Raw genomic sequence first — 144,179 nt, 5'->3', positions numbered from 1 at the left:
GAATAAAAGTATTGTGGAATCTTCAAGTTAATATTTTTGGACCATGATTGACCATGGGTAAATGAAACTGAGGAAAGTGAAAGGGAGGGAGGCTACCGTAATTAAAGTTGGTATCATTTTCATATTTTGTTTGTCGGTTGTGAGACTTGCACTCAGGGCTTGGGCACAGTCCCTGAGCCTTCATGGTCCTCAGATCTCAGCCTCCTGGGTAGCTAGGACTACAGGCCTGAGCTATGGGTACCTGGCTTCATTTTTGCATTCTCAATCCATTTTTCATGTTAAAATTCCATTCCAAATGTGTGAGCAGACATTGTTGCCTAGCTAATAGCTAACTTTTTGCTGCCAACATCTTAGAACTTCAAAAAGACTTTGTGGTAGTAGTTTTAAAATTCTCTGGTCTGGCCAGGGTCACATGTAGAGTAATACATTCCAGGAGAATTTCCCACGGTTTGGGGAATTTATTTAATCCCAGCCTCATCTTCAGAGAAAGAAAAATGAAAAAGAAAATAGCATGCAAACTCTTTTTAACTAACTAAATGTGAAATGATCCCCCACCCCCACCCCGCACCCGGGATGCTTTTTTTTGAATGTCAGTATGCCCTTTGTTAATGAACCTATCATCTCAAAACATGAGTTAGCAATTCTTTTGCCAAAGCCACAGACTAGCATATGGAAGAATTTCCAGTAACTGTGACCATTTCAGTCCTGTTCAAAGTGCCTGGAGACCTGCATGACGCACCAGCACTTCCCTGTGTATTGGTCAACACAAATCAAAAAATGAATAAATAAACAAAAAACAGGCCCAAGATCATTTGTGAAAATAGCGGGTTTCATATATGTACTGAGTGAGAGCTCAACACCGAGAACTAACTGCATGATTGAAGGGAGCTCTGACCAATCACAGGAGCTGTGGGGGGCTGCCACTGAAAGGTCTCTTGGGAACTACAATGACAGTTTGGGGCTCTCAGGGTTCAGAAAATGTCTCTGAACCTTAGAATAAGATTGAAGGCAGGAAAACAGTCAAAAGCTCTTGATATGTGTAGATCTGAGAAAGGAAAAACAGTGGAAAATATATTTGAAGCTTTAAGATGTTTCAAAAGGATCCAGAATTCTCTAACTTCTAAAATTGTACCTGAAGGGAGATTATTTCTTACAATTCCTTGAAGCAGTGAGCAGACATTGAATGACTTCTGTCCCTGTAGTTGGGTTTATCTAATAGTTGAGTTCGTGGATCCCTGCCTTTACATCCAGCAGAATGAGTCCAAATTCTACCGAATCCCTTACGTTCTCGATCAGCATCTCCTGAAGCCATTGTAGTCACAATTTATTCTACTAATAAAAACTAAATTAATATTCATCCTACAGAATCCGCACTAACCAATAACTTCCAACATGAAACACATGTACAACATGTTTCTGTTTTAAAAAATGTTATAGTGTTACAGCTGGCCACTTACAACTCAGATGGAACATTCATCTTTATTTTGTTTGGTTTTTGGTTTTTGGGTCAGTACTTTAACTTGAATTCAGGGCCTGGGCGCTTTGACTTAGCTTTTGCAATCAAGGCTAGCACTCTATCATTAGAGCCACAGCTCTACTCCTCTAGCTTTTTGATGTTTAATTAGACATAAAAATCTCATGGGCTTTCCTGCCCAGGCTGTCTTTAAACCTTGATCCTCATATCTTTAAGCCTCTTGAGCAGGCATGAGCCACCAGCACCCAGCTGCATTCATAGTTTTGAGTCCTCTATAATTGCTACATAGATGAAACATGTTAGTTAAACAACAAAATTTTCTCCTTTTTAATCTGTAACATACTCTTCTAAGCAAGGAAGTGGTGTATGTGTGGTGTGTTTGAATAATGCATGGTTTAGACACACCACAAAGAGGCAATTGCGCACATATGAAAATAGCGTATGTACATTATGTGTTTTGTAACTAAGTGTGAGGGGCCATGAGGCTAGCAGACACTCCGATAAGAAAAGAAGAAACCCAAATTTTGTAAAACCTATCAGAGAAAAGCCTAAAGGAACCTCTGTAGGATGTATTTAACACCTTTCATTAAGAGGTGGATGCAGGGCTGGGAATATGGCCTAGTGGCAAGAGTGCTTGCCTCATATACATGAAGCCCTGGGTTCAATTCCCCAGCACCACATATATAGAAAACGGCCAGAAGTGGCGCTGTGGCCCAAGTGGCAGAGTGCTGGCCTTGAGCCAAAAGAAGCCAGGGACAGTGCTCAGGCCCTGAGTCCAAGGCCCAGGACTGGCAAAAAAAAAAAAAAAAAAAGAGGTGGATGCAGCTCACCCCTAAAATAAAAAGTTGTTGCGCTTGCATGCTACATAATACATCCTCCCATACGTCTTAAATCACCCTACAGTACTTACAATACCTAATGCAATGTAAATTCTATGTAAACAGTTGTTATCCCATATTGTTTAGGGGAATAATGGCAAGGAAAAAATATGGATATTCAGAACAGATGCAATTTTAAAAAATGTTTTCATCCAAGATTGGTTGAATCCACAAATTCAAGACCCTCAGGCCAACTGCATACTAAAAGTAGATTTTGCACTTTCATTAATTTCTTTCTCTATTTCTCTCTCTCCTACCAGATAACTTTCAGGATCAGATGAAAAGAGAACTAGCTTACAGAGAAGAAATGGTGCAACAGTTACAAATTGTAAGATGTATTTCTACTTAAAAATAAACACAGTTTGATGGATTTGTTTTCAACTCCCTCAATCTGTATGAAACTGTTCATGATTTTGCCAGCAAATCTTTTGGTCCACTTACCTCTCAGCTGGTTGAGATGCTAATTACCAAAAGATTTACTTAGGCACAAAGTAAACAGATGTGACAGTATGTTTCCTCCAAATGTAACTACCTCCCATGTGTTAATAGACAGATGTGTACATTGTCTCTGTGGGCAACCAGATATACCTGCATTTCTTTCTACTCTGCAAACTTCAGACCACGGTGCTGGGGTGCGGTGGGGCTCGGGGAAGGGCTGCTGTCTTCTGTCCTCCCCTTCTTTCTCCAGCCAAGTTCTCCAGGGTCAAAAGAACTTAGTATCCACACAATTAACCAGTAACAGGCACTTGAAGGATGATAAAAAGAAACAATTATCAAGTAAAGTGTGTCAGTCTATCCTAACCATTCCTTCAAGTGCTCTATTTATATGGAAATACCCCCAGAAAGAGAGCTGATTAATGTAGCACTTTTGTTTGTAGTTTTTGTTCCCTGAATTCTTCACTGTAGATCCTCACACAGACACATCTGGCATTATTCCTTAGTGCTTTTAAATAGATCTTTCAAGCTTCCTCGTCTTCTTAAGTACAGTGGAGAAAAGAATTTCTGCTCATTATTTTCAAGGCATTTCTGATCACCTGGATAATGACATATGCTGGTCTTTAGTGGTATTGCCAGCACGATTACTATAATTTGGGTTGTTTGAGATGTTTGAGCTGGTATCTGATACTCTTAGGCTATTAAGTGTGTGTCTCTGCACCTCGTGTTTTAAGCGCTAAGCATTTAATTCTCTGTCAGGATTATTTAAGAAAGGCAGTTGTTAATGTTTCCTTTCTGCATTAAGAGAAATCATGCTTGCCTTTATGGAGGTTCCTGAGAGTCATTTTTAAAGAAATATTGGATTTCATCATTATTTTTCCCATGATATGGGTTGGATAAAAATGTTGCTTGTAACTTTACACAGCCTTTTGCAGCTTAAGTGCTCATTAACGCCCAGGTCTGAAAACCTCTGTATAGTAGGCTGCTTTAACAGAGTCTACCTTTGTGTAGTGTGTGTGTGTGTGTGTGTGTGTGTGTGTGTGTACATGTGTGTTGATTTTGTTTGAACTGAAATTCACTGGGGAGCAGTGGATTTTGTTAATGGATTGATAATAAATCCCCCAGAGAGGGTTAAAAAGAAATGTGTATCTTACTATTCTCAGCTTTTGATTTCTAGATAATATAAGCTATAATTACTTGCTGTGAATACATGTATTGTTTTCTTCCTCCAAAGGAAGAAATTAAATGTAAGACTGGAGGCAGAGGGCATAAAATTCTATGACTTTCTTTACACAGGGCATAATTTTCATATTTTTGAGACAAAAATTGCCATATACAAAGCAAGCAAAAAATGATCATTTCATCATGGAAGCAAGTATAGCAAAATGGACTTTTAGAAAGGAAACTAAATATTCATTTCAGAGTCCCTTCTTAACATTTTTTTTCTTTTTTCGTGCTGGTCCTGGTGCTTGAACTTAGGGCCTGAGCTGTGGCCCTGAGTTTTTTTGCTCAATGCTAGCACTCTTCCACTTGAGCCACAGCTACACATCTGGCTTTTCTGGTGGTTAATTGGAGATAAGAGCCTCATGGACTTTCCTGCTTGGGCTGCCTTCTAACCACAATCCTTAGATCTTCGTCTCTTGAGTATCTAGGATTACAGGCATGATGCACTGGAGCCTGGCCAGATATGTAATTTTTATACTTAATTTTCTTTGATGTTTAGGTTTGTTGTTTTTTTTTTTTTGGTAAAAGAGGAAGTGATATTACCTTCATGTAACAAACAGGTAGTATTTCTAGAAGAGGAAAATGTCTCAGGACTTTTGAGATATTTAGTCCCTGGAAGATATGAATTGGTATTAGTAAACAGTTTTATTATACTGTGTTGCAAAATATTTTATCACCATGCGTCCATCAATCTAGACAAGTGTTATTCATTTATATTCCTATAGATAGTAAAGTGTTCCTGGTAGCAAGTTAAGCAGTTTGAGAGAAGCTGGAATATTTTCCCCAGCCTGGTAGGTACAATATAATTCCTGATATTCATAAAAATACATTCAGGCTAACAACATAAAAATTGGTGTAATAGACATAATTTGTCCCTCTGCGTCCTCTGCTTCTCTTGGGACTGCTACTACAAGAAACCCCAAAACATCACGCTGCCTCCAGCACCTAACACAAAACTTAGGACTGAGTAATTAGAAGCCAATGTTTATCGAATATATCACCATCTATCAATCCCTCTGACCCAACTCTGATAGCAGTTCTCTTAATTCTTTTCCCCATTCCCTTGACTTGATCCTGATGCCCTCAAATGCTCTTTTATACACCAAATACCTAATACAGGAAATATTAAGTAGTGAAATACAGAAAGCTTAGGTGTGACCACTGCTCACTAATAGGCATGAGCTTTGAGGTCTGCATACTTGGGTTCAAGACTTTTTCTTCCAGTTCATGAACTGTCAATTTTCTCAAAAAGGAATTGTTGTAAGGCTTAACCTGACAGAATAAATGTGAACTACACATGCTAACCATTGGATCGTGTTATGCCAGCATGCATGATCAGGTGAATAATGCTGTCCTTATCAAAGGAGTACCTCTAGTACTGGGGTTCATAAGCCTTAATGGCTAGTGTTGTTCTTGTTTAGAAAAGATCCATATTTTTCTTATGTGCCTGCTATAGAAATGAGGCAACAGGCTCAATGTTACTTGAACAGTAATTTATCTAGTTCCTTATTCAGCTTTATCTATGTACCAAATGACCTGGAGGGTCATATCCTTTCCCTACCAGTACTGGTGTTTAAGCTCAAGACCTCTCACTTTTTTGGCTTGCTTGCTCAGCTGGTGTTCTACCACTTGAGCCACACCTCCAGCCCAGCTTTTTGCTGGTTATTTTGAAGATAGAATCTCATAGTATTTTCTGCTTATGTGGATATGAACCTCAATCCTTCATGTTTCAGACTCTTTGAATAGCCACCAGTACCTGACTAGAAAATTCTACCTAGAGATTATCAAGGAGTTGCTAATCTTTCTGAATATTTAGCTGAATAAGCATGTTAACCAGTAAATAGGGTTGCATAGGTTCCTTCCTGAGAGCAGAACAATCCACTCAAAATGACTTTATATTTAAATTTTACAGAGCACATGTTATTGAATAGGCCTGTTTTCTCTTGATGAAATAAGAACCTAGCCTACCTTGTAATCATGAAGAATTCAAATATATTAAAGCCATCATACTTTGTAATGATTCCCATAGATCCACAGTACATTTATCCTGTATTATTACACAGTGTTCCTATTCAAAAGACTTATATTGAAAGCATCCTGGGTATCATTACCATAAAAAGAAAACTTACAAATTTCTTTGGATCCTACATTTTTAGATTCTCTGCTGACTATGATTTTTGCACCCGTGCTTCATTTTCCAGTTTGTGAACTTCAAAGTTTTGATAATTATACAAGCAAATGATTATCTTTCCTTGTGCATTTATAAATGAATGTATATACATAGCAACACGAGATTTAAGTTATATGCACAATTTGCTTATTTAATAGTTATAAATGGCTACAAGCTAAGTCTTTTAAATACTAGTTTAAATTTTGAGCGTTGTAGTATTTGACAGTCTGTGTCTAAGTCTTTCATACTTCATGCTATGAGTTTTTTTTGTTTTGTTTTGTTTTGTTTGCCAGTCCTGAGCCTTGGACTCAGGGCCTGAGCACTGTCCCTGGCTTCCTTTTGCTCAAGGCTAGCACTCTGCCACTTGAGCCACAGCGCCACTTCTGGCCGTTTTCTGTATATGTGGTGCTGGGGAATTGAACCCAGGGCCTCATGTATACCAGGCAAGCTCTCTTGCCACTAGGCCATATCCCCAGCCCCAAAAGGAGGGCTAATGATGTGGCTCAAGTAGTAGAGCCCTTCTTTTTTTTTTTTTTTTTTTTTTTTGGCCAGTCCTGGGACTTGGACTCAGGGCCTGAGCACTGTCCCTGGCTTCTTTTTGCTCAAGGCTAGCACTCTGCCACTTGAGCCACAGCGCCACTTCTGGCCATTTTCTGTATACGTGTTGCCGGGGAATTGAACCTAGGGCTTCATGTATCTGGGAGGCAAGCACTCTTGCCACTAGGCCATATCCCCAGCCCCTCATGCTATGAGTTTTTGAAGACTTAAAGCATTTTCTTTACTCAGCTAGATGCATTTATACAAAACAAAGAAATTGATTATTTCCACTAAGAACTAAACAGATTTAAAGTTTAGTAAGTTCACAAAAATGTAAATGTTCTGTATAATAAAGGACAGGGGACTTCTCATTCCCAAATGGATTACGATTGTAGGAGAAATACCTTCAATTTAAAAACTAAAATCTATCATTCCTGAGGATTAGGAAAAAGCTGAAGATTATTTCACTCAGTGAATAACCTTTTGACTAGTTATTCTAGGAACATGAATATAATTGCATACAACCTGAGCTGAGACCATTAGTGTTCCTTGGTAATCTTTTTTTAAAATATAGAATCTATTTTTCAAACTGCTAATTTGGCAATAATTTTTAAGCATGTATGTCTATCTGTGTATAAGCTATTACTACACATTTGTTGAATGTATGGCTTTTTCAGTGTTTTTTTCCCCCCTTTCCTCTCCATTTTTAAATCCTAGTTCTTGAAGGACAGTGTAAAAAAACTACACATAGCATATGATCTACCCAGAATGACATCCTTTGAGCTTGCTTTTTAGGTACCATGAGGCAGGTAGATTGTGCTGGTCTTAAAGTGCCCTCTGCTGTTTTCACAGAATGCTGCAGTTACACGCAGTTTTGGGGAAACAGCCTCAAAGTTCTTCATTAAAAGCTTCCATTAAAATAATGTTCGTCAATAGATTTAGTACTATGTTTCATTCACTGTGGACTTGTAAAAAAGCCATTTAGCACTTCCCAGTGGTGGCAACACAGTGCTTCATCACAGGGAAAGGAGCACTGGGTCTTCATCTTCACTGGCGAGCACTGGCTCTTGGGTCAGGGACATACAGTTCCACAGTGGAAATGCCTTTTCTTTGGAGGTGCTCCAGTATTCATTAGCATGGAAACTTGGCTGGGTTTCTCCTCAATATAGACACTTCTTTTAAATATGTCACCCTCCCACTTCCTTTAAAAAAAAAATCTTGCTTTTTGCCAGTATATTATCAGAAAAAGATTCCTGGGTCACTGGAGGATTTTGGTTTTATGACTTAGTGTGCATCAAAAGGAAGTCTCTAGAAGTCAGGGGACTTGATGCAAATCTGAACTTCTGAAGATGGTTTCTTAAGACTCTCCAGCAGCAGACTTTGGCTACTGTGCCTCTTTTCCCAGTCACTGATCAGATGTCCTTCATCTTGACAATGCACTCAGCTGTTCTAAGCACCATAGCCTTCATCTCACTTTGAGATGACTCACTTGAATGCCTGAACTCTTTCCTAGCACAAAGGAGGAAATTATCTTTTTTTTTTTAAAGTAATGTCCCAACAATTTTGATCCATTACAGTCCACTGGGTCATTTTGATGTTATTCACGTCCAGTTTGGGGTCAACAATAATCTGGGTGGTTTCCAAACTATCCCAAATGAATCGAAAGTGTTCGTAAGTCCTATTGTAAGAGGTTTTCATGGAACAACTAGCTTAAATGAAGCTCCCAGAGTCCCAAGTTCCCTGGCTGGAAGTGTTGGCTGTCCTATCTAGAAATCCAGTTTTGTATTTTATGGATTCTGAAACACTTATCATTTTAGGAGACACTTTTGCTTCACGAATCATAAAGATAAAAACTTTTAACAGTAAGATATCACCAATTGTAATACATGCAATTTTAGAGATGTTAAAATATGGATGACGCATGTCTTACAATCAATGAAATGGTATAGTTTTTATGAACCAGTGAGTCATTGGGCTAAGATGATCTTTATCATTCATGATTTAGGACTTCTAATTTAAAGTACATGCTGCTCAACTTGTAACTTCTTGCTTCCTTTGGGGGAGGGTCTTTCTTGTTGTTTGTCTTTTCTTTTATTTTCATTTAAATAAGTAAACCCAGAATCAGAGTTTGTGTGGGGATAATTCTTCACAGCAATTTAAATTCTAGCTGAGTGACAGGACTCAAATGTGCTTACTTGGAAATGTCTTTTGTTCCTCTTCTTTCGCAACTACCTATCCTAATGAAATTCTTCATGCAAAAGAGAGAAAGGCATCTTGCTTTAGCTCTGAAAGCAGTGACCTTCTAGTTATTTCTCTGGGTTAGTGTGTGCTGGTTACTTGAACCAATGATGTTAATTTATGTCTCCCAGTACTTGGCACAGAACACACATGAATGCTTGCAGTGCCTAATCTTGATGTAAAAATGGCACAAACAAGTCTGACTGAAAACTCATTGTGCCCCAAAGTTATTTATTTCAATCATTTCTTCTCATCTGAAATAACAGCATTCCATTTGAGACTGTTAAATTAGGCATTTAACAAGAGAGGTGACCTTTGTGCTTTGATGTATTGCAGTATACACCACAATGGAAAACCAAGATTCAGGGGTGTCTCTGTGAATAGCAGGTGTAGCATAACCTACAGTGAAAAGAAGTGGTAATTAGAGTAGGTCCCCATGTAGGTGTGCTTGTCATAGTTATCTAGCTGATCTCAGCCCACGTCTGAAAATAAGCGATTAGGATACTGAACTTTTTATGCTACTATATGAATCATTAATTTCAAGGCTTCTATTTATGCCCTTTATCAGATGTGTGCCTATACTTAGTTTGTGGTTGCATATCAAAATAAGGGTATGGTAATTTTTATCTTCTTTTCTTTCCATTAAAGACTCTGTTTGATTCAGCTGAAATGTTGTGATAGTAAAATGATGTAGCTCCATTTAATCACCAGCATCATTGTGAATTCTTAGCCTCTTTCCATTAGTAAAGGTTTACATGTGTGGATTGGTGGATTAAAGAATAAAACATACTCCCATTAATGTACAAATGTATATAATAGCATTTGAAGTTACTGCCTAAATGAATTAAAATCACTTTAATTTCCCTCACTGTTTTATGTAACAGCTATATTTCATGATATATTCTAAAAGTCTGAGAATTTCTTTCTTCTTCCTTTTTTTTTTTTTTTTTTTTGGTTGGTTGTGGGCTTGACTTTGGGCCTTTACGTTGTTCCTGAGCTCTTCAGCACAAGTCTAGCGCTCTACCACTTGAGCTACAGCACCACTTCTGGTTTTCTGGTGGTTAATTGGAGATAAGAGTCTCATGGACTTTCCTGCCCAGGCTGGCTTCAAACTGTGGTCCTCAGATCTCAGCCTCCACTAGGATTGTAGGTGTGAGCTGCCACCTGCATCCAGTTTATTTATTCCTTTTAATGTAAAATAGATCCAAATCTTTATAGTCCTGAGTTTAGCCTTGTAATGATGCAGGTAGGTGACATAATGATTGAGAGCCTTAACTGAGGATAGTGGAGAAACAAAGCTAAATAATACATGGAAGCCAATTTGAGTCATTTGAATTTCCTAATGAGAAATATGTCACATGTGATAGGCTTTTGTTTACAGCTTCAGTATTCAAAAGTATTTTCAAGTTTATTTACATAAAAGTTTTGAGCCATATTTTTCATATCAAGCCATTACTTCTGATGCCTCTTATCAATTATTGGGAAAGTATCCCAAGTCCTAATTTATACTTATTATTATTGGTTGTATTTTATAAAGATGGCATATTTGATAAGGAAATCACTCAAACGGAATGTCACATTGAACTAGTTTATAATGGCATTCATGTTTGGTGACTTTGGAGACATTATAATTCACTTTCATATTTAAATAAAAAACAAGAATACCATACATATTTTTAACATTTTTAAAAGTAAAATTTTTAAAGTGGAAGATCACATGTTCTCCCCAGGAACCAGCTATAGCAATTGCCCCCGTGATCACACTTTCTGTCCTCAAAGTGCTTTTGGTCAGGCTTTAGCAATGTTGAGCACCCAAGCCATGCAGAGCAAATGGATCCCTTTTCTCCTCATGGATGATCTATTGCCATTCCAATTGTTAGGCACAAGAAAGGATCCCCATGACACATTTGTCTCCAAGATTAACCCAAATCGTTTTGCTTGTTTCTGTCTTGCAGATCCCATATGCAGCAAGCTTGATCAGGAAAGAGAAGCTTGGTGCCCATCTCAGCAAAAGCTAAAAGGTAACATCTCCAGAGATAAGAAGTTTTTTGTTTTTGTTTTTTAAAGAATCTATGTTTTTGCTGGCTGTGTGCTGTAGTGATATAGTTGAAATAATCAAGGGATTCATAAAGTTACATCCTGTGTTTGTGTTTAGCAGTGAATTTTGCTATACCTGGGAACAGGAATTACTAAATGGATGGCTAATAGCTTCTTTAAAATTCTATGGGAAAGCCCTAAAATTAAGAAAATTCTCCATTTGGTCTGCAAAAGTGATATTCTTTCTGCTTTGAGGTTTTCTGCCCTTTAAGATTCTGTCTGGGACTGGGAATATGGCCTAGTGGTAAAGTGCTCACCTTGTTTACATGAAGTCCTGTGTTTGATTCCTCAGCACTATATATATAGAAAAAGCCGGAAGTGGCACTGTGGCTCAAGTGGCAGAGTGCTAGCCTTGAGCAAAAAGAAGCCAGGGACAGTGCTCAGGCCCTGTGTCCAAGCCCCAGGACTGGCAAAAAAAAAAAAAAAAAAAATGACCTAACAATGACCTAACAAAAAATGCCAAATCAGGGGAACTGCTAAAGGCCAACTAGGATTATAATCAATTTGACTTAGTCTCCTCAGAGGGACTCTCTGGAACATAATTCCTGGAACATCTTTTCAACCCCACAGAATTTATTGGCAAAATCTTCTTCACAATATAGGCTCCTGGCTCCTCTTCTTTCCTTCACAACTTTCTTCCACATGTCACATCTCCTCTACCATGTGCAGATGACAGTCTTACTTCTTGCCTCATTATTAGTGGTATTTGTCAGTTTTTGCCTTCCATAATGATAATTAGGTCACATTTCATCGACATTCAAAACACTTTCCAAAACAGTCTTCCACTTGTACACTCTCTCTTAATTTTGCACACAGAGAACTGAAGCACAGAGAAAACAGGTGTAGTGTTTTGAGTCTGTGTTCTAAACAGAGATCCTAGGTCCTAGGTTTAGATGTGGTACCTGTCTGCCGCTAACATATAGAATTCATTTTGACTTGCAGATTTCATGATTTGTATGACTTGTAGACTTTATAGAAGGTATGTTATACTTCCACAAAAAATGGTTATTTTAAAGATCAGGCTAATACTTTCTCTTTGACTTGAAAGAAACTTATTTATTGGCCTCTTTCAGCTATTATACATGTGGAGCTTATCAGAATTAACAGAACCAAACTCATAGGAACATTTCTCTTTAACTTTGTGGAGATAGAAGAAACTGAATGACTTACTCTCTGGGCATTTCTGCTACAGAAGCATCTACTCACTGAGAATAAGAATTCTGTTATTACTAGGTCTGAAGTTGACTTTGGACCATCTCTTTTACATTGTAATAGAACCAGATTGGCACCAGTAGTGCAAAAATTTTAGAACATTCTTATTTAATTCAGAATATCAAAGTAATCAGGGCAAGAGTTAATTCTGATAAACTTCACATGTATAATAACTGAAAGGGGCAAATAAATAATTTTCTTCCAAGTCAAAGAGAAAGTATTAGCCTGGACTTTAAAATAACCTTTTTTTTGTGGAAGTACAACACATGTTCCATAAAGTCTATAAGTGATACAAATCATGAAATCTGCAAGTCAAAATGAAGTAAATCTTCACAAGATTAACTCACTTAGGTTTGTAACACTCACTAACAACCTCATGTTCCCTGCAGCTTCTTCCATTCCCTTCTCCCAGTACAAGTTCATTATATCTGCTTTTTTGAACTTCATGTAAAGGACATCACCTAGAATGTTTTCTTGTATCTGATATCCTTAATTTAGCATTTGTGAGGTTCATCCATTGGAATGTAGCTTGATTTATATATAGGAACTTCAGTAAACCCCACTTCTTCCACCTCTCATCTCTTCTTCCTGCTTATCACAGAGGAGCCCATCTTACACCTATAAAAAGAAGACTCCATGCCCTGAAACCACACCTCTAATAGTGACATCGCTCATGGCTAGGTGGAAAAAAAAAACAAAACCAGATTGATTTGTGTTTAGTAACTAATGCTTCCTCCATGCTGATTTTGTTTCCATCCTTGCAGACAACAGGGATTTCTCTAAGTAGACCCTGGTGCTTTCAGAAGATTAGTGGTTACTTAAATGCTTAGCTAAATCAGCCAAGCAGAGAATCATGACCATATTGTTAGAGGCAGTCTCTGATTCTCCACATGCCAAGCCTGCAAGGAGTTACCCCAAGAGAGATTGCAAAACAAAAAAATCATTACACCAAGGGAAAGAAACAAATTCTGTCTTGCTCAGTGACCACAAGTTTCCAAATTAGGGACTGATGCATTAATGTCTTGTGCAAGAGCGACCCTTAAGGTAGTATGTTGTGTTCTTGCCACCCTGTAGATTCCAATATGACTATTAAGGGGAGGAAGCTTTTCAAAACCACAGGCAATCCACTTAATAAGCAGAGCAAGTACTGCCACATATCACTGCTCCACAAATCTTTTTTTTTTTTTGGCCATACATTAGAACATAAGAAATTCCATGTTAACTCAAAAACACAGGTCCATCCTGGCCTAGATACTAACGATAATTCCACCACAAAAGCCAAATAATTCCTCTCAATGATATCAACCTCAAAATGTAGTCATATACACTGAATACTCTTAACTTGCTCTTGATGAATCCTTAAATATTCATTATCCATAGATTTATCTAAACCTTTCTTCAATTTAAGCAATCCCCTTTAGGGCAATGAATTCTAGTTGTTTAGCAACCAGCTGTATAAAGTACAGATTGTTTTATTTATCTTCAAACAACCTCCTAAAGCAAACCCTATTAGATTAGCTATTGTACAACTGTGTGGATGTGTTGCATTGTGAGCTTAGGAGTACAATGGAAAAAATTTTTTAAAAATATTTCAGAAAATGTATTTAAATTACAGAATATATTCTGAAATATTTCAAATGTGAATTATCCATTGATCAATGAACTATCCATTGTTCTGGACCTGTTTTTAATCTCAGAGTGATTCCTGCTATTATCCTTGACTTAGTTATTCACTGACCACTGCAGTAAAAAGCACTTTTTTCCCCTTGCCAGTACTCGAGTTTGTACTAGGCTTGCTTGCTTAGAGGCTGACACTTTACAGTTTAAGCCATACCTCCAGACCTACTGATTGCTTTGTTTCTTTTCTTGTGTGTTTGTTTTGAAATTGAGTTTCTAGGACATTTTGCCTGAATTTTTATCTCCAAACTTTCTGGATTTCAGGCTCCTCAGTAGCTAGAATTGCAGCCACCACTGCTTTATTACTTTTGAATCACAAAATCTCTAGTCATTGTATGCAGTTTCCATGACACCCCAATTGTATTAAAAGCAAATAGATAATGTAACCTGGGTCATCCAAGCAAAGCCAGCAGGGCTAGAGGATGGAATTCTGTCTGTCCTTGAATTGTCTTAACGATTGTCCAACAACAAACCAAAGCTTCTAGAGCCAGCCCAATGACTATATTATAAAGAAGGCAGAGAAACCAGCCCGGTCTGAATAGTTTTAGTTTGGTTTGATGCCATCAAAGATGCAGAACTTGAGATAGCAAATATGTAACATGATGCTTTCATATTTACATTGAAACTGCATTAAAACTGTATTAAAATGTCTTCTTTTAAGGATATAAGACATTAAATATTTTTAATTGTCTGTTTATATTATGCTTAGGCTGTCACTCCTTGCTTTTGTCTCCTCCCAGGTGCACTTGTTCTCCTCCCACTTACTCCTGTTCTCTTTATAAGACACAGCCTGCTACTGAGCATTTTGGACCTGCAGAAAGACTTCAAATTGAAAGAGCTTGGGCATCCAATGTAAAATCAGGTTTGGGAGAACCCAAGGACAAGTGACCTCAGCATGGACAACCATGTAAAATAGACTGTTAGCAGCCATTCATTAGTGGGGGGAGGGGGGAGCCAACCAGAGCAGTCAATGCTTGTCACATCTTTTGGTGGAACCAAAGCTTGAGTATTTGTGTTTCTAAAGGACAACTGAACCCAGAGCATAAGAAGTGCTGTTAGCCAAAAGACAGTGGGAAAACCAAATGGTCTCAGCACTGTACCCATGGAGAGAGAAGCTCTATACAATTGTCTTTTTACTTTTGAAGAAGTGATTCTAAGTGGAAAGAAAACAGAAGACCTGTCCCAGAAGTAGGGATCATGTTTAGACTGTTAAGAAGACATTAGCTGTACAAACCTGCTTTGCAAGGCAAACTGAACAGACATATGTGGTCCCTTCCTCTCTGGTACTTTGCCTGCTGTATGAATGAAGATTGTATTCCTCTGGAAATATTTTACAGTTTACTATTGAGTGTAATTAAGAATATAATCATGTTATCAAAAATGGTATTTAACTCTGTGGTAGTTTCTTTAACATTCATGTGGATAAAAATGTCTATAATAAAAAAAACTATAAAGTAATACTTATGTCTTAAATGCACATTTGTTTGGGGGACAACTCAGAAAGAAACTAATGCTTTTTAAAATTATTTTGGTAGAAATATTTGAGTAACTTATTGTTGAAACACAATAACTTTGAAAATTAAAGGCTAGACTAGCCTTTGGCCCTTGTAGGCATCTTTACTTGTATCTTCATATAGCAATGTTCAAAATTCCTATGAGGTACTTTGTAGCTAAGATTTTTAAATGCTGGATTACATTAACCATCTCATGTCCTGAGGTTGCCAAGGACTATCCTAATGGAAGGTACAGCTAGCCATTGGCATCCATTAGCAGATTAAAAAAAAAAAGTTTAACTCTGTCCATCATGTTATTCAGTGATTTTCCCCCACCAGCTCTATTGTAAACTATCTAATGAAGCTCTGCTATTTACCTCTGAGGTAGATAAATGTTCTTATCTTGGCTGCCATATTGCATTAGCTTTCAATTGTAGCAAACATATGAGAACTTGTACAAGAGAAAAGTTTTGTTTTGACTCAAGTTTCATAGGTCTCTATCCATAGTTAGTTGCCTCTATTGTGTTTGGGCCTGAGTCCAGACAGCACATCCTGGAAGAAATGCTGAGAAGAGGAAGCTGTCTACCTTGTGGCAATAGAAAAAGAAGGGGGCAGGGTCCTAATATACTTACAATGACCTAACTTCCTCCCAATAAGTACACCTCTTTTTTTTTTAATAAAAGAACTTTATTAGTAGCTGTAATAGACAGTCGTTCAATCTTGAACAAGTGTGGCATACACAGTATAAATTGTTACGTCTTCACATGCTGCCTACATAGCTAACTACAAGTCACTCTCTGAGGGTTGTAGACTCATTGTGGTCCTTCCCACTCCAACCAAACAGTAATGACTGTTTGGGATTGTCAATGAATATGGATATTTGGATTTTTTTTCCAAGGTTTCCCTACCTGAATTTAGCCAAGTTCTTACAGGAGAGACCAGGTGAATGGTTTCCATACGCATGAATCTAAGCACAGCACAATGACATTTTAACATAAGAAAAGAACTATAACCTACATGAATGGATGTAACATAAGCTCCACCTCTTAAAGGTTCTACCACCTACCTCCCAATAGCACCAGGGGCTGGGAGAAGCCTTTATATCACATGGGCCTTTGGAAGTGTTCAAAATCCAAATTACAGTACATATTGGGAAACCAAAGAAAGGATGTATATTTTGCTTCTCTTTCTAGTTCATGAAGGATGACAGTCCTTGTCAGAGAAGGGATATAAACCACATTCTGGAATCTGCTGACAGATTCCCAGAAACCACTATCGGAATCTAAAATGAAGATGCTGTAACAGAGGACGTGCACTTACAGCCACTCTTCTGGGAAGAGTTTATAAGATGGCAAAGGTTTCTGAAACCAGCCTAAAGCATCATTTTTTTCTAGTTAAAGCTTTAAATGTCTCAAAGCTATAAGAGCACAGATATCAGCAAATGGTTGTGAAGCAAAAGAAAACTCAGAATCAGGCAACTTGAGAATATCTACAGACAAATATCTGCAGCTATTAACCATGCCACCACCTCTCAACGGAGTTAATGGCCATTCACAATGAAGAGACCATTGGCTTCTGTTACTGAGAATGAAAAACTGCACAGGCACTTTCCAGTTCTCCAATGAAATTCTAAGCCTCAAAGAAGCCCAGCTGTATACCTCTCTGAGGGCTGTAGGACTCTTGACGTCTGTATTCCCTTGGCTTTGGAGGTTTATTTCTCAAGATATTTTTTACTACTGAGTCTCACTGCCCCATAAGCACTAGATACTATCAATCCTGATCCATGTAATGAAACACCAAAATATAAAAATATTAGAGGAAACATAGAAAACATGTCACCATTTCTCATCGCAGTGATTATCTTTCCTTTAGTCTAATAGTGTTTGGTGCTTTTTAAGTTGGAACAAGAAAATTTTTCTCTAAAACTAGATATGACTGGGTTATTTGAGCTGTCTAGTGAAAATAGACAGGACATTCATCTACAGCTCTTCACGGGGCTAAAAATAAAGCCACTCTTTGGAAGGACAAATAAAAATAATTGGCTCTCTGAAATGACAGCAGAAAAAAAAATGTAATGCTCTTTGACTGTTTTATCATGTCAAAATTCCAAGGTCAACTCAAGTACTATCTAATGAAGAATAGAGGCAGTACAAATAAAATTATCTATTTTAATTCCAAATTAAATAACAAGATCAGGAAAGACTATAGCAAATCAAAGCAAAAATTCCAGCTCAACTAATAAAGTGTTTCCTAGTGGAGCAAAACCAGACATTTCAGAATGGTGCTTTGGAACCTCAGAATACCCGACTGATTTTTTTATCTGTTTGCCATGGGCAAGGAGAGAGAATACCACATCCCAGTTTCCTTAGATTGAATGATGGGTGTGGACTCAGCTCTGTGGAAAACAGAGAAAGAACTAGCTTCAGGAGATGTGATCATATAGAGTGTAGTTTTGATGTTTAAACATAAGCGTTAAAGGGCTGGGGATATAGCCTAGTGGCAAGAGTGCCTGCCTCGGACACACGAGGCCCTAGGTTCGATTCCCCAGCACCACATATACAGAAAACGGCCAGAAGCGGCGCTGTGGCTCAAGTGGCAGAGTGCTAGCCTTGAGTGGGAAGAAGCCAGGGACAGTGCTCAGGCCCTGAGTCCAAGGCCCAGGACAGGCCAAAAAAAAAAAAAAAAAAAAACATAAGCGTTAAAGACAGACTTGGTCAGCAGTAAGGAAGGTTGGAGAAAAGGAACTCTCCCATGGTGAGGATTCAGGACCAAGTCATTCAATAGGATGCTGAAACAGAATCCAGACTCAAGGGGAGCTCTTTTGTCCCCCTTTTCTGAATACACAAGGCTAGACCACCGGGTTGGGAGGGATACTTTTAGCTCATCACCATCTCTAGTGCTGAGTACAGTCTCTGGTATGTAGCTATTTAGCAAAAGTAAATGAGTGAATGGATATCGTTTATTTTATGTGAGCTAGACACCAAGGGAGATCAGTTTATTGTTCCCATTTTATATTCTCTCTCTAAGTATGACCACATTTTGTTTGGTTTCAAGTGACCACATGAGACAAATTGCTAGTTGTCATCGATAAGTATCCATTCTCAAGTGGCAATGCATCTAAATAAAAGACAACCTTTCCCAGTCTTATTCTCATTAGATATGACCAATGACTAAATTCTAACTAATGAGACACTAGTAGAAACATGGAACTCTCAGGAAGATTGCTTTAAAACAGTTTTACTGAGTTGAATGATTTTTTATTGCTTTGCCTTTCCCTCTTTCCTGATATGTGTACGTAGACGGAACCCTAGCAGCCATTTTGGGTCATAAAGTGACTTTGAAGATGGAAACAATCTATTAATGTGACACAGGGAGATAATAGCTTATCTGACAATTACAGAGTCAACCATTCCAACTCTAGTCTACCCATTTCCAAATTTCTTTCATATTAGAAATATAAGATCTATTTATTTCATTATTGTTTCTTTAGGTTTTCGTTTTAACTCTGATTATAAACCCTTTATTTTAATTGGGGGGCTCTGATTGGTCCCCAAAAAGTCTGACAACTTGTCAATGCATACTTATGCTGTTTATATAATTTTATAATCTTTGCCTTTGAGTTAGCTAAAGGAGTCATTGGACATAAACACTAGTTAGTTAGAGGGCCATCCCAAATCCAAGTTTTCTCTTTGCCATGACAAGATTTTCTTTTCAATTCTTGGCCTCACCATTATACTGAGCCAATCTATAACATCTTTGATGTCTCTCACTGGATGAAGATATGGAATAAGGCTGAACTTCCCAGGGTAGGAGAAGAAAGAATTCGGTTGGAGAGGTATACAGCCCATAGATTTTGTAGTTAAGGTATGATGTAGAAAGACAGACAGATAAATGTGACCATGTTTTTAGCCAGAATTTAATAAGAAACGGAGCTCAGCAGCACAGACACGTCTAAGAGCAGGAGTTGTCAATGATTGTGTATAATAATAGGGTCCAGCTGTTCTGATTCCATTGGTGGGCACTTTCCAGGCCAGTGAAATGTACCACTGAGAATAAACAGGGTGGTAAGAAGCAGCCCCAGTTCTAGAGTCTTGGATGTGATGAGCAGAGAGCTTTTCAGCACAGTATGATTTGTGTACCAGCCATTATGTTCAGAAGGGCAGCAAGGTAAGCTTTGGAACTCAGATAATCGCCTTAGGATTTCCAAATTTGAGCTGGTAATCACACACACAGGCCTGGGAGGAAAGAGCTAAGACTTTCTGTATGCAGCTTGACTCAGTATTGATTTGGCTCTGAAACAGAGTTTAGTTTTACCAGGAAAAAAAAAGGGGAAATGGGCTGAAAGTTGCCTGCTTTTGACTCCCCCAAAAAAGGTGCTATAAAGATCTGAGAGCTAAATACACCTTTTGTAGATAGTCATATATTTCCAGAATTTCCATGCCGGAATGAATAACACGGAATTTAGAAGTGATACATTCCGGTTGTTACCTAAAGTAAATAATCTTTCTGAAAAGCATCGACTCTGCACTGAGTCAAGAATTCTGATAGCATTGCTAATGCCTGCAGTTTTCTTCTCATCTGACTTTTTACATCATCTCATTTTTAAGGACAGTGGCTTCCTGGATGATTGTAAATGATGGTTTTCTTTATTATATTTTAGGTCATTTAGCAAAGTTTATTGATTTATACTTCCTTGTAATTAGTGGTAGTGATTAAAATAGCTTTTATGGCCCTCTGGAGATTGACTTTTTAAAAGAATTGACATTTCCCCCAAATTGTATGCTTTAAAACATGGTTAAATAACTGTTTGAATTCAGTACTGAGTCATCACTGGTGAAACCGATTTCAAATGTAGTTAGTTTCTCATCCCTCTACTTATATGGCACCATCATCTCATTACTTGGCAGCCAATAATAATAACAGCAGCCCATGTTTACTGTTTATACAACTGAACATTGTGATAAGTCTCTTAATGTTTCATTTAATCCTTCCACAACCTTATGAAGTAGGTACTATTGAATTGAAACACAGAGTAAAGATATTCAGGTCATATAGTAAAGCAAGACTTCTGAACCTAGGGTCATTATGACTTCTAAAATCTTTGCTTTTAACTATTCAGTTCCACTACTCCCTGATAAGTGAGCTGACCCCATTTACACATAGTTGTGCTCAGCTAACTTCACTAATTTCGCTTTGAGCTGAAATGTCATTCTTAGCATGGTTCCTTTGACTAGGGAAAGATAAATACTCCAACACAGTACTACTCAAAGGGTAATCAGAGGTAGCAATATGAAACTCTCGGAAGAAAGTGGATCTCTTCAAATTTTTGGATCAAGCAATTAGTTCTTTCATACAACACCTATAAAACTAGCAACAAAAAATTAATAAAAATTACAAACATTTGTTTTTACTGTAAAGAATTAGTAATATAGAGAATATCTCACAGGAAAAAAAAAGCTCACAGAATGAGGAACATATTTGCCAGTCACATATCTGGTATGAAACTTACTGGGTACATAAAGAATTATTACCCTCATCTAAAAAGTGAGCTAAAGATTTGAATAGACATTCCCATGGGGAAGATATATAAGTAGCCAAGAAAATGCATGAAAATGATGCTCCACATCATAACATATCCAATAAATGCAGATCAGAACCATAATGTACTACCATTTCAAACCACAAGGAGGACTGTTATCACTATTATAACACTTGTTACACAGTAACAAGTGTTAGTGAAGATGTCGACAGAAAGGCATCCTTGTATATGACTGTAGGAGTGTAAAATGGTGTACGACTGTGGAAAAGTTTGGAAGTTCATCAAAAGTTAAAATTATCAAGCTATTGAGCAATTCCACTCTTAGCCATATATCTGTTACAGGTTCTATATAAAGTGGTCCCCAAAGGCTCATAGGTTGAAGGTTAGACTCCCTGCTGGTAGATTAAATCATTGAGAAGCGATTGTTATTATTGGGCTTTCATGGAAACTAGAACAAGGTGCCTAGTTGGAGGATGTATGTGGTTGGAGAGAATAGGCTGCAGAAGGATCCTGTTCTCTCAGTGCTCTCTGCTTCCTGGCCACTGGAAGGGGATCAGGTTTCCTCAGCTATGTCCTTCTGCCCTGTTTCTGCCTGTCCCTACAGAACTAAAGCCAATGATGCTAGCTAGCCACAGACTGAAACCTCTAAAATGGAACACTCAAAACAAATCTTTCCTCCTTTAAGTTGTTTTACTTAAGAATTGAGTCACAATAACACAAAGTGATTAACATAATACCCCAATGTATTGGAAACAGTCAAACAATGGGTTTTATTGTACTAATCTACTGTATGCATATATCAACATTTGGTTTAATTTTTCTTCTGTTGATGATAGAGCACCTGCCTAGCAAGCATGAAATACTGAGCTCAAATCCCATTACTGCAAAAACAAACAAAGCAAACAAGAGAAACCAAATAAATAAATAAATGAAAAATAAAACGGAAAGTAGTATTGTATCATACTCCCACTCAGCCTGACATACAATGAACGTATTGTCAGGACATATTCTTATTGGGAGATCATATTGTGCAGGCTTCATTCATCTCATGAATATGGGGCATTGTGGCCACTCTGCTCAAGATAAAGGAACAAATAGTGAGATAAATTCCATAAATGCATAACACAAACACTTTATTTTTTTGTTCCAAATTCACCTTTATTCTACCATGACTCTAAGACTTCCTCTCATTATAGTCTCTTCTCTTGGTACAAGACTTCCTAACCCTTATACATTGTAGCTATGTGTCTAGGCCAATATCAACAGCACAGTGCAATCTTTTGTGCCTGATACCTAGAGAGTGATTTAATTAGTGTGGACTGCAGAGGTGACATTGGGGAGTTATACATTCCCAGGGTGGTTCTATTGTGGAGCTAAGAATGAATACTTAGATATTCTCCAGGATCAACAACTCATTTTAAAGGTGTACCAACTAAATGGACTAATAAGAAATATCACAAGTTGGAAGCCAGACTGGGATACATAATGATTTCCAAGTCAGTGAGTACACTATATGGCAAAACCCTAACTCAAAAAGGAAGGCAGGCAGGGAGGGAGGAAGAGAGGGAAGGAGGGACAGAGGGAGGGAGGGAGGGAGGGAGGGAGGGAGGGAGGGAGGGAGGGAGGGGGTGGGAAAGAAAGAAAAGTGGTGATTAAAAAACATTAGACTCTATTTCTTTTTTTCTGGTGTTGTTTTTTTAAGTCTTTGCATACTTAAGAATACTATTCTGCCAGGCGCTGGTGGCTCACACCTGTAATCCTAGCTACTCAGGAGGCTGAGCTCTGAGGATCACAGTTCAAAGCCAGCCAGGACAGGAAAGTCCATGAGACTATTATCTCCAATTAACCACCAGAAAACCGGAAGTGGCCCTGTGGCTCAAGTGATAGAGCACTAGTCTTGAGCTGAAAAGCTCAGGGCTCAGAGTTCAAGCCCCACAACTGGCAAAAAGAAAAAGAAAAAAAAAAAAAGAATACTATTCCAGTTCAGTATATTTCTAGACCAGCTGCAAGGGTCAATTAGCTTTGGCTTGGTGACTGAGTTAAGAATAAAAAGATCTGTTCCAGAAGATAGAACACCCATCTGTGGTTGCCAAGAGTTTCCTTCCTTGTGGCTTAATGTTAAAGGAAGGAAACCTCTTAGGAGTTCTAAGAATTAATTAGTATTTCCCAAAAGCTTTCTTAGACATCTGTTGTTATTTATGTAGCTTATTAAAGAAAAGATTACTCTTTGTAAGCATTACTATATTAATCTCTGTTGAGTTAGCCGTATATACACCCAGGGAAGATGGTTGTAAGTGAGGTAGGGGAAGAAACCAAAGCATATTTAGAAGAATGAGTAGGGGTATTCAAAAGAATCTGTGGATGGTTAAGGGCTTGCAAATGGATAATACTATGAAACAGCTGTTTTTTCCTCTCAGGAATAGAAAAACCACCTTAATTTCTTCTTATCTACTTTATCTAGGCAGGAGAAATGAAAGCATCTTCAAATATGTCTTTAGATATTGAAACAAGTAAAAGTGAGATTACTGCAAATAGAAATGTGATGTTGAACATGAGTGTTGAGATTATAAGCATGTGTTTCTACATTTGGCCCCACTGCTTTTATCTTGAAAATGTTTGATACAAAACAAAACCTACATCCTCACCTATGTAAGGTCTTGTGTAACTCCACTCAATCTAAATTTGTCCTCTGGTATCAGAACTTCTTTACTATGTTGGCTGTATTTTCTGACCTTCTTGCCCTTGCTGGCTGACACCATTTCTCTACCTCCTTGCTGCTTTCTTCTTGCCTAAATTCCATCTGACCCTCAAGATTCAGCTCAAATCCACTCCTTGCCCTGCTTCTCCAAGCCCTCAATTTCTCCATCTCTAAAATCCAATAGGGCATTTGCTTTTCGCCTTTCTTTTCTTTCCTTGGGTTTTTATTGCCCTCTGTGTTACATGTGCCCAGTGGGACTATAAATTCCTTTAGGGTTGGAACAACACCCTACCTTGGGGACCTCTTGGCTGATTAAAGGCAGCCTTTCTGAAAGTGTTTTCTAATGCAGATGATTCGAATGCCTTACAGACTCTGAACTCATATCCAGGTTTGTAGAGAAGTAGCAGGATTTGGGAAGACTCTATACGCAAAAGTATAGCCAGCCAAGTGAATCTTCTTCCCTAGCCATGCTCCCTTTGTTATCAGCATTCCTTGCTCTCACCTCTGCCCTGCACAGACTCTGTTTCTCCTCTGCTTATGCAGAGAGCTGCATTTGAATTTCAAACTTCTATAGATTCCATAGCTTGGCTCCAATGCAGAGAAGATTAATTCCATCAACACCAACACATGTCTGGCAGTTGTTTGTACAAATCCATTGGGTTTAAGGATAAATGGACCAACACAGTCTTCCTTGAGATAGTCTTAAATATTTCCTTGAAATGCTCAGTCCATGACTTCACATTTTGAGTTTTATTTTGAGAGATCAAATCGGAAGTCTTTATTAGAAAGCTGGCGACTACAGGTGGACACAATGAAGTGATGTATGTAAATAATTAATCAGTTACTATACTAACTTTACACAACAAATATTGCTAATATTATTCAGTATTAAGGTTATTGTTCAATGTGAAACTTTTCTGAAATTGGCCCTTTGCTCTGTAGTGTGTAGCTTCAATTGCCCACACCTCTTTGGCTCTGTATTGCCCACACCTGTAACACACATACCCTACCCCCCCCCCCATTCCCCCCCAACCTCTGGAGAGCTACATCCTGTTTTGTCACCAGATGGTTAGACGGTTTCCATTATGGTCAAGATGCCCTGACCTGTTTGAAACCGGTTTCTGGACATTCCTTGAAAGTAATGAAACTTTTTTCTGGATATTTCTCGAAAGTAATGAAGTGCTTCCTGGACACTTGTCGAAATCAACGAGCCACTACAATTAGGCAAAAGGGAAAATTCCTGTGATTTGGGGGTTTAAAGCAGCCTTCTGAGATGGCTCGGGGCTGCATCTGAAGATCCTGACCTCGAGTGCATCCTGGCGCGCCAGTACTTTCTCGCTCCATAAATTCTTTCCATCCCCAATTGTCCTCTGAGTGGTTTCACTGATGGTCGATTTCCGGACCCCATAACAACATGTCCCCAGAAAACTTGCACCCTTGAATACACTTAACTGAGCCATGAGGGTAGTAAAGCAAAGAGAGGGCAGAAAAACAATGCCCCGTGAGGGCTCCATGCAGATGCCCCCACCTGTCTAAAGTCTCTGCCCAGTACCTGAGTTACCTAGGTAACTGGCATACCTAGAGGCAGCCACCTCCCCTCACCTGGCCACATCTCCCGCTCTTGCCTTAGATAAGGCAGGGCCGGTGGAGGGCCGCCCCTTCTCTCCCGGGATGCATCATCCTGACCACAGGCCATCAGTTTGGGAACTTTTCTCTCTTGCCTGAAGGTGTATACCGAGTGGTGTTCTCCCTTATTGGCTACCTACTTTAATAAACCTTATACCAACAAACCAGATCAACTCCCCTGGAGAGCCAAGGAGAGTCAGCAGACTCGAGGCATGCCACACTTGAGTGCATTTCTAGGATCCAGTGTGAGTTGGAGGAAAGTTGACTTCTGTGCTGTGGTTCTGATACTTGTGTATCTTCCACCCAGCAGCTAGCAAAGGAAAGGAGAGATTATGGAGCCCTGTTGTTTATTAACTGCTTTAGCCTGAAAATAAAACTTGCATTCTATTAGCCAGCTGTGTAGTCCTACCTAACTGTAGAGGCCTCTGAAAAACACAGACATCTTGTGTAACTAGAAAAGATTCAACTGAATATTGCTGGGTATTAATAATCACCACCACACCATATCACTTATATCTTCTAGACATTTTCTCATTTAATCTATGACATGGGGTCTATTTTCTATTCCTGTAAGAGATTCTTTATGGAGTACACTGACTTCTTGTTCTAATTTGGACCAATGTTTTATGGGACTAGTTTTCTTTTCATCTAAGATTCTTTCCATTGAGTCTTTCTTATAAATTGTCTTCTTGAATTTTCTTTAACCAACATATTGCTATATTATATCTTCACATAAGTGTCTTAAAAAGAATGCATGTAATATATCTTCACTAGAATATAAATATCTTAGCCAGCATGGTAGTTTGTACTCTGCAGGCTAAGAAAGTAGGATTAGGGCTGGGGATATAGCCTAGTGGCAAGAGTGCCTGCCTCGGATACACGAGGCCCTAGGTTCGATTCCCCAGCACCACATATACAGAAAACGGCCAGAAGGGGCGCTGTGGCTCAAGTGGCAGAGTGCTAGCCTTGAGCAAAAAGAAGCCAGGGACAGTGCTCAGGCCCTGAGTCCAAGCCCCAGGACTGGCAAAAAAAAAAAAAAAGAAAGTAGGATTAAGAGCTTAAGACTAGCCTAGGAAACTTAGTGAGACCCTGTCCCCAAACAACTTCTAAAAAGGTTTTGGAATGCAGCATGTATAAATCCCAGTATCCTTAAAAAAAAATTCCTTAAAGGAATAGCCTTTATTGTGCTTATTGTTATATCATCATTACCTAAAAGTTTGACAAAATATTCAAACATTTGCTAATTAAGTAAAAACTTTCTGAACCGTCTGCGTATTTTAAATGTAGCTTTTGCTTTTTCAAGTTGTTTTGGTTTCCAGAGACTGATGAAATTGCTTATGGTACTCCTTATCTTTACTACTATAAATGTATTTCCTTTTTTAATCCTCTATAACCTAATTGAGTTCTAGGAGTAATAAGGAGGAATGCATGTACTTGGTGAACTAGAAGACAATGATAAATATATTTAAAAGCCCTCAGATAAACCTGATGAGCAGGCAAGGTTAGGAGACTGTGTCATGTAATACCTTTCATCCCATGTTCCTTTTATTTTAGCTTGGGGCATTATTGTTTTGCAGAAACTTGCATTCTGGCTCATTTTCTTTAGCAGTGGGGTCACCGTCAACCAAAGAGAATTGTGTCTGATTATCATGCATAGACTACTATATCACATCTACTTCCTTGCTTGCTGTAAAGCGTTTCTTCAAAGTTCAATAAATTCTTGCTGAATAAATGAATGGAAAAATGAATGGATGAGTGATTGAATGACATGCATTTGAGTAGTGAGTTCCTGAGTTTGTTAGTTCTGATTTTATTTCCTTAAGTGGCTTTAAAAAATAAAATTAGCTTTCTACAGTATTTGGAGATTAATCCCAAATAGATAGTGACTCATTTTTTATTTTTTAAAGAAACTTTCCATTTCCAAGAGCCTTATTACCAGAAATACTTCATAATGCACAGGCTTTCAGCTTGCAAATGAGTCATACCAGAAATAACTTGTGTGAGTCTATAAACATGAATGATGCTCATTTGTGGGATTTTCCTATTTTGATCCAATGCTGACCTCAAATAGAATCATTTTGAGTGAATTCTGCTGCCCTAAACCCATTTAACCTCAAGGTTGCTATTTTAAATAGCAAGATTAATAGCAAACATACCTCAGTCATCATTGATTCATATCTCAGACACAGACCATGAAATAAACATATCTACTAAAATATATCATCAGGATAAAAATATTAAAAACCATGATCTGTTTTTGTCAGTCTTCAAAGTGAATCTAAATTTTTAATAAATAACATATATCATCATTATCTTCATGAGCTGTTTTTAATGACGGCAAAAATAGAGATGCTGAGATTTAAAAATAGGAAGAGAGAACAAAGCCTGTTGGTTTTGTTGATTCATTGAAGAATTACTCTAAGATCTAACATGAAAAAAGTTACTAGAAACCTAATTTTTTTAAGCTGAGCAAGCTAGTGAAGGGTTTTAATCATCTTAAATAATGACTGGGTTGTTTATTTTTCAATCAGCAAGTGTTCTTTTTCTCTTTTACTGTTATTATAAATGTGATGTATAGAGGTGTTACAGTCACAAAAGTCAGGTAAAGAGTACATTTCTTTTTGGAAAATGTCATCCCTTGCTCTATTTTTCATTTTTACAGAAGACTGTATATTTAAGATAGCTAGGATTATGAGAACATGATCAACACAATCCAGACGATGAGAGTTTCTACAGATCAAATGACCCAGTTCTCTAAACAAATAACTTGGTTTTAAAAGAAGTACTGGCCTGCTCTAAAAAATAGTGAACTGCAGAGAAGCTGAAGTAGAAATAGAGGTTTACTAGGATTACTACCATAAGTAGCATAAGTGATAGTAAGGGTTTGCACCAGAATTTCAGTTGATGAGGACATACAAAGCAGTAAGATTTGAATTTACATTTATAGGTTCTCTTGATTCATTGTGTGCTGCTGTATAGAATACTGTAGAGGTGGTCATATACAATGAGGAGAGGTGGATTGGTTCAAAGTTCTGGAGCTTAGGAATTCTATATGGAGGGGCTCGGATCTGGTGAGGGATTTCTTACTGAGCCAATCCATTGCAGAGGGCAAAGAAAAAGAGAGGGAGAGCAAGACAGCTGAACTTGCCCTTTTAGAGTGAACTTGTTCCTGATATAACAGCATTAAGTCATGCTTGAAGCCTTATGGTCTAAGTCCATCTTAATGTTCCCCCCCCCCCTTACTATTACAATAGTAGTTGAATCTTAACATTAATTTTGGAGAGGGCATTCAAATCACAGAATATGTTGAAGTGCAAGTTAACAGGATTTGCTGCTGGATTGGATGCAGACTGTAAACAAAAAAGATAGAGCCGATGGTGATTCCAGAAAGTCTCTCTGAACCACTGAGGTTGCTATTAACTGAAATAAATTGACTATAGGAGATGTATGTTTCCAAAGAAACTCAGAAGTTCATTTTTAGGAAAGATAAATCTGAACTATCTATTAGACACCCACATGTTAGTCAGTTAGAAGTATGAGCCAAGAGTTAATGGTGAGTTCTAAGTAGAAGATATTAATGTGGAAACTTCAGGGAATATCAGTATATTTAGGCCATTCGATTAAAATTAGGATAAGTAAATGTCTGTAGATACAGAAGAGATCTGCCTCTTTAAAAGTGCTATGGAACAAATATCCATAAAATGTAGTGACTTCAAACAACCACCAGTTGTTTTCACAGATGAGCAACTGGATGTGTATTGATTAATTGAGACCGGGCTAGACTATGGTGATTTGACTCTTTTTATACCTCTCTTTCTTCTTCTGGAGCCAGAGACTGACCCAAGTACAGTTTCACTACTGTTGTTGCTTTTATGGTAACTTTAGAGGAACAAGAGAGTAGAATTACTTAAAAATCATTGCAGCCTAGCAAGCACAAGGCTCTGAGTTCAACCCCTAATACTATCTCCTCCCCCCACAAAAAAAAACCCACCAAGGAATTACCCTAGACATAATCTTAACTATTGTTCTCCCTGCCTAGGGGAATACAATGGCCATTGAAATATCAATTATTTGATTTCTGTGGAAGGAATGAAAACACAAACTTCATATTAGTAACTACAGAGACAAACAAGCTGTGGCAAGACATTCCAAGATGGGTTATTTATCAGGCCAAATGAAAAAGAAAACACATCAAAGTAATACAAAACAAAGCATTTTGGAAAGAAAATGATAAAACATCAGTTTATGAATTTGGAAAGGCAAAGTTCCATCCCCAACAGAAGAGACAGATAAGATAAGCAACACAAACACAGAAACTTCATCAAATATTTGTCAGAAGCTCAGCATCAAGCATCAAGTTCTAATATTTTAAACAGGATAACTAGGAAAAAATTCAAGCTTGCTAAAAATGAGAATTATGTGTTTCACTTGGTTTTTTGTTTGGGAGAAGACTTTGTTTTATTGACAACCACCTTGTTAATATATAATAAAATTTCTATCTTCTGATTTTTCTTTGGAAGTAAAGACATTTGTACATCACCTTTATAATAACAACAAAAAAAGACATCAGAGGAACAATTCTTTTAAAAAAAATAATCAGCTTAAACTGCAAGTCTGGATTTTTGAAGAATAATCAGATAACAAAAAATGTACTGGCCTGAGTTTACTATCATGTATTTTAAGCTGCTTTTCCTGGACTTTCAGAGCTCAAGGACCTGAATAGATGGTAATCGCCTAATTTTACAGATGATGTAACAGAGGAGCAGAGAGACTGCCTTGATTCTTTTGACAATAAGAATTAGATTATGAAACTCTTAACCCAGTGACAGCAGGAAGAAATAGCTCTGGGAAGCTCTACTCCCAACGACTAAATCCATGTCGTAATCTCTCATTGTTCCCTGTCTTAGTCCATTTTCTGTTGCTATAAAAAAAAAATACCTGCAGCTGGAAAATTGTAAGGCAAAGGTATTTTTAAAAGTCACACTTCTGGTAGTGCAAGAGCACACTGATGGCATGCTTATGGTTCCTGCTGACAGCTTTTTGGTGGAAAGTGAGCAGGTTTGTGCAAAAGAGAAGCAAAAGAGACCCAAGGAAAACTGAACTCATTTTAGGGTAACACTGTTTCATAACTGACCCATTCTCACAGGAACTCCATTACCTCTTCATGGAAGTGAAACTCATATGACCTAATTACCATGTAAAGATCCCACTACTTCTAAACATCATTATTCTGGGGACTATGTCTCAACATTAGTTTTGGTGAAAATAAACCATAGTATCCCTTTTTAACTCTCTTCGTTCAGTAAAGAGCCTAATAAAAGCCATGATTCTCTGTGCAATGCAAGCTTCCAAAACAAGTTCCCCCAGGTGCCCTTCCCTTCCTCCAACCCAGGGCAGAAATCCTAGAGTGGCCATTCTCTGTATTCAGGAATAACTTTTTCCTTCACTGTGAGGGACTAAATGCTTGTGTGTTTACAAAAATTCATATGTTGAAGCCCCAAATGTTATGGTGTTACAGGATACAATCTTTGAGATAAAATTAGAATTAATTCAGGTCATGAGACTGAGAACTCATGAAAGGTTAGGGTCTAATAAGAGTTCCAAGAGAGTCGGTTTTATCTCTTTCGACCATATGAGGGGGAAAAGGGAAATTGGCCATCTGTACCTGTGGAAGAGGCTTTTACCAGAAAGTGACACTCTGATCTCAGACTTCCAGCCTTTAGGATCATAAGAAACAAATTTCTTTTGTTTATAAGCTACTCAGCCCATCTAGATAGACACTGTCTATCTAGAATTTATGGGCTTTGATGAACTGGAGAATCTGACAATGTCCTTTTTATCCTGTTGGTTCGTAAGTTGCATTTATTTTATTTTCATGTCTTTCTCTATCTGATACACTTAAAGCTAGCGTTTGGAGATAGTGTTTAATATACGGTGGGAAATAATACATATCTTAGTGCTTGGGTACTAATTAGTTGGTTTATATAAGTCCAATTTCTTCTTGGGAAATTAAGACTTTTTTCCAGTCTCTCTTGCACTAGTAGCAACACACAGCTATCCAAAATCCTTTGCTGTACTTACCTTCTTTTCTATGCTAGTGGACCTTGACAAGCTCAGGATAGGATGGCTTTGCCCACTTGTTCCCAAACCACATCTCACTATCTAACATTGTGTACATGAGAATTTCTTACTGATGCAGTCCAAGATAAAGCCACCTATTAAAATGATAAGGATAGATTTTAATCAGTAAGATACTAATAAAACAGGAAGGTAGCTGAGTATGAATTGATTTCAACTTGGGTGGGATCAGAGGTAACAAGGGGCTTAAGCAGGTAATGAGGAAAGGGGACCAAGAGTGGTCTGTAAAGTTAGGGAAATAAAAAATTACAAAGAATGTATCAGTATAAGTGTGATTTTGAAGGAAATTAGGATTCAGAGATAAAGTCTCTATACTTCCTGATAATTGCATTTTAAAAGATGGCTTTCAGGTCCCAGAGAAGGAGCTCCTGACTCATAGAGATGGATACATTTCCAAGAGTTTGAGGAAGGATTCACAACCATAAGCCCTCTCCAGTAAATGCTATAGGAGGAGTGGGCAGAGCTAGTCCTTAGGTGTTGACTAGAATGAACAATAGATGCTTTTGGACCGTTTTGAGCTTTCTCAGGCAAGCACTTTGAAGTGGGCTAGGGTCGTTGTATCAATGAAAGCTGGAACTGTTAGAAACATTTTTAATGCCTATTTGAGTCTTCCATAGTGAGAGAAAAGGGATAAATGAAATAATTTGTGCCGCAATTCTGTAATTTCTAGTAGGCTAAGATGGAGGCCTACTCCAAAAGACAGCTCAGAGGATCCTGGCTAGAATTTAGTAAAGGAAAGTTTTTCCACGGAATAATTTTGAGATATGTTATTTTTATTTTATTTTTTTTAAATTGGCATGACACAGGTGGCTCATGCCTGTAATCCTAGCCACTCAGGAGGCTGAGATCTACAGAACTGCCAGTTTGAGAAAAGTCTGAGAGACTCCATCTCCAAAATAATTGATAAGATCTGGGTTGTAGACGCGGTTCAAGTGGTAGAGCACCAGCTGCACAAGCAAGACCAGCAAGCACCAGGACCTGAGTTCAAACTTCGGTGTTGGCAAAAGAAAAAAATTTTTAATTGTCAAAATACCGTTTACCTAGAGGGTAAACTGGCAATGTTGAAAGGTTGACCCCCTCATACAGTTCTCAAGAGTATCTGGAACAGCACTCTTCTTAGAATCATAATGCAAACTTGCTATGAAATTTTAGTATTTTCAGATACACAGCAAACAAAGTGAAAACAGATGATAAACCTGCTGAGTATCTATTGCCTTTCATTTTATTCAAAATATTATTCCAATATGTGTGTGCTCAACCTTTAAAAAAAAAAAAAACTCTAAGGTACACCTTTTTTCGCCTTCCCAAGTCTTGGAAATCTGGCGCGTCAATCAAGCCCAGACATACACGTGCCTCTCTCGGTTCACTAGCCGGGGCTGCAGCGAGGGGCGGCGTCAATCCAGGCCGCGGGATGACGTAAGCTCGAGGGCGGGCCTTCGCCTGGCGCGGGCGGGCCTTCGCCTGGTGGGCGGGGCTTCCCGGAAGGCCCCGCGTTTTGGGCCCCGCCGGCTCCCGTCGGAAAGCGCCGCGGCTGTGGCGGCGCCACGTCCACTGCGGCGGCAGGAGAGAGGAGTCGGTTGGGCCTCCGGCCGGCTTCCAACCACCATGGCCTTTACTCTGTACTCGTTGCTGCAGGCCGCCCTGCTCTGCGTCAACGCCATTGCGGTGCTGCACGAGGAGCGCTTTCTTAAGAACAGTGAGAGGGGCCGCGGGGCTGAGGTGTCGGGGGTGGGGGTGGGGCGGGGCCCGGCGAGGCCGCGCGCGTGGGGGGACCGGGATGGGGGGGGGGGGGCGGGGAGACCGATCCGGAGGGACGCAGACGGTGGCCGAGGGCGCGGCTCGGGGATGAGCGGACGGCGGAAGGCGGAGGGGAGTCCGGTTAAACCACGTTCACGTGGCTAAATTGGAGTCCATGGAGTCAGGCTGACGCCCCACTGTGTGCGGGGGTCTGGGGTGGTAGGAGACCGGGGCGTGTCCCCCCACCTCCCCGTCCGAGGCTACTTACCCCCAATCGGCGACCTTATGGCGGATTTCATTGATGGAAAAGTTAGGATCTGGAGTTTTGAGTTGCGAGTTGGGTTAGTGGGGGGCGTGGTTCGCGCTTGAGTATTTTCAGCTAGGGGAATGGATTGATGGACCTCAAAATGGGGGTCCCCTGGGTTTTGGGGTTAAATAGGAAAAGAGAAAGGGATGAAAGTTGTTAGGACATCCAGCCACTAGTTCCAAGTGATTTACCCAAGGTGGATTGCTGTGCCAAGACTGTGCTAGACTCCAGAAGTCAAAGATGCAAACGCAAATGTATGCTTATTGGGGACCCCACAATCAGATCTCCGTGCCAGCTTGCGCAGGCTGCTTCCTGCGGTATTCAGACAAAATTGAGTCAGGATACAAGTGGATCGTTTGTCATAGTGTGCCAAGTATATCCGTGTGAATCATAAGAATTCAAACACACAAGCAGGATTGACTGATTCAGTTATTATTCATTTCAACTTATTGAGCACAAATTATGCGCCAAACCCGTGTAGTAGGAGCTGATTTTACAGCAGTTACCCTGCCCTCCTAATTATATTTAAATGAAAAAGTATGCTGCATATTAACTATAGTGCTGGGTGATGCCACCTTTGAGTTTGCGAAAGCTTTTTGGAGGAAATATGCCCAACCTGAAATTGGAGTTAAGCAATTGAAAAAAGTGTAAGCAGTGTAGACCTAGTGAAAATTCTCAGGCAGGTGAAGACAGGCTTAAGCAAGGATGTGATGTAACTAGATTGGTATTTTTTGAGATCCTTCAAGCTGCTGTATGGAGTACAGATTGGAAAGAGTGGAGTGGCTGTGGGAAGAATTGTTCCAAATAGAGCAAATGGAGATGGGTGGTTGTAAAGAATAATGTAATAGTATTATGTAGTAGTCACTATGTGTTGTATCTGTATTAGGTGTTTTACATATATACTTGTGTAACCTCACAGCAACTCTAAGGGATAATTACTGTTTTCATTAATACTTGATTGGTAGGGAACCTGGAGCACAAAGAGAACAATTTTTGTAAAAATCACCAGCTAGAAAGTAGTAGTACAAAGCATTCTGACCAAATCCATCCATTTAGTACTATACTACATTGAAATTAAGAGTGATCATGGAAAAAAAAAAAGTGATCATGTTACTGGTTGAATTGTGCCCTAAAAAGGGTGTATTTTCCGCAACTATCAGATATGAGGCTAATGAACAAGTTCAGAAAGGTTATAGTATGCAAGAAGATATATAAGAACAAACTGCCTTTCTATACATAAAGAATCATAAAAGGTAATTAATGAAATTAGTATCAAAAATATAAATACTTAGGCAAAAAAAATTTGGCAAAAGAACTGCAAGTTTTTTTTAGGAAAACTACAAGGAATTAAAAAAAATTAAAGATCAGGAACTTTGAAACAACATCCACCTTATGTGCATAGATGACAACACTTGATAATTTATAGATTTAATGCAATTTGTACCAAAAGTCCAAGTTAGTTGTTTTTTTAAAGAAATTTATTGTTTTATAATAAGGTTTCTAGGCAGACACATTCCACTTGAGCCACACACCCAACTCAGTCAAAACTACCTTAAAAGAGAAGAACAAGTTGGAGAATTCAGGGTTTGTTTTGGGTTGGTTTTGTTGTTTTTTTTTTTTTTTTTTTGCCTGCTACAAAGTCATTGTAATCAAAACAATATATTGACCAAGTAGAATTCAACAACCAGAAATCGACCTTCTACTTATGATTTGTTGGTTTTTTTCAACAAAGGTATCAAAACAAATTCTATTGTTGTTAGAAGTATATTTAAAAAAAATAGAATGCTTAGACTGTAGTCTAGACATTCAACTTTTCTACGAGTGAATTTCAACAGGGAGTATTTTCCAAATGTCTCTGGTGATTGAGATTTGTCCCCTAGATGGAAACTGCCACAAACTGTTGGACTAGCCCAGAAATGATAATACATACACTTTGCCCTCCAGAACTTTGTCTTCCACTTATCTATTTCTGCCCAGAAGTAGAAGAGAAGTTTTTTATTGGAGGGTGTGTTTTTATTTTTGTTAATACAAAGGTGATATTCAGAGGGATTACTGTTTCATAAGTCAGTTAAATGAGTACATTTCTTTTTGGACAGTATCTCCCTTCTTTGTTCTCTCCCATTTTTTTCTCCCACCTCTGCCCACAAGTTGTATAGTTCATTTTCAACATAGTATCTACTGAGTACCACTGCTGCATTTGTTTACCCTTTGTACCTCCATTTCTTTGCTTTCTGTTGCACTCCCCTGCCCCACAAACAATATTTTTTTTAAAAAGCCTTATTTACACTTCCTGAAATTCATTTCACTAAATATCATTTTATATGATCAGAGGCACATTTTATATGATCAGAGGCATGGAGACATTGTGCCTTTGGGTTTTTCCCCTAAGAGATCTGCCTTTGGTCGCACTGAATCCCTAGAGTCCTGTATAATTTATCATGTTCGAGTGTATTTTAGATCTAGGTTCCACAAATGAGAGGAAAGCATTCATGCTCTGTGAGCTTGGCTTAACATGAATTGGGGTAGGTCCATCTGTTTCCCTGCAAATGACATACTCTTCCTAATGGCTATGTAAATTTTTGTTGTATATAAGTACTACATTGTTCTGATCTACTATTGTAGGGCATCTGAGCTGTTTCCATAACTTGGCTATTATGGATAGTGCAGCAGTGAACTTGGATGTACAAGTGTCTTTATGGTATCCTGGCTTGTGATATTCTGGGTAGATGCCCAAAGGTGGTAAGGTGGGTTGTAGGGAAGATCTATGTTTAGTTTTTTGAGGAACTTCCAGACTTCTGTCCAGAGTAGTTTACTTTCTCACCCACAGTGCAGTAAGGTGTTTTTTTCCCCTCACACACCTGCCAGCATTTGTTGTTCAAATGCTTTATGTTGGCCAATCTAAGTGGAGTGAGATGGTATCCCAGAGTAGTTTTGATTTGCTTTTCCTTTATGGCCAGAGATTTTGAGCATTTCCTCATGTTTCTTTGCCATTCTTTGCCTCTTCTGAGAAGTCCTTAATACCTTTGTCCATCTAGTGATGGCTTATTAGCTTTTGGAGGGGTTAGTTTCTAGAGTTCTTTGTATATTTTAGGTAATAGACCTTTGTCAGATATATTGCTGTTAAGTACCTTCTCTCAGTCTGTTGGCTGTCTTTCTAGTTCAGGAACGATGTCCTTTGCTGTGCAGAAACCTTATTTTGATGTAATCCCATTTGTCAAGTTTCTTTTCTATCTGCTCTGCCCCTGGGACTCTCTCTCTTTTTTTTTTTTTTTTTTAAGTTTCTGCTTATGCCTATGAGTTCTAGTGTTCCTCCTAGTCCCTCTTGCAGTAATTTCAAAGTTTCTGGTCTGACAATGAAGTCTTTGATCCACTTTGAGCCGTAGAGGGTGTGTTTTGCATATGGTCCTAGAACTAAAGGAAAACACTGCAACCACTTATCTAAGTGGAAAAACTGTTGTAAGTTATCCAAAATCAATGGAAATACCTTAAGTACTTACTGTTGCCTGTATATGTTCTTAGCTCTTGTCACTACCTTCTTACTGTTCACTCTGTTTCTAATTTTTTTTTCCCTTTATGCCTTTCAGGCAAAGCTGAGCCTATTTACTGTTTCTTTGCAGTTCTCCAGTAGTTTCTTTGCAGTTCTTCAATATCCATAGCCTCTTTCTTCTCCTTTCCCTTCCTAGAATTAAGCCTCTGTGACAGTCTCACCATGGTGCTGGGGCTCAGGGCTGAGCCATTACTCACACCACTTCCTCTTCCTTCAGAGATCTACCATTTTTCTTCAACTGGCTAACACCTGGCACATCCTTTAATCCTACCCCTGGCATTTCCATCTTCCACAAACCATTTTGGACCATCTTCATTGCCATAACACCACTGTAGTTTCCTGCATCCTCTGGTAGATTGAGGAAGATTCTCTTATCTTTACTGTTCAAACAGTGGATAAATGCTTTCTAAATAACTGAATAACTCTGCCATTATTCCTACAATTCCTGATTTGAGGGCTTATTTATACAAATAGTTGAGCTAGTCCAGTAGTGCAGAGAATGTGTTGTTTCTTCTGGGTTCTACACAGTATTAGGGGCAAATAGTGGCTTTTAGTACCCATTGGATTGTTCTTATTAGAGCTTTTCTTTGTGGTACTCAGTATCAATTAGATACATACTGTATCCATCACTAAGCTGTGATACAATGATATAATACAAAATAAACAGGAAATGGTGCTCTGGTTGCCACAACTAATTAAATAGCCTCCATTGCTTAAGCAATAGAACTCTTATTTCCTCAGTTTTGGAGGATGGAAGTCCAAGATCTAAGTGCCAGCACAGTCCAGGTCTGGTAGGGCCTTTCTTCACTCTATTTTACATATATAGAAACTGATCTCAGAAAGACAGATTTGTTCAGAGCCAGCCAATCCTCAAAACCTTAATACTTTTTGTTTTTCTTTTAGAAAGTGTCTAGCTGAGGGTCTGGGAATATGGCCTAGTGGCAAGAGTGCTTGCCTCCTACACATGAAGCTCTTGGTTCAATTCCCCAGCACCATATATATGAAAAACGGCCAGAAGGGGCGCTGTGGTTCAGGTGGCAGAGTGCTAGCCTTGAGCAGGAAGAAGCCAGGGAGGGTGCTCAGGCCCTGAGTCCAAGGCCCAGGACTGGCCAAAAAAAAAAAGAAAGTGTCTAGCTGAGAATTTTTGACTCAGCTGGGATGGATTGCCATTTTGTATAAGTTTTTTGAGGTCTGGTTTGAGGTTTGATTAGCGATCAGTAAACTTTTTCTGTGGGAGTTCATTTCCAAGATTATGACAATGACTTCTACTAGCTGGCCTTATCATTTGCTAGGCCTTGGAGTTATGAACATGACAAAACAGCCACAAAATTAAATCTTCCTTTCTTTCTTTTTTTTTTTTTTTTCAAAAAAAAACAACCTTGTAAAGCTTTGGCTAGGTTCCTGAGGAAAACAACTGAGACTCCCGACATAGCAGTTGAGGGGAAAATTGTTTGTTATAATAAAAAGTAATCTCTGGCACCTGGTTTTTTACTTGTCACATTTGCATTTCTGCGAAATATCTAGATAAATTATTTATTCTCCACCCTAAGTGGTTTTTTTCATTCTGATGGTAAAAGAATGGAAACTGGATTATAATTACCCAAGAATTTACCATATGTTTTAATACTTAAATGTTGATGTTTCCCTTAAAGTAATCCTGTTACAGAGTTTTATCCTATTGGAGGTTTAATGTTAGAGAATTTTCTTTTTCTTGAAGTCATTCCTCTCATGATACAGATATAAACAAAAAATGAATGCTGGGAATTATAGTTTCTAATAAAAAATAGGTTCATGTAGCCAGGTACCGGTGGTAACTCATGCCTGTAATCCTAGCTTCTCAGGAGGCTAAGAGCTGAGGATCGAAGTTCCAACCCTGCTGGGAGAGGATAGTCTGTGAGTCTCTGTCATCTCGAATAAACTACTGAGAGCCTGAAGTGGAACTGTGACCTTGAGCAAAAAAAGCTCAGGAACAGCCCCAAGGCCCTGAGCTCAAGTCCTAGGACTAGCACAATAGGAAAATTAGGTACATGGTATGTTTGATATAGTAACAGGTCTCTTCTGAGAAATTGTGACATGTTGAAAGGACTAATTTTGGCAATGAAAATATTTTTTTTCTTTTTTTTTTGGCCAGTCCTGGGCCTTGGACTCAGGGCCTGAGCACTGTCCCTGGCTTCTTCCCGCTCAAGGCTAGCACTCTGCCACTTGAGCCACAGCGCCGCTTCTGGCCGTTTTCTGTATATGTGGTGCTGGGGAATCGAACCTAGGGCCTCGTGTATCCGAGGCAGGCACTCTTGCCACTAGGCTATATCCCCAGCCCGGCAATGAAAATATTTTAAAAATTAAGTGAAAAAACAAAATCAGGGCCCAGTACTACAGGAAGTGTAGGTGGGAGGATCACAGTCTGAGGGTGGCCTAGGCCCAACCAAAAGAGACATAGCTCAAGCAGTAGAGCATCTGCCTAGCAAGCTCAAGACCTTAAGTTCAAACCCCCAGTACTGGCAGAAGATAAAAAGTGGTAATATATTGAAAGATAGTTTTAAAACAATTTTAAATACTCCAAGTGACTTGTGGAGAAAACTCCTCCACATTTTCCCTACTTTCAAAATGTTCACTGTCTAGAGAGGAAAGACTAATTGCAGAGAGTGTCTTTTACCAACAGATATACATCTTTACAATTTTACTTTTAAACTTTTATTTTTACCAAATATGTAGATTGTCTTCAGAGTAAAAACTCTTCAGGCTGTACAAAAACATAGATGCTCTTTGCTCCATTTCTCCTTGTCCATTTCTCGAAAACAACCATTTTTAGATACGCTTTAAGTTATTACATATCACTATGGCATGTTTGATACAGTTCTGCTATATCAGCAGCACACTTGTGCTTTCTCTTCCTTATATTTAACCAATTATTGATTACACAAATAACCAGTATTCTGTGCATATATATATATACTTTCATTGAATATTAGCTATTCATACTTGAACAATAAAAATGACTTAGTTTTCTAATTGATCTGTGTGTTGCATTTTAAGTTCTAGACTGAAACTTAATTTTTCTTCAAAGTTTTAAAGTGTTAATTTTCTTATTTTGAATGTTTCTTATTTCTAATTAGACTGTTGAGTGTGATGCCATTTTGTTTATTGACTCTTTCCAGGTAACCAAACATGTGCCTTTACAATATTTTCTTTTTTGAATGCATGTTTTAAATTGTTATTGTAAATATAATAATCAGAGGGGTTACAGATAAGTCAGATAAAAAATACATTTCTTTTTGAACAGTGTCACCGTTTCCCTTGTGCACTCTCCCAGTTTTTCCCTCCCATCCTCCACCATAAGTTATATAGTTCATTTTCAACATAGTGTCTAGTGGCATTTTTTTTTTACCTGTTGTTCCATCATTTCTCTGCTCCCCCCTTACCTTCCCAAACACAGATAAATGAACAAATGAGACAAAAGGCTCAAATTCAGAGCCCTTCGCTCAAGTCAGAGTCTCTATCACTTCAAACACACCTCAGCCCTAAACTGAAACTTCCAAACTAACAAACAAATGTTGGAGAAATGACATAGGTGTACTTACGAGAGAGAGGGACACACAAAGAGAAGAAGACTTACAGGTAGAAGAGAGCCAGGCACCCATGGTTCACTCATGTAATCCTAGCCACTCGGGAGACAGATCTGTGGATCATGATTCAAAGCCAGCCTTGGCAAGAAAGTTTGTGAGACTCATATCTGCACTTAACCACCAGAAAACCAGGAGTGGTGCTGTGGCTCAAAGTGGTAGAGCACTAGCATTGAGTGAAAAGCTCAGGGGTAGCACTAAGGCCATACGCAGGTATATTTGTTCTGTATAGCACATTATTTTATATTTCTGAAATTAGTTTGGGTAGATGTGTATATTTAATACTAGAGAATTTCTTCCTTCTTCCCAAAGCTATCATTGAATGATTAGTTCATCTTTTAATTAATTCATGTGTCTTTAAAAGGAAGAAAAACATGTTACCCAGAAGTTTCACTTATGATCCTAGAACTTACCTTACTTTATCTTAAGTTTACTGTATTATAGTTCAGTTGAATTCCACATGCATTTGTTACATACTTTCATGTGGTGTGGGAAGGATGAAGAAAGATGCCTAAATTGTCCCTGTCTTCTAAAAATTTAATGGGGAACAACAAACCAAGAAGGTGAGATTTACTATGTCAGAGGCTTATTTGGAGAGCAAGGAGAAAAGTTAATTATGATATGAGGAAGGCAATTTGGGTAAGTCCTGACACTGAAGTCAACCCTAGATGTAGCTGTACTTACCATGTACCTTAATTGATGGATAATTGTGCATAGGAAAACAGTGGTCCCTTAGTTTCCATAGGGGACTGGTTTCAGAACCCATTGGCTTATTACAGAATGTCAGTTTAAGAACTTTGGATTCCATTGAGTAGACAATGGGAATCATCACCAAATTTTGGGTCTCCTAACCCTTGAAAGGAAAAAATTCAAACAGTTCAAATAGCAAGGTTACAGAAGCATCTATGGAAGCACTTAATGTAAGTCCCACAAGACAGTAAAAGCTGTAGTAGTAACAGCTATGATGATGTAGTGTACCCTGAAAGCTCAAAAAATAGTAAGATCCTTGTGAACTGGAAGAGCTATAGGAACCCCAGCTAAACTTTGAAGAGGAAGCAGGAGAAAAACACCAACTCTGCTTTGAACTTGAATTTTTAGTTGTATACCTCAATGTTTCTCATTGAATAACAAAAGGCAAGTGACCCTTTTTAACCTTCATTTCTACTACATAAAAACTGGGCTGGGGATATGGCCTAGTGGCAAGAGTGCTTGCCTCGTATACTTGAAGCCCTGGGTTCAATTCCCCAGCACCACATATACAGAAAATGGCCAGAAGTGGCGCTGTGACTCAAGTGGCAGAGTGCTAGCCTTGAGCAAAAAGAAGCCAGGGACAGTGCTCAGGCCCTGGGTCCAAGGCCCAGGACTGGCAAAAAAAAAAAAAAAAAGCAAACATGTAGTGCTTGCCTCTACTACATAAAAACTGATTAAACAAAGTGAAATCTTGTTTCCTGATACTTAGTTCTTTGATGTATAGTGTAAAAACTTTTCTCTCTGCCATCAAGTTTAGAGGTTAGCCTGTCAGGAATTAAACTATGTAATCTTATGAGATGGTGAAAAATGGACTTGAAATGAGGACGAGAGAAGGACAAATTGCAAAAACAAGGGCATGAAGTACCAAAAAGAATGTATATTATACTAAAAAATAATTAGGATATAAAGTTAATGAGGTAATGGCTTATCATTGAAAAATAACACAGAGGAAGGTAAAAGATTGACTTACAGAGACTAACAAGTGTAATGGGCTACAGTCCTCTCATTACAGTTGGAAATGAGGGGGACAATGAGAGAAAATGGGAAAAAGCGGCATCCTGCTGGCAGTCTACATCATGCTATGAAGGCCCACTAAGCTGTGGCCATGTAAATTTTACCCAAGAAATGTAGATAATGATTCTTAGCTATAATAGTTTTATGTTGGATTTTGTACTTGACACTCTGGTTTTCAGCTTGGATGTGAGAAATGCTTTGGTATTTTGAAAGAAGGGAATAAAAACCAGTTGGTATAACAGCAGTCACCTTCAGTGAATTAAAATGCCATGGAATATTTGGGGTGTAGATTGTTTTATAAACTCAAAAATATAAATGCAAGGAAAGGTTAATATTGCTGTTCATAAAATCTAAAATAATTCAATATTTTATTAACTTTAAGGTAATGATTTTATAGTCTATGTCTTTAATAAGGGCTAAAAATTCTCTTTTTAAATTGACTGAGGGCAAGGTGAGTTCGTGATAAATTTTAACATATCTAATCTTTATATTATACAGTCGGCTGGGGAACAGACCAAGGAATTGGTGGATTTGGAGAAGAGCCAGGAATTAAATCTCAGCTAATGAACCTTATTCGATCTGTAAGAACCGTGATGAGAGGTAAGAAGAAAAAGTTGTACTCTAAAGTTTTAATTGTTTCTGGTACCAAAGTTACTGAATGTGAATATTGTTACATACCCTTTTTGTAGTGGAGATTTCTTTCCTCTCTAACCTGCGTTTACTCCTTCAAAGTTATTGGCTTCTTTCTTAGGTTGCCTCTTCTTTGTAGGCAAGCTACTTGATGCATATACAATGTTTAAGTATTATAATCTGTGTGTTACCTATTAGAGTAAAAGAATGATACCCTAACTTTTAAGAAACTATTCCTTCCAGAAAATGGAGCCATTTAATGTTATGGAATGTGTCCAAAGGAAAAATAAAGGTCCTCTGTCTGCCATTCTATTGGAAAAATACTTTCTAGCAAATCAGGAGTTCAGATACCTTATATTTAAACATTGATTGGAGTCTCTTCTCTCTCTCAACTGTGTCATTGACAGCTTTGGGTTCAGAGTTCTTTAATTTAGTAAGATACCAAACCTTTTTTGCACTGTATTTCTAACTCAAATGTGCAGACATACTGATTTGCCCAGGTCTGCTCTGTTCTCAGAATTGAATGGCACCATCAAAGATATTTCTTCTTCATCTATTGTACAGTTTAACCTTAATTCCAAGGTTTACAGCCATAAGATTTGGGTTTTATGATAGTGTAGTTTTTAATGTTTCTCTATGGTAAACATTTAAACATGATTATGATTGCATATTGTTAGATATTTTCATCTTCTTGAATGCTAGTTACCACTTAGGGTTTTTTCTCTTCATTTTTCCTTATACTAACAAATGCTCTGTTTTCTTTTCAGTGCCATTGATAATAGTAAACTCAATTACTATTGTGTTGCTTTTATTATTTGGCTGAACATCAGTGGGACAAATGAAGACTCAGAAGACAAGATGCCAACAGAAGTTATTGCATCAGTCATTGCTGAACATTTCTTAGCAGGCTGATCTTGCACTTCACAAAACAAAAAACAAAAACTACAGAGTTGACAATAAAACCAGAGTTTCTATTTATCTGATTTTTTTTTAATGTTACACTTGTTTCATTACAAAAAGATCAGAAACAGTAGTGCTGCAGGATTGGAATACATTTGACTGCTGACTGTTAATAGTTCATGCTGTAGTAAAGATTGTTAAAAGGGTACAAGACTGTCACTTCCTCTGTCAATGCTCAGGGATAAAGTGTTTTCCAAAGTTTTTAAATTCCTTGTGGCTTCGTTATGATGTGAGAGTGACTATCCCACTAAATAAAATTTAAAGGATTTAAAATAAGTAATTATTACATATAAATGATAAGTAGGTAATTTGGACCATCTTATTCCATACTCTTTGGTTATTTAAGCTGTATATCGTCTCTGCTATGAAGAACTAAAATGTATTGATACTATAAGGGGCAATGCTCTCTGACTTCAGGGAGAATTCCATTTTCTAAGTCAATCATGTGGTTTTTTTTTGTTGTTGTTAGTTCTTTATATGTATTTATTTTAAATTGGCCCAAATGATGAGATCATAATGAAACTCTGAAGCAAAGTCTGTGCCCTTTTTACAATAATTTATTTTATAAAATCAGCATAAATAGCCTATATGAACAATCCTAAAGTAGTCACAAACTATACGTGCTAGAAGATTGTTTTGGACATTTGCCACCTTAAAAAAAGATCATTTCCAATTCTTGGTGCAATAGTGTACATTAAAGGGTGTGATTCTCGATTCTTATTCTGTTCTTTCTAGCATTTGTGCTAGATTTTTAAAAAAAATTTTCTTTTGATTTTATGTATTAGACTACCCTGTGATGTTGTTTGCTCATCCTATAATTAAGTTTTATGTAGAAAGATTCAAAGAATGTAAATGGTTTTCATGAAAATGATCAGCTATAATATTTTAAAGGAGTAGAATGGCATCTTTGTTTATAGAACTTTTGTAAATAAAGTTGAAATTTACAAGTCAAGCACTTACTCTTTTGTATCTTAGCATAAACCTGTCTATAATTATAATTAATCTATTTTGTGAGTAACATCTCAAGTATGTATTTTGGTATAAAACTGACAAGTAGAAAATTGTGAAAGCAAACATTCACAACCTATTTTTTCTTCAATGAATCACTGAATTGCCAACATTTTAAGAGGACTCATGAATAAATTTTATTCTGTGATTTAAGTTACTTGGAACACTGTGGAGTAGGTATTGGATACCTGTTGGTGGTACATGACGTGGAAATGCATAATCTTTGGATTGTGGGCTTGCAGTGGGACTAACAAAATATACCAGAAAGTCCTAATCACTGAGCTCCTGTAAGTAATTGAGCTTGTTTGGTACTAAAAAGCAATGTACTTTTGTCCTGACAGTTGAAACATCCAACTAGTTAAAAATAAATCACTTAATTGAGGGCATTCTCATTTCTCCACATGCTAGGAGTCATACAAAATTTTTAAAAAGAGAAAAGTCTTTGATTTGATTATAGTGTACCTGCATGTTAATGTTAGAATATTGTCCGTGTCCATACTCTATGAGAAGTCACAGCAAGAAAAAGTCAGTGTTCCCTTGGAAGCATTTCTAAGGAAAGTGAGACACTGAACACTAGAATTCTTCATGTCTGGAAGCCACTCCCACAATTCTAGTTTTAATGTGTCTGATGTTATGATGGCATTCAAGGGAGGAGATTCCAAGTCTTCCCAATAGTCTGTCTACCACTCAGAGACAGTCTCAAGCAAAAAGATGGATTTATTGGGGAAGCAAAAAGCGGGCTGACTGGCCAGGGACACAGCACAGACTCAGGAGCTGAAACTGCGACCTCTAACAGTCCTCGAGCTGGGGTTTATAAAGGTAAAAGCTTAGCACAGATGTAGGGGTGTTGACGCAGGAGGTAGAACCCGCAACAAGCCATTTACAGAAGCAGAATTTTGTGGTCAGTTTGACCTAATATTTTACTTCATTTTAACAATTGCTTCCATGTTTTCCTAATCAAGATGGAGTCAGCTCTACTCCCCCCAACGTTTGCTGCCATGTTTCCCTAATTAAGATGGAGTCAGCTCTATTCCCCCCAACATCTGACAGGAAATCTTTAAGCTTTAATGCATTGGCCCTGATCTCCCTAAAGCAGTTATGATTCAGAAACTATAGTATTTCACTTTAGTAGACAATAACTTAAGTGCCTGATTGCCTGCCACATCTTCTCCTTATTCATTCTCAGGATTAACCATTTGTGGTCATTCTAAACTCTAGATATCATTAATGCGGTCCTTATGTATTCTAGACACCTGTATCTCTTGATTGGCATGAAAGACCATGGCCTACTCTAGGTATTATTTAATACACACACTTGTCTAATACAGTGGTTTTCAAACATGAGCAGCAGACTTCTGAAGGAATTTTAATGTAGGACTACAATACTGCAATAAAGAGACATTATTTTCAGTTGAACAAACACTCTTAATGCTTCTCAAGGCGCTCCCACGAAACCTCTTAAATTGCCAGAAACATGGATGAAGGATTAGAAACCCCACTTTACGTACAGTAAGAACGGGGCAGGGCGATCCGTGCTTTGGAGAATGAACACGTGTGTGCACTCATGACCGGGTCTGGAGAGCTTGCCTCCCTAGTAGCTGGTGGGGTGAGCTTGGAATTGCTTGGAGGGAGAGAGGCCAGGGTTGGGGAACGCTGGTGCTCCCGGGAGCCTGGGACGTCGCCGCCCTAGGCGGTGGTGAAGGGGACATCCAGAAGCTGTTCAAGTAGGAATGGCTTCGCAGAGTATCCCCTGAGGAAGGCGCCAGAGGCGTGGAGGCTGGCCAACCAGGTCATTCCGGAACCCTTGGCCCACACCTTACCCGCAGCACCCACCAGGCAAAGGCAGGGGTGTGTCGTCTGGGCGCATTCGGACCTCGGCGGGACGCAGGCTGCCAACGCGTACCCCCAAACAACCAACCCAAGACCCAACCTGAGCGGAAGCACTCTGACGGGGGGCGGGACTTCCGGCGCGCCAGGGCTCAGCCAGTGGGCGTCCTTAGCGGAGCTACTGGCCGCGCTGCTCGAGGCCCGCGGCAGGACTCTGCGGACTGCGCGCGAGACTGGCCTTTTTTGAGGACAGCGTGAGGGGAACAGGGGTGAGGAGCCACTCAGCAGAGTACATAGATATGTGGCGGCGGTGGGGGGGCGTGGGGTGCTAGCCGCTTGCCTTCCTGTAGCTGCATTTCTGGTAGGAAAGCCCGGGAGGATCACGGCCACCCTAGGCCACCGCCCTCCTTCAGAGTTGGCTCCGACCCGCGCCCGGGCTCTGAGAGGACGCCGCCCGGGCCGTGGCCCCTGTCGCGCATGCGCAGCGGGGCCGCTTCTGGCTTAGGTCGCGTGTGCTGTAAAGCGGCGAGCTTCCGCTGTTCGGGTCCGAGGTCTCCCAGGGTGGGTGGTGACTGCGTGGTGGTCCCTCCTGGAAACCTGGCCCTGAGCTGCCCTTGGACGCCAGCGCTCCGTCCCCACTCCCCCGGTCACCCTGGGTTTTGTCTGACCCTATTTTAAGTGTTTTGGAAGCTTAAGTGGATCCTTCAATAAGGATGAAAACTATTACTGCATTAGTTGGATTTTTTTTTGTTTGTTTTTTTGCCAGTCCTGGGGCTTGAACTCAGGGCCTGGGCACTGTCCCTGGCTTCTTTGTGCTCAAGGCTAGCACTCTACTACTTGAGCCACAGCACCACTTTCAGCTTTTTCTGTATATGTGGTGCTGAGGAATCGAACCCAGGGCTTCATGTATAGGAGGGGAGCACTTTATCACTAGGCCACTTTCCCAGCCCCTGGACGTATTTTTTTTTTAAATATTAACAATTCTTTTTTCCGGTCTTGTTTCTATTTTGTCCTCTTAATTACCCTCAACATTAACATTGTTTTAGTGAATTTTGTCTCATCAAAGTTGGGTTTTGTAGTATTATGCCTAGATTTCCGGTCCCCAAAGACCACCAAGGAGCTGATACCGATGCAAACACACGATTGTCTTTATTGCAAGCTCGAGCCTGGACTCCCATCTGTTACCAACACAGCATATCTGGATTGAGAGTCCCGACCCTCAGATAGGCAGGGTTTTTATTGTGACTACAACAGGGACAGGGTATTTCCAACTTGGCAGATACTTGATTGGATGGCATTTAGCAAGCAAGTCTTGTCCTATTCCTATTGGCTATCTACCCTTTCAGTTATCTAGTTTGGCTTTGATATTGGGAACTGGCCTCCATATCAGGAATTGACAACAGGTGGTCAAGTAGCACAGATGCAGGGGGTTAGTGCAGTGGGGTAGAGCAAGTCACAAATGGGTTAAGCAAGCCGTTTACAGAAGCAGAATATTGCAGTCAGGCTGACCTAGTACCAACTTTATTTGAACAATTGCAACCATGTTTTCCCATTACTACTAAGCAAGCTTGAGCGGGCTAAAACCATCTAGTACTCAGTCATAAGTAAACCAATCTGACAGTAACCATGGCATTTCTACTACTATTATGGTTATTTCTATAGTCTATGACTATGATCATTTTTTACTGTCCATTACCATGGTTGCTACCCAGGTACAGAGAACAAGTGCTCCCTATATTTTTAAATGTCAAACTACAAGAAACTAGTCTCACGGGTGGGGGTGCAGCCCTCTAGCATAGGTTTAGAAGCTGTTAAAATTTTAACACTAAAACTTATATTTAGTTACTCAGGTTCTCAGGTCAGCCCCAACAGTATAGAAACAGTTTTGCTCCCCTATGTGAAAATACTTAGTCTTCATTTTGCTCATCTTTTTATTTTGTAATGCAGTGTTTCCCATCCATACAGACACCCTAGACAGTTTAGTTTTTTGACACACAAGCTGTTCCCCCTCCTTGAAATTTCAAGGTCACCAGGAAGATTCCAGAAAGAGTGAAGTGAGGACTGTTATGAAAAGGAGGATTTTGCAGTTGAATCTTTTTTTTTTTTTACAATTGTTTTATTTATTGTCAAAGTGATGTACGGAGGGGTTACAGTTTCATATGCAAGGCAGTGAGTACATTTCTTACCAAACTTGTTACCTCCTCCCTCATTTTTCTCCCACCTTTCCCCTTCCTTAGTTCCCCTCCCCCCAGTTGTACAGTTGGTTTGCAGCATATAGTTTTGTAAGTATTGCTGTTGGATTGGTTTGCCTTTTACGTCTCTCCATTTTGATGTTCCCCCTTCTCTCCCCTACTTCCAATAAATATATATATACAATAACTAGGGTACCAAAATCAGTTACAGTGACATCAGGAGTACTTCACATGGTACATTGAACATAACAACAATAATAAACCACTTGTTTCTATAACTAGGAGTTCATTTCACTTAGCATCATCTTATGTGTTCATATGCACATAGCTATTGAGCTATTGTGATCTTATGCTAGGATTATCCTAGATGTGGACTAATTATTACCAATGTGGGAAACCATAGAGTTTCTTTGTGTCTGGCTCACTTCACTTAGAATTATTTTTTCCAAGCATTTCTATTTCCTTACAAATGGGGCAATGCCATTCATTCTGATAGAGGCATAGAATTCCATTGTGTTCTACGTACCACATTTTCTTGATCCATTCATCTACTGAGGGGCATATGGGTTGGTTCCATATTGTAGCTATGGCAAATTGTGCTGCAATGAACAGAGTTGTGCTGGTGGTCCTGCTTGTAATCTTTTGGGTAAGTGCCCAAAAGCTGGGCTGCTGGGTCATAGGGGAGTTCTATATTTAGCCTTTCTTTTCCATAGTGGTTGAACAAGTTTACACTCCCACCAACAGTATAGTAGGGTTCCCTTTTGGCCACATCCCCTCCAACATCTGTTATTATTAGTTTTCTTGATCATGGACATTCTTATCAGGGTAAAGTGGAAATCTCAATGTTTTGATTTGCATTTCTTTTATCGCCAATGATGTCGAGCACCTGTGTCTATTGGCCATTCTCATTTCCTCTTCAGAGAAGTCTTTTTAGATCTTTAGCCCATTTATTAAGGGGGCAGTTGGTTCTTTGAGGATTTGTTTTGGGGGAATTACATTTTTTGAGTTCTAAGTATATTTAACATTGTGAAAATGGCAATACTGCCAAATGCTATCTACAAATTCAATGCTGTGCCCATCAATATCCCAACACTATTCTTTAATGAAATAGAGGAAGCAACCCAAAAATTCATATGGAACAATAGAAGACTCCAAATAGCAAAAACAATACTAAGCAGGAAGAACAAGCTATAGTAATAAAAACAACTTCGTATTGGCACAAGAACAGGCCTGAGGAACAGTGGAATAGAACTGAAGACCCAGGAATGAACCTGCACACTCAATCTTTGATAAAGGAGCTAAAAAAATAGGATGGAAGAAAGAACCTCTTCAACAAATTGTGCTGGCAAAATGGTTAAACACCTGTTAACAAACTAAAGCTAGATCCTTATATATCAACCTGCACCAGCATCAATGCCAAATGGATCAAAGACCTTGAGGTAAAATCAGATGCCCTGAAAGCATTGCAGGAAGGGATAGGAGAAACACTTGGGACTCTGGCACAGGTGGAATATTTCTTAATAAAGGCCCAGAAACAGCAAATCAGAGAAAGGTTGGACAAATGGGATTGCATCAAACTGCAGAGCTTTTGCATGGCAAAGGACATACCTTGCAAGATAAACAAAGCCCACGGATTGGGAGAAGATCTTTACCGGCCATACAACAGACAAAAGGCCTCATATTAGCAGTAGCATGCTTGCCTTGCATGCATGAAGCTCTGGGTTCGATTCCTCAGCACCACATAAACATTAAAAGTCGGAAGTGGCACTGTGGCTCAAGTGGTAGAGTGCTAGCCTTGAGCAAAAGGAAGCCAGGAACAGTGCTCAGGCCCTGAGTCCAAGCACAGGGACTAGCCATCAAAGAGAGAGAGAGAGAATATGCAGTTGAATCTTGATTAGAGTGTTTTGTTTTGTCTCTGCACTCCTCTGTTATTTTTTTTCCAGGTTCCTTCTTAAAACTCACAAAGCTTTGGGGGTTGGGTTTTTACTTGCTGAGAATATAATAGGACTAATTTAGTTGCTTAACTATATTAAATGAAACATGACTAACTATAGCAGGATGATGTTTACTATCATTTACACAACGGTATGTAACATGCATGTAAGTTTCTAATAATTATAATAAAGAATACCCACATAATACCATTTAGGTCAAGAAGTAAAACATTGCCAGACCTCAGAAGGTCCCTTTAATTTTTCTCATCTGTACCTGTTATTTTTCTCTGTACGGAATTAGTATCCTTACTCTTTGATAATCATTCTTGTACTTCTCGTCACAGTTTTAATACCTATGTACCCATTCCTAAATTTGAATACTATTATGAGCCATGTACAGATATATGAACCATATTGTAATGTATGGGCTTTTTCCTGTACTTTTATCCCTGCAGTACATGTCTGAGAGTTGTCTTACAGTGACATGTTTAAATATACTTCATTAGTTTCCAATACCTTTTGTATTTTGTGCATGGATTTACTATAGTTTGTTTACTCATCCTTTGTTAATAAGCATCTGTATTGTTTTAGGTTTCTGGCTGTTGTAAACTAGGCTGCTGTGAACATTTGTGTTCTTGTCTCTTGGTATAGTATGAAAGAATCTCAAGGAACAATGCCCAAGAATGGAATTATCAGAGTACAGTGTTGCCAAACTAACTTCTGAAATGCTTGTACTGGTTGTTTTCTCACTAACAGTATACAAGAATGCCTATTGGCCACCTTTGGTATTTTCAGACTTTTAAATTTTGCCAAACTATTGGTTTGGTGCAGTGATCGTTTTTTTTTGTTGTTGTTGTTGGTTTTTAAAAAATATTTTTCCCCAGTGTGTTTTGAGCATCTTCATTTATCTGTTATTCAGATTGGTTCTTATTGTAAAGGATGAGTTGAGGTTTCATGCCATTTTTATATTGGATAGTTCCTTTGTATTTTTCTTTTCAGAAGTTCTAGCTTGAATGCAGGGTCTTGCGTTCGCTAGGTAGGCATTTTACCAGTTGATTCATATCAGCCCTTTTATGCTTCAATTCTTTTCAAGAGGATCTTGCATCATAGTTGTCTCTCACACCCTATCACCTCCCCTTCTGCGCCAGCCTCAGTCTTGCATCATCTTACCTTCAGCATCCTGTGCATGTAGCTGGGATCACACCAGCGTCTGGTTGACGTTGGACTCACTAACGTTTCCCTGGGACTGTTGTGCAGTTAATATTCTCCCAGTCCACACTCTCCAGTAACTGGGATTGCAGATATTAGCTGCTGCACCTAGCATTGTCTTTTTCTTAATATTTCTTGTTTCTGTTTCCTATATCCCTATCCTTTCTCATGTGTTAAACAAGTTATTTTATATATTTTCATTCTCTTTGTTGTACTTTTGAGATATAGTTGAATTTATCTGCCTTTTTATGATTTCTGCCTTTTACATTGTGTTTTAGAAAGCATTTCTAAAACAGCATTTCATCCTCTAGTCTTAAAAGTAGTCCTTTGTCTAAAAAAAAATTGTACAGTTTTAACTATGGGGTTATTTAACCTACTTGGAATTTTTTTGTATGTGTTTGTATTGTATAATACTAATCAGTGACCAGAGCTTGCTAGAAGCTTGCTTCCATTCAGAGGCTCACTTTGCTTTTCTTTATTTGTATATGTATATTTTATGTGTGGATTTGCCTGATTTGGAGTGGGAACAAGATCTAGGGAAGATGCTTAGCAGAAATAGGAGGAGCAAAGGGGTTAAAAGTCAGAAGTGGGGACTGGGAATGTGGCCTAGTGGTAAAGTGCTTGCCTCATATACATGAAGCCCTGGGTTCGATTTCTCAGCTCCACATATATAGAAAAAAGCCAGAAGTGGTGCTGTGGCTCAAGAGGTAGAGTACTAGTCTTGAGCAAAAAGAAGCCAGGGACAGTGTTCAGGCCCTGAGTCCACGCCCCAGGACTGGCAACAAAAACAAAAACAAAACAAAATAAAAAGTCAGAAGTGGCAAAGATATGTAGGTGCTGTCTTTGCCTTCTCTCACTTCTTCGCAAAACTAAATCCAAGGGAGGACAGTATTTCAAAGGATAACATTGGACAATCTAGAGTTTTTCAGGCAGCTCTGGGAGGTGGACTCAGTGGATTTAGCAAGCCCAGGTAAGGAGGAGAAAAATCAACGTTTTGGGGAGATGATGCCATACATTGATTCTTTTAGTTTGTAACTCCTGATTGTAGGTAATAGGTAGAGTTCAAGGCACCATCTCGCATCCCATCTTGCACTGTGTACTGAAGAGAAACTTAGGACCAAAAAAAAATAAACTTGCCATTATCTAACCACAAATAAGAAGCAGAGTCAAAACCAACCCCTAACCCTGCTGACTACCAATTCTGAGCTCTCAGTTGCATCTCAGGAAGGAACCGTCTCACCTGCCATTTGTCCCAAAGTAGATGCCATTAACCACCTGGTAGCTGTCCCCCACAATTCATGGTAATTGCCTTCATCTTCTTGAGTTTTCTAGCTGAGCTTTAACACTGTGCCTCTACTTATAAAGGACATTGCTCTTTCTTCTTTGCTGTTACACTAAGGCTGAACACATACAAAATGCACAAAGCAACTTAACAATATCATGTATGGTAGGGACAAGCATATACCTTCAGACCCAGTAAAACCCTTAAGAAATGCTCACATATGTGTCTGTGGGGAGATGTACAGGGTTTTTATTATATAGAAGCACTGTGGTATAACAAAAATATTTAAAATGACTTGGATGTTCATGACTATGAAAAATTATGGAGCATTTATAGAGTGAAAATGAATAACCTGTGTTAACATGGAGACACAGATAGTGTTGAGTGATGAAGCAAGTTGCTAATGTTTACAGAATACCACTGATAAAAGGTTTGGAATATATAAAACTCAGAGGGCAGCTATCATGTAAAGGTAAAGAAAGAGAACTGGATAAGAGAAGATGCACCTAGGGCTTCAAATATAGCTATCATTTCTGAAGCTGAATGATGGATAAAGGGGGTGGTTATATTGTCCATGGTAATTTTTTTGGTATGTCTTTCATTTTCTTAGAAAAATAACCAAACAAGAAGGAAATCATTGAATTACTAGATTAAGCTTTAAAAAAAATCTGTAAATCAAGCCCCATCCTTCTCACCTACGCCCTTACTGATTATATTTAAACCATATTTATCTTAAACAACATATATGTTATCACTCACAGTAGAAATCCTTGAAGAAAAAAATGTAGAAAAGGAAAGATGCACAGTACAAATTAAGGAGAACATGCCCCGACTTGAAATGTCTTTGGTGATGTGAGAGACTGGGAGCTCCTCATCCCTCTGCCATCGAGAACATGGTAGTGGGGCTGGATGATTAGAATGTTTTGTTGTATGTAACCAAAGATGAAGAAGACTTGTTAATATCAACAATCCACCCATTCAGGCTATGATGCCCATTATTCTCATATTTTAAAATAAATGAATTATTCACCAAGATTGTTTAAGAAACCTTAAAGTAAATAGTAACATTTCTTTTAGCACTTCCCTTTCTATACTTAAAATAAAGTAAACTAAAAACTTTTTTTTTCCTTGAGAGAAGCAGTTTAACACTTAAGCAATATCTTTTCTGGATTTGAATGATATTTTTGAAGATTTACCAGTTTTAATTGTCCATTGTTTCCTAAACTGTATTTTTTAATTTCATTTGCTCTCTCCTAGGGAATGAAGGATGGCAGCACGCCGTGCATTAAAAGCTGTTTTGGTGGATCTCAATGGCACACTTCACATTGAAGATGCAGCTGTGCCAGGCGCACAGGAAGCTCTTAAAAGGCAAGCTATCCTCTAGGTTCAGCTGACAAATGTGTTTGTTAAGTGCCATTTTGCCAAGGCAGATCATTAGCTAAATGGATGGCCTTAAGATGGCATTTCACCAGCTCACCGGTATATACAGGGAGCGCTCTGGTTCCTGTATATCCTCCAAACATTGTTCTCCAAGCCTTTATCAGGCTTGGCATTTTGTTCTATGTGTGTGTGCAGGCATGGTATGTGTGTGCAAGTGTGCAAGTGCGCATGCATGCAGTTTTTTAAAGTTAGTACTGTAATTTTGGAATGAAAATTCTAACTAAAATTAGGAGTAAATAACATTGGGAAATCTCAAATGAATTTTGGAATCCAAATGAAACACATACGGACAGGCATAGCTTGGTCTCTTCCTGTGTTACCTAAGATCTAACTTTGAATGTGCATCTGCTAAAAATAAAGTTTGACTGAGCAGTGGCAGTGGGAATTGTGAGTTTTAGGCTAGCCTGGGCTATTTAGCAAGACCCTGCCTGAAAACACCAAACTAACAAACAAATATTTGACTAAAGAACTTGAAACTGTAGAATTATTTCTATCAACTAAGGATTCAAGGTTTCCAAAGATTGGGTACTATCATATATTTCTAGTGTACCAATTATAATACTAAACACAAACACAGATCTAGATACAAAGGGAGGATGCACAGGAAAAGTGTGTTAAAGGGAACTGTATATAAGTGTCCTGAAAAACAATAATCAACACATTATTATTAAACATCATCCCAACAAAAGTTAGTGAGATTTTAAAAATCAGAAATTCTTAACATCTGGTGCTTGTTATTTTCAGACCTTAAAATGTTCCCTGTGTTATTAAATGAGAAAACACGTCACTGTGTCAAGTAGCACAGTGGCAGTTATAAGGGGGAAAAATTAACACAGATTCTACCTCCTCTCAGGATACTTACTTTCCCCCTGGAAAACCAAGAAACAGAAGCAATGTGTATGTCTAGTAAGCATCAGTTGAAAAGTGCCAGCTGCCTTAGAAGTCCTGATGTTCATTTTGTGTGTGAAGAAATGGTAGTGTGTTGCTTAAAGGCAAAAGAAAATGAGGTACAGGACTTAAATTTTACACCTTGACATAGTCTGCCTATCTTAGGCTTTCTAAGAGTAAGGATGAATGTCAACTGCTTCTATGGATAGAACCCTTACAGTTTTAAAAATGAGCTTTCTGCTTTGGATTGAAAGAATCTTTATTTCTGTTCAGCAGTGACATTTATATGAAATTGTAAGCTATGCGCTTGCCTTTTAAGGGGTAGGGGCCTTACAGGCCTAGGCAGGTTTTCTTCCCAGAGAAATCACTGTATTGATACTGCCAGTTTGGTTTCTATAGAAACAAATAGTCTACAGGAAGTTGAGGGACTAGTAAAATGAAAAGTTGTTTTGTTTTGTTTTTTAAACAAAACTCATTTAAAATAATGTGGTTACTTCATACTTATTCATTTTTAGGATAATACTCTGTTGAAGCAATCAATTTCTTTTGCAAGACAAATAGCCAAATTCTCTGCAAATGTGTTTTGTGGAGAAGCTACCACACAGATGTTATAGAAGTAATCACAATTACAGTGAGTTATTTAATCATATAAATTTATTTAATGTTCTTTGGGTGAATACTTAAAAACAATTTCTTTTTGTTATGTTTGCTTGCTTTTTAAAAATTATGGTTTGTGTTTTTGTGCCTAATAGCTTTTTGGGGCATGCATAAAATAAAAGGCAGACTATTTTATGTTGAAAAATAATATTATTTTTCTATTTCGGATTAGAGCACTGTAGTCCAACAAAAATTTACTATTCTTTCTGAGCTATGGTGCCAATTTAGATTTCAAAAGCAGTTCCTACTGTCAAACCAATCACATACGTAGTTCAAGGGGAACCACCTCGTCTTCCTTTCCTTTTAATTTTTTAAACATGGTCCCTTTATATAACCCAAATTGGCCTTGATTTCATGATCCATCTGCTTTAGCCTTTTGAGTAGTGAGATTATAGTTGTGTGCCAGTGTACCTGACTGGAAAACCCATTTTGAACTGTAAAAATGGAATGTTTCTTGGAGCTATCCAATTACTTTGTGTTTATGAATGTAATAACTCATTACTACGTTCTCTAATAAAAGTCATGGACATCTTTTATTCTCTTAGTAGAGTGATTAGATACTGTCCCAGGACAGAAAATTTCATCTTAAGCTCACTGCTAACAAAGATGCATAAGGTAGGGACGAGGTAACAAACAGTACAAGAAATGTATCCAATGCCTAATGTATGAAACTGTAACCTCTCTGTAATTCAGTTTGATAATAAAAAATACATATATTTAAAAAAAGATGCATAAGGTTAAACTGGCAGATCACTTAACTGCATTTCTGTTTTCTCATTTTAAGAAGTGAGTGTTGTATCAGAAAATGTTAACATTTTATCTCATGTGGTTGTATATGCCTGTACTCCCAGCACTCAGGAGACTGAGACAAGAAGATCCCAAGTATCATAACTTTCATAATGAAACTCTCTTTCAAAAATACACACATACATGCACACACATACATACACACATACATAGTCATCATATACATATATATATGTATATATATTTAACTTCTAACATTTGGCACAGTTTTGCCAAATTCGGAGGTTTCATGGGCTAGGATTTTTAAAGCTGCCAGTGATTTCTGAATTTTACTTTTCCAGATTGCGTGGTTCTTCTGTAATGGTTAGGTTTGTGACCAATACTACCAAAGAGAGCAAGCAAGATTTATTGGAAAGGTTGAAGAAATTGGAGTTTGATATCTCTGAGGATGAAATATTCACTTCTCTGACTGCAGCAAGAAGTTTAGTGGAGCAGAAACAAGTTAGACCTATGCTGCTGGTTGATGATCGGGCCTTACCTGATTTTAAAGGTAGGAGAATATTGGAAAGTTTCAAAAATAAGCTCTTCACATCTTCATATGAGAGGTGTGTATTCCACTCAGTTTGGTGGTGTGTCCAAGTGGGAGGTTGAGACAGAAGGATTACAAGTTTAAGGCCGGTCTGAACTACACAGGCCAGCTTTAGCTACATAGTGAGACCCTATCTCAAAAAAGCAAAAACAAAACAAAAAAAGGAAACTAAAATTTTTATTCTGATTTTCCTTTGTTATTATTGAAATGGTCTACAGTACTGATAGTGTGAATCTGAATTGGTATTTCTTAAACCTGTTTTGACTACCATACACAGTAAGGGAAACACATAACATAGTAACCCAATACATATGTGTATGTGTGTTTACACAGTTTCAACAATATTTACCCCTACTATATGATATATGTATGTTCTGTTTTCTATTTGGTTTGCCTGCTTGTTTGATTTTTGATGCTGTAGAGCCCTCCAAATCAGTTTCATATTCTGCCATGAGCCACGAGTTTGAATAAAACTCAGTGGAGAATTACAACACTCAATCTAGAAGCTATGCTTTAACTTGATTAAATGAAATAAAACTAGGCCACCTTAAATATAGATGTTATCTGGATAGTGTGAATATTTACAAGGAATGTAAAAATATTTTGCAGTGAAGACAAAATAAGAATAAAGAGAAAATAAAATTGTGTTTTCTTTGAAAAAAATAACTATAGGATAGTGTCATAATTTTATGGAGGTTTGCCATAGTTCCTTTTTTTGGTAAATGATACTCCAAGTGCAATGACACAATATACAAAAATGAATACAAATATATATAAAGTCATGTGTTAACTTTACTGGTTTGACAGGACTCCTAAGCTTATGCTAATAGGAAATATAACAGTGTATCAGTCATAATTTGGCTGAGTTAAATAAAAAAATACATGTATTAGAAGGATCTAAGTGCTGATGGAACTATAACATAACACCGTTTTTATAATAAAGAATTTGGTAGTAGCTAGCAAAATTACATATGAAGTATCATCTGTAGGAATATTTCTGAGATGGAGTTACAAAGCTACACAATGCCATATGAACAAGGCTATTCATTACAGCTTTATTTGTAATGACAAAAAGATTAGAAACAACCCAAATGTTCACTGAATAGACTGTCTGAATAAACTCTGATGTATCCACAAAATGGAGTGATTTGAAACTGGAAAGCAAGTAATAATAAAGAATTCTGTCTCTTGATAAGAGTAATCCTCTTAAAATAGATTAATTGGAACTATGAAGTATACATAGTCTTAACACATTTGCAAAATATTGATGGTGTGAAAGCTTGATGTTAGGTGTATTGGGGCTCATAAAACTAGTCTTTCTACTTTTATACAGCTTTGGAAATTTCTCTTAAAAGATTTATTTGGGTGAGTGGAAAGCTGGAAAGTTCGTCTTCAGGACTGTGCAGCCAGGAACAATGTGTACGGTCACCCACAGAACTGATCTTATGCAGTTCCTCTCTCTGCTCATTACTGACCTCTAGCTGGGTCTATTGATGCCATAGGCATTGCTCTGGGAATCTGGCATAATTGGTAGTCACTTACTCAGGACTGGTTCTCCCTACTTTTTTATTTTGTATTATTGTCCCCAGTTCAGATCCCTGAATAAAAGTGTCTGATTGACAGAGCCTCAATCTTATGCCAGTACCCTTAGCTGCAAGGAAGCCTAGAAAACATACCTTTGTTCTGTGAGGCTGAGCTGTGCCCTGAGCATGCTATAAGGAATAGTGAGTTCTTTATGAGAATGGCATGCAGAAACTAGGCAACAAAAAATGACAAACATATCTCTAATCAAGATAGTGTTGTTTCTATGTGAGTTAAAGAAATGAAAAATAATTTTAACTGGATTTTTCTCTTTTTGACTTTAGTTGAAGGATATTAAGATTCCTGTAGTTTCCATGTAAATTGGAACCAAATCCTTATTCTGAGAGAATTTTTTGTCATTCAGTCTAGAATTATACTTGCAACATCTTTATATATATGAAAAGACCCAAAACGATGGATTTTTTTCTGGGAGTGGAAATATCTTTGTTAATGTTGAATATTTTTGTTCTATTGGCACATACATATAATAAAAAGAATACTAAAAACCTTCAGCATCCAATAGTTTTAGTTTTTCCTCCAACAAATATACCAATTACCCAATCCTCATGGAAACTAGTAAAAAAAATTGAAAAACTTGGGCATCCATAGTCAATAAGAGACAGACAGGAATTGTCATGTAGATAATCCACAGAACTTTTCATCAGACTTCACAGTTGTGATGGGTAATGTGCTTGCTTGGTTGTCCTATCTAAAGTCCTATTATCAGATGGAACATTCCTCAAAACAATAAAAGCCATATACAACAGACCAACTGCTAATATCATATTAAATGGAGAGAAACTTAAGTCATTCCCCCTAAAATCAGGAACAAGACAAGGATGCCCACTCTCCCCACTTCTGTTCAACATAGTGCTGGAATCCCTAGCCATAGCAATAAGGCAAGAGGAGGACATCAAAGGGATCCACACCGGCAAGGAAGAAATCAAGTTATCCCTATTCGCAGACGACATGATCTTGTATCTGAAGGACCCAAAAACCTCAGTACCCAAACTCCTACACCTAATAAACCAATTTGGCAAAGTAGCAGGATATAAAATCAACCCACAAAAGTCAGCAGCTTTTCTGTACACCAGCAATAGACAAACAGAAAAGGAAATTATGGAAACAATTCCATTTACAGTAGCCAAAAAAAGAATAAAGTACCTAGGGATCAACTTAACCAAGGACGTGACGGACCTATTCAATGAAAACTACAAAAATCTAATAAGGGAAATCAAAGAAGACACAAGGAGATGGAAAGACCTCCCATGCTCATGGGTAGGCAGAATCAATATAGTGAAAATGGCCATATTGCCCAAATTGTTATACAAATTCAATGCAATACCTATCAAAATCCCAGCCACATTCTTCACTGAAATAGAGAAACCAATCCATAAATTCATATGGAACAGCAAAAAACCTAGAATAGCCAAAGCAATTCTAGGCAAAAAAAGCAATGCAGGAGGTATCACAATACCTGACTTCAAGATCTACTACAAGGCCATCATAACAAAAACAGCATGGTATTGGTATAAAAACAGATCGGAAGACCAATGGATTAGAACTGAAGACCCAGAAATAAAACCGCACTCTTACAGCCAACTGATATTCGACAAAGGAGCTAAAGATATACAATGGAATAAACATAGCCTCTTCAACTACTGGTGCTGGGAGAACTGGGCAGCCATATGCAGAAAACTCAAAGTAGACCCAAGCCTATCACCATGCACCAAGATCAACTCAAAATGGATCAAGGACCTCAACATCAGACCTGAATCCTTGAAACTACTGAAGGACAGAGTAGGAAAGACACTAGAACTTATAGGCACAGGAAGGAATTTCCTGAATAGAGTCCCAGGGGCACAACAAATAGGAGAAAGACTCGACAAATGGGACTACTACAAATTAAAAAGTTTCTGCACAGCTAAGGACATAGCCACCAAAATAGAAAGACAGCCAACGATATGGGAAAGGATATTTACCAGCACAGCAACAGACAAAGGCCTGATATCGGTCATCTACAGAGAACTCAAAAAACTAAGCCCCTCCAAGCCCAATAAACCTATTAGGAAATGGGCAAAAGAGCTAAAGAGAGACTTCTCAAGAGAAGATATAAAAATGGCAAAGAAACATATGAGGAAATGCTCAACATCCCTGCTAGTAAAGGAAATGCAAATAAAAACAACCCTGAGATACCACCTCACCCCAGTTAGAATGGCCTATACTCTGAACTCAGGAAACAACAAATGCTGGAGGGGCTGTGGGGAAAGAGGAACCCTTCTCCATTGTTGGTGGGAGTGCAAATTAGTACAACCACTTTGGAGAACAGTATGGAGGTTTCTCAAAAAGCTCAATATAGACCTACCCTATGACCCAGCCATACCACTCCTAGGCATCTATCCTAAACAGCAAAATCCAAGATATCAAAAAGGCATTTGTACTACCATGTTTATCGCGACACAATTCACAATAGCTAAAATATGGAAACAACCCAGATGCCCCTCCACAGACGAATGGATCCAAAAAATATGGTACTTATACACAATGGAATACTACATAGCGATTAGGAATGGTGAAATATTGTTATTTGCAGGGAAATGGTCGGAACTCGAACAAATAATGTTGAGTGAGACAAGCCTAGAACACAGAAAACAAAGGGGCATGATCTCCCTGATATATGACTGTTAACAAAGGGAGACGGAGAGACAGTAGAGACCAAGTCTGTGAATACTGTATATGTTCTTGATACATTGTATATTGCATATATGTCAACCTGACCTAGACAAGGGATAGAAAAACAGGTTGTAAGATATCATAAGAAATGTACACACTGCCCTACTATGTAACTGCACCCTCTTTGCACAACACCTTGTAAAAAAATTTATGTCCAATTAATAAAAAAATAAATAAATAAATAAAGTCCTATTATCAGATACTAGGCCTTAAAACTGTAGAACCTGCAGTTTTTCCATGTTTATCGTTAGTGTGTTAACATCAACTTTGTCAATTAGAAAGTCTAATTTCCCTTGTCTTGTAGAGTCTCAGTCCCTCATCAGTTGCTATTGATCTGGTAGCTCATAGGGAACTCATGATTCTCCTCCTTGATTGTAATCAGTAAAGCATTTCAAAGTTAGAAATTACTTGTTTGACAATCATCAATTTACAATTTTCAGTTCTCATTTTCTAGTTATAGAGTAGCTGTAAGAACATGTACATAGAATATGGAAAATTAGCAGACCCTCTCCCCTAACCCTCTACTCTTACATTTCCAAAGTAAACTGAGAAAGATAATCTCTTGAACTTTTAGTTATTGCTATAACAAAAAAGTGTACTCAATTTGACCATTTTGTTATAAAATGTGACATTGCTTTTTATTGCCTTAAAAAAAAAAAAACAATTGCATTTGTTCTATTCCTAGGAATCCAGACAAGTGATCCTAATGCTGTGGTCATAGGCTTGGCTCCAGAACATTTTCATTATCAAATTCTGAATCAAGCATTCCGGTAAATCTAGCTACTTCTTTTTTTGCCACTTAAGTTGTTACTTTACTTTCTGGGTATGTAGATTATACACAAGGAAAGAAATCTTCAAAATCACTTTAAGATTGTCATCAAATAATATTGTTTACTACCTTGACTTCATTTTTTTAAATGATTGGTATGTTAAAATGGGATTATCAGTGGGTTTTTCTGATTCTTAGAATTAGTACTTTGGAGCAGAAATTCATAATAAAATTGCTGGTGTTAAATCTATCAGTAAAAAGACAGACAAAAAGAAATAAAGCTAGCACTAATATCTTGTATTATTCCTCCTGTGGTTCTCCATTGACAATGTTGATCTCTAAATGAAGTAGCATCCAGGCTAATCTACTAACAACAATGAATGTGTGCCGCGCTCCACTGAGAGTCCAAACTGTAGAAAGAGTTGCACATTTGACTACACTTCCAAATAAATTATCCTGTGAGCCATCATAGTATTTTACACCAGACTAATGACAGGAGAGGTAAAGATATTCCCACAACTTGCTAGATAATTGGGTTAGAGGATGAAGAAGAAATAGAGAACATTTTTAGTATTTAGCAAATTGTTAGTATTTTTTTTATTTAGTGCTATACAAACCATTTTTCTCACAAGTACAAGAATCAGTAAGAATCAATCTAAAGTACTTTATCTAGAATTTATTTCTTGATATATATGTCCTAGAATCAGAATATTTACAGGAATCTTTAAAAACAATATCAGGTTCATACATGTGGCCACATTGTTGTCTATCTTGAAGATGGCTGTCTTCACAGAAAATCTATGTGGCCAGAAATAGCACTTTGAAGACAGCCACCTTTTCATTGCATGCGTAGTTAGCTTAGATCCCTGGTTATTGGAAACCACAACTACTTAATGGACTTTCATTTGTGACTCACTGTGATACCTTTGTTTAAAATTCATTTCCCTTGGTTATTGCATGGGCATCCTCTGCTCTGTCACATTACTTAAAAGTGTTCTTTGGAGTATATGATACTAAAATTCCTTTGGTTTCATCTTAATTCAATTACCCTGCTTTAAGTTTCTTAGGAATAGTATCTTATTTGCTCCCATATGGCCTACAAGTATACCAAAGTCAGTATTCATTTGAACTAGTAGTATTCTTACTTCTGAATTTAGGGGCTGGGGATATGGCCTAGTGGCAAGAGTGCTTGCCTCATATACTTGAAGCCCTGGGTTTGATTCCCCAGCACCACATATACAGAAAATGGCCAGAAGTGGCGCTGTGACTCAAGTAGCAGAGTGCTAGCCTTGAGCAAAAAGAAGCCAGGGACAGTGCTCAGGCCCTGAGTCCAAGGCCCAGGACTGGCAAAAAAATAAAATAAATTACTTCTGAATTTACCCCTATTCCCTTTTCTTCATTATTTTAGCCACAGAATTCAAGGAGAATGTATTGATTGATTTTTAGCTAGTAATTTGGGAAGAACATATTTAATAGGAAATTGGAGGTCTCTTAGATGAATACTAGACTCACAGTAATAAAATTCTATGTTGACATAATACTGACTTGGTAATTGCTCGGATGCTGTCTAATTAGTACACTTTCCTAACCACATTGATTCTTTTAAACCTGACATTTTAAAGCATTACAGTGCACTTATAAGTCAACTCCAATTTCACAAATGCATTTAACAGCTGGATGGAGAGTTAACAAGGATTTTAGGTCTTGCCCTTGTTTGCATATTGATGTTTCCACAGAGACTTATGCCTTCCATCTAGTGACTGCAGCTGTCTGGATTGTATATGGCAAATATAGACATCTCAAATGAACCTCCGATTAAATTACTATTCAGGTTGATAATGAGAATAAACGTTGGATGTTGAAGACCATTGCATAGCTTCCATGAGTGCCAGTTTCAGGGGCATGTTGCATCAAGGAAAATACCGTCTTTATATTACATTGGTTCTTATTTACTGTTTTTAATGAAGTGGCCCCCCCTAAAATTCACAGTACATGTACATATGTATTTCATGCGTAAATAAAATTTACAATGATTTTAATAAATTCATAAAAGGACATGAACTAGTTATAAAGAATGAATATGAATATTATTTGCAGTTGTATTACTTAAAACATTCAAGCTTTAACATCATTGGTAGCTTTTTTCTTTTATATTACACTAAAATAATTTTTTAAAAATGATATAATGAATTCTAATATACATACCTATCATCTATTAGGACCCTTAGGTAATGGAATTGTGAATATAGTTTTCCCTTTTTTTAATCTCTGTATTTGAAGTACATACATAGGTCTCCTAAGCAGTATATAGTATTATTTTTGCATGTTTTTATCACTTACATTCAGTTTGCTTTCTTCCCTAGAGAAAAAGTATGATTCATCAATATAAATACCTATAGATTTAGTTCCTTGATTTTCACAGCAGTATTTCTAGCTTATTTAGTTTTTAGGTTGTTGTTGTTTTTTGTAATTTTGACCAGAGGTAGAAACACAGAATTTAAGCATTTAAGTAATGGGCACGTTATAATTACATTTGATGATTAGTATTAGAAGAAAGATTATGTAGGCAAACAGACCACATAATAATCTAACCTGAACTTACTATTAACAAGAGTAAACAATAACTAATCACAAAATAATATGCCTCGTGGTAAGATTTAAATGCTCAAAAATGAATTAACTAAGAATCACCTAAATTCTTCCACCTAGAGAGAATCGTAGTTAATGTTTTGTTTAGCACATTGCTACTTGTATTCTATGTGCCTACATGTACAAAAATGAACATTTAAATCCTATATGTAATGTGGGGTAATTTACTTTTTTTAATGTAACAATAGGGTTAGAGAGGTGGCTCAAGGGTCAGAGTGCTTGCCCAGCAAGTACAAAGCTCTTGAATTCAAACCCAGTACCACCAAAAATTTGAAAACAAACAGAAAAACCTAACAAATAAATTAGATTCAGTATTCTTTTTTATATTCCTAAATACTCTGAAATACATTCAAGTGCTATATCATGCCCTACTTTAACAAACAATAAATTGTTATACCTTTTGTTCCCAGTTGACAGCTGTTTTCAGGCTTTTGAAGTTAAACTTCTGATAATATGTTTGTGAACAATATTAATATCTTTTCCTTACTATTACTACTACTACTTCTCTCCTCCTCCTTTTTTTAAGAAGCCTAGTTGCTGCTGGGTGCTGGTGGCTCACACCTGTAATCCTAGCTACTCAGGAGGCTGAGATCTGAGAATCATGGTTCAAAGCCAACCAGGGCAGGAAAATTCATGAGCCTCTTATCTCCAATTAGCCAGCAAAAAAGGCCAGAAGTGGAGCTGTGGTTCAAGTGGTAGAGTGCTAGCCTTGAGGAAAAAAGTTCAGGTATAGCACCCATACCCTGAGTTTCATCCCCAGAACCGTTTTTCCCCACCCCTCATCCCCCCAAAAAGAACATACTTGTCAACTCAAAGGAAAACTATTTTTAGAGAAAAACTATATGGAGTTGTTTAACCTAGAAAAAGTTTGAAGTTCGTGTTTTGATTTTTATTCCTTCCCCCCCCCCCCCTAAATTAAGAGCAACTGCTAGCCAGCTTCTTGAGGAGCTTAGGAAGATGTTGTTACACATAGAGGAAGCTCATTTAAGAATAATGTTTGAAGGGGCTGGGAATATGGCATAGTGGTACAGGGCTTGCCTTGCATACATGAAGCCCTGGGTTCAATTCCTCAGCACCACATATACAAAAAAAAGCTGGAAGTGGCACTGTGGCTCAAGTGGTAGAGTGCTAGCCTTGAGCAAAAAAGAAGCCAGGGACAGTGCTCAGGCACTGAGTTCAAGCCACAGGACTGGCAAAAAACAAAACAAGAATAATGTTTTGAAGCTTTGTTAATGTCCATCCTTCCTATTGTTATAGGGTCTGAGGGTCCCTCCAGTGTATTTCAGTGACAGACTTTGGTATTTTTTGTTTTTGTGGGGAAGAGATTCTTATCATAATGGTTTCTGTTGACTGTTAGATTGCTTGCTTGGGGACATATCATTTTAACGAAAAAAGAATGCTTATTACTCCAGTATAATTTTTTTAGTAAAGAAAGAAGAGAAAGGGAGAAAAGAGTCAACAATAAGAGCCTCTTATTACTGAATTTGTATAGTAACTTCTGAAATCTTTTCCAAGTATTGTAGAGCCCAGGGCACCAGGAATTTCATAACTGTGGCAGCAAGGTCAAATTTCAAATGTTTCTGATTGTTATTTTAATCTTCTTAAAGTCCAGAAATAAAAGTATAAAAAAACTTTTGATATGAGTAATTTACATAATTCAAGTTATATAAATCATTCCTTTTGTATAGGCAGATGAAGAAACTTATGCACAAATTTGAAAATCAGAATACAGAACTGGGTTGAATTTTCAAATTTCTGCCATTATTTTGTAATTTGGGGATTTCCTTTTATGATCAAAGCAACTCTTGCTACTTGAGTTTCAGGGAAGTAAGCCACAAAAATAAATCTGTTAGTAACTTTTCTAAATTAAGGCATAACATGCACAGTGAATATTATGAAACCCCCACAATATTCACAGTAAAGAACAACTGCTCTGGCTTCTGTTAGTATTGCCAGTTCTTGATCTTGAATGAAATCTTATAATTGCCGCATGTTTTTATGTGTTTGAGATTGACCCAAGTTGTCATATATGTCAATACTTCACTTTTTGTTTTATGTGTTTTATGTCATTGTGTAGTAGTTTATGAATTTTTCACAATTCTGCTGTTAGTGGGCTTCCAGTTTTACTGATGTGAGTAAATAAACTTTAAACATCCTTCTACATATCTTTGGAGAACATATACATTCAGTTCTCTTGGGTATAAACCTAAAACTTGCTAGATAAAAGGTAATTGGTTAGCTTTCTAAACATTACTAACCAGTTTTCTAAAGTGACTATACTAAGTCATACATTCTTGGCTAGCTACAAATGAGAGTTCAAAGTTTTCATACTTATTGACCATTGGATATTTACTTCTGCGATGTACTCATGAAAATCTTTCACCTTTTCCGATTGGGTTGTTATTTTTTATGACTTGTAGGTTTTTTAATGTGTTTTGTGGGCAAGTCTTTGGTTCTATATATATACTGCACATGTTACACCTATCTGTGGCTAGTCTTTTCACTCTATTCATGTATAAGAACATGAAGTTCTTGATTTTGTTTTTTGTCTTTTGTTTGTTTGTTTTTGCCAGGCCTGGGGCTTGAACTCAGGGCCTGAGCGCTGTCCCTGGCTTCTTTTTGCTCAAGGCTAGCACTCTACCACTTGAGCCACAGCACTACTTCCATCTTTTTCTATATATGTGGTGCTAAGGAATTGAACCCAGGGCTTCATGTATAGGAGGCGAGCACTTTACCACTAGGCCATATTCCCAGCCCAGTTATTGATTTTGAGTCTAATTTGTCAGCATTTTGTTTTGTCTCATCCAAGAAATCTTTTGTCTCCCAAGGACATGAAGATACTATGGTTTCTCCTGTAAGCCTTATTGTCTTGCCTTTAACAATTAGACCTACTTGAATAATTATGAATTCTTTCTTTTCCAGAGAGGACTCTAACTGCTAAGAGTTCTTTTTTTTTCTACTACTATTCAACTGTTCCAAAAATATTTATTACAGAGCTGGGGATATGGCCTAGTGGCAAGAGTGCCTGCCTCCTATACATGAGGCCCTGGGTTCAATTCCCCAGCACCACATATACAAAAAATGGCCAGAAGTGGCGCTGTGGCTCAAGTGGCAGAGTGCTAGCCTTGAGCAAAAAGAAGCCAGGGACAGTGCTCAGGCCCTGAGTCCAAGCCCCAGGACTGGCCAAAAAAAAAAAAAAATATAAAAAAAAAAAATATATATATATATATTTATTTATTTATTACAAAGATGTATTAATCTTCCTCTGAATTAAGACTTGTGCTCTTGACATAAATCAAGTGACTATACATAAGGCTTTGTTTCTAGAGCAACTTTATTTTTCTTTAAGATTATCTAAGCTATTCGTTCTTTGAGTTTTCATATGCATTTTGGAATCAGAATTTTAAAATGTTCATGTAAAGGGCCTGCCCTACATTTGGTTGGTACTTTCTTAAGTATATGGACTTGGGTAGAATTTACATCTGAATAATAATTTGTCTTCCAGTCTATGAAAATGAAATGTGCCTCCATTTATTTAAGATTTTTTTTAACATTCCTTCATTAATGTTTTGTAGTTTCTAGGTTGTGTGTTTTAGAAATTTTAGTCAATCCTAGGTTTTCTTGTTGCTTGATGCTAATGTAATATTTTATTAAATTTGATTTTTAACTGCTATTGCTAACAATAGAAATTTCATTGACTTCATATATATTAGGCTTGTATTCAGCAAGCTTTTATATTTACTTGCTAATTCTAATGATTTATTTGTAAAATTTTTTCTGGTAGTGATACTGGGATTTGAACTCAGAGCTTTGTGTTTACTAGTCAGGCACTCTCCTACCTGAGCCATGCCTCCATCCTCTTTTGTTGTGGTTATTTTGGGGATAGGGTCTCACTCTTTCCCTGCATTTGCCTGGACTATGTGGCTCCTGTTACGCTTCCTACTGTAGCTGAGATGAGAGATGGCGCTTGTTTTCTATTGGGATAGGGTCTTTATGAACACTTTTTGTGCACAATGACCTGGAACCTTTTGGTTCTAAATTTAATTATCCCTCCACCTTTCCCTTGCTGCTTTGCCTTAGGGTTTTTTAAAATTTTTATTTTGCCTACCTAGAGTTTATAGGCAGAGATTTTGGTATCAGGCCTTACTTTACCTTTTTTCATTTTCTTTTTATACCTCAGTAGGCATAGGATATTTGTAGAAAATTTCCTGCTAATGTATTGTTTCTGATCATGATAATAACCAAACCTTTACCTACATATAGATATAAAATCATTCCAAGTATCGAAATGTCTTTTTTTTTTCCTTAGTGAGACAGAGTTATAATGTAGAGGCAAGCTGTCCTTAAATTCTCTGTCCTCCATTCTCAGCTTTCCAAGTGCTGGGATTATAGATAAGCACCACAATGCCTGGCTTGTGTGTGCGCTCTCTCTCTCTCTCTCCTCTCTCTCTCCCTCTCCCCCATATATGTGATATATATGTGATATATATGTGATATATATCACATATATGTGATATATATATCATATGCATGCATAACATATATCACATGTATACATAACATATCACATATATGTATGTTATGTATACATAACATATATATCACATATATGTATACATAACATATATCACCACATATATGTATACATAACATGCTTGTATATAAATATGTTTACATATATTATGTATTTAAGGTATTTACCTGTAAAAATCTTTAAATTTGTGTCCTAGAAAACATTTGCTTTTCAGTCCATCCTAAATATTCTTCTGGTCTTCCAAGACCTAGTGAAGATATGCCATGCAGAGAAGAATAGTCATTGTGGGAGTCACATTTGTGAGATGCCCATCACCTCTTGCCTGGTGCAAAACCATTTCCCACTTAGAGAAATGTAGTGGAACCACAGGTTCAGCCTTTCCAGGGAAGGCACTAAAGTAATCCATAGGAATTAAGTACATATATCAATCAAGCTGATAAGTCTCATCCTCAGTTAATATATAATAAAATATTAACAAAGCTAAATCAAATGAGTTTTTAGTTTGGCTATGTAAGTGGAAAGCAATTTTGAGGTCTATTGCATAAAGAATTCCAGTTCTGTGGTAGAGAAGCAAATAAATGGGATTGGGGTGGAGTGAAAAAGAATGGATGAGTCACCCTTTGATGTCTTATTTCTATTAACAGTGGTTCTTATAAGGAAAGCAGGTGAGCTTCACAAGTTTTTTGAAGCTGATTTCTAAGATCTGCTTTTAGAAATTACTTTGTACTATTAGTGAATAAGTCCGAAGGATCTGTACTGTGCTGTGAGTAATTTGTAGTAACTAACAGTAAGCTCTTGTAATAGTCCAGTATTGGGTTTTACTTAATAAAATATTTAATCATAAATGTCTGAATTCTGCATCTCCCACAGGAAGTTATTTCCATGCCCACTGACAAGAATAATTTAGCAGTTTCATAGTTGAGTGCTTAATTACTCATAATTGTGAAGGAGAAGATGTGCTGAATTCTTTCTCCATGGACATACTAAATATTTTAACTAAGGAGATGACTTAGAGTAAAGTAAGCTAGTGAGATCATTTATTACATTGGTTAAAAGCAGCTTAAGAAATAGATTGTATCTTCCATTGCATGAGAGAATAATTACTGTGACTACTTCTGTGGCATTGTAGGCTGCAGTATTGAAGTAAGTGGCAGGTGTAGGGGATTGGGTGTGAGGTTTAAGTTGAGGAGATTTCATTGTGTTTTTGCCTACATCATAAAGGAGGATGCTCAGCTACAGGTAGTGTTTGATTATCAAACTGAAACCTCTGCATCTCCTGTTCATTGGGAGAATATAGGTTGTCCTGTAGGGGAATTCCATTGTAGGCAGTCTTTATTTGCCAACAATCAGAAGCACTCTGAAAGTTTGCACAGGTCAAGTTATAAGCAAAAGCTCTGTTAAATTTCTGAAGTAAAAAGAAACTCACATTTTGGAGTAGAGCAAACAGGAGTCCAGATATTTCACAAGTGCACTCATAAGTCACTGCAGCAACAACCATTGTCAGAGCTCTGGAGCCTCCTGCTTGCCATTAGGGAAGGTGGGAACAACTTGTCTCATTAAGTTAAGCTTCTTCCCTTGAGTGCCTTATTTAGCTGTAGTTTTCTTAATTCTCGTTCCCTGGTGATTTGGGTAAAGTGTCTGAAACCACTAAAGGTAAAAGGTTGAAGCAATCCCAAATTTAATAATCTTATCACCTTTCTATTATGTATTGGAGTGTAATTCCCAGCAGTTCTTAAGTGAATTCATTAAAAGACAGCAAGTCATTAAAAGTTAATAAGAAACTATTTGTTTCTGTGAATGTGAATAAAGCCACTTTGTGAATCTGACATTCTTTTTTAGTTATAAAAGCCTATTTTTAACTACCTGCCCCCTTTCTCTTTCTGTATCTCTAGGTTACTCCTGGATGGGGCACCTTTGATAGCGATTCACAAAGCCAGGTATTACAAGAGGAAAGATGGCTTAGCCCTGGGGCCAGGGCCATTTGTGACTGCTTTAGAGTATGCCACCGACACCAAAGCCACAGTAGTGGGCAAACCAGAGAAGACATTCTTTCTGGAAGCATTACGAGACACTGGCTATGCACCTGAGGAGGCCGTCATGATAGGAGATGTAAGTAGAAACACCCAGGAGATGTCCTGAGTTTGCTCCAGGGAACCAGCTTCAACGCCCTGCTTTAGGGAAGCAGACTTTTTGTTGCTTGCGATAAAGACAGTAGTAAGTGGCTACCAGTAATATACTTTCCTGTCTCTATTCAATGGTGTTCTTCTAAAGAGCTGAAGTTTTTATTGTCCAGACATTTCTCCATAGTTTGATGGCACATATATGATTCAAAAGACAATATTTTAAGCCAATGAAATGTTTTAGATGTTTGTCTAAAGAAAACTCAAATACAAACCTAATTTTTTATTATAACTATGGAGAATAACCTTTAGTTAAGGAGTCTGACATTATTTTCTTCTTAGCATTGGTTTTGAAAAAGGTTTCCAACCAGGATGCCATACATAGCTAAAAGGTGTTGAACTTCTCTGCCCTTTGGGTAGGAGGGCTATGCATTTCATGCTGAGCCTGAAATGCATGGAAGGCCTGGGTGGTGAGTACCTTGTCAAATTGACCTACTGAAGCAAGAAAACAGTTCTAAAGTGTGCTGTGATAGGAAACGAAGTAGGAAGCACAACCTCCCGGTAAGTTGGTGGCAAAGCTTATTTCAATTTTTAAATAATGAGTTCGTCTGGAAACAGCCTCCAGGATTATTTGATCCAAGCTTCTTCATTGTATGCATTAGGAAACTGAATCCAAGAAGCAAATGTCCTACGTAGCCCCACAGTTAACTAGTAGCACAGCTGGAAGTAGACCTCTGGACTCCCTCCTAGTTTTCTTAACTCACAGTGATGGTGGCAGTGTGTCATAGTCTTCCCAATGTTATCTATTTTTTAAATACCAACCGAAAATTGTTGAGATCATAGTTTCCTGCTATACCTTTTCCTCTTGGCAGTCCTTTGCCTAAACAAACGTGAATGAAGAGATGGTCCTCTGGGACAGAAGACTCCAGAAGATCCTAGGACTGGGACAGGACGGGAGGAGAGGGTCATGCAACGGCTGTATTCAAGTCTCTTTGTTACCCAAGAGAGTGGCTGTTGTTCTCTCTCCTTTGTTCATTGTGTCCCTCTTTCCTACTTCTTCTATATCCCCAGTCTCATTTCTTCAACAGGGCAAACAGAAAAGGTTTAATGTGAGTGATGATTTTGACATTTGGAAATTCATTTTCAAGACTCGTTAACAATATTAATGATAAAAGGCAAGAAAATTTCTTCAGGGACCATGTGAATGAATCCTGCTTACAGAAATGAGATGACAGGATTGATCTTTTTCATGTTTGTTCTAGGCCTTGGATTTTTACTTGCATTCACGTTGGTTTTATTTGACTGTCCTAGTTTGGGAGGTTTTGTTTTAGGAACTTATTTATTTTGTTGCTGTTTTTTGAGCTGGATATCACCATGCTGCCCAGGCTGGCCTTCAACTCCAAGGCTCAATTGATCCTCAGCCTTTGGAGTGCTGAGCCTATAGGCACATGCCACAACACCCAGCTCTAGCAAGTGTCTTTATCTTTAGTGTGTGTGTGTGTGTGTGTGTGTGTGTGTGTGTGTGTGTGTGTTTGTGTGTTTGTGTTATAACTTGAGTGCTGGGCTTTTTTGTTTAGATCTGGCACTCCCAGTTGAGCCATGCTTTCAGCCCAGTTTTTAGCCTAGACTGGTTTGAGGTCCTCCAGGCCTCAGCCTCGAGTCACTAGTGTTATGCTTGTGAGTAATCAGTTCCTAGCTCTTATCCCTGTCTTAAGTAAGAAGACTGGTTTATGATTTTTGAGTGAGAAGTGAGCATCAGACTGTCTGGTTAAATACTAACACAGTCTGTTTAAGTATATTGGTTTGACTTGATTCTATCTAATGTCCAATATAATGGAAAAATAAGGATAATATTTGACATGGGCCACAGAAAAGCTTCTGAATCTAGCTCCACCACTGACTTCAGCTGGATTATTAACTGTATAAGTTGCCAAATGCATAGAATTCCAATTTTGTTTTGTTTTTGTTGCCAGTCCTGGGGCATGGACTCAGGGCCTGAGCACTGTCCCTGGCTTCTTTGTGCTCAAGGCTAGCTCTCTACCTCTTGAGCCACAGCGCCACTTCGGCTTTTTTCTATATATGTGGTGCTGAGGAATCGAACCCAGGGCTTCATGAATAGGAGGTAAGCACTTTACCACTAGGCCAAATTCCCAGTCCTAGAATTCCAATTTTCATAGTCTATGAGGAGATAGAGATGCATATGTAGGTGATGGTGCTTGAAGAGTCATCACTGCTTTCATTCAGTTACTGAGGTTCCTTGCCTAGTGACACCTTCTGTTTTGCACTTTTCTGTCTAAATGTGGTTCACTTCCTCCAAGTACTCTTCCTAAGCTTTTGTTTGTTTGTTTATGCTTTAAATTTATTTTTATTGTCAAGGTGATACACAAAGGGGTTACAGTTACATACATAAGATAGTAAGTACATTTCTTGTCAAACTTGTACCTTCTCCCTCTTACCTTTCTCCCATCTTACCTTCCCCCAATACCCCCCCCCCCGCATTGTACAATTAGTTTACAACATATTGTCTTGTAGGTATTGCTGTTGCATTGGTTCATCTTTTACTCTTTGTCTCACCATTTTGATGTTCCTCTTTCCTTCCCTAATTCAGACAAACATATATACAATACCCAGGGTCATTTGGTTCTAGTACCCTGGGTATTAGTTGCTAAGCTTGTTTTAAGAGTTTCCAAGAGGCCCTCACAGCCTAGTCAGTCGTTGGTAGGGTTTGTTGGTAAATGGACTGAAAGCCTTGGACTAAGCTCCCTTTTTGTGCTTTTTCAGGATTGCAGGGATGACGTTGGTGGGGCCCAGAACGCCGGTATGCTGGGCATCTTAGTTAAAACTGGTACGTATCTTCTGTATGTGCCTTTTCAGAAACTGAATGGTATAATTCACAATTGCACAAACAACAGCTTTTGCCAACGTGGCAGAAATACATTGATTCTCTTTCTACTATGAAGCAAAAAATGAAATGAGATTAGGATTTAGGAAACAATGGAAGAATACCTAAACTGCACAAAGCTTGAAAGACCAGAGATAGAGGTATTATAGCAGGGCTGGGAATGTGGCTTAGTGGTAGAGTGCTTGCCTAGCATACATGAAGCCCTGGGTTCAATTCCTCAGCACCACATAAAACAGAAAAAACTGAAAATGGCACTGAGGCTCCAGTGGTAGAGTGCTAACCTTGAGCAAAAGAAGCCCAGGGACAGTGCTCAGGCCCTGGGTCCAAGCCCCAGGACTGGCAAAAAAGAAAAAAGTATTATAGCACTTGCCCAGAGATAGCCATCCTTGATAAGAGAAGGAAAGACACTTCTTGAAGAGGACTCAGTATTATGGCTGCTGTGTACTGGTTTATGGCCCTGCATGTTGGTCCAGGTCTGTGCTAACTAGCTGTGTGAAACTCTGGTATGATCAAAACAAAGTCACAGAAGAGTTTCCATAGGGAAACTTATAGAGAAAGTGGCAGTGGTATGTGTTCAAGAAAAAGTGATGGCATACAAACTGCTTTGAGTTTAAAAGTGAGAGCAGAAAAATATCCATGAGCTACAGTTGAATAAGAATCATTTGACAAGGCCTAAGCCCTTGGAGCCTTGCAGACAGTTACTCCAGAATCAAACAGGAACATTTTTTTTTCAAGTTTCTCCATCAAAATGATCCCAGTCTACCCAGGAACAGTATTACTGTCCTGTGACACAAGCACAAAGAGGAACCATGATAGAAGTCAAGAAAATGAGCCTTGCTCACCAGCCTCCCTGTTCTTTGGTTTTGATTTCCTGCCCTTTGCAACTTTATCTTCTGACCATTGAGAGGAACCCCGAATAATTACTTTTGTTTTTGATATTGTGCCTGTGGACATTTTCTTTCTTTAGCTCATTTAACTTAAAATGTATACTAACCACCCAAACTGGACCTGTGCAGTGCTAGGAATGGCTCGTCCTTCCTGACTGGCCATTGGCCCTGCTTTCTAATAACCAGCACTAGGTTATGACCAGCCTAAATCAGAGACATTGAGTAAGTCTAAGTGAAACCCATGGCCTAACAGTATCACAGCTAACATGTGTAATTAGTAAGGCATCTAAGTTCCTCTCATGAAAGGAGACCCATTTGTATTGTTTGTCTTTGGATGGAAAAATCGAGAAGAAGCCCACTGTTCTAAAAGCAGTAACAGCCAGCTTCCTGGATACATTTTAACCTATTGTGGTAGACAAGTGCTCTACTTTCCCATATTTAAAATTACTCTAAATATTTTAATTCATAGTAGTAAGTACTTTTTGTGAGTAGTCATCAGCAAGTTTGTTTCTCAGTGGGCAGCACATGGTAGATGCTCACTCTACACTTGCTTTCTGATTTATCCTAACCAGAATTTCTGTTTAGCATGTGAAAGGGCCATCTAGGGGAAAAAAGAAAAAAGATTGCTCTTTGTCTTACAGGAGTGCCTAGCCTCCCACTGCTTACCATTCCTTCCTGCAGAAGCACAGGCTGCTTCAGAGGCACTGGCGTACATGCCCTTTGACCACTGGGTCCAGGAAGTAGATGGTACAGAAGTAGACATTACCATATACATGAGGTCATGTAGAACCTTGCAAAGATGTCACACTCATGAGATTTAAGCTTGGGGTGGGGGTGGGGGGACAAACACCGGTGGAAGCTGCAGTGGGGACCATGGTGTGTGGACAGGAGCCTTGAGGGTGTCAGGGCGAGTGAGGTATGCCTCAATGACTTGTGCATCCGGTGCCGATTCCCTCCCTGTAAGAACTGAGAAGCATAAGACAGGAAGCACCCTCTAGCCCAGAGCCCACGTGGGGAAGAAGGGTTGTGTATTTGCTGAGCAAAACATCCTAAAGGAGGAGTTGTAGATCACAATGAATATATTGTTTGGGGAGGCCAATTTAGTCAGAGAACACTGAAGAAAGCAAAAACATAAAAAAACATAAATAAAAGATCACAGAAATAGGGATGAGAAAACAAAGGGAGAGGCAAGTTCAGAGTAGCTCAAGGGCTACAAGGCAATTGGCCTTTCCCTGGACCAGGGCTGGGGCACTTTTCAGTATTTCTTTCTTCCCTTTCTTCCTCCTGTCCTCTCCTTTGCCTCTTCCCCTTCCATTCATTCTCAAAACAATAAAATTTAAATTAAATAGAATCAGGGAATACTTGTCATGTGCTGGTCATAATGCCAGGTGCTGGAAGTCCACTGGGGCATATAAGAGAGCAGGCATCCATGCTTTCAGAGATGTGAGACAGACATTTAACACACCGATACTTGCACATTATTGGGAATCTTGTAAAGACAGTTGCAGGGTGCTAGGAGGCTGGTTGAGCAAGGACCAGGCCATGTGATTCCATTGTAAAAGCTCTCGAATACCACCGTGTGGGCTGGTTCCTCTGGACTGGAGTGTCCAATCGAGTGCTAGGCTCAGGAACAACAGGCCTCCTAGTATCCCAAAGTCAGGAGAGTTAAACAGTGTGCCTAACACTTGGTACCTGGTACACACCCTGTCCTGCCTGGCCTCTGGCCTAGAGCTAGCATCCATCACACCTTCCTGCTCCCAGCAGACAGCCAAAGAAATAGGTCACTGCTCCCAGGATTGCACTGGACAACAGCACAGGGGCTGAGGAGCCTCCCCACCCCCCAGCCCCCGCAGGTCAAGGCTTCCATTTACATTGATTTCATCACCATTCTTGTCTATAAGGTGGAGGGGGTTTATTTCATCAGCCATGATTTGAAGGAACCTTAACTTGACCTGGTTCCTATCACTGTCCATTGTGAAAGACAGGGAACCTGGGGAAATGCTGTTGTGACATTGGTTGCAGTTGGCCCCTAGTGTCCTGAAGCCTCGGTGAAGATACTTTGGGCAATGGCGAGCTCCTGGTTTGCTGTAGTTGTAAGGGTGGTCTCGGGCCTGCTAGGTTCTTCTAGGTGATCAACTGGCTTTCTAGCTATAGTCTGTGTTCATTGGCTTTACCTTTCTTTCAGGGAAATACCGAACAGCAGATGAAGAAAAAATTAATCCACCTCCCTACCTGACTTGTGAGAGCTTCCCTCAGGCTGTGGACCACATTCTGCAGCATCTACTCTGAACCGTCAAGTGAATGTGAGGCGCCTAGAAACCCAGCTCCTGTTGTCTGGAAAGGATTCCCTCCTCCAGCATCCAGAGACATAGACTGCCCAGTGCTGATCTAGCTTTAGCCCTTTTTTTTATTTTCTACATTAATGAGAAAGTATTGAGTTGCGTCCTGCACTAAGCCTTGCTAATCCCTTTTGTTACAGATTGTAAAAGAAGAAGAGATACAAAGAAAGGGCAAGCTGAGAATGTGTGCCATTCCTTTTCAAATATTCATCAGCTTCCAAAGGCAGGGGAGGGAGAAGCTCCTGCTGTCACCCCAGTGGAAACAGAGAGGGGAAATTGGTCTGAATAAAGTTGAATGTGCTTTTTAGATCAGAAAGTGCTGAGTTGAGAGCTGTTTTCGGCTCTCGTTTTAATACTGAGTTCAACTGTGAATCTGAGCAGAAGTGCCAAGTGGAGCACCAGACAGAGGCAACCAAATGAAGTGTCCTTCAGCCCAAGTGATCCAGGGAAGGGGCTTTAACAGATGTTGGAAATGAGACTCTCAGTTATATTCCCAGCATGAGTGACTTCCTTTCTCTTCATTAGCCAGAGATGACTAATTTAAATTTAGAAGCCGATTTTAATTTAAGATAATATTTCCATTAATAACCTATTCATTGCGGGTACCTATTATACTGCGTAACAGTTGTTTTGGAAATTTTATGTAAAATTAAAACTATCAGTATTTTACAGATGTTTTAATTAGACATTGTTATTAACAGGAACAGTGCAGAAACTAAAATCAAGCCTTTAATGTCTTATAGACCATGCATTTTTGAAGTTAGAGTCCACCAGGGTCCTATTAACTGTACATTTGCAAGATTTCATTATTTTTGCCTCTGACACTATGGGAAAAATCTCTTAGAAACTACTGGGACAGATTCAGGCTTTTATGTACTTGGTTACTACAGCTGTAAAATGAAATCTCGTCTTGCAGCATGGATTATTCTGACGTTGTACCCGCCCAAATGAAGGGGACTGAGTAGGTAATGATTTTCCTAGTGCATTTGCATACTGTGATAATCCTGGGCTCCGGCAATTGTTTTACAGGGCTCCTGGGCATTGAATTATTAGAGTGTAATTGTACATCATTGTAGAGTTCACCTTATTGAAGCGTGCACATGTTAATGAGCTTCGGGTTTTGATGCTTGTTTAGAGATCAGCTGGGTCTTGGATGGGGAGGGAACACAGCTAAATTTGTGGCGTTTTGGTGAGAAAAGCTAAGTACATGGCAGTCTTGATTTTGAAAGCATCCCAGTGTAGTACTTACATATCCTAGAGTGCAAAAGACAGATGTGGTGTGACCTCCACCCTCAGGTAGGAAGGGCATGGGGGAGTGGCTGAGAGCAGAGCTCCTGGTGCGTGGCACCCTCTGACTGGGAGCCTTAGATCCACGAACCGTATACTAAGCACTTGGACTAGAAATCCTAGAATGAACTGTCTGGGTGGAGAACACCTTCCTCAGGATCGGGAGATCCTGCACTGCCTGATGACTTGGTCACGATGAAGCTGCCTGTAAGGAGAAAGCAGCACTGCCTGATGCCGGATGAATGGGCCACAATCAACTTGGGTCTCCAGTTTGGGTGCCTAGTTCAATAATACCTTGCCCAGGAAATATATGTTCACTGGTTGCTTCCTGCCATGTCAGCCCAGCAGTCTGTGGGAAACAAGCATGTAAGAAGAGTCTTTAGCATAGCAGCTTTCCACCTGAAGAGTCAAACAGTACACTGACCTTACCCTACACGGAGAGGCTCAACTCCCATGTCCTCTCTGATGTCTGCCTACCTGTGGGAAGACACTGGCCGCCTCCTGCACAGGTGGCCTTTATTTATTTCCCTCCACTAATAAGGACTGGACCTTTCTCTCTATATATATATCTGCAACACAAGCCCTCAGCTGGTAATTGAGCCCCAAAAACAAGTGTAAATAAAGGAATTTAATGCTGAAAGGCATAGGTGTTGGTAGGAAGGGGAAAAGGGTGATTCTGTTTCAGTGCTGCCTGAAAGATACCTAAAGGAGAAGCCCTTTAGAGTGTGGAAATAATGCATCTGGTACTCTGAAGCAAAAAGGGCTGCTAGTATGGCTTGAAGCCCAGAGTTCAAACCCCAGTACCACCAACCCTTTTTTTTTTTTAATCTTGTTTTAGATCAAAGTTGTATAAACATTCCAGTAAATATCAGTCTTAGCTAGTCAGTCTATCTGGGACCTCACGGAGGTCCTCATGGGAGAACTGTAACAGATATGTAAAGGACTTCTTCAGCTATCCCTTAATTAAAGGGTTATCTTATGGTACTGACCTAAAGGACAGTGTTTGTATCCGTTTTACTATGATCCCATCTGGACCAGAAAACGGACTGACATCTTGGCGTGAGAAAGGTAGTGAGAAGCCATCAGAGCCAGGAGGCGGCTACGAAGCGCCTGCTGAGAGCTGGCGCCTGCGCACTGTGGAGGAGCTGATCCAGTTGAGGCATGATGGTGCCCCCACCAGCTTCATTTGCTTCAGTGTTAGCTACAGTCTGGCAGGAAGCAGCCCTACCTTCCTGTAGCCTTCCATGTGCCAGAGCTGATGAGGGTGCAGAACAAGGAAAGGGACCCCACTTTAAGTGGTGGTCCCACCACATTCTGCCTGTAACATGTCAGGAATCTCCTTGGAATGATGGTGTTGTTGCTTCACCTTTAAATCCACCTTTTAAAACTCCAGGAACCTGCTGGATGGGGAAGTTAAAAACATCCACATTTATTGTGTTTGTTTGGTCTTGGATCATTGTAGGAAGAAACTGAAGTCCTTTAGTACCTGTGATACGCAATTATTAAAACTACATTAATCTATTTCACTAAAACATTGCCTCTGGTAGTAATCCCTTTTCATATTAGCAATCATTTGCGTAAAGCCATTTGCATTAACACATTTATTTGGCCTGAGTCACAAAGGCCTTTTCCAGTATAAATGCACAAGACCCTTGCTGATTTTTTTATGATCCCAGCCATCACGGTGTAGTAGCTGAGAGCATGTTGTGGTCTTTAAGGGGCAGTAATGAGGTGTCAGAGCACTAGAAATCATTTATCACCACATAAACTGCCTATCTCAAGCACTTTTGAATACCTTTTTCCAGTGCTTTATGTCATATATATCTAAACTGCTTCATTGGCTGATATGCCTGAGAAAAGCAAATTTATCAAATGCTTCCTATGGCTAAAACAAGGAAGATCATGAAGATGTAGCTCTGCCTCCTATGACACATATCTCCTAGCTGGGAGATGGAAGCATATAAAAATCTTTCTGAACATATAATGACAGAAACATTCAAAGCAGTGTACACATTCTCTTAGGGATACGACCATGTGAAGTATGTTAAGTACTTGGCAACAACAGTCACCACGAATGAGGCTGTCAGCCTGGGAACATTTTTGAAAATGTTCATTCACTGAATTAACAATGAAAAAAAAAAAGTACCTCCATCATGGAGCTCACATTGGAAGAGGGAGAACAGGCAATATTATACACACATGCACACAACCATCTAATGCAATGAGACCAGTGAGGGATGGATAACCCAGTAGAAGTGAGGTTGGATTTATTTGAGGTACATATATATGGTCCAGCAGATATGGCTTCTTGGTGATCTAAATGACATCTGGGAGCAAAACATGTGACTTCCACAGTCAGAACCAGAGAAGGAAGAAGAACCAGAAGCAGGAAGTGTGACTACAGACCTGTCACTGGGTTTTCTAGGAAAACAGAGGTCCAAGTTTCCATGTTCCCCTGGGGCTGAGTGACAGCTGAGTCTGGTCCCGCCTCTGCTGGTCCCATACCCAGCTTAGTTTACTTTTAAAGATGTTTGGATTGTGACCTTAGCTTTAGAAGAAAATACCACATGGTGGGTTAAGTTAAAATTTACTCAAAACTACTAAAAGGCCAAGTTCCTATATAAATTTGCAATATACTTTTAATCTACCTAAAAATAGCTACAGAGACTATAATAGATAATCCTAGTATGTGTTATTTGGTCTCTTCAAAGCCTCATTAAAATAAGAGAAATGAATAAAGAAGTTATAAATGCACATGATCAGCCAACAAAAAACGTTAGAGGAGATGTAAGTGACGAGCAGTACAGTAATTTTGAAGATGGAAAGCAAGTGGAAGCTGAGCCTGATAGCACATGCCTACAGCCACACCACTCAAGAGGCTGAGACGGCAAGATCCTGAGTCTCAGACTAGCCTGGGCTACATCATAAGACCCTACAGCAAAATGTCCAACCAGGGCTGGGAATATGGCCTAGTGGCAAGAGTGCTTGCCTCCTATACATGAAGCCCTGGGTTCGATTCCCCAGCACCACATATGTAGAAAACGGCTAGAAGTGGCGCTATGGCTCAAGTGGCAGAGTGCTAGCCTTGAGCAAAAAGAAGCCAGGGACAGTGCTCAGGCCCTGAGTCCAAGCCCCAGGACTGACAAAAAAAAAAATGTCCAACCAAAAAGGAAGTACAGTGTCGATAACTGAAGTTAGAACAAAGAAAATACACCAAAAATCCATCTTGTAGAACCTCAAAAACTTGCTCCTGGGAGTGAGGAGTAAGGTATGAAGTGGGGTTGAAAAGAAATTGATTAAAAATTGGTGAAAAGACTGGTTGTGGTTAAATATTTGTATTTTAACTCCCAGAAACCCTTCCCTGCCAGCAGCCAGATGACCTCCCCACCCCCACCGCCCAGGCAAGTCAAGGAAATAGAGGTCTTCCATTCTCTGGAGAAACGGCATCATGAAGGTTAAGGCCTTGGAGACAATGGGAATGGTTGGTGGGCCAGGGTGAGATGCAGAGCTGAAAACAAAGTAAGTACAAATCTGCTTATCTGCAGTAGCTCTCTGGTCCCCTCCTCTACAGGGTATCAGGATCACAGGAAGTAAGATGGAACTTAAAACTTTATCAACATAAAAGCCCTGAACAAATTAGAAGGATCATACCTCAACATTTTTTTAAAAAAAGGATATTAATAGCAACTCAACCCCCTCAAAAAGAGAATGTTTATCTGATTGATATGTTTGGCCATTTAGAGAATGATGATGACTGACAGATTTGAGAATATGTTGCAAGAAAAGAGTAGATACTTAGAAAGATTTTTTACCTTCAAACTGAAAAAAGCAGCTCACAAATTAAAAACACTACAGGAAATCAGAATTTTATGAAGTCTTAACTGTGAGGAAAGTCTATTGCTTAACCCTCATGAACATATACATGGAGCTGCAATCTTCAGTATGTTGCTGGCATCTATGATGAAATATTAATAAAAATGTCTCTGTTTCCCAAATGAAAGCTGCCCAAATTAATCCAGTGTTGAAAAATAATCTCTCTTTTCCATTCCAATCAGTTCTTCTCCAACTTATGCAAATACCTCTGGCCAGGTCAGGATAAGGGTGGTTTCAAACGGACTCAAATTCTTTCTGCCAGGCTGTGTATCTCTTGGTCAGATTCTTTGCTGAGGGCTTGGTGTGAGCTAGCACATCCAAAAAGTCCTCTGTGGTCACCGTATCCAGCTGGATCCCAGGGAAATTCCTGTCTTCTAGATACAAAGAGACACAGCCCACCAGTCAACCTCCTAGTGATCAATGATCTTGAAAGGCTAATTGACTTTGCTTCAGGACAATGCATAATGCAGCATTCTTAATGGTTAATGCTGCACAGAGGCAAGGCAAAAACATGTCTATAGGAGAAATTCTTTAATGTGCAAGAGAGCTAGCCCCTGAAGCCCGGACTGACCCCATGCGAAGTGACTTAAATGTATCATCATCAAAATATTATTTAATATTTATATAGTATCTCAACTGGATCCAGCCCAACTGGGAAAATAAAAAGGCAGAGATCTGAAGAGTTCATCAACTGTGGACAATGTGAATCCAAAACAACATAGGTGGAGAGGGGCTGAGTGTACCAGATGTGACCCAAAAGCTCCTTGCTGTCAAAAAACAGGCATCTGGCTCCATCTGCTGGTGGGCCTTGGATTTTTAAACACAAACACCAAACATACCTGACTGGTACTTTTCAAGTGTGTTGAAGATCTTCCGCACAGGCCTCATGGCTGCTTCCCTGCAGACCAGCTTAATGTCCGAGCCCGAGTAGCCCTCTGTCTCCTGAAAGAGCCACAAGCCCAGCCATTGGTCAGCAGATGGAACGATCATAGCCATTACAGGCAGCACTCAGCATCGGACCCCTAGCTTAGGTTCTGTTACTCTCACTCCCAGTGTGCAAAGGTTCCCAGCTAAGTAATGCTGGAGGGACAGATGCTGTTAAAAAGCATGGTTTCCCGAGGTAGCTGGGAAGCGATCTTCATGCCATCCAAACATGAAAGATGCCAGCCAAGGACTGGACCACTCAAGTTTAGTTTGTAGAGAGTCCTTGCACCCAAATTGAAAACAAACAAATGTGGCAGACACTTGGGTTTTATTTGTTTTGTTTTTGTGCTGGTATTAGGGCTTGAACTCAGAGCCTGGGTGCTGTCCCTTAGCGTTTTTTCACTCAAGGCTTGGTGCTCTACCACTGGAGGCAGAGCTCTACTTCAGGCTTTTTTGTTGGTTAATTGGAGATGAGTCTTAGGAACTTGCAGCCTGTTTGTTTTCGAACCATGATTCATAGATCTCAGCCTCTGGAAGAGCTAGCATTGCCAGCATGAGCCATTACAGCCCAAACGCCTTCTTGGTTTTGTAAATAAAGCTTCTGAGGTGTTGGAGAACCTCAGGTTCATGTGTTTACCCTAAGCAGGTAACATGTCGGCTACCCTGGAGCTGCGTACAGGTGATATTGAGGGCAAACAGACATGAACCTCAAGCTTTTCTGATGGCTTATCTCATTTTACAACTAGTCAAGATGAAGCTCAGTAAGTCCCATCCATGAGCTCTCACAGCTAATAAGCAACAGTCAGGGCTTGCCCACAGATTCTCTGAATCTAAGCCAGTTCATGTTGTTCCTATTGGAAGGCTTTCAAGTGACCAGGAGTTCATCAAGACGAAGAGGCTCACTGCATTGCTGGGCCAGCTTGGGTGTCAAGGAAGGAGCTCCTTACAGGACCCGGTGTTAGACACTCAGGTGCTGGGCCTGTGGCCCACACATGACTCCCACCACGTCAGCCCACCTGGCTCAGGACATTATAGTCCAGCTCTGTCCGCAGCTCTAGGGCCTGGCTGTTGCTCACGGGGGGAAGCCAGTGGTAGATCATGGCCTTCCTGGCATCTTGGCTAGGGAGATCAACCAGAATCCTCTTCTCCAGGCGCCGTAACATGGCACAGTCCAGCTCCCTGAAACCACAACAGAACCAGGAAATGAACCAGGCAACAAACACAGAGCATAAACAACTGCATTTCAAGAACAACTTAGAAACAAGTCTGCATTTTAACTATTGCTACTTGAGTGGACAGGATAATTACTCCATGGTGCTTAAAGAAGGAATTGGGAGTAAGAAAGCAAAGAGAAAGTGAGAGGAAGGAAGGGAGGGAATGTGAGAGGAAGGAAGGCCCTTCAACACTCCTCAAATACAGGACAGAATTTTAAGTGAGAGCAGGTGGTGGAGGGGCCCAACCAAGAACACCTAAACACGTGCATTCTCATTGCAGCTATAACAGGCATTGCTGACTCTCACCTTGCTAGTAAGTATGTTATATCTAACCATTGCCGGGCTAGATTTACCTCCCCTGGTGCGGGGATGCTAAGCTTACTCCCTTATCAGTGCTCCCCTTTCCACCCTCTCCCCTGGGCGCCCGACCCGCGGGCGGCCAAGGTGGAGCGAGGGACTCGGGCAAGCCTAAAGTGCACATGGCCGAACGAGATCCCCTTTTCCTCCCTCCTTACCCACCAAGGAAGCCAGGCGCAGACAGATCTCGGAGACGCTTCGGAGAGCAATCCGGTTTAATCGGGAGGGGCTCACAGTAATATAATGATGAGGAGGAGGATTGAGCAGGAGCTGGCGATAGGCTGGCGAGCTTGTCCATCCAAGAGCAGCTCCCAAGGACCTCCCTCATGGGCTAACGTCACTTCCCATAGTACCGCCCTCTGGGCAAAGCCCTCGAAAAGGGAGCACATGTGCTCGCTGGCGCAAGGTGGGGGGTGGTCTCAAAGCTACCCCTTCTGGTTCCGGACCCAGAAGGAGATAGGTGTGGCTCACTTCCACACTGCTTGGGGGAAGGGCGGCGTCTCGGGAGCGCTCTCATCATCCTTCCCTCCCTTAAGGCCAAGATGAATCCCCAACAAACCATAACTTAGGCATTCTGGGAGGCACATTAATTTTTCTGAAAATCCCATCTTTTCTGGAGTGAATAACCAACTCACTCTATTGTTCCAGAAAGATAAGCACTGCTAGGCTTCTTCCTGGTGCCAGTGTGAGCCTTTCAGACACCCCTGTATGCTTCTGTTATCCAGGGTCATGCAGTTTCACATCTGCAGCCTATTTTCCTAAACATCTTAATATGGAAATGTCACACAAACAGAATACAACAATGACTCTCCATAGACTTAACCATCTTGGCTCAGAAAGTTAACCTTTTGCCCCATCTGTTTAATATATCGTTTATTTTTTCACAGTATTAGCATTTCAACTCTGGGCCTTCATGCTTGCCCAGCTGGTGCTCTACTACTTGGCCCATACTTCCAGTCTGGCTTTTTGCCAGAGATGGAATCTAGTGGGCTTTTCTGTCCACAACTGGCATCAAAACCATGATCCTCTGGAGTTCAGCCTCCTGAGTAGCTATGATTACAAGCATGAGCCACTGATGCCCAACTTTATTTTTCTGTCTGTTCTTAGTAGTGTGTGGGGTGTGTGTGTGAGGGTATAAGTATGTAGGTACTAGCACAAAGATTGAACTCAGGGCCTAGGTGCTGCTGTCCCTGGGCTTTTTTTTTTTTTTTTGCCCAAGGTTAGTGCCATGCCACTTGAGCCACAGCTCCACTTCCAGCTTTTGGGTGTTTAATTAGAGATAAGAGTCTTCTGGACTTCAAACCACGATCCTTAGATCAGACTCTTGAATAGATTGGATTACAGATGTGTGCCACTGGCACCCAGCCTGGCTAGGTTTTTGAGATAATCTCTTACTTAACATTCCCAGTGTTGTTCTCAAACCATAATCTTATCTGCACCTGGCTGCGTTGCTGGGATTAGTCCTTACTAAATTTTTTCAAAGTAGATTACATCATGAAAACCCACCCATAAATTGTTTAGTATGCATTTCCCAGAAAGGGAATATCTGATACAGTTTTTACATCATTACATAATAGCATTATGACATCTAGCAAAACTGGGACTGTCTCCATAAAGTGTCTAATGCTCATCTCATCCGGGGATTTCCCCAATCATTCCAACAACATTTCTTAATTGTTTTGTCTGAGTCCAAATCCCAGGAATATATATTGCATATGGTCATGTCTCTTCAATTTATCTTAGATCTAAATCATTCTCTTTGCTCTCAGGGTGTGTGTGTGTGTGTGTGTGTGTGTGTGTGTGTGTGTGTGTGTGTGCGCTAGTACTGTGGTTTGAACTCAGGACTTCACATTTGCTCACCATGTTTGTTCATGGGTAGTGTACTACCACTTGAGCCATATCTCCGGCCTACCTTTTGGCTGGTTAACAGGAAATGGAGTCTCATGGACTTTTGTGCCTGAGCTGGCTTTGAACTTTGATCTGCTGATCTCAGTCTCCTGAGTAGCTAGGTTTATCAGCATGAGCCATAACTAAGGCCAGTTGTAGAATGGTGCTCCTCTATCACTTATCTTCTAAGGTGGAAATTAGTTCAAAATGCTTAATTAGATTAAAGATAAACATTTTTGGCGAGTAAGTTTCTTAGGTAATGTGTTTTCATAGCACATCATACAGGGTTCCAGATGTCTCCAGGTCTCACCATTGAGATACAGCATTCTACTATGAAGAACATCTGGTTACTGTCGGGTTCTCCATCATAAAGGAAACACCTTATGGTAAATACCAATTATTCTGCATACAAGCCTGGCCTGGCTGAGTATACCTATAATTCAGCATTAAGGAAACTGAGGCAGCAGGATGAATGTTCCAGGAAGTTTTGGCTATAGGACAATATCATATATATATATAATTTTCAATAAAGAAATCTATAGTTTGATCAAACTATCGATCAAGTTGGAGGAAAGACTAGGAACATTTTCAACGTGGAAAGCCCAAACAAAATTTCTAACCTATACTTTATCAGGAAAACACCAGCGGCCTCTCTCCAAAGAGGGAGAAGGAACAGAACCAAAGGGCTAAGAGGGTCAGATGCAGAGAGAGAACAGCGTCTCCTGGGTGGTGAGCGAGGTGACAGCCCAGTGCTGCCTTGGCATAGAGCTGAAGCCCTTAGAAGGAACTGGAAGATATCTCAGTCAGGGGATGAAACTGACAGAAAAGAGCATCTGAAGTTGCCAATTTGGACAGCCCCGACTTCTAGTCTCTACTCCATTCAATGACTTCTCTATAGGAAGACCAGAATACTTCAGAATATAGGAGGGGGGTGGGGAGAATTCTTCACTACTACAGATGTCTGTATTGATCAATTAATGCCCTAAAGCAAGAGATATATCTCAAAACTGCTTGTGGGTACAAAATAAGTGCAACTCTATGACAGCCAGGCCTGATGTATGCACTTTTAATGTCATCAATAATAATAAAATCAAACAAGGGAGGAAACAAAGGACAAATGGAATGTGCCCAGGAATCATTCTTGATGCCAATATATTTATATATAAACATGTAACGTGTAGCAACCCCTAGCTCCCACACTTTTCTTTTTGCACTGGTTCTTCTGTTCTCATAACTCTCTTCAGAAGGAGAAAGTCACAGGGAGAAACAACCAGCAAAGGTGAGACATCAGCGGTGGCGTGAATCACAGCAAAGGCCTCAGAGAGCTCGGAGCCTGCTCAGCCCTGGCTAGCGGCTCTGCCACCGCTCGGCAGAAGATGCAGCTCGCCCGGCCCCACTATGGGTGTACATGGATCACAAGGCCAGGCAGCTGATGACCGAGCACCTGCACCAGACGTCAGGTGCCTTTCCTCAGCCTCTGGCCAGCATCTCCTCTGGAACCATGTACTTTCTGGATCCACAATCATTCCCACATTTTAAAGAATATAGCAATGGAACAATTCAAATTTGTTCCTTCCATAGTGACAAGATGTTACTACTTCAGCATGGAGAGGAAGAAGTAAGCTTTGGATTTAGGAGCCAAGTCCTGGCTGTCCAGCCATCACCACCATGATCCCTGGGAAGCCAACTGAGGAACTGCACGTTCCTGGGTAGATAATGGGGGTGAGGTGACAAAAGCATTGAGGGTTCTTTTGTTTTCCCCAGGAAGCACTGCATGAAGGTGCCCATCTCTCTCTTTCTACTTGAGTCAAACTGCTCTGCCTATCAGCCCTAAGTCTTTTTCTTGCCATCTTTGTTCTGACTTGGGTCAGGTTCTCCCACTAAAAGTGAAGTCTTTTTTTAACAGACTCAGAGCAAGGCCCTATAAAAAATAAAAGCTGTCATTTCATTTTTTACTAGCTCTTATCTATCTATCTATCCATCTATCTATCTATCTATCTATCTATCTATCTATCTATCTATCTATCTATCTATCTAACTGTTTATTGTGGGTACCATTGCCCTGATACTGGTAGTAACCCAGCTTGAAGCCATCTGAGCTTTTACCTCACGCATTGGCCCACCAGTGACTAGTTTCCAGAGGCCAAGGGTCATGGGCCATGTCTTAGGTTCTCTTCCTCTCCTCATCAAACAGAATATTCAGTAGCTGCTCAAGAAATCCTACTCAGATGGATGGATGGATAGACTTAGGTGCAAGGTGACTGTTTTTGTGCAAAATGACCTCATTCCTTACTTAAAGTCCTGGAGTTAGTTAGGAAATAAATCTGCTTTATTGAAAGTTAGTATTTTATAGTCACCATTAGTCCTAAGTAATAGAGAACAGCTGCAAGGACTTGTGGTTTCACTTTATTTCGCTTATCCTGATGAGAATTGGAGACACCTGTAACTTGGAACTACCAATGTGCACAGACAGGAATGCCCCCAGAAAAGCATGCTCAGCCTAACCAGAGGCCTAGAAAGAAATCACAACACACACACACACACACACACACACACACACACACACACACACACCTTTATCTTCATGGAAACAAGCTGGAAGTTGAGTCATAGAAGGCACATATTAAAAACTTTCCAGAAAAAGAGAAGTCAAAAGATTATACTCCCCGCCCCCAATGGAATTTTATATGAGATTTAATATGTTTGTGCAAACGACTCTGGGGTTAAATAAGTGTGGGAAGTATTGCTTTATCCTATCTTATTTTTGGAGAGTCACATGCACAATGCCACCTTAACACACATACACACACACACACACACACGCACACACTACACTCCATGTCAAGGATAGAACCTAGGCTTTGAGCATGCTAGGCAAGTAGTCTCTTAGGCCACACTCAGATCCTTTTGTTTGTATTTTGTTTCCAAAATTGGAGTTTTGCTGACTTTGCCCTAGTTGGCCTCAAATTCATCATCCATCTGTTTCCCTCTGTGAGAAAAGTCTCTTTCCTATCAAAGCAGTTTGCTTCCTTTCTGTGAAGTTTTAAAGAATTGTTTTTCTGAAAAGTTCTTGCTTTGGCTAGATATTTTTGCCCTTGTTGATTACATTTTATCTACATACATCTCTTTCCTGAACACTTTGGCATCCTGTTAGAAGCTCCTTGGCATTTAATTACTTCCTGTTACTTAAGCCACATCCTTTTGCAGATTGCAAACTTGAGCTCAGCCAATCTGAGCAGAGGGGTGGGGCCTGCTGGGTTAGAGATAAAAAGGGAGTCGCCTGCCTGCTCTGAGTGTTTGTTTGCCATATTTTTGGTGGATGGCACACCGTTCGGCAGAAGCAAACTTTCCCCTGCTGAGTTCCTTTCAGGTTGATGTCCTTATTCCTATGTGCCACTCCAACATTCTGAGCTATTCCTAACACCTCCTAGACCCTGTACTTGCTAGAGATGTACTCTACCACTTGAATTACGTCCCAAGACAGTAGCTTTCTAGAAACATTAAGAAAGTTTGCTCTGTGATCCCTAAGAAAAAGAGTCACTATCAACTGTCATGTCCCTGAAATGACCCTTTCCATTCTCAAGTCAAGGGGATAAATGTGAATGGGCTGAGATGGGAATGTTGGGATAAGAGCTATCTGGAAAGCCACTGATAACCCCTTTACACATGCTGGGCACAAAGAGTACATTAGTGTGACATAGAAGAGAGCCCACTTCCTGCCTTTCCACCTGCTAAGTCAGCTATGACGGAATGATTATACAAGAACAAAGCTATCTAGCTGATGATGCCCCTCTCTCTCCTTGCAGTAGAGTTGTAACTTAGAGGTGTTCTTGGTTGAATGCAGACACTGCCCAAAGTTTCAGCAAGTTTTCCAGTCTAGTCTATCACCTATCTGCTTAGTCCAAGCCACCACTTGTAATGTTGTCTATCTTGTTTGCTTCCATGCTAGTCAGTCAATCTCCTATCACTAAGTTTCTTTTTGGTTTTTGGTTGGGTTTTTTTGTTTGTTTGTTTTGTTTTTGGCCAGTCCTGGGCCTTGGACTCAGGGCCTGAACACTGTCCCTGGCTTCTTTTGGCTCAAGGCTAGCACTCTGCCATTTGAGCCACAGCGCCACTTCTGGCCATTTTCTGTATATGTGGTGCTGGGGAAGCAAACCCAGGGCTTCATATATACGAGGCAAGCATTCTTGCCACTAGGCCATATCCCCAGCCCTATTACTAAGTTTTAACAAATCGTATCTTGTATACTGCCTCTAGGTATTTTCCTCCATCTGTAGGCAACTCACTCACTGCTTTACCATAGCTGAGCTCTGGACACTGCAACTGCCATGGGGAAAACCAGTCAAATCACTACTGGAAACTACTGGACCACTAGGTGCTGTTATGTGCATAATGCTTACCCAATTGTGGCAGGCCATATTTGAAAAGGGTTGATCTTATGTCAAGGCACAAGGACCTTAGAGACCACAACTTCTCCCCAGTGCTCAGAAAGGGTTGTGGTTATTATGGGGAGAACCCGGGTTATGTCTACAGTGTTCTTCAATCACAAGGATACATTTCTATAGAAATAGCATACGAAAGTAGAGGGAGTCCATACTGGAAGAAGTCAGTTTACACAAGGGATGGAAAAGCCATCAAGGTGGTCATTGCTTCTAGGTGTCTCAAATGTGATTGGGAAGGAAGCAGCTGTCAGGAGACGGTACAAAGGGCTCACTGCGCATGTTCCAACCACTGCAACAACCAATCAAGACAATCTCACTCCCAGTGCAACAATCTCTTGGCTCTTTTGCTTCATTCTAATATTCAAAGAAAGTGGTCCTTGTTTTTGTTTTTTTTTTAATCCACAACTTAGTGATACAAAGTACTTGATTTTTAAACTCCCTTTAAAAAAAATATTCCTAGCTCTTTTGTAGGAAACAAGGAACATTCTTCACACTTTATTTGAACAGACTATCACTGGGTTAAACAGACATTGAAAGCTAGAATTTTTCTTACTAGCCCCATTTGGCAATTTGTTCCCTCTGAACTCCTGGGCCTAAGCCTGTGAATGCTCAACAAGAAAGGTGAGTCAAATTAGCCCTAATTGTACTTGCTATATTTCTTACATAGCTGTTACTTTAAGTGGCAATATTAAAATTGCAGCATTTGCTATATGTCACTGCTTATTTACATGCCAGATGACATGGATGAACTATTTTTCACTTTATTCTTGCCCTTTCCGTGATGCTGTAAAGCAGGAAAGGCATCTTTGGAAGGGAAGTGCTGGGTAAGCAAAGGCTACCTGACATCTCATTGCTGGAACAACAAGGTGTTATGAAGAACTTACTTATGTGGAAAAATCTCCAGGATTTTTTGATATTTTGTTAAGAGGGGAAAAAATCAAGATACAGAATGATTTATGGAATATGCCCCCTTCTGTATAAGAGCAAGTTCAGTTGTTTTATAGTATTTTTTTCTGGTCCTGGGGCTTGAACTCGGGGCTTGGGCACTGTCTCCGAGCCTCTTTCTGTTCAAAGCTAGCATTCTATCACTTCACAGCACCACTCCCGGCTCCACAGCACCACTTCCGGCTTTTTCTGAGTAGTTTATTAGGGATAAGAGTCTCACTGACTTTTCTGACCAGGCTAGCTTTGAATCACAATCCTCAGATCTCAGCCTCCTGACTAGCTAGGATTATAGGCATGAGCTACCAGCACCCAGCTCAGTACTCTGTACAAAAAAATAAAACAAAATAAAAATAAGAAGTTTGGAAGTTTAGCTAGGAAACGTGGCAGCTTGTTTCTAAGTCATGTCCTTCCATTTGTTCAATGATTACAAGGTGACAGTGATTTCAACACTCAAGGTCTAGCAGTGTCTGCAGACACTGGTTGTCATAATCCAGGAACTAGGGTTGAGTGATACTACTGGCATCTCGTTAAGTAGAGGCCAAACATCCTGTAATTCACAGGACGGTGCTGTGACAGAATGATCTGTCTTGAATGTCAGTGGTGCTGAAGTTGAGGAATCTTGCATTATCGCTTCCATTGTAGGCCAGGTGCAGGCCATTTTGCTCATGAGAACACTTAAATCAGTAACAAGGAACTCAGTTATACATACAAGAATAGATATATGTCCAAAGTGAGTATTAATTATATTAATGCTGTTAGGAATAAAGATTTTTTAATTAGAGAAAAGATACATTTACAAAGTCAAATAATTTACATGAAACCCTATCATTTAGAAATGAAAAATACTAGCATGGGTTCATTATTGGCCCCTTTATTTATTAATTAATTTTGTGCAGCACAGGGAATTAAACTCAGGGCTTTGAGTACACTCGGCAAGAATTCTACCATTGAGCTATAACTCTTGCTTCTCTTTTTAAAAGTAGTTCTTAAAAGTCCAGTGAAAAGGCCAAGAAACAACACTGCCCTAATAGCAAAGATCACCCCTAATTATGAAATCATGATCTTGAAATATCATTTCCTGTTAGAGAAAATTGGGATTCCATGAATGAATGACTGATTGCAGGTCAGGAGCAGAATATATAGATTGAACATGGAGCATCTTGTGTAAATAGCTAGCAACGTGTGACCCTGACAACACCTTACAGCAAGAACAACGAAGAAACAGAACCCCAACAGCATTATTCTATTATTGAATTAGAGGGGCAGAATGAATATTGGTAGGCAATTATTCTGCTACAGCAATATTGAGGCAATGTACAGATTTGAACAGCCTAGTATGGTACAAAGAGAAAACTTCTGCACAGATGTTTGATTAGCAGCTGTCTGTTGAGCCTTGTAGTTGTGTCAGCCTTTTTATTTATCCATAAACATCTACATTATTCCCATGGCCAACATTACTTGCATCAAAATACCTCATGTGTGCCAGGCACTGGTGGCTCACACCTGTAATCCTAGCCACTCAGGAGGCTGAGATCTAAGGATCATGGTTTGAAGCCACCCCGAGGAAGAAACTCTGTGAGACTCTCATCTCCAATAAACTACTCAGAAAAAGGCTGGAAGTGGCATTGTGGCTCAAGTGATAGAGTGCTAGCCTTGAGCACAAAGAAGCTCAGGGACAGCTCCCAGGCCCAGAGTGCAAGCCCCAGATTTGGGGGGGAGTGGGGGTCTCATGTAATCCTTCTCATTGCACCTTTTAAAACTTCCCCTGCCCTCAACCTCCATAAATCTACAGTGTTCACGAGGACACATAGGTTCCCAGTGCAGTGCTCTACCATTCCTGAATAACATTATCAGTCTGGAGAATCTACATGTCACTTAGGTTGACAGATGGAAGCAATTAGTAGCTGCCAAGTGGAAAAAAAATATATACAAGTCATGTATCTACTAGAGAACTTGTATATAAGCACATATTCTTAAATGTCTAACTTGGTAATAAAAAGAAATTCTTACATGTGCAAAGAATTTGAAACAACAGAGAATGTTTTTACATGCACAAAAATTTGGGCAAAAAAAACCCACCAAAACATTTCTCCAAAGACAATATGCAGTTGCCAATAAATACATGAAAAGATGCTTAATGTATCATTAGTCATTACAGAAACAATGCAAATCAAAACCACAAGATACCGCTTCTCATCTACTTGGATGACTATTCTGTAATCAAAAACACAGATAATAACACTTGTCCAGGAGGACATGGAGAAACTGAATCCTCATTTGTTGCTAGTGGGAATGTAAAATGGTATAGCCACTTTGGAAAACCGTTTGGCACTCCCTCAAATGATTCAGCAGTTACCAGATAACTATAATTCTACTCATAGATATAAGTATAGGCAAACTTTTAAGCTGGACATGGTGATTCATATCTCTAATCCTAATTACTAGAGAGGTGTTATTGGAAAGAATGAAGTTTAAGGCCAACTAAAGCAAAAATTTATCAAGATCCCATCTCAAACAGTAAGCTTGGCTTTGGGCAACACTTGTGTATACAGTGTTAAAAACGGAAACATTTAACACAAACTTTGGACATAATCTTCAAAATGAAAAATGTTGAGTAGCTCAGCGCAATAGAAAAAAGCTCTCATAAATATGCCAGGTTAAAATTCTTTCCATATTTTAAACAACGGATTTCAAATGGAGGTCTTGATATCTTAGTGATGTCTTATTTGGGACTGCAGAGAGCATATACTGAAAAATAATTTTTTCTTTTCCTCTTTGAGGTGAAAAATATAGGAGGGGGGAGAAATGGAGGTTGTGAGAGAGAGTCACAAGTTCCAACTCTGTTGTAAGATTGCTGTTGACTCTGGGTAGACTGACCACTCTTGACCCTGGTCCCCCTCTGGAAATAAGAGGAACGCTGTTCCCATTATCACCTCCTGCCTCACCTGTGTCTCTGCAAAAATACTATGAGAAAATATTCTCAGAACTATAAAGAGATTGTAATTATTTTAAAATATATTTTCCAAGTAGATAACAGAGTTTTCCCTAGCCAACATCTCTTATTTCCCAATTCACTTTTAGAATTGTGCTTAAACCACTGTGGAATACAGTTTGAATGAAACACTCAGAGAGTAGATTATATTTTTAATTAGAGATTATTTAGATTTCTATTTACTGTACATTAAAAAAAGATGTTCTTCCTAACTTAAAAACAAGTTTGATTTTAGTACTGATAAAAATCTATGCATCTCATGGAAAGACTTGGAAAAAAATCATGCTAAGTAAAGTGAGTCAGAACCAAAGAAACATAGACTCCATGTTTTCCATCATTCATAATCATTAGTGTATGTCTAGAATAGTCCTATAGGAGAAGATCACAATAGCTCAATGACTATGTACATATGATCATATAAGATGATGCTAAGTGAAATGAACTCCCAGATATGGAAACAAATGGTTTTTCATTGTTGTTGTTATTTTTTATTTTATTTATTTATGTTTATTTTTATTTTTATTTTTGGCCAGTCCTGGGGCTTGGACTCAGGGCCTGAGCACTGTCCCTGGCTTCTTTTTGCTCAAGGCTAGCACTCTGCCAACTTGAGCCACAGCGCACTTCTGGCCTTTTCTATATATGTGGTGCCGAGGAATGGAACCTAGGGCTTCATGTATACGAAGCAAGCACTCTTGCCACTAGGCCATATTCCCAGCCCCTCTTGTTGTTATTTTTAATGTACTATGTGAAATTATTTTTTTCTTGCATTTTTCTTCCCTCTAGTGTAGCCCCTGTTGTCATTGTATTTGCTTTTAGTAGTCTGGGTATTGTATATACATTTATCTGAATTAGGGAAGGGAAGGGGAACATCAAAATGGTGAGACAACGGATAAAAGGCGAATCAATGCAACAGTGATACTTACAAGATAATATGCTGTAAACTAACTGTACAACTTGGGGGAGGGGAGTTGGGGAGGCGGGAAATGACAAATGTACTCACTACCCTATATATGTAACTGGAACCTCTCATGGTACCTTGACAATAAAATTAAATTTTAAAAAATCTATGCAACTCATTTCTGGAATATTGTTTGAGACTTGGAGACTAGAAACATTTTATAGTTCTATGTAAAATAGTTCTATGTAATTTTAAAGGTAATATAGTAACCTGTTGATATCCAAGGGGCATCGGTGCCATCACCCCCTACCCCACAGATACCAAAATTTGAGAACACTTAAGTTCTTTGTGTGAAATAGCAAAGCACTTACATATAACCTGCACATTGCTTCCTGTATACTTTGAATCATCTCCAGAGTACTTTGTAATACCTAACATAGTGCAAATGCTAGGTGAATATTGTTCTACTTTATCATCCTTTGTTGGTGATGGGAAGAAAGAGGCGTGTACATGTTCAGTACCAACACAACACTTTATCCTTGTTTTCTCTCTGCACTTGGCTGAGTCTGTGCATGCAGAGCCAGGGGATACAGAGGGCTGACTGTAGGTAATTTAGCTTTAAACTCAAAGTGTCCATTTTAAATATTGTCAGTATTTAAAATATTGTAGGCCTGGCCTGTGTTCTATTAAGGCAGAATCTTTCATGGTACTGATAACCAGAACTGGGGACATAAACAGTAAGCCTTCAAATTAATCTTCCAAGGCTGGAACCAGACAACTAGGCTTTGCATAAAGCACTTACTATAAAATCTTTATCGGTACTTAGTGGCTCATGAAAATGTATTCAACATGTACTCTCTTGATCTCTTACCAGGGCAAGTTAGAAGCTGCTAAGACAAACACAAGATCTTCCGAGCGTGCCAGACCATCCATCTGCACCAGTAGCTCTGTCTTCATTCGAAGGCTTCCTTCGTGTTCTCCCCTAGAGACAGACAGACAAGAAGACAAGAGTGGCATTCGCAGCAATGACCCAGTGGGTCTGCAACAGGCTCCATTTTGATAGTACATAGGGCCATTCTTACTAGAATTAGAGAAAATAAACAACTTGGTATTGTAATAGAAAGGAAACAAGCAAACATAATAATGATATTCAGAAGCAAATAAAAAATATTCAGTGAGCAAGAAAATAACTGAAGTATCACCAGTAAACTAAATATAACCCAGGCAACCACCTGCAGCATTATTTACCTCTTTTTTTTTTAAGGCATTAGCTTGGCACAGATGGCTCATGTCTATAGTCCTAGCTACTCAGGAGGCTGAGATCTGAGGATCAGGGTTCGAAACCAGCCCAGGCAGGAAAGTCTATGAGACTCTTACCTCCAATAAACCACTTAGAAAAAGCCAGGAGTGGCCTGTGGCTCAAGAGATAAAATGCTAGTCTTGAGCACTTAGAGACTCAGAGACAGTGCCCAGGCCCTGGGTTCCAGCCCCAGGACTGGCAAGGGATAAATAAAGGCATTGAGAATAATCCCTTTCATTGATGCAGCATGCATGATATAACTTTCACATATGTTTTAGTATTATTCATAGAATTAAATTTTTAAGAGAGATAAACTACTATATTATATCTTCCTTACTGTTTCCTAATGAGATGACAAGACAATGGTATAAAACCTGTACTTTCTTTGCATGATAGACTAGAGGCAATTTTCTGTGCAAATTTGGCCTTCAAGCCCTACCTAGGACACTACTACCAAGAAGGAGCAAACTATTTGCACCTGGACAGTCTAAATGATTTAAATATGAGCCACACTGACTCTCCTTTCTCTTCACTTGAATAGATTTATTTAAAGAAAAACGTGTTTCTTGGGCAACAGGACATTCAACATCTCATCTGCATACATATGTGGTAGCAACCTAAATTAGGTTCAGATTGAGATTCCTGATCCCAAATGCTTGGGGCCCAAAGTTTTTTCTTATTTCAGAATTTTTGCACCATAGAATATTGCAAATATTTATCTGGGGGATGAGACTCAAGTCTGAACATGAAATTAATTTACATTTCATATACATTTTATATACATAAAAGTGATTTATACAGTAATAATAATCCATACAGTAATAATTCATCCATGCAACAAATTTTCATGGTGTGAAATATTCCATTTGTGATGTTTCATCAGTGTTCAAACATTTCAGAATTTGGAGAATTTCACATATTTGATTTTCAAATTGGGGATACTCAAACTGTAGATGGCTTTGTTGAACCCAACTATCATTTTCTGAGAGGGGCCTCTCTCACAGAGTTAAATGTCAATTTAGCATTTTCTTATAACTCAAATTCTTTTGACCAAGAAAGTCCAAGAAGATTCCACGACACTTTGTCTTATTCCTTACCCTAGAATCTTCAAGTTCCAGACAAGAAAACTGAAAATGGAGGCATAATTTGGAATATACTCAAGGATGGTAAATGGAGAGCTCCCCAAAAGCCCAATCAAGGCTGTGGGAAACCCCACCAGAGGAAGGCAAAGGTGAAAGGCAGTGCAAAGGTCACTACAGTCAGGCAGGACAACACGGTCTGTTATTACAGGGCAAATGGTAGTCAGATATATAGTTGGCTGCTCCTGTCAGGGTGGTTGGTACAGAGGCACGGGGCTGCAGCCTGGAACTTAGAAGCCATGTCAGGGCCACCCGAATCAACCACACAAATCCCATCCTATTTGGCTGAATCCTCATGCTTGTTTTTCCCTGCTGGGAAAATGGTTTCCAATGAGTATAATTTCATAAATTATATTCTAGTTGTACTTCGAATAAGCAAATTATTTGTTTTATTTTATTACTATTAGTTCTGTCTTGATATAGACCATTAAAGGTCTTTAATAAATGAAGCTGTATTGGGATTTCTCACAAGTCTTTTGTTTTTAAGTCAAAGGTACCAGATTTAATTTTTTTTTAAGTTTCAAAAAAATACCTCTGGGGCTGGGGATTTGGCCTAGTGGCAAGAGTGCTTGCCTCATATACATGACGCACGCCCTGGGTTCGATTCCCCAGCACCACATATATAGAAAACAGCCAGAAGTGGCGCTGTGGCTCAAGTGGCAGAGTGCTAGCCTTGAGCGGCAAGAAGCCAGGGACAGTGCTCAGGCCCTGAGTCCAAGGCCCAGGACTGGCAAATAAATAAATAAAAAATAATACTTCTGGTCAAAAGAGAAAGCTGGTCTTCAAATGAAGCCAACAAAAAGAAAAACTTGCTTGGCATTTTGAAAGCATAAACAGAAGGCCTCTAACAGTCTGAGAAAAATTCCTTCCCACTGGGGACATTAGCTGACACTTAATCTTTAGAAATAACATATGTGACATATTTAAGATCCAACATGCTGAGCCATAATCTGATGCCAGAGAAGTGGGGGTTTCCTGGCCTCCCACACTATCAAGGACCTCGTGGAGGGAGTGCAATGGAGACTTGGCCCATCCCCATGGTGTGGTGGGCATCCCCCACCGGCAGCCCTCTGGCTCCAGGGGAGGCTGTCACAGGCGGCTATTCTGAGCCAGCAGGGCTGTTATGCAGCCTGGGATGCTGGGGCTGGGTGATCTTCAGACCTGAAAGCCATTCTGTGGGGATGGGGGAAGGGAGAATGACATTTCCTCCGGTTCTAAAAACTACTTAAATCAGCTCTTCAGTTAACAGGATCTAATTTAAAGACCTTTCCATGTGTCTACAGAAAATTTGTGGGCTTATTAATAGGCTCATTCTGCTGGTAAATGTCGATGGGCTTCCGACCATCAAACACACTTACAAAAGGGGAGAAATGATGACCAACACACACACACACACAGACACACACACAGACACACACACACACACACACACACACACACACACACACACACATACACAGAGGCAGTTACCCAGGAGCCATCCCTCTCTGACTCATCACTGATTCCAGCTCGTCCAGGAAAATTGTAGAGGGGGCGTGATAGTGGGCAAGTTCAAATAGTACCTATGTGGAGAAAAGCAAGACATGTTTAAATTCACATATTTCATCTCTTCACCATATACTTAAAGTCCTCAGATGCTCACAGAGATTAAAAGCTGAGAATGACTGTAATAAGCATTCGTTCGGCACTCTGTTATTTCACAGTAACTTTATTATCATTACCATTATTTCTCCCTACTACCACCCCAGGGGGTTGGATGGTCCAATTATTTCCATTTATCACTTGATAAAATTAGAGCCAGAGAGAGTAGGTGGTTAATTCAAGGTTACTAATCATAAATGGTAGAGCAGAAGATAAAACTCGGTTCTGAAGCTGCCAGTTGGCTCATGAACCCTGGAACCATCCCACCAATGACATCTTCCATTCGGCCACAAAAAGCTTTACAATTCATAAAATCATGTGATGATGTTTTTCCTTACTCTTTGGAGACAGTGAGAGGCTTATTCTCCGAAAAACAAAGAACTGCAAGGATGGTTGAGGGTTGTTCTTATCTACTTATGGGTACACCACGGCTGAAAATGTTGCCCCTTTCTCCTGTGCAAATTATCCCATGGGGTCCTCATCACCCCTCAGCCCTGCTACTTTGTCGGCTCAGGTTCTTGAAAACAATTTTTGAGTGAATAAAGATGTTTTATTCCAGGAAAAAGAAATTTCTGGGCTGAACAAGAACAAGAGAGCAACCAGCAAAAGAATAGACACACAAAAACAAAATAAGGAGCTCTAAAAAAGAGATGGGGTGGGAAGGAAAAGAATACAATTTAAAAATGTAAATTATTTTTTTAAAAAGAAGCCTAAGATAGATCTCTTGCACACCATATACAGTTCTTCAGTGGTTGATCAGAGAAAGCAGTTGAGATTTAGAAGTAAATAGAATTCTTTAATAGCCAGGGGGGAGGCGGGCAATTCTCCATGTCACTTAGCACTAGCAAAGCATCACAGAACAAATCAAAGAGCCAGAGGCTGGGTAACAGCTAGAGCATGGTTTTTCAGGAGCAGAAGCCGAGTTTCCCCCTCCAGCTCAGTCGCTGAGTGGGAAATTCCCCCACTTTCCCTGCTCACTGCTCAGAGTTTGGTACATCCAAGGTCATGGTCAGCATTTCCCTTTCACAGAGTCCTGGTTCATTGGAGCAAGTTGCCCCAGTCTAATGAGCTGAGAAAACAAAGGCAAGGCTGGGGCACTCATCCCAAGTGTCTTTTAGATGCAAAGGAGACCACCTAACTAGGAAAAAGTTAACTTTCCTTGTTACAAAATGAAAGCCCGAATACAACAGCAGCCATCTACTTGATGAAGAAGAGTATCAGAACAAACCTATCTTTTTAAGGTGCAGGAGACCAGTTGGAAGAACCTCATCTGGGGCCTAGGTCTCTACATTGCTTTTGCCACTCCCAGAGAATAAATAGAACTCTGGGTAAGTGCTTGTGGAATTATTAGTTTAAAATATTCAGAGGTACTTGAAGTTAAATCATACGGTTGGAGGTAGAAGGGGTTGAAAATGTGAACATCAACAGGTGTGTGCACTTACTAAAGAGATCACTCAGCGATTCAATACTGCAACTCTAAAAGGCAAGAACATTCTGGGGGCTGGGAGTGGGGAGGAGCAACCCAAAGGCTCCCTATAAATAAATCCCTAATTGGAACACAAAAGGCAACAAATGGTAGACAAGAGTACTCTGATTTAGGGGAAGGTCCTAAAAGGCTCTCTGTCTCTGAAAGCCTCATAGGAAGAAGCTTGACAGCATGACCAAGATTTTCCAGTAGGGATCTACCAAGATCTAGAACATACTTTCTCAAAGAAAACCTCCATTATCAGAAGCCATGACCTGTTTCTTTCTTTGGGTACTTTGCAATGTCTTGAGCTCTAAATACCACTTTTCATGGCAAGAGATAAACCTAAACTAATTCTGGATATGTCTTTTAAGGATTTTGTGTTACTCAATGCAAAGAAATGAAATGCCCACCCCAACCCCCCAAAATGATGGAGACTCATAAGGATTATAGTTAGCTGAATTTTAGTTAATTGAAATTGGGCTAGCCAGAATCCTAGGGAACCACAAATATAGGAGCAACTAAATCCCAACCTCATCTTTGGACCTAGCACTGAGTTATGCTCAACATAGTGACCAAAGAAGTAGTAGATATTAGTGGATATTTTCACATATTACAGTCTTGAAGACATGATAAGAATTTATAAAAGTTGTACATTTGAAACAACTTGAAATTAGATATATGTATATACATGTATGTGTGTATATATACATATATGTATAGTGTGTATATATATATATATATATATATATAGTTTGGGGGTGTAGTTGATGACATAGTTCAGTGGTAGAACATTTGCTTAGTATATGCAAGGCTCCAAGTTTGATCCCCAACACACACACACACACATATATATACATATATATCTGATATGTGTATATCAAAGTAATATATAATAATAATATCATATATAATATAATATTCCATTTGACTTCCTTAGAGACCAATGATTTGGCAATGTGTTATCTAATGTGTTATGAAATTTCAGAATAATAGGATAATTTCTTTTTTAATGTAGCATTTTATATTCACTTAGTACTGATTTCTTATCAATCATTCTCATAGAAGTCAATAGGATTTCTGGGAAGGACTAATTTATATTGAGTCATACATCTTACACAAGTAAGTATTCTCTTAAAGTGACTGAAAGATGCAGTTAAAAAAAGTTTAATGTAAAATACATTGTAGGGGCTGGGAATATGGCCTAGTGGCAAGAGCACTTGCCTCATATACATGAAGCCCTGGGTTCGATTCCCCAGCACCACATATATAGAAAACAGCCAGAAGTGGCGCTGTGGCTCAAGTGGCAGAGTGCTAGCCTTGAGCAAAAAGAAGCCAGGGACAGTGCTCAGGCCCTGAGTCCAAGCCCCAGGACTGGCCAAAAAAAAAAAAAAAAATACATTGTTGACTAGAAAATAAGATTTTAAAGATAGAAACCCTTCAAGGAAGGAACAAATCCTTTAGGCTATGAACAACGATGGAGGGAAAGTTTCACAGCCATCCAAAATAATAATTAAATTTCAAGTCTCTTTATCCCTCCTTGGCACAGTGGGCCCAGCCCTGGCGTAGAGTAGCAGCCTCTCAATAAATGTTAGCTGGATATGCTACACGTGCTTAATAATGAATGCTTGACTACAGAAAACTGACAACTTTTTCCAGCCTTCATTCCTAAGTTCCATGAATCAAAACAAGGGCTGATGGAAAAATTCCAAAAGAAGATCATGTTTTTCTAATGAGGATGATTAATATCATCCAGGCTTTTGATAGTCAAGATTCTGGATAAAACCTGGCATATATACCTATATTTCACCTTGAATCAAAGTCCAATGACATTTTGTACCATTATATTCTGCCCAAACATTACTTTAAACAACCAAACTGAAGGGCTGGGTGTTGGGTTCATGCCTGTAAGCCTAGCCTCCTCTGCCTCCTCAGATTTGAAGGACAGTGGGTCAGGCTGGCCCAAGGGCAAAAACCCAATACCTTATCTGAAAAACAGCTAACACAAAAAAGGACTGGGGAATTGGTCAAGTGGTAGAGCGCCTGCCTAGCAAGCTCAAGGCTCTGAGTTCAAACTCAAATACCACCAAATAAAATAACCCAAATCAACAATTCTTACTCGGACAAGTTTTTCTGAATCTCCTCTCCATTTGCTAACAATGGTAGATGCAGAAATGTTGAAGAAGGTTGTTTTGCATTCAGTGGCCACAGCTTTGGCCAATAAAGTCTTTCCTGTACCTAGAGACACAGGAAAATAAAGATAAGCAAGTGCTTCAATTCCACTCCCTCACAGAGAGAAGTCAGGGTCACATGGGAAGGAGAAAGTGGTCACTCAGCTTTTATTTGCCCCAGTCTTGAAGTGAGGACTGAAGTGGACAACCTACCCTACACACACACACACACACACACACACACACACACACACACACACACACACACACATCAAGACACAAATCAAAAGACACATTTACCTGGAGGTCCATAAAGCAGTAATCCTTTCCAGGGAGAAAGAATTCCTGTGAATAGCTGGGGATACTTCGAGAACAAAGAACAATGTGAGGTTGAGAATATACTCTTGGCACAGGCAAGCCAGGCATACCAAAGCAAAACAACTCAGGGTTATGATGCTTGTCTTCCTTTTTTCATGTAAGGTCTGCTCTTTTGGATATATCTTATTTGTTCCCATTTTATTTTCACACCTAGTAAGACATGTCTGACTTGTTAATGTCTGACTTAAATTTTCTTGAAGAGGAAAAACATTAAGGTATCAGTAGTTATTTTTTTCCCTCTCTACAACAGTAGCTTACATGCATGATGTCATTTTCCCTGGAATTCTACCTATATGTATAGATTTGGTAATATTTTGAAGGTTACAAAGCACATGCAAATTTTAAGATAAGTCGCAGAAGCAACAAATAAAGCTATATGACTGCGAGGTACAGAGCGATAGCAAAGCTTCTTTCAGTGGCAAACGCATCAGGAGACACTCCAGAAAAAATGAGTCTCTCCCAAAGGTCAAGATCAAAGTATCTAGAGAGGAGGGCATGACTGATAGAGAATGAGAAGGAAAAATAATAGTAAAGTTACAACTAGTTCTTAGTGACTTTCTAAGGCTAAAATTAAATCTCATACAGAGCTTATAATACCGTGGTGGTAACATATCTAGAGAGTTTCAATGAAGTAGTCTACACTTCGGAAAAGTTGTGTCCTATGATTCTACTTAATAAAGTTCTATTAATTCTGAACATCAATACATTTCTTACCCCAAATCTTCATAGAAGAAGAAAGAGCAAGAGAAAGACAAGTCAAATTTATGATTTTTGTCTTAAAAGCATCTAACATTTGGGTTTCATGAGCTTGGTGCTAAGAGTAAGTCAATACAATGAATATTCACCCCTGACTGCAGGTGATTATAGAAAATGGCTACCAGCCATTTGTGGCTACTTCCATGAGGAAGAGTCTGTCTCTCTGTCCCCAGGATCTGGGCGTGGCTTTCTGATATCAGCCAGTGGGACATTGGCAAATATTTTTTTTTAAGACTTGAAACATGTGAGAGTAGCAAATAAAAGAAACAGAAAAGTCATTTAAAAATGTTCATGAATGAGGACTCGCCCTTTTGTATTTCCCCCTCTCCCCGCAGGAACCCACTGTGACTAGAACTAGACTTGCCTCCTAGGAGACAAGAGGCCAGGAAGAGAGGACTCAGATGTGCCACTGATCCCAGCATTTCCAGCCATTCCAACCTTTCCACCCCTCATGTTAATGTCTCAGACAGGTGATTGAGTCAGACTGACAGCACCAAATACCCCATGTGGAAAAGATGTGAGCCAGCCCAGCTGGATCCAGTCTAGGCTGCCTACAAATGGAAAAATGATTGTTGTTTTAAGGTCCTGTGTTGTGGTGTGGTAAGTGGTACAGAAAAAAAGAAAACTACATCATAAGCTGACCTTCTCATTACTCTATTTGGATAGTACTGGTTTTCTACTCGTCTACTTGTTTCATGAGCCATGTAGATCAACATTACTTGTCAGCAACAAGTAATGATCACAGTATGTTTGTCCTGCTGGCCACAGCTGTGAACGGGGCTATCTAGTTTTCACAAACAGATGAAGCAAAGCCCTAGAAGATATTGGGATACCAGACGGTGGGAGTGTGGAGAGGACCTATAGACACAAAGTGTGTGTCCCTTCTATGTGTGTGTGTACTTCTATGATAGTATACTTTTAGAGAAGTTACTCGGAACCCATGTGAGGTAGCTGACCAATTATATATACAGCAGAGTCTTCAATCTTAAGTAATTCCTTTAAGCAGACACCTGCCTTGAATCCATATGCGACATAATTTAAAATAGTCTGGAATGAACCAGGCTTGGTGCTCCCACCTCAGCAAAATGTGACACATGCAAAAAATAGAAGCTAACTTGAGGACTAAATACCACCCTGCATTTCCCTTCCTGATGAGCATGTGACATACAGCTTGTCCTGTGACAGATAATGAACAAAAATAACCCTGAAGGGGCTTCCCATTCTTACCCTTATAGGATATACAACAGCTTCTTTGACTAGCCGCTTGGCTGCATCCAGGCCAATAATGTCATCCCACTTTATGTTTGGATTATGGAGATAAATGTCCTGCAATATACATTTGAGCATCTTGTTAAAAGTAATGTTTTCCTCCACAGCTGTAATAAACATGTGAGCGGCAGAATACGTGACCCCCACTGGGATATAAAGTTCTGGGGATAAATACTTTTCATAGGAGATAAATGTATATGGACACATTATAATTTTGAGTCTGTTCACCAAAAGGATGGCATGAAAGCATTCAGTGGTGTCTCCTGAAGAGATACAAATAATCTAATACGGCACTTTCAGAATGGGAAAAAAGAAAACTCTCTTAACAATGGATAGCTGTCTTCAGTCAATAGCAAACTCCACTCAGGTAGCACTGTAATCAAAGGAACTACAGAATATACCTTCAAATTACTTTTTTTTTTTTTTTTACTATAACACATAGGTGTTTTGGTTTTTGTTGGTTTTGTTCTGTCAGCACCTGGTTTTCCTCTTGTTCTTTTATCTGGCAAATATTTTTTACAATGTGTTACATAAAAGAGATAAAGCTCCTCTGAAACCAGTTTCTTTTTTTTTCTCTAATGATCAGTCCCCCCTTTCCGCAGGAATAATTTGCTTCTGCAAATTTCAAGGAAGCAGACCCCCCAGCGAAAGTGTAGCTTACCCTCTCGTAGGAGAGCCCTGTAGCAACCATTTAGAGTAATCAATTAGGGTAGCTTTTACTGATAACTAATTTACAGTTTCCAAACTTCAATTTCACTAGATGCCTCAGCAAAGTCACTTGGGGGCCTTTTTCTCTGTAGGAGCTATTTTGGGCAAACATTACATTAAAAAAAACAACAACCCTCCTTTCCAAAGTCTTTCTGAGAGACTACAGTAAAACTTGAAAACTATTTTTCTACTTATTTACCTTTTTTCTCTTTTTGCAATACTGGGGTTTGGGACTTAGGCTCCCCTACGAGAGCCATGCTGCTAACCCATTTTGCTTTTAGTTATTTTTCAGATAGAGTGTCAAGTTTTTGACCGAGGGTCTGACCCTCATCCTCTACCTATTTCTCCTTTGTATCTGGGGTTATAGGCATGCACCACCACATCTGGCTTACTGAAGTTTAGAAAGTATAAATTAATTGATGGAGCTTTCACTAGCTATTTGCTTGGTCTGCCTATGAACTATAATCTTCCTTATCTCTGCCTCATTTGAGTAGCTGGGATTGAAGATGAAAGCCACCACGTCCAGTTTATTTTCAATAGGTAATACATGTAATGTGTTTCAAAAATACAAAAGTACATTTGTTAGATATTCATGAGATGTCATGGTACTGTCTCCCCTACACCCAGGTCATTCCACCCTTTCTCCATGTTATGAGAGAAAATATTTATAGAAAGAAAAATGGTTTTGGATCATCCATCACATGCACAATGCATTCTTAGATGAGATGACAGAGAAAGGAACCAGTCTTGCTATTTTTTTTTTTTGAGCCTAAATCTCATCTCGCAGACTAAACTGGCCTGGAACTTACTACATCGCCCAAACCTGGTCTCACACTAACAATCTTCCTATCTCCTTTCTACTTCCTGCATCCTGAGATTCTAGCTGTGCATCTCCCCACCTAGCTCCAATCTTCCAAACATTTAGGAGAATCCATGGCCCTTATTATGGCCCTTTCTTAGGGAAATTTTCAGCACAATGAGGCTTTAAACTTCCTTGATACTTAAGATCCCATACATAAGAGTATTTCTCGTTGTCTTCTAAATTGAATCCAAGTTCAACAGGCTGTAATTTCCCCAGTCCCAAGTTCCCCCTTCTATAATTCCAAAGTTGTCAGTCAGAACTTGACAGGGCCTCCTGGATGATGGTTTCTCTGTCACTGGGAGCATACAGAGGATGAATGGCCACCTCCCATAGTAGCATGGGAAAGGTTCCACATGGAATTCATCTTGTCCAGTCACTTCTATTATAGTGTCTTCTTCAGTCATGTCATCATTTTGCAAAAAATAGTTAAGAGATTCCTGTCTTGTGCAGCCTGGCTCTAGCTCTCATCCCCGCCATACCAGTAGAAACTTCAGAACTAGCCACCCTCTCCATTGCTTTGTCACCCAGCCTCCTCCCTGTCAGTACAACCCTCTCTATAAGTACACTTGATGGCACCATCTCCTTAAGGGATACTGTTCCCAGTCCCTCATCTCAACAGGCCAATCCCCAGCCCTGGGTACAGCTCATGGAGCCCTTCCTTAGAAGCCCTGACTTTCTCTCTAAGCCCATTCCCCATTCACTACCCCCCCAAAAGTGCCTCCCACCCTCATTCTTCTACTCCTATTTTCACATAGCTTTTTCCTGTGTATCTTTTTGCCTCCTACTCCCCCACCACCCTTTGATGAAAAACTGTCCCTCCTTTGTGCTCTCAGAGTGTACTTGCCCCACAACCAGAAACTCTTACAGGCAAGGACTGAGTCTACTCATTCCCCTGTGTTCCCAGCCCCCAGCGCATGCCTGACCCATTCTGGAAATGCAGTGGAAACTGCTGGACTACACAGAGAACCAGAGGAACGCTTAGTTACTCAGCTGCTGTGCATTACTTTTGGATCATTTTAAGCATCTCTCTGAGCTTGCCTCAGTTATAGTCTCCAATTAAATGAGATCACTAAAATTAGAAAGTGTCCTATAACTCAGGATATGCTCTAATCCCAGGAAGCTTCCCCCCAAACCACACAACTTGCAAGAGAAGGGTCTAGAAATTCAGGTCAACTGATTTAAACACCTACTTCATGAAGCCATTAAGCATCGTTGTCTTTAAGCTTGAAAAATCTGTAGTCTGAATGCTAAAATATTTTTTACAAACCTTGGTTTTTATGGAAACCCAACTTCTATATTTCTAGGCTGTGATTATTTAAACAAAAGAGTTAGGCGGTTTCCTTCTCTTAAGATGCCTCTTTCGTTCACTTTTGGCCCTGCTATAATCACTAGTTCACCTGTCCCTTCCTTTCTGAGTCTTTTTCTCTTTCAGTTTTCTTGGCCTCTATAGTGAGATGGTGGGCTTTTTATATTGTAATTTTATGATTCTATAATTTATTTATCATGCATTATTGTGCCTCTAAACAATATGAGTGCCTTTGCAAGTGGGGGCACTTTATAAATAAATGATCATATTTATTGTTATTAATAAAAGAAGCAGCCTACAATGCTCCAGGAACCCCAACCTCCTCTGTAAATTTGTGAATCAAGCAGCAGATCCTACCCGGCTCACCACTGCTGCCAATTCTCGCATCTCACTGTTCATGCCAATAAATGCACTCAGAGGTTTCAGCAAGCGTTCCTAGGGAGAGGATAGGAGAGGCTCACATTACAAGATTATACTTTCGTAATGGAGGGCGAGACAAATGATACAAGATGGCTATGACCTTTGACTTGGTTTTGCTGTATGTACTCAAAATGAGTACTTACTAAAATGAGTGTGTGCTAAAGTTTAACTGGCTTTGGGCAGTTTGGAGGATGAGCTGGGCATATGAACCACTTACAGAGGGGTCTGGGTTACAGTCCAAAGTGTTCAAGGAAAGTTCACTGGTTGCTCCTTTGATAGCATTTGTGAGCAGCCCTCGGAAGTCAGTGATTTGGCCCTGAAAGGGAGTAATGGTTATTTAAGCTATTAGTACATGTGAGAAGACTGTTCTTAGTAGTTTGCCCTCATTAAATCAAGCCACATTTAGAGCTCTTCATATATAGGACACACTTCAAGTTAAGCTTTAAAAAGAATCTGAACTAATATTGAACAAGGTGATGTCCTCAAGTTGAGACACTAAATTAAATCCTAATTAATTCCTTAGGATGAATTTGGTTTGAATAAAAGTATATGAGCATCTTTCAGTTTCTGACATTGACTATTTGTGCTTCCCTATATGACTACTTTTGCTGGCTGGTCTCATCTCTTTAAAACATCACATAAACAGGGGGGAGGGGGATATGAGGGGTAACAAACAGTACAAGTAATGTATTCAATGCCTAATGTATGAAACTGTAACCTCTCTGTACATCAGTTTGATAATAAAAATTTGAAAAAAAAATCACATAAACAGGAGGAACTGGATTCTGGAGTAGAGCTAGGCCCTGCTGGCTGACTGTACAAGAGTCATCACTCAGGAGAGTGCCTGAAAGAAAACAAGGATGCAAGGTGTGCTGATTCCTCCGATTTTCACAACCTCTGCATGTGCAGAGTAGACAGCCGAGTTCCATGTCTATGGAACTAAAGCCAAAGCAGCCAAGTAGTACAATAACAATTGTTTAAGGACTAGATTCAAATCCAGATATTTAGCTCCCAAACCCATAGCCTTCCAATGCTGCTTTGTCTCCCCGAAAGGCAAGAAGGAAAAGGCAAGAAGGCAAATCATTTATAATAATAGTACTCAAGTGCTCACTTCAGCAGCGCTATACTAAAATTGGAACGATACAGAGAAAATTAACGTGGCCCCTGCCGCGCAAGGATGACACGCAAATTCGTGAAGCATTCCATATGAAAAAAAAAATAGTACTCAACATCAACACCTGTCAAGTGTCTGATAGATGATAAGCCCTGTTCTAGTGAGATCTTTTATTGACATTTAAAGTGGGCGCTAGGATTATACGTCTATTTGACAGATGAGAGAAGAGAAGCTCAGAGAGATGATAAACTTCCCAAAGTTACACTGCAGGGAAGTATCTGCATCAGAATGTAAACCAAGGCAGGCTGACTCCCAACTATAGGAGTTACAGGAAAAAATTGAAAAGCTAATGTCCTAATATGACAATCTGAGACCCATTCTGGGGAGTCAGCCTCCAACAGCCCCTCATTAGTTCTGCCCTTGTACTTGTACTATTTGAAATTCCAGAGGGAAGCCATCTACGTTTTACCTTGAGGCTATTTCTCCTGGGAAGAGAATTTATAGCCAGACCATTTAGCACTGAGTTAAATAGTCCCACCCTTATGAGCCCATCCATAACATCAAGTTGTAGCATTATGAGGCATTCACAAAATAAACTGAAGTTGGGCACCTGTGGCTCATGCTTGTAATCCTAGCTACTTGGGAGACTGAGATCTGAGGATCACAGTTCAAAGCCAGCCAGGGCAGGAAAGTCTGTGAGACTCTTATCACCCCTTAACAACCAGAAAACTGGAAGTGGTTCTGTGTATCATAGCGGTAGAAATCTAGCCTTGAGCAAAAGAGCTCAGGGATATCACCTGGCCCCAAATTGAAGTTCTATGACCTAGCAAAAAAAAAAAAGGGGGGGGAGAGGGGGAGGACAGGGGAACAAAAGCCACAAAACTATTATGCACAAAGGTAATGGAAACCATGGCAAAAGAAGTGAAGGCTAACAAGGAACCGTTTCTCTGTGGGACACACATGGCACCAGTCACCCAGTTCACTGAGCCTCTGACCAGTGGCTCAGGCCAGTAAGGTAGTTCCCTACAGTTTCCAGAGAGATGCTCCAAGCACCCTTTCAAACACACACACCAGGGTTGTTTTCCTGAAGGGCAGAGCTAAGGCCACAGTTTGAAAACATAATTTAAGAAAAGAGAAGACTATTAAAGAAGGACATGCCTGAAAAGGAATGTGGTGCTTTTCTTTTCTTTTTGCCAGTCCTGGGGCTTGAACTCAGGGCCTGAGCACTATCCATGCTTTTTTTTGCTCAAGGCTAGCACTCTGCCACTTGAGCCACAGCGCCACTTCTGCCCATTTTCTATATATGTGGTGCTGAGGAATCAAACCCAGGGCGTCATGTATACGAGGTAAACACTTTACCACTAGGCCATATTCCCAGCCTGAATGTGGTGCTTTTCATCCCCAAAGGACACTATATCCACTCCACCTAAGCTTGTTGTCTTTGAAAAAAAAAAACCAATTATTTACAAATTTAGTCATGAAGTTCATTATGAAAAGTGTAGAACTACCAAGGTCAGTTTTAGTACTATGTCAACTGAAGTTTTTTTCATGGCTCACATGAAATTACACTTCATTCTGGATCTGTGCCATCAAGAAGGATGATAGCACCAATCAACTACCCTTGTCATGACAGAAAAGCGAGCATGGACCACAGTCCATTGAATAAAGCAAGATACCAATGCTTATTATGTGAAATCACAGAATTTGTTTTCTAGTCCTAGGTAGTTCCTACCCGCTAAGCTATATCCCTAGCTAATCACAGACTTTTTCTAATCGAAAAGAAATTAAGAGCTGCCACTTTCAAACCCTTTACTTTACAAATGAGGGGAATGAGACTTTTGGAGATAGTTGAGTCAGTCCAGACTATTTTTTCCAGAGATCCCAGATCAGAATCCTTTCTTGATCCTTATTCAATGTTCTTCTCACTAAATTTGACAGCCAATATTTGTTATATTTTAACTTTCCTGTTTAACAAAGTAATTTATCTTTAAATTTTTCATTTTTTAAAAGAAGAAAAAAAAGGGCTGAGAATATGGCCTTGTGGTAGAGTGCTTGTGTTTTATTCACGAAGCCCTGGGTTCAATTCCTCAGCACCACATATATAGAAAAAGCCAGAAATGGTGCTGTGGCTCAAGTGGCAGAGTGCTAGCCTTGAGCAAAAAGAAGCCAGGGACAGTGCTCAGGCCCTGAGTTCAAGCCCCAGAACTGGCAAAAAAAAAAAAAAGAATTTTCCCTTTCTATATTAGGGTTCTGTGTTCCACTTACTCTTCCTGGGTGTGCATTTTCCTCTCCGCTGCCAGTGTGGATTCTTGAGATATTTAAGCCAAAGTCAGCATTCTCCATGTGAGTGTTGCCACTCTCCTGGACAAAGGACAGAATGAAGTCAACTGAGAAGCAAAGGGCAGATGGCAGTCTTTTAACTGCATAGCCCAGATGCAAACTCAAATGGTGAGTAGCAATTCTACAAATGAGGAAACCATTTGTTAGCTGACCACTTTTGTACAGACCCAACAGCATGAACTAACCATCTCTCTGTGACATGAAGAAGACACTGCCCCTGAAAGGCTGAGAATACCCAAGGCCACAGGTTCTGAACAGCTTTTCAGTGGAGGAATTAACTGTGCTTGGCTCATCCACACTAGCTTGAGCTATGGCTAGAGCTAGATAGGTCTGAAAATGTAACAAAGTCAGCCAGCCTCCTCTGAGACTTTTCTGCCCTATCTCATCTCCTTCCTCCCAAAATCAGACCCAATGGCCACAACTACAGACTCTCCTTGATGGTGAGTTCTTTTTGAACAACTGAATTTCAGGATTCTTCCCTTCTATCCCATCAGGAAACTTTGACCTTATCTGTTTCTGTTCCTTTTCTCTCCATTTCTGGTGGGTTTTCTTCCTTCAAAACCTAGGATGTTGTTGTTCTAGATTTAAGAAAAGAATCTATAAATGGACCCATGAGTAGGAGATGTTGTGTTTACACAGCTACTGGTCTCAATCCCTTTGCTGCTCTCTCCTCCTCTAGAAAGTCCAGGGTGGAGATCTGAAGCAAGGATCATAAAAACACATGTGCTTTGAGGAAGCCGAGCCATACCTCAGACTGCCCCGGCCTCTGCTAAGGAACCCAGGAAGACCTGACACTGGAAGTTACCTCAGCTGGGAGGACAGAACTCTGCAGCAGCAGACCATGCCCTGTGAGGACACTCCACTCAGACCCAAGGAAGCTTGGGAAATCTAGTGATTTGCCCATGGTTTTAATCTAGCATATTAACATTTTTCTACAGCTTTCATTCTACAATTCAACTAAATAAACATTTTTTTAAAAGAGAGATAAATATTACCTTTTTCCTGGGTCTATTTCTCAGCCAAGTGTTATCGCCAACATTTAGCAAAGTCATTCTGACCTGTTTAGGATTCTCCTTATTCAGGGATTTGGCGTCCCCTGTCTTCCCTGCTGTGGTTTTGGATCTTGGCCTCTGCTGACTGATCTTGGGGAGATTTTGACAAGTGTCACTCTTCACCCTACAGAAGAGAACAACAACTTTGAAGATTATTCTAACCACTTAATTTGAGGTAAACAAACAACTAGGATAGCACAGTTAAAGAAAGATCTCGGAAGATGTACTGCAGTGAGGCCCTTCCATCTGTGTCATCTTCCCATTCTGCCTTGACTGCACATTGGGTTCCTCCCACACCAGGCTAGTGGGACCATCTCCCTTCCCCTACAAACCCCCAAGTCTTCCTCTTTATTTCTTCTTTAGGCTATATAGTTTCAGGTGGCTTCAGTGCTCAAGCACATATTGCTTTTTAAAAATCTTTCCATGGCTGCTTCCTACCTTCCTCAAGAGCATCAGGCTAGTGCAATATTAGACATCTTAGGGATTTGTCTTTAGTTTTAATTGAAAATAGTGGATATCCCTTGCCTATGTAAAGTATCTCTCAGAATTCTGTATGTAGTGAACATCAGAAGGAGCTTATGGGAGGAAAGCAATGCTCACCCCATGTCTGTCATTACAGATAACTCATTGCAACATACTCTCCACTACAGGCAAAGCAAGGAAATTGAACTGGAAATCAGAATAGTAGCTTCATCTGGTGAAGATAAGGTGCATTAATTGAAAAGAAGCAAAGGGAGCCTGCTGGTAGGCTACACCTGGTGGCGATTATAAGAGCACATATGTTTGACTACATATGTCACACACACACACACACACACACACACACACACACACACACACACACGGAAAATGTTTGACCTAATGTCTTAACCTGATTTCTTATTGAACATGTTTGTTTGCTTTGGGATATGAAAGACTCACAATGTTCACTTTAATATGACAAAGACAGTAACACTAATGATTCTAAAATTCATCTGAAAATGGAACTAAATTCCTTCTGCTTTACCTTTTACCACCATTCTTGACAAATGCCCTGGGAAATTCTTCAGAGAGGACACCACACCCCGTAAGAGGGTAAAGATTGCTCCTGCTTTGGTCTAAGGACCACTCATCCCAAAGTCCTCTGTTCAAGCATCACATCCAGGCAGTCCTAAAATGAACCTGCTCAGAGACTTCTCATCATGGTCACCTTCCCTTCGTCCGCTACACAGACCATAATGAAGTGAACTTCTACTTTTTGCGCATAGTCTTCCCAATGATGAGTCTCAAGACCACATTAGCAATGACACCCCACTCAAGTGATGTTGACTCAGGCACAGTCGCCACCCATTAACTGGTGTTTCTATGTCTCTAAATCTGTAATGGGGAGTTATTTGTTCAGAGTTTTTTTGTTAGAGCCTAAAATTTACTCCTTTCAATTCCATCTGGTTGCCTCATCAAAACCTTTCAGGTGTCTGCTTCTATTATCCATCAGATTAGCTAATTCTTCTCCCTCCAGTCATCAGCAAGGGCAAAATTAGGAAAAGACATTTAGATCTGCTACGATCCAGACTCATGATACAAACCTCTCATTGAGCAATTATCGTTGAGGATACAACTGTGCACAGAAACATCATTCACTGCTTTCTAGATAATCCTTGTTGTCTAAACATTTCCTGTCTAATCTTTGTGCTGGCCATGGAGAAATACCTAGTCAGAGAGGAGCTAAGGAATCCTCAAACTGTCAGTCATGCCACCATACACTCTCCTTAAAGGAAACAAAGCCGCCAACCAAACTCACTCAACAGAATATGTGCCAGGTAAAAAATACTAAGTTTCAGACATAAATTTATGCCTGAAAAATAATCAGAATCCTGGTGCATTCCACAGCTGGCCTCTTAAAATGCTCCTCAATATTCCTATTCACAAGTCATTTTCATTTATTGTTAGAGTCTGACTTGTTTTATGAAAACTATAAATAAAGGAAAAACACTTTTGTCAAAACAATAAAAACAAATCCTAAAGAACAGAGCAAAGCAATAGCAGCCTTAGGCAGAGGACAACATAAGCATCATGCCGAAGTTGCGTAGGCTCCATGCATTGTTATGAACAATGCCAAGCAGGTCTGTGGGGCACGACAGTTCCTTTCTATTCAGAATCATGAACCTGTCTTCCCAGTTCCTATCTTCACACAAATCAGGAGTTGAAAGATCCAAGAGTACACAAAGAAATTACAAATATTATTTCAAAAGAAGCAATCTTTCTTGTGTTCTCAGTATGTGCTCTAGCCTCACATATGTACCAGGAACTTGAAAAGAAGAGCCAGAAGTTATCCTGTGCCTTCTAATCTAATACACCTATACTTTTCATGCCACATGCCCTACAAAGACACCATGTCATTGGATGCAATTATTAGTATAACTTGGGAGAATGGACATATACGAACCCATGTTCTGGGGGAGCTGTAACATGAGGGGACTCCACAGAAGACCCACCAAGTTCACAATACCCGCTGGTATTGCTGGTAGACCGTCATGAAAGTGTACTGGCACATCTTCTAGAAAGGAATCTCACAAGGTCATTGATCAAGAGGAATTATCATTCACCTTACCTTCTGCTTTTTCCTCCAGTTTTTGGCAGCAAATTATTCTCTGCTGTGGCAAAACAAACATGGGGGTGGGGGGAGAGAATTAATCTTAAGAAAGACAACATAATTTTTTAAAGATTTATTTCTGCTTTTGTGTTCTTAAAATTTGTACCAGAGATCCAGCAATTCTGATCTAGAGGGACACGAAATGACTAGAGGATGAGTGGGGCTGTATTTCCAGGCCTCCTGACTCAGAGGAAAAGCCTATAGGCCACAAAACAGTAAATGTATCAGAGACCACTCACTTGGTGGCAAATCTAATACCACCGGCTTTCCAGCTATTGAGTTTCATTGAGTTTGCACAAGCTTGACACCATTTTGCATGGGTGTTTGGGACCCTAGACAGATTGCTGGAGTCTGTCAGAGAACACTTATTAAGTCTACCAGTCAGCCCAAAAATTAAGACAGGATATGACAGGAGACAACGGATACTGAAAGTACATGAGAACAAGCCATCTAGAAATCATAGCCTCCTCCATGGGGAGTTAACGTTATCTCAAGACCCAGATCTATCAAGTGGACAGAATGGCAAATACTGAAGCCTGTATTTGAAGGAAACTCAGAGAAAATCCTTCCTACACTCCTTCCAGCTCTACTATTCAGCCTGGCTATTTTTATTATTTATTTACTTATTTATTTGTTTGTTTATTTATTTGTCCATCAGTCATGGGGCCTGAACTCTGGGCCTGGGCGCTGTCCCTCAGCTCTTCAGCTCAAGGCCAGTGCCTAACACTTGAGCCACAGTGCCACTTCCCAGCCCTGGCTATTTTTAAGTAATGTTTCTCTTAGTTTCCTGGTTCCCTACATGAAATGTTAAAGTCTGTGGCTTAACAAGTGCCGTGTAAACAGGACAATGATCTGTCTCGGTTTATAATTACTTCCCCTACTTACAAACTTCTAAGTCAATGTTACTACAAAACCTAGGGCCTTGGCTTTAGATCTTCCCCCAGCCAGCCTCCTTGACTGCTAGCCTATACTGGGTCTTTGCATTATATTGATCATCATCTGGATTGATGGCTTTCAAAAGCATTTCATTATCTATACATGAGCTATTAGCTTCACCAATACTCATTTTCATGTTATTTCAAGACAGATAATAGTTCTTCCTAACAAGACAAAGTCTTGTGTCATTTATCCTCTTTCAACAGTCCTTTCCATCTCTACGGGAATTGTTGCTGGTCTTCTACAGAGTCTCTTTGACACACTAGGGGTTTGCTTTCATTTTCCTGAAAAATGAATTTCTCAAACACCAAAGGACTAAATGCATGTCAAATCCATTTTCCTGCTAGGCCTAAGAGAGAATACAAGAACTTTCTGGTGTCCTCTTACAGCACAGGGTTAGGGGAAATACACACTTGGAGGCAAGATGAGGATGGAACACACTTCTTTTCTGTTTTACTTGTTTTTCCAAGACAAATTCTTGCTAAGTAGTCCAGGCTGATTCTTCTGCCTCCATGTCCTATGTGCTAGGATTACAGGTATGTACCATCATGCCCAGCCAGAAACATCATTCTTAACAAGATCCTAATACCTTACTACTAAAAAATAGTCATGTACCTGTGTCTGATGCCTTTTTAACAATTTTAGGGTACTTTTGGAATTTTACAAAATAATAGCTCTCATATTCCATCAAAATAGTTTCAAGATCAATGTTGTCACAAACTTCAAAGCGTCGTAAAGCCAGTTTAGTTTCTTGCTCCAAAGCATTTGCTGCATCTATATATCTGTTTTACAGAAGAAGAAAAAGTAAGGCTTGGCATAAAGAATAAAAACAGACAGGGTTGAAAGTGCAAAAGGTCCCCATACCAAGAATAAACCTATATTAAAAAGTCTATCAGAAAAAACACTAATATCTCGGAAGGTTTTCTAGAGTAAGAAACCTTCCAGATGTGGTTTTTCTTTGCTTTATTGTTTTTGTACTTCTGTGGTTGTGGTATGGTCTCTTTGGGGAGAGGCAGTTAGAGACAAGGTTTCACTACATAGACCAGGCTCACCCCTACCTCAGAGTCCTCCTGTCTCAGCTCTCGGGGTTAGGTGGATTCCTCCATACTCAGCTTGCATACATTAAATACATCTAAATACTGTCTTTCAAGGAAGTTTCCTCTGGAAGCCACTTATTCTAGTGATGACACCATCATTCAAAAACAATTTTGGAAGTGCTTTAAAGTCAAATAAAATAACTGAGATAAACGTCTTTTGGATTATTTTTATTCAATTTTTTAACCATGTAGTAGATAAGTGTGATTACATTTTATTCACCAGTAGTCATTGTCGATAACATAGGACAGTTGTTAAAAATCCATATTAAACCCAAAAGGACAAACAAGGTTTAGTATCATGAGAGTAATTCCAAAGAATGTGCCATAAACATGAAAGGATATTAGAAGAATTTGTTGATGAACAACATTGAAGGAATTCAGTATAAGATGTAGTGATGTCCCTGGAAATTTTTAGATAGTTACACATTACACAAAAGATGTTTCCATGTCAGAACAGCATTGTTCCCAATTTGGGTTTTCTTTGTTTGCTGCTGCTGTTGTTATGGGGATGGAACCAGTATCTGTGCGCAGCAGATGAGCACGTTGTCCTTATCTACACCCCCGAACCCTGTCACCAGCAGTCTTCATGATCATCTTTTACTTTGCTCAATAGTAAGCCTGTTCCATGTAGGCAGACTTAGGGCTGCAAGCAGGGCAGGGTCTTAAAAATCTCCGAAAGATAAAAAAGACTCCCCAGGTCTTCAGTTTTAGTTTCTTTTAAAAACCAACCATATAAGTACAAATATGCACACATTTGCACAAGGTTTCAGGGGATCTTCCAAGATTCCAGATTAAGAATTAAGAATTCCAACGAAAGGAGCTCCAGGCCCAATCACTTACTGCATGGTGCTTATAAGAATTCCGGTGGCAGTCTTGGTTCTATCTGGAGCATTACAAGTCAGGATATAGTGAAGACACTTGCATATCCATGTTCATTGCTGCACTATTCATAACAGCCAAGTAGGGAAACAGCCCAGATGCCCTCCAACAGATGAATGGCTCAAGAAAATGTAGTACATGTACAAAATGGAGTTTTACTCTTCCATTAGAAAGAATGATATTATGGCATTTGCAGGAAAATGTATGGAGCCAGAAAAAATCCCGTTATGTGAAGTAAGCCAGGCTCAGAGAGATGAAAGGCTCATATTGTCACTCATATGTGGAAACTGGATGTAAAATACAGCTATGCATGATAACATCTACAGGGCTTAATGCATTGGTATGCAAATTGACTAAACGGGGGTATACTTGGTAGGGGAGGGGGAAATCCAAAGTTGTAATCCCCCTGAATAACTGAAGTATTGTTTATCAAAATCAATACAGGAAATAGAAATATGTTTGGGGGGTTGAACAAAGGGAACCCATAGGAATGGAGGGAGGGAGGGTGAGCAAATGAAGACTTTATAGGCAATATAAATTATGTAAAAAGTCAACTATATAATTTGAGGGTGGAGATGGGATGGAGGAAATGGGGGAGAACAAAGGTGACATCGATCAAGAAAGCAATACACTCATAACCTGGCTTATACAATTGTAACCCCTTTGTATAACTATTTAACAACAATAACAGTAACAATAAACTTTTAAAAAAGAATTATTGTGGCAGGCTACAGTTCCTTCTATCTCATTCAAATCTGGGAAGGTTAAAAGAAAACTTGCTTTTCTTTTATTCAACCCTCTTCTCTGTACTGGACTCGGGTCATTTGGAAAATTGAATTGTTTTTAATTAAGTCACCATGATTACTTCCAATGGCTTTGAAATGTGCTCCCAAGCCAATTGCAAAGAATTTACAAACCGTATGAGGAGCTGTCTCCCACCTTCTATACTGTGGCTTACTTCCCATGTTACAAAGCCAAAAATGACAACTTTCTTTTTTCTTCAGGATAGCCTGAGCACTCTCTTGAGACTTTTTTTGTGTTCAGGGCTAGCACTCTACCATTTGAGCCACAGCACCATTTTCGGCTTTTTCAGAGTAGTTTGTTGAGGATATGCATTTCAGAGTTTTCTGCCAGGTTGGGCTTCTAACCTCAATCCTTAGATCTCAGCCTCCTGAGTAGCTAGGATTAGAGGTGTGAGCCATTACCGGCTCATAACTGTTGTTTAAAAGTAAGTTCTGGGGATTGAAAATAAGGCCTCATATAGGTTAGATAAACACTCTACTATTGAGCTACATCTTGGCCTTTGTTTATTTTTTTAAAGACAGGATCTAACTAAGTTTTAATGTGCTGATAATCTTGCCTAACCTTGGGAATACTAAGATTACAGGAATAGGCCACCACATCCCACTATTATCTGTATAATTTTTTTCAATGTAAAGTAATCTATGTTCATTTAAGGAAAAAGCTAACTACAAAATACAGATAAATCAACAAGAAGTGCCAGGTGCTGATGGCTCATGACTATAATCCTGGCTACTCACAAGGGTGAGTTCTAAGGATTGTGGTTCAAAGCCAGCCAGGACAGGAAAATCTGTGAGACTCAATTAACCACCAGAAAAATGGAAGTGGATCTGTGCCTGAGAGTAGTAGAGCATTAGCATTGAGCAAAAGGGCTCAGGGACAGCACCTAGGACCTGAGTTCAAGCCCTACACTAACAAGAACAAACATAGAAGTACTCCCACCCAGAAATGGTGTGAATGATGTGAACATTTCTTCTATCTATCCCATCATTTTAAAACTGACTACACATATATGCTTACACATGTGTCCTGGTAACTCAATAAAGATAGAAGACGGGAACTTGCACTGGAGATTGCTTGGTTTTTACTGCCGTCATGTTGCATTCTGAACTGCTCCAGGATCATGCTGTCTTGACTTCAACAATATAAGCCCCATGTTTTCTAAGCTAATTGATCAGGGAACACAACTGCTTTTGCATGTCCCTGTTATATTGTTTGAGCATGAAGGTAGTCTGTCATGGAGCCACTTAGCGAACAGAGTAATAGGACAGCACTTAAGGAAGAACACTGAGCAAGGAGGAATAAGATGCAGGAAGGGGACTATTAGAAGCACTCAGACCCAAGAGGATAGATTGGTAGACTAAACAACCAACTCCCATGACCTTCCACAAATTCTTGATCATTAGTTCAAACTCTGGTCTGTTTACTTAATTGCTCAACTTATGCCATGCCCCTCTTCCTCTGCACCTCTTCCCATCACATCTTTCTACTCATATTCTATCCATCTTTGAAATCATGCTTATATTACAGCTACAAAGCTCTCCTTCTTTGACCAGCAATCTAAATCCACAATCTCTCCACTTGTCAAATTATTAGAACATTTCACTTAAATTTCCTTTCACAATACTTACAGCTGACATTTTCCCTTATACTCAAACCTTTCCCAGAAGGTCAAGAAGAATTTTCTAGAGAAATTTTTTTTCTTTTGTTTATCTTCCCTATGGTTTACCCCCTGTTGTCACTGTATTTGATTTTGGTACCCTGGGTGTTGTATATATGTTTGTCTGAATTAGGAAAGGGAAGGGGGATGGCGATATGATATGGCCTAGTGGCAAGAGTGCTTGAAAGCCCTGGGTTCAATTCCCCAGCACCACATATACAGAAAACGGCCAGAAGTGGCGCTGTGGCTTAAGTGGCAGAGTGCTAGCCTTGAGAAAAAAAAAAAAAAAAAAAAGCCAGGGACAGTGCTTAGGCCCTGAGTCCAAGCCCCAGGACTGGCCAAAAAAAAAGGAAAGGGAAGGGGGACATCAAAATGGTGAGATAAAGAGTAAACGGTGAACCAATGCAACTGCAATACTTGCAACTGTACAAATAGAGTGGGGTGGAAATGGAAGGAGGCAAGGTGGGAGAAAAATGAGGGAGGAGGTAACAAATTTGACAAGAAATGAACCTTACATATGTAAAGTACTTGAGGTATGTAACTGTAACTCCTCTGTACATCACTTTGACAATAAAAACAATTTTTAAGAAAATTCTTTCTAGAATTCTTCTTAGAATTTTCATTAAGATACAAGGGACCACTGTGCCATCTAGTGGCCAAAGTGGATAAATGCATGTTTTGTTTTTTGGGTTTTTTTTTGTTGTTTTTTTTTTGCCAGGACTTGGAGCTTGAACTCAGGATCTGAGCACGCTTCTTTTTGCTCAAGGCTAGCATTCTACCATTGGAGCCACAGTGCCACTTCTGGTTTTTTCTATATATGTGGTGTTGAGGAATCAAACCCAGAGCTTCATGTATACAAGGCAAGCACTCTACCACTAGGCCACAATCCCAGCCCAAATGCATGCTTTAAAGTAGTAAATTCTGACCATGATAATAGAGTGGGGGAAAGAGAGGCTAAGGGAGTTGTTTTGCTTTCAGGTTTTTTTTGACACAATTTCTAAAACACAAAATAAATAAAAATTAAGGATTATATGTTTAAATGGGTTTGTGTTGATTTCTATTTATTCTACTGACCTACATTCTAGGAAGCTCCTAAGTGGCTATTTAGGTAATACTTACTGAATATCTGTTAACATCATGCCTAGAGTACTGAAGCCTAGCATCGTAAGCTCAGGTTTCATATCAGTCAGCTAGTCTGTGGAGTGTTCCATAGTGCCAAGTGTTCGAAAATGTTCCATGGAAACTAGGTAATAAAGACAGTCTAAGCAAAGCTGGTTCCTTGGTCAAATTGTGCTGCAGAATCCTAAATCTTGTGATGTTAGTAGAACTATCCCCATTGATCAAGTAAAGTTGACAAGTTGAGGAGTCCTGAAACGAGGGCCTCTGTTTTTCTAGGTTTAATCCACTGCTTATCAAGCTCATCTGATCATAGTCCCCACATACTTTTGGGTGTGTGTATGTAGTGATTGCTGACTACTCACCATGGGAGGGGATCATAAGATGAAATCATTTTTTCAATGAAACTTAAATGTACAATATGAAAAAAGAGGAGTTTCTGAGTTAAAAAAATGTCTACTTCAAAATTAGTGGAATGGGGAATGCTTTGGTGTTAGGGATATTGTCCTCAATTTATCATATATACCAGGGAGAAGTCATTATGAGAAAGGTCATCATTTGCAATTCAAGTACTTATTACAACATTCTTCCCCCCCCCTTTTTTTTTGTCAGTCATGGGGCTTAAACTCTGGGCCTGGGCTCTGTCCCTGAGCTCTTCAGCTCAAGGCTAGCACTCTACCACTGGAGCCACAGCACCACTTCCAGTTTTCTGGTGGTTAACTGGAGATAAGTCTTATGGACTCTTCTGCCCAGGCTGGCTTTGAACCATGATCCTCAGATCTCAGCCTCCTGAATAGCTAGGATTATAGGCATGAGCCAACTGGCACCCGGCTACAACATTCTTAATCAAAGGGGAAAAGTTAATTAATGAGAAAATTCAAAAGTACAGTGTTTAGGTAAATTGTCAAAATGTACACACCTGAAATTTAGCAAAAGGGAAAAAACCAGACCCTTCAATGACTTGAATACTACCAAGAATTCTTAAGTAGAGGCGCAGAGATTCCATTTTCTGGTTTTAAAGGATCATCATCTTCCTCCTATGCTCTCCCAGAAGTCATGGTCCACACATGTATTGATTTCCTAAAGTGATCCTCAATCAAAAACAAACCTTCAATATTTTAAGAAAAGGAAAGGAAGTTGTATTTGTGGATATATCAGTAGTGGGAGTCTAGGAAATCTCATCCATCTACTATTAACAAAAGTTTCAAATGCATGAGTGAACAATACTTAACAGAGAAGAAATTCTAATATATCTGTGGACTTGGGTTATTAACCATGTATTCATATTGGCTCATCAAGTGCAACAAATGTACCATATCAATGCAATATGTTAATAGAGGGAGGAGACTTGGATATGGCTCTGTGGGAGAGGGCTTGGTTGGCATGATCAAAATCCTGATTTTGTTCTCCAGAACTAAAACTATAATTAATAATAATGATAATGGAACCTGGGAGAATGAGATGGTATATGGGTTCTTGTTATTCTTTATGTTCATTTTTCTGTAAATAATCTGTTCATTGTTTTTGAAGGCCTGTCTAGAAAAGCACAGGGTCAGAAAAAGAAAACAGTCATCAGTAAACATTTGTAATGTAACCTACCCTTCTTGTGTTAAATAATGCCAAATCAAAATGAGCAGATTTTTTCGCCGAGCTTCTGTCCTGACTTCATACTGTGAACAAAGAAGAATATTTAAATGGAACAACAGCAAGATACACCACTGCTTTATAGCAATAAACACTTGAAAGTAAATGCAACCTGTCAACAACAAAGTGGCATGATTTAAAGGCTCGAAAGTAGTTTGAAGTCTCCAAAGATATACAAAGTTGTTTTCTATTGTTTTTTTCCCTCTTCAAGCTGAAATCCCAACTATAAACTTAAGGAAACAATGATCTGAATTAGGATTGCACTTTACTAGTTGAAATATTTACTATCAGACTACTTGACCTTTCAGTGTTTATAACAACCAAGAAACAAATAGACATGCTTCTGCTATTGGGAAAATTTTTGTTAGATCAGCTTTTAATATTTATGAGTGAAATCATGTAAGTACTGTGTATAGCTGAGCCTAATAGTGTGTCACAGTTATTTTTTATCATATTTAATCTTTGGAACAGTACTCAATCATAAGTTAACAAAAATTCCTTACTCCTGGGCTTAGTTCCTAAATGTTTCAAACAATGTACTTAGGGAACTTTCTGACAGTATTGTAAAATTCCTTCAGATAGTTTAGATAGTTTCTAAGTTCTAGTATTGAACAAAAAAATATATAAATTCTTGAGGGTGGAAATATGGCCTAGTGGTAGAGTGCTTGCCTCTCATACATGAAGCCCTGGGTTCGATTCCCTAGCACCACATATATAGAAAAAGCGAGAAGTGGCACTGTGGTTCAAGTGGTAGAGTGCTAGCCTTGAGCAAAAAAAGAAGCCAGGGACAGTGCTCAGGCCCTGAGTCCAAGCCCCAGGACTGGCAACAAAACAAAACAAATAAGCAAAAAATTATAAATTATTTAAGAAATAGGAAAATATATCAAAATTGGGAAGAAAAACAGTAAAGAGAGGCCAAATTCAGAAACGGCAGAAATAAGATTAGCAGACCCTAGGGCTTGAAAGATAGTTATTATAAAATTTAAGAATTTCAAGGACAACATGACCTTCAGGAAAGCACAAAAGATATACAAACAAAATAATAATATAGAGCTTGAAAACTGCAGTGCCATATTGGGAGAATTCATTGGATGGGCATAAAAAATAGAATAGATACTGCCAAAGAAAAGATAAGTGAGTTGAAGAACTCACAATAGGAACTATCTCTATTAAAGGAAACAATAAAGCTTCTATGAACTGAAAGACTGTAAGCACTATAAAACAAATAGAATTTCTATTCTATAGAGAAGTTACAGAGGAGAAAATGATATGAAGAAATACACATCCCAGTAACTGAAAATCGTACGAGTAGGGCTTTTATCAAACAAGCCCTCGTGGTATGTGTGTGTATTTGGTGGTTTGGGCTTTGAACTCTGCTTCTTGCTCTCTGGCTTGAGGCACACACCGAGTAGCTATGTGTTGAACTGCCCTATGGTGAACCTGCTATGTTAAGAAAGGGAAAGCTCTCTTTGCCCCATCTACTGCGAGAATGAAGACCATTCTCAGCAATCAGGCTGTCGACAATCCAGAGACTGTCGACATCACTCTGAAGGAACGCACGATGATCGTGAAGGGCCCCCGCGGAACCCTGTGGAGGGATTTCAACCACATCAACGTAGAACTCAGTCTCCTTGGGAAAAAAAAAAAAAAAAGAAGAGGCTCCGGGTTGACAAATGGTGGGGAACCAGAATTGAACTGGCCACCTTTCGCACTGTCTGTAGTCATGTACAGAGCATGATCAAAGGTGTTACACTGGGCTTCCGCTACAAGATGAGGTCTGTGTATGCTCACTTCCCCATCAACGTTGTTATTCAGGAGAATGGGTCTCTAGTTGAAATCCGAAACTTCTTGGGTGAGAAATGCATCCGAAGAGTTCGGATGAGGACAGGTGTTGCTTGTTCTGTATCTCAAGCCCAGAAAGATGAATTAATCCTTGAAGGAAGTGATATTGAACTTGTCTCAAATTCAGCTGCTTTGATTCAGCAAGCAACAACAGTTAAAAACAAGGATATCAGGAAATTTTTGGATGGTATCTATGTTTCTGAAAAAGGAACAGTTCAACAGGCTGATGAATAAGAACTGAGTTAACCCATCTTAGAAACACCATCCAGGAACCTGACAACCAGTTTGTGATACTTAAATGATGCAATAAAAGAATTCTATTGACTTGAAAAATAAAACAAAGAAATGGAAGGAACCTTACAACAGCAATTACCCATAAGGAAATGTATTCCAATAACAACCATAGAAGCAGAAGAAATATTTTAGGGCCGTAGAGTCTGTTGATTACAGACGACCAGACATTACTTAAAACATCTAGAACTTGGGGCTGGGAATATGGCCTAGTGGCAAGAGTGCTTGCCTTATATACATGAAGCCCTGGGTTCAATTCCCCAGCAACATACACACACACACACACACACACACACACACACACACACACACAAACATATATATAAAACGGCCAGAAGTGGTGCTATGGCTCAAGTGGCAGAGTGCTAGCCTTGAGCAAAAAGAAGCCAGGGACAGTGCTCAGACCCTGAGTTCAAGGCCCAGGACTGGCAAAAAAAAAAAAAAAAATCTAGAACTCTAAAATTCAATTGCACTGTAACTCATGATAACCCTGAATTTTCAAATGATGAAAAACCCAGTGCTTCTCAGAAAGGTATACAATGAAAAGTAAATGCTGACTTTGATACAAAATTGCCCCTGCCCAGTTTGATTCTTGTTCTATTATAAATAGCAATCAGTAGTTGTTTATTGTATATAATTACATTCATATCCATCATGACATGGTTCCTGTATTTGTTTATACAGAAATGACCATTTTCTTTGTGTTATATTTTCCTTTAGTTTGTTGCATGTCTTGAAAGTCTTTTTTCTTAATTAGCATGTATTAGTTAAATAATGAGATTTATTATGACATTTCATAAATGTACCCAGTGTAATCTGCTCATTGCCCCACCTTATCTCTCCCTGGTCATCCTGAGTTACTGCTTCCAATTCTCAAATCGTTTATTATCGACTTTTATGCCCCCCCCCTTTTTTTTCCCAGTCCTGGGGCTGGAACTGAAAGCATGGGCAAGTCCCAGAGCTTTTGTTGCTCAGCCACTGAAGCCACAGCTCCTCTTGGAGCTTTTGGATGGTTAATTGGAGATAAGAGTCTCATGGACTTCCCTACCCAAGCTGGCTTTGAAACACAAACCACAGATCTTAGCCTCTTGGGTAGCTAGTATTACAGTCACCTAGTTTTATATCTACCCTTAAAGAAACATGGTATGTACTTTAACTTTAAAAAAATACTTTACAGAAACACATTCAACAGAAGGAAAAGAGGACTATTATTTCTTGAGGGTCTTCTTCTGTATAAATATTGGCATTCTCTCACCCACTCCATACTGATGAGTACCTGTACTAAAGGATAACTGGACTAGAGTGACTAATACACCATTCAGATGGGAATACAGATCCTTCACTATATGATAAATGTGGTCAATTCAAGTATGCAATCATAGATGTGTATACAGATCATCAATTAGGCCTGCATGTATTGTTTTTATAATGAATGTGGAAAGTAAATATCCAAAAACTAGGGTAAGGATTACATTTACTTCAAGGAAATTTCTGGTTTTCTTTTCTGAAAGATCGGCAAACTGATTGAGAAGAGTATTCAGAGAATATTTGACTTTTTTCTATGATATCACCTTGTATACTGAGGGTGAACTAAGATCCCGGGTGTTAAAAAACATGAATACTAAAAAGACAAAGGTAAAAAGAGGTCTCAGATGAGTATGACCCCAAAGGAAGAAAGTATAATACTGTCAGCAGATTGGAGATAAGATGTTCTTGGAAGCCAATGATTTAATTAATTATCAGGGAGCTAATAAAGAGATAATGATATTAATAACAGAAATATCTTCTCAGTATGAAAATGAGCCTAGTAACACACTAAATTAGAGAAGCCAAATGAAAGAACCAAGAAGCCATATGTGTGAAATTTTATTAAGATATACAACCTAGAAAACTTATAAAAAGAGTGAGTGTAGATAGGTAGGAAAGGGGCTTGAGTGGAAATTGGGCTCTCACAAAGGTTGCTGTGGAGAGGATACTTGGCTGAGTTTCTTTGATCCAAGGTGAATGATCTAGATATTAAATAGTACCAATTAAGAATTGCTAGAGCCAGGGTCTCCAGGGGAAGAAGTGATTGGCCTTGAGCTTTGGAACCCCGTCTCTCTGCCTCCTGTAGGCTTGGCCCTCAGGTGTGGACCCACTGGTCTCCTACCCCCCTGGGGTTAAGGTGTGTTCTGATTTAGGTTTGTTGCTTCCAGAATGGTAGAAAGCAGGCTGTGTAGATGGGAGACAGTCCCTCAATGTCCTTCATCATCACTGATGTGTGTTGGCACTTCCTGTGTTGGATAATTGTTTAAGGAATCACTGATCTCGTCCGCACCAATTCAACTGAAAGCATTGGCCATTGGTTTTGTAGAGATAAATACACGCACACACCCACACACATTTTACCTATGTCTGTATTTGCATACACACCACACACTCACACATATATACACAAACGCACATACGAACATACACAAGCAGATCTATATAATTGTTAGAATATATTAGATACTGCCAGGAACCATGCAGACATCCAGGTACAGAAGAACAAAGGAAAAGTTTATTGCCAACAAATGGGGCTGGCAAGCCCCCTTCTCACCGGGAGAAGTGAGAAGAAATGCTGTCCATTGTCTGGGGTGACATATAAGCTAGGTTGTCTTAGAGGTGGGAACCAGGATGTGTGGACCAAGGGCTTCATCATGTTGGGCTATAATTGATAGCTGATGTCAGGGGGGTCCTGCAGCTGCCTTTACCCTGGTGGTCACTTGTAAGGGGATCTCGTTACCTTATATGGTCATTACATGTACTAAAGGAATGTCATCTCAGGGAAGTGGGAGTGGGGGAGCTACATGTTTGGAGCCCTTACTACATGGGTTATGGTTGCTTAGGAAGGAAGCATGCTAAAGCTATGGGAGAGGGGCTATCAGGCTTACAATAAATAAATATATACTTAAATATATTATATGTGAGGTCCCTCGGGACCATACACATGCCCCCGCCTGTTTAAATCTCGGTCCAGTTAACTCTCCAACCAGCTGGGTTCCTCATACACCAAGCCCGGGGACATACCCCAAGGGAAGACTGGCAGATAGACTTAACACATATGCCTGGATGTAAGCGGCTAAAATACCTTCTAACCACATAGATACCTTTTCAGGATGGATTTAGGCCTATCCCACAACATCAGAGACTGCTGACACTATTGCCTCTGTCCTGATAAAAGAAATGATTCCTAGGTTTGGCCTACCCAGGTCACTTCAATCTCACAATGGACCTGCCTTCTTCTCCAAAGTGACCCAACAGGTGGCAGCCTCTCTAACTATCCAATGGAATCTTCACCTCCCTAGGGAAAATCAAGTAAGACTTGAGCTTTGGAATCCAGTGTCTCTGCCTCCCATAGGCTGGGCCCACAGGTGTGAACCATCAACACTGACCTCCTACCCCCACTCCCCACTCCCTGCGGCTAGGGTGTGTTCTGATCAGGGATTGTAGATTCCAGTATGGTGGAAAGTAGGCTGAGCAGATGGGAGGGAGTTCCTTTCGAGTGTGGTTTGGACAGTTTGGACAGCCTGTCTGGCTTTGTTTCCTGGGTCCTGGTTGGATACTCTGGAGCCTTAAGTAGGGGGAGCTGGGAATAGCTCGCCCAATCTCCAGCACACTCCCGAAAATGAAAGATCAGGTGGGTTTTTTTTTTTTTTTGGGGGGGGGGTGCAGTGGTGCTGGCTGCAGAACCTGTGGTTAGTTGAGCCTAGCTGGGTGGCAGTGTCTGAAAGCTACCCACTCTCCGTCTCCATGTACATAGTGCGGGGTCATGTTAGGTCTGTCAAGCCCCGGGAAGGTAGTGGACACCTGTGCTGGGTGGGGTGGGACACCTGTGCTGGGTGGGGTGGGGCGCCTCTGCTTTCTCCTTGGCTTCCCTCTGCCCCTCCTTCCACCACTTCATAGGACAGGAACTGGGCCCAGAAGCCCTGGGCTCCAGCGTGCCCCTGCAGCCACCTCATCAGTTGGAGTCAGGGCCTCCACATGTGGCCCTTTGCTCTTCTGTTAGTCATCTATCCCATGGACATTTAAAAAATATTTTTAAGGGGCTAGGAATATGGCCTAGTGGCAAGTGTGCTTGCCTCATATACATGAAGCCCTAGGTTCAATTCCCCAGCACCACATATATAGAAAATGGCCAGAGGTGGCGCTGTGGCTCAAGTGGCAGAGTACTAGCCTTGAGCAAAAAGAAGCCAGGGACAGTGCTCAGGCCCTGAGTCCAAGCCCAGGACTGGCAAAAAAACAACTTAAAAAAATTACAAGATCTTTTAAAACGTTTTAATTGTTGCCACTATTTATTTGTAAATGTATTTCTTTAGCTCTGGTCCTGGGGTTTGAACTTAGAGCCTAGGTGCCCTTGCTGAGGTTTCCTTGCTCAAGGATGGTGCTCTACCACTTGAAACAAAGCTCCACTCTGGCAATTTTTTGAGGGGGGAAGGGTCTGGAGAAGAGCAGTCAGGGGAGATAACAGGCCCCTGCACTTTCTTTGTCCATCTTGCTGGGACCGTGGGCTTCAGATCTGAGTCTCCCGAGTAGCTGGGATTGAAAACTGGAGCCAGAGGTTCTCCAGCTTTTCCTGTGTTTGAACACATTTGATTATACTTTCCCCTATCCAGAGGCTCACTGAGTAGTGTGTGCTTTATCTGAGCCCGGAGGGGGGCTGCGTGTGCATGTGTGTGTGTGTTACTAGGGATTTTGCCCTATACAGAGGTTCCCTGTGATTTGAAATCCCCCAACAATTTTGTAATAATTCATTCATATACAGTCATATAAATTTATTTTATGGATTTGGACCACATTTGACTTTTCCCATATCCCCAGCCCAATTGCACAATTTGTTTGAACTCCCTGTATTTTAGCCCTTGAGCTACATCTTCAGCGGGATTTTTCTGATTCTTTTGGATATGCAGTGTCAAGGACTTTTCTACCTTCCTTTGCTTCAAACTAAGATTCTCCAGATCTTAGCCATCATAATAATTAAGAGTACAGGAATGAGGTAGTGTTGCTAGTCTTATGATTAATTTTGCAGATAGGTCAGATACTTGTACTTCAGTTGTAGCCTTTCAAAGCTTATCCTTAAGCTTTATTAGGGAAGCAGTGTCTGAATGAAGTATGTTTTTTATTGGGTTGGGTGGATTTTGCCTTGCTTTCTTTTTTCTAGACTCCTTTTGGGATCTCGATTCTTTGATGTTCAACAAGAATTCTGTACATCTGTTGGTCAGAACTCAAATAAGTGTGTGTGGTTAGGTATTCAGTTCATATCACTTGATTTATTGGTCTTCCTTGTTTAATATGTGTGTGTGCCACTTACTAGTAATTCAACCAAAACTTAAGAATTGAGGAACTCTTTCTTTGCATAGCTATTTTGTCTCTGGGACTCTTTTCTTATAGTTGTAACCACTTGTTTTCTCAAACTCCAATCTCTGTTTCTTTCTCTCAGCAAAACCACTGTTTTCTTGGATTTTCCTGTGCCAGATTCTGGCGACTGTTTCCATGTGGATGGCGTTCTCTCATGCCCAAAGTCAAGAGTTCCTGGGGCTGGGACTATCACCTAGTGGTAGAGTGCTTGCCTCCCATACATGAAGCCCTGGGTTCAACGCCCAGCACCACATATATAGAAAAAGCGGTGTAGCTCCAACTGTAAAGTGCTATTCTTGAGCAAAAAGAAGGCAGGGACAGTGTTCAGGCCCTAAGTTCAAGCCCCAAGACTGGCAAACAACAACAACAACAAAGTCAGTAATCCACTGTTGCTTATTGAGTCCAGTTTTGTAGTTACTTACAACCAGAATTAAAATATGAGATCCACTACCACGGTTGAATATAGAAGGCTATTTTTTTTTGTAATATTCACGAGACCTATTTTTGTGATAAGATCTGGAGTTTTGATAACAAGGCTGTAGCACTGGTCATTAGTTAAGTGGTTAATCTCCTTCCTGTAAGAACAAAGATAAGTACTTAAAACATAAGTTACTTAAAATTCAGCTTAGCTTTATATTGATTTAGGGTTTGTTGAATTACTATGTAGAACTGTGAATTGTTTATAGCTCTTGGTATTTCATTAGATGCTTAAATGTTTGAACATTTAAAGTTTAATTAGCCTCCATTATTTGAGGAAAAATATTGGTGTAATTAAATTTTCAAGTAATCTGGTTTTTAGGGGCTCATGCCATTCATTTTAAAAATGAATTAACTGCCTCATTAATTAGGAAATATATGTAGTAGATATGTTTTCATTTATAAGGCTCAGCCTAGGAAAGTAAGAAAATAACCACTTTTTTAAAAAAGTAGATGAGGGCTGGGAATGTGGCTTAGTGGTAGAATGCTTGCTTTGCATGCATGAAGCCCTGGGTTCGATTCCTCAGCACCACATAAACAGAAAAAGCTGGAAGTGGTGCTGTGGCTCAAGTGGCAGAGTGCTAGCCTTGAGCAAAAGGAAGCCAGGGACAGTGCTCAGGCTCTGAGTCCATACCCCAGAACTGGCCAAAAAAAAAAAAATTACATGAAAAAAAGCAGATTGCCTCCTAAATGTGAGTGGGCCTTCTCTAATCAGTTCAGATTAAATTAGAATAAATGTGGCTTGGTACTAAGATTATATTTGGTACATATGAACACACAGGTTCATTATAGCTTTTCAGTCATTGTTTGTTCTAAATTGGAATTCATATTAAAATTTGAAGCCAGATGCTGGTGGCTGACACCTGTACTCATTGCTACTCAGGAGGCTGAGATCTGAGGATGGCAGGTCAAAGCCAGCCAGGGCAGCAAAGTCCATAAGACTCTTATCTCCAATAAACTACTCTAATTGGCGCTGTGGCTCCAGTAGTAGAGTGCTAGCCTTGAGCAGATAGAGGCTTGGGGACAGGACTCAGAATTAGAATTCAAGCCCCAGGACTGACAGAAAAGTATATAAGCAATTGTGCATCAAAGCTTATTTGGCCTTAGAGTATTTTTTTGGCCAATCCTGGGGCTTGAACTCAGGGCCTGAGCACTGTCCCTCGCTTCTTTTTGCTCAAGGCCAGCACTCTACCACTTGAGCCACAGCGCCACTTCCGGCTTTTTCTGTTTATGTGGTGATGAGGAATCAAACCCAGGTGTTGGGGTTCAGCTTTGGCCTTGAGGGGGAAGAGCAATGGAGAGCGCTCCTGAGACGCCACCCTTCCCCCAGCCCTGGGGGAATGCGGAAGCAGGCCACAATTCTCTGGGTCCGGAACCAGAAGAACTGGCTTTGCGAACAGCCCCCCAACTTTCTCGCCAGCCCATGTGCTCCCCATTCTCGCGGGCTTTTCGCCCCTGGGGTGGTGCTAAGCAAGTGACGTTAGCTCATGAGGGGGTCCTATGACAAGCTCGCCAGCCTATCGCCAGCTCTCTGATCGATCACCCCTTCTATTGTCACCCCCACTATATCAACTGCTAGCCCCTCCCTTATTAAATCAGATTTGCTCTTGAAGCGTCTCCAAGATCCGCGTAAGCCTGGCTTTCTTCATGGGTAAGGAGGGGATAAAGCGATCTCGTACGGCCGCGTGCACCTGAGGTCTTTCCTGAGCCCCCCCACTCCACTCTGGCCTTACCTGCGGGTCGGGTGACCAGGGGAGAGGGTGAGAAAGGGAGCGATTAGAGTAGAGCCTGAACCCCCGCACCAGGGGAGGTGACCCGAGCCCAGCACCCAGGGCTGCATTCATGCTAGGCAAACCCTCTACCATTAAGCCACATTCAAGCCCTTGCGTTAGAGGATTCTTACATTCAGGTTGAAAAAAAGTGACAGAGGTATAGGGATTAGACATAGTCTTATTTTTGTTAAACATTAAAATGTAGAAAGAGGTTTGGGATATAGCTCAGTGGCAAAGTGCCTGTTTAGCAAGTGCAAGGCTTTGATCCCTAGTACCCAACTAGATTTTTTTTTGTTTTAAGTATAAGACAAAATTCTGGCCCCAAATATTTACTACCGAAAATCACCAGTTGGATCTGAATTATAAGAGAGCTTTGTGATACAAACCTGTATTAGTCAGGGTTGCCAAGAGAGACTGAACCAATAACATACACACATACACACACACACACACACAGTCATCCATTGGTATCCATAAGCCACTTCAGATACAAAATTTTATGCATCTCAAATCTCATAAAATGGCATCGTATTTGCATGTAACCTACATACATTCTCTTGAAAACTTAAAGTCATCTCTAGATAATTTGTAATATCTACTAATTACATTCTAAATACAAAGTAAATTGTTATTGTTGGGGGAAGTAGAGCTGACTCCATCTTGATTAGGGAAACATGGTAGTGTTAGGGCTGACCTGAAAACTGGAGTAACTAAATATAAGTTTTAGTGTTAAAATTATAACAGCTTCTAAATTCTGGTGATAACTCCATGCTAGAGGGCTGCACCCCCACCTGTGATACTAGTTTCTTATAGTTTGACATTTAAAAATGTAGGGAGCACTTGTTCACCTCTATACCTGGGTAACAACCATGGTAACGGACAGTAAAAAATGATCATAGTCATAGACTATAGAAATAACCACAATAGTAGTAGAAATGCCATGGTAACTGTTGGGTTGGTTTACTTATGATTGAGTACTGGATTGTTTTAGCCTGCTCAAGCTTGCTTAGTGGTAATGGGGAAACATGGTCGCAATTGTTAAAGTTGGTACTAGGTCAGCCTGACCGCAATATTCTGCTTCTGTAAACGGCTTAACCCATTTGTGACTTGCTCTACCCCCTACATGAACCCCCTGCCTCAGTGCTACGTGACCACCTGTTGTCAATTCCTGACAACAGTTCCCAATGTCAAAGCCAAAATAGATAACTGAAAGGGTAGATAGCCAATAGGAATAGGACAAGACTTGCTTGCTAAATGCCATCCAATCAAGTATCTGCCAAGTTGGAAATACCCTGCCCTTGTTGTAATCACAATAAAAACCCTGCCTATCTGAGGGTTGGGACTCTCAATCCAGATCCGCTGTGTTGGTGACGGTTGGGAGTCCAGGCTCAAGCTTGCAATAAAGACTCTCATGTGTTTGCATTGGTATTGGCTCCTTGGTGGTCTTTGGGGGCCAGAAATCTAGGCATAACAGTAGTAAATGTTAAAATGAAGCTAAATATTAGGTCAACCTTATTGCAAAATTTTGCTTCTGTAAATGGCTTGTTTGTTGTGTGCTCTACCCACTGTGTCAACCGCTCCCCCCACCCCCTACATCTGTGCTATGCTTTTACCTTGATAAACCCCAGCTCAAGGACTGTTGGGGGTCACAGTTTCAGCTCTGAGTCTGTGCTGCATCCCTGGCTGGTCAGTTCACTTTTTGCTTCCCCAATAAGTCCATCTTTTTGCTTGAGACTGTCTCTGAATGGTGGACTCTTGGAGGGACGTGGAATCTTCTCCCTCGGACCCCGTAACAATTATATTGTCTAGGGTGTGATGGCAAAAATTTACTTGTTCTGTTGTATTCTGGGGAGCAAGAAAATCCACCAAGGACTGTTGAAGGTGACAAATGAGTTTTATTAATCAGTTTGCAACTGCCTTGCCTGGGGCTACCCCAGAGCTAGGAGCAGTTGCAGCCTCCAGGGGGCGAGTTTCTTTCCTTTCTTCCTCTCCACAGGCTTCTCCGCAGGCTTCCTTTCTCCACAGGCCTCTGTTCTTCATAGACCTCTCCTCTCTCTGAGGAACTCCACTTTCCACGTGGCTCTCTGTGGGCCTCCACTCTCCTCGGAACTCTGCTCGGGGCCTCCGGTCTCTGCGTCTGCTCCGCGCTCCATGGCTTCAACAGGCACCAGGCTTCGGACTTTCCCACAGGCCGCAGGCTCGGGGGCCCCGCTGCAGGCCTCAGGCTCTTCTCGGCTCTACTCCGCTCCTCTATGCTCTCCTCCGGCCTCTAGCTCTCAGCAGGCCTCGACACTGCAGGCCTCTCCTCTCTCAGCTCCGGCCTCCAGTATCTGCAGACTTGGGGTTTGGGCCTCCTCTGTCCGCAGGCCTGGGGTAAGGACCTCCTCGGTCCGCAGGCCGGGGGTTTGGGCCTCCTCCTTCCGCAAGCCCGGGGTTTGGACCTCCTCCGTCCGCAGGCCCGGGGCTCTGGCTCTCCTGACCCGGGCCCTGTTCAGCTCCAAGAGGCTCCTCCTGGTGCCTTGCTTTCTTCCCGCCTCTTCTCCTTTTCCCAAAAATCCCGCCCTCTTATATTCCCCCAGCTGACTGCAGTCTGGGGGGCGAGAGGGGGGGGTACCCTCTTATGCTAGCAGTGGTATGTGGCAATGATGACAAGATGGGGTGGGGCTTCTCGGCCCACCCCCGCGGTTATTACAGTTCTACATAGACATTCCATATAAATGTAATGTATATTTATAGGTTTACTATAGGAATTTGGCTCACCGAAGTATAAAGGCTAATGAGTTTTAAATGCTGAAGGTAGCAAGCTGGAGACACAATGTAATTCTAGTAAAATGTTGGCAGAATCAAGATTCAGGATAAGCCAGTAATTCAATTTAAATCTAAATGCCAAGAAAAAAAAAAAAGACCCATGTTCCAGTTAGAAAACAACTAGGCAGGGGGAATACTGTCTGAGGAAGAGAAATCCTGTGAAGAGTTTAGTCTTTTTTTATTTTTTTGTTGTGCTATTCTATTATTATTATTATTATTATTATTATTATTATTATTATTATTATTATTATTATGCCAGTCCTGGGCTTGGACTCAGGGCCTGAACCTGTCTCTGGCTTCTTTTTGCTCAAGGCTAGCACTCTACCTCTTGAGCCACAGCGCCACTTCTGGCCATTTTCTGTATATGTGGTGCTGGGGAATTGAACCCAGGGCCTCATGTATATGAGTCAGGCACTCTTACCACTAGGCCATATCCTCAGCCCCAAATTTTTTTAATATTCCTTACTTAATGACTGTTGTTGTTGTTTATAAGGTACTGAGGAATTTAACCCAGGGCCTTATATTAGGCAAGCATTCTACCTGGAAGCCACAATCCCAGCCCTTTGTTTTATGTTGTTTTGTTTTGCTTTTGCAGTCCTAGGCTTTGAACTCAGGGACTGGACACTATCCCTGAGCTTCTTTTGCCTGAGGTTAACTCTGTACCCTTCAAGCCACAGCGCCACTTCCAGCCTTTTCTGTATATGTGGTACTGAGGAATTAAACCCAGGGCTCCATGCAAGCTAGGCAAGCACTTTACAACTAAGCCACATTCTTTTTTTTTTATACTTTATTTATTAATTAAACAAAAATTTTTGACAAGGTGTTGTGCACAGGGGTACAGTTACATAGTAGGGCAGTGTGTACATTTCTTGTGATATCTTACACTCTGTTAAGCCACATTCTTAAATAAAATAAAGAGAAGGAGAAGCAGCCTTGAAATAGATCCACTTCAGCCACATTCCCAGCCTAGGAAAGGACTTCTAGCATAGATCAGAGGCAAGGAACTTTCCTGGTAGCTGTCTAGTATAGCAAGCGCAGAGAGCAATCAGAGCCTGTGGCAGAGGATGGGGGAGATCCAGAAAGCAAGTCACACACGGAAAAGAAAGAATTTAGAAATTATCTAAGGAGCTTCACTTCACCATATTGAAGGAGTTTTACAGTCCTATCAGAAAGTTCGCAAAGTATATGGTTTCAAATATTAAGAAACCAAGCCCAAGAGTAAGGAATGTGTTAACATATGATTGAGTACTGTTTCAAAAATCAAATATGATAGGAAATATAACTGTGACACTCTATTGAGCTCAGCTATACACAGTATTTATATGGTTGCACTCATAAATATTAAAAACTGAACTAATATAATTTGTGGTAGAATTTCTCTCTTGGGAAAACAGGGATTTATATGCTAATGATGGGGGTATTGGTAGAGCTAAATGCTCATCTTCCATAAAGATGAATAGCCTAGATCTGAGAATGAAAGATTAAGTTTCAGGAATATAAGTGTGGGTGAGTTTTACTTTTTCTTTCTTTTACTTTAAAAAGATGATTCTGAGGAGTAATCATTGAGAAGCTGGAGTCTTAAAAATTTTTATGTAAGTTTCATCGAACTATTAAAGTCTTAAACTACATGTAGCATTTCATTGTTTAAAAAAATCAAATTGAGTCCAGGTACTACTGGCTCATACCTGTAATCTTAGTTACTCAGGAAGCTAAGAGCAGAAGGATGTCAGGCTTGAGACAAGTGAGGCAGAAGATTCTCCAGACTTTATTTTTAAAATAACAGAGCTGGAGGTGTGACTCAAGTATTAAAGTGCCAGCTTAGCAAGCACAACAAAGCTCAGAGTTATAAATAAATAAATAAATAAATAAATAAATAAATAAAGAGATATATAGACAGATACACACACACACACAGAGAGAGAGACAGAGAGACAGAGAGAGAGAGAGACTGACCCATGGTGATTCATACCTGTAATCCCAGTATTCAGGAGGCTCAGGCATGAGTATTACAAGTGTGAGGCCAACCCCAGCTTCATAAGTTCAAAACCAGATTGAATTAGAAAATGGGGTTTAAAGTCATGGCATCAAATATTCACCTCTAGGTCTGAGTTACATAGCAGAATCCTGTATCAACCGTCAAATTGAAAATAAATGCATAAATAATGTGAAACAAGAAAAAACAATTACAGGGCTGGGAATATGGCCTAGTGGCAAGAGTGCTTGACTCGTATACATGAAGCCCTGGGTTCGATTCCCCAGTACCTCATATATAGAAAATGGACAGAAGTGGCGCTGTGGCTCAAGTGGCAGAGTGCTAGCCTTGAGCAAAGAGAAGCCAGGGACAGTACTCAGACCCTGAGTCCAAAGCCTAGGACTGGCAAAAAAAAAAACCCAAAAATACAAACAAACAAACAAACCAATTACAAACAAAAAGAAATCCTGATATAGTAGCTACTGTAGTGACCAATATTTTTTGAAGACAGTTCTATTTATATTCAACTTGTGGAATCACTTCTCCTCCCCACCCCCCCACCCCCAGCTCCTCCTTTAGAATCCTAATGAATGTTAGGTCCTCTCCCTGAGGGCTCCAAGTAGATGCCCCAACCTCATTAAGTCTCCACCCAGTTACCTGGGTAACCTGCAGACCTGGAGGCAGTTACCTCCCCTTTCCCTGAGGTCACATCCTAATCCACCCGGCCACAGCCCATGCCCCTGCCCTAGATATAAGGCAGGGCTGGGTGGGGGTCTCTCTCTCCTCTCTCTCCCCTGTCTCTATCTCTTCCTCTCTCTCTTCCTTCTCTCCATGGATCATCTTGGCAGTTCGGTAATAAACTTTCTCTCCTTCCTGAATACCACGTGGCGTTCTCCTTTACCGGCTACCTACTTAAAAACCTAACATATATGGTGCTGTGACTCGGGAAGGGCTTAAGAGTCAGGATAGGCAGAATTCCCCTCTATTTTTCTCCTTTTTCTGGGAGTATCCCCAGTCCTGACGGCCCTTTTTCCGCGAACCGAACTGCTGCGAGACACCAAGTGGCACTTTTCGTTAATACCATTGCTGACCTCCACATCCACGTTCACACCACTTCTCTACCCTGGTGAGTGAAACTGCTGCTTCTCAGGTTCTCTGCCGCTTCAGGTTCGCTGCTGCTTCTGCTAGGTAAGCTCTCATTCACTCACCAGGCTGCCTCCCTCCCATGCTTTTTGGATTTTTGCATCACAGTCACACCCAAGCCAGGAAATGCTAATGCTAGCATGCCTCTTGACAGTGCAATGAGGCCTGCTCAAAATACTCGCAGGGATACAGTCTTTGCCACTGCAATGGTAAATGGTCAGAAGTCACTTATATTAAGGCTCTCTTTCTTTCTCTTTTCCTCTCTTTCTCTTCCTTTTTCTTCCTCTCTCATCCGCCTGCTTACTTGCTTACTTTATAAAACTCCAAGTCGTACCATCCTGATAATGTGCCTTGCTTACAAAGCTGCCTCTTTTCACAGACCTCTGAAACCGAGGCTTGACCACCAATGTGCTTTGTCAGCAAAGATATCTAAAAGTTCTTTTCTCTAGCATTGACCATGTGGTGGATATTGGGTTTAACAGGCACCAGCTCAGGCACCATTATGCCATGCTACATGTTCTCTGTTAGTGTGTTTGTGTCCTCCTGCCACCCCCTCAACATGGCATCCCACTGGAGCTTATCAAAATATGGTTTCTCCATTTTATAATCTGAAAATTGTTGTTTGCTAGCAAAATTGTTTTTCTAACCAACCATGTGGTTCTAAAATATTGGGCAAAAAAAAAATAGTCATTTACTATTGGAATTCCTAAAGAGTCTACTGCTGAAATTCATTTTTGCATGCTGTAAAACCTATGTGCACAGTGTGTATGTATGTTCCATGTGTGTATGTCTGTGTAAATGTCATTTGTTAGTGAAGTCTCAGAAAAGGAAATTGAAGAAACAGTGTAGGAAGGGAAGAGTGAAGGTAAATCCTACTTTGAGGCAGCAGTGACTCCATTTTGAAACCATAGCCATCTTGTTGTTTATGTTGAATTGTAAGAACTTGACTTGTTTGTGCTGAAACTGCTGAGCTGTAAATTCCTTAAGAAAAGCTATCTTAAAGCCAGTCAGGCCCCACTCTGTGCTATCTAACCTTGGGCCTGCACAAGCTCTGAGAAATGGCCATGCTAGCCAAAGATAAACAGGCACTGTGAGCCCACCCTGGCCGCCAAAATATTCCATCTAGCAGGACAGGTTGTCAGAACCCAGACAGCCAAGAGACTGTTTTGATAACCTCTGCCCACCCTGGAATGTTGCCCCTAGCCTAGAGCCAATCAGATCTATAAACACCTGGTTACTGTAACTTTGTGGTTTTTGCCTTTATAAACCCTGTAAGATTTCAGCTCTGGGTCCTCCTCCCTATCTCTGCTGCGTTGGTGTATGGGACGAGACCCAAGCTGCAGCTTGCCTGAATAAAGCCTTGCTTTTGCATTTCGGAACGTCTGGCTCTCGGTGGTCTTCTTGGAGGTCTTCTCGCAACTTGGGCTTAACAGAAGAAGATGGTATGGGTATGTCTTAAATTCATACTGTTGTGCCAAGTCGCGAAACCACCACCAAGAAGACCACTGAGACTCAGACATTCCGAAATGCAAAAGCAAGGCAAGGCTTTATTTAAGCAAGCTGCAACTCGGGCCTTGTCCTACCCACCGACACAGCGGAAGTTAGGAGGGAGCCCCAAGCTGTGATTACACAGGGCTTATAAAGGCAAAGAACAAAGTTACAACAATCAGGTGTTCAAGCAAGCAAGATTAGGATACAGGTACAAATCTGATTGGCTCAGGGTTCGATTCTAGGGGTGGTCAGAGTTAAGCATTCCCAGTGGTTAGAGTTCTAGACTGACTGGGCCCTAATGGGCTTGTCCTGGGTCTGCTCACAGGGCCTGCTTATCTCAGGTTCACGTGGTAAAGTGGGGTTCGCGTGGTAAAATGGGGTTCACGTGGTAAAATGGGGCCTGACTTCAAAGTCTGGCACTCCAATACAAAAAAAAGATTGTTAAATTGGTGTACAATTGTTGGCTGTGACTCAAACACTGATGTAAAACCAGTATGCCATTCTTTATATGTCCATCTAGCTATACATCTGTGCTAAAACTCATCACATCTACTGAGTTTTATCACTGCAGAATTCTGGCAAGTATTTGGTCAATTCTTGACAAGGTACAGGTAAGCTCTAGTCTCCTTGGTCTTCTTGTTGTTTTAATTGGAAATCAAAAAGGGCCTTTGTGGCAAAGACGCCTTGGATTGCAGTTCGACACCATCCTGGGCAGAAAATCTCTCTCAAACTCCATCTCCCAACTAACCAGGCTGGAAGCATGGCTGAAGAGACTTATCTCTAACCAGCCAAATGCTGGAAGTGGAGCTGTGGCTCAAGTGGTAGAGTACTAGCCTCGAGCAGAAGTGCTCAGGGACAGTGCCCAGGCCCTGAGTTCAAACCCTGTCAATGACAATGGGGACAAGCCATCCCAGCAACAAGCACCTAGACCACTGGGACTCAGCCAGTTCCAGGAACAAGGATCATGGAGTGGAGTAAGAGGAGAATGCTGTCACATCCTAAATGGAGTCACTTTGTCTCACCCTTTCAAAATTAATCAGAGCCGGGAATCAAGAGATAGTAGCTTGTCCATCTAATGTCCATACCTGAGTATAAGAACTATCCAAGTCATCCAATTTTTAATTTTGTGCCCTAAACCCTTCCTTTTTTTCCTCTTTTTTTTTTATAATTTAATTAATTGAACACAAATTTTTTGGACAGGGTGTTGTGCA

General features: G+C 39.8%; 4 protein-coding genes, 1 long non-coding RNA gene, 1 other non-coding gene and 1 pseudogene across 9 annotated transcripts in view; 5 read left to right on the top strand and 2 right to left on the bottom strand.

Annotated features, from left to right (window-relative positions):
* Skor2 (SKI family transcriptional corepressor 2) overlaps positions 1 to 10,983 on the top strand; it is a 29,491-nt gene extending 18,508 nt beyond the window's left edge. Inside the window, exons 6-7 of the mRNA XM_048363461.1 lie at positions 2,613 to 2,680; positions 10,912 to 10,983. Coding sequence (XP_048219418.1) covers positions 2,613 to 2,680; positions 10,912 to 10,974 — 131 coding nt within the window. The 3' untranslated portion in view covers positions 10,975 to 10,983. The remainder of the gene's footprint in view (positions 1 to 2,612; positions 2,681 to 10,911) is intronic.
* Positions 10,984 to 32,950: 21,967 nt separating this feature from the next.
* On the top strand, positions 32,951 to 44,953 carry Ier3ip1 (immediate early response 3 interacting protein 1). Its single transcript, XM_048363138.1, has 3 exons — positions 32,951 to 33,132; positions 42,910 to 43,011; positions 43,809 to 44,953. Exons 1-3 carry the CDS (start codon positions 33,042 to 33,044, stop codon positions 43,862 to 43,864), a joined length of 249 nt encoding a protein of 82 aa, XP_048219095.1. The 5' UTR covers positions 32,951 to 33,041; the 3' UTR covers positions 43,865 to 44,953.
* A 2,025-nt stretch (positions 44,954 to 46,978) lies between these two features.
* Positions 46,979 to 79,398, top strand: Hdhd2 (haloacid dehalogenase like hydrolase domain containing 2). Of its 2 annotated transcripts, XM_048363137.1 has the most exons (8): positions 46,979 to 47,105; positions 54,711 to 54,821; positions 57,527 to 57,735; positions 62,774 to 62,858; positions 71,933 to 72,149; positions 74,942 to 75,005; positions 78,135 to 78,252; positions 78,429 to 79,398. In XM_048363137.1, exons 2-7 carry the CDS (start codon positions 54,721 to 54,723, stop codon positions 78,236 to 78,238), a joined length of 780 nt encoding a protein of 259 aa, XP_048219094.1. In that variant the 5' UTR covers positions 46,979 to 47,105; positions 54,711 to 54,720; the 3' UTR covers positions 78,239 to 78,252; positions 78,429 to 79,398. The 2 variants fall into 2 exon arrangements, with proteins under 2 accessions (XP_048219094.1, XP_048219093.1); XM_048363136.1 differs by having other exon boundaries at positions 78,135 to 79,398.
* On the bottom strand, positions 69,749 to 81,866 carry LOC125363838. The gene is made up of 3 exons (XR_007213359.1): positions 81,856 to 81,866; positions 80,125 to 80,144; positions 69,749 to 69,961 (listed from the first exon to the last, which is right to left on the bottom strand). It is a non-coding gene; the product is annotated as an uncharacterized LOC125363838 (long non-coding RNA).
* An 866-nt stretch (positions 81,867 to 82,732) lies between these two features.
* Katnal2 (katanin catalytic subunit A1 like 2) lies at positions 82,733 to 119,299 on the bottom strand. Of its 3 annotated transcripts, none has more exons than XM_048363693.1 (14): positions 119,212 to 119,299; positions 117,619 to 117,661; positions 115,021 to 115,152; positions 113,902 to 113,992; positions 110,740 to 110,838; positions 110,460 to 110,537; positions 107,185 to 107,283; positions 105,124 to 105,187; positions 104,772 to 104,890; positions 101,017 to 101,108; positions 97,979 to 98,089; positions 85,389 to 85,551; positions 84,288 to 84,390; positions 82,733 to 83,822 (listed from the first exon to the last, which is right to left on the bottom strand). In XM_048363693.1, the coding sequence occupies exons 1-14, from the start codon at positions 119,282 to 119,284 to the stop codon at positions 83,683 to 83,685; spliced, it is 1,407 nt and encodes a 468-aa protein (XP_048219650.1). In that variant the 5' UTR covers positions 119,285 to 119,299; the 3' UTR covers positions 82,733 to 83,682. The 3 variants fall into 3 exon arrangements, with proteins under 3 accessions (XP_048219650.1, XP_048219648.1, XP_048219649.1); XM_048363691.1 differs by having other exon boundaries at positions 113,902 to 113,997; positions 115,035 to 115,152; XM_048363692.1 differs by having other exon boundaries at positions 113,902 to 113,997; positions 115,035 to 115,152; positions 117,619 to 117,658.
* On the top strand, positions 111,627 to 111,734 carry LOC125364320. The gene has a single exon (XR_007213480.1). It is a non-coding gene; the product is annotated as a U6 spliceosomal RNA (small nuclear RNA).
* A 7,973-nt stretch (positions 119,300 to 127,272) lies between the features above and the next one.
* On the top strand, positions 127,273 to 127,869 carry LOC125364222 (annotated as a pseudogene).
* The last annotated feature ends 16,310 nt before the right edge of the window (positions 127,870 to 144,179 follow it).

Source organism: Perognathus longimembris, chromosome 15, assembly GCF_023159225.1.
Source record: "Perognathus longimembris pacificus isolate PPM17 chromosome 15, ASM2315922v1, whole genome shotgun sequence".
Lineage (NCBI taxonomy): Eukaryota > Metazoa > Chordata > Mammalia > Rodentia > Heteromyidae > Perognathus > Perognathus longimembris.
The sequence above is the reverse complement of the archived record's forward strand: the minus strand, read 5'-3'. Positions and strand labels throughout refer to the sequence as shown.

Bases quoted from the DNA above. Each gene is read 5' to 3' on its own strand.
- Hdhd2 (XM_048363137.1), top strand. From the start codon at position 54,721: ATGGCAGCACGCCGTGCATTAAAAGCTGTTTTGGTGGATCTCAATGGC. The intron at 57,736-62,773 runs GTAGGAGAATAT...TTCTATTCCTAG, and splicing joins GGCCTTACCTGATTTTAAAG to GAATCCAGACAAGTGATCCT. The intron at 72,150-74,941 runs GTAAGTAGAAAC...GTGCTTTTTCAG, and splicing joins AGGCCGTCATGATAGGAGAT to GATTGCAGGGATGACGTTGG.
- Katnal2 (XM_048363693.1), bottom strand. From the start codon at position 119,284: ATGGAATATGAGAGCTATTATTTTGTAAAATTCCAAAAGTACCCTAAA. The intron at 107,284-110,459 runs GTAGGATCTGCT...TGTATATTGCAG, and splicing joins TGGCAGCAGTGGTGAGCCGG to GACATTTATCTCCATAATCC. The intron at 105,188-107,184 runs GTAAGAATGGGA...TTGTTCTCGAAG, and splicing joins CTGTTGTATATCCTATAAGG to TATCCCCAGCTATTCACAGG.
- Ier3ip1 (XM_048363138.1), top strand. From the start codon at position 33,042: ATGGCCTTTACTCTGTACTCGTTGCTGCAGGCCGCCCTGCTCTGCGTC. The intron at 33,133-42,909 runs GTGAGAGGGGCC...TATATTATACAG, and splicing joins GGAGCGCTTTCTTAAGAACA to TCGGCTGGGGAACAGACCAA. The intron at 43,012-43,808 runs GTAAGAAGAAAA...TTTTCTTTTCAG, and splicing joins TGTAAGAACCGTGATGAGAG to TGCCATTGATAATAGTAAAC.